The sequence below is a fragment of the Periophthalmus magnuspinnatus genome, chromosome 17 (genome assembly GCF_009829125.3).
Source record: "Periophthalmus magnuspinnatus isolate fPerMag1 chromosome 17, fPerMag1.2.pri, whole genome shotgun sequence".
NCBI classification, from domain to species: Eukaryota; Metazoa; Chordata; class Actinopteri; order Gobiiformes; family Gobiidae; genus Periophthalmus; species Periophthalmus magnuspinnatus.
In genome coordinates, this window is record NC_047142.1 from 6,570,059 (window position 1) to 6,710,616 (window position 140,558).

The following is a 140,558-nucleotide window of genomic DNA, read 5'->3' on the forward strand; positions in this document are numbered from 1 at the left end:
AGGTTACTTTGTGAGCTGATGTTTTATGTATGTCGTTGGCACGGCTCGTAAATACAGACCAATATTAAAAGCTTCGACCTGTAAATAATTCACGCAAACCCTGAACGAGTGCGATTTGTGTGCGTCTCAACTGCTTGGCTTTTATGGCTGTACTGTATCTGATTGAGAACTGATCAGTGAACAGTTTAAAAAAAAAGGATTTACCATGAAATAATTTATTCCATGCATGGTCATTCTCAGGAAAAAATAAATAAATCCAGAACGGTTTACCTTATGTTTATTTTAACCTTTGCATACCTTTTTGATGACACGAGGTGCAGCCTGTGCAACGATCCTGTCCTTAGGAATGTGAAAGAGCCAAATAGTCGGTAAGAAGGTGCAGGGACGCAGAGGAGAGGGGCGCCAGATCCACAAACGCAACAGAAAAACCACTTTGAGGGAAGACACGAGGCGAGTGACCGGGTTTGAGCGCACTTTACGCTGCTTCCTCGCTTCTTCTTCTTCTCCTCCTCTCTCCTCCTCACGCAGCAGCGGCGTTCATCCTCCGATACAGTTTATGTGGCGAATCGGAAGAGACGCACGGAGACGCAGGGCGCAAGGTGCTCGACTCGCCCCCTTTTTCCTCCCCTGCGCTTGGAGAGATGAGAGGCACAGCGAACAAAGAGGCAGGCGATGACAGACAGACGGTTCCAGCTCCCCCGTTTACAATAGAGGGGGACGAGGGCCAGGGATGTGAGGTGGGGGTGCAGCAGAGAGGGGTGTCTCCATAATCCGATTCGTCTATAAACCTACATTGTTGATCCAGTGTGAATTAGGTTTAATGACAGCCTGAGGCCACCCCCCACAGCACTAGAGGCACGTAGTCATAACACCAAAAACACACAACTCACTGAGACTGGACCAAAAGTATCTGTTCAAGTTCAAGATAATTAAGAAGATCAGTTCTGTGTAGTGACAAAATGCGATAATAATAATAATAATAATAATTTTTAAAAAGCAACATGAAGCCTGCACACCTCTACCAAGGCACTACAGTATTATCACATGGAGTGTACTCATTTAGAACCTACAACTTTATTCTCAAACTGTACAATTTCGAACACAGTTATCTCAAAAATATATATCTTATTGCTGTGACCTAATAAATCCATAAATTGGAGTGAAGGACCTGCACCATACGGTTCAGCTGGGTCTACAGACTCAAAAGGAGCTCTTTACCACAGCAAGACAGAGTTCACAAGTCTTTACATAGGTCCCTCGTGTCAAAATATGTGCGTGCAACAACCAAAATGACAGTGTATAATGTCGTAAGCTCTAATCTAGATACAACTTGATCAAAAATGACGCTGAATCTATGTTATCACGTTGTTTCCTCATCACAAACAGACCTGGAGTTGTGTTTTTTTTCATTCACACATGTTTAAGCACACAAACCACTGAGTTCTTCTCTCAAACTGAAAACACTCTGTTCCACCTTGTGATGTCATCATGTGGCGATACAAGAAGCGCTGCACTGTGTTTTTAAACTCCATACACTTTCACTACAAACATTAAGATGATTTCAGCCCTTGAATTGCCAATCTCAACTGCACAAAAGATAAAAGGTAGTTGCTATTGTGAAAACTACCACTTCATGACATCACAAGGTGGAACACAGGCTTTTGCTCTTGGGAGATGTAGACAGACTAATAACCTAGGATTACTATGAAATATGTGTGAGTAAAACAAAACACAGCTCCAGGTGTGTTTTTGAGGAGGTAACAGCATTATAACATGACTTAAAACTTACAAGAGTCAGTTTTGCGTAATATTGGACCTTTGAATGACTCACATTGGACATTATTCATTCACATTAACACACATTTGACTTCTCGTTCACATTCACAGTGTTTGGGAAAAGTTGTTGTTTGTGACTTCACCAGGCCAAGTTACAGGTCAGCTCTGTGGAGTGGTGAGAATACATGTTTTTCAAGGTATTTGTGAGCAATGACACTGTCTGTGGCATATTTGAGTAAATGGAAAGCAGAAGTTTAATACGATACTGTGGAATATTCAAAGCAAAGCAATGCAATGTCATTTGTCTTCAAGCTGGTAGCAGATCTCTCACCAGAAAAGTTATGCAGTGTGGCTTTAAATAGACAGTTTTGTATACATACACAATCGAATCTGCCTTTTTGCCATCTAATCCCATTGTGAGTCGCTTTTCTTGACTGCACACATTTGGAATGCTAAGACATGGGAAGAAAATATATGCAAATTGCTGCGTAGTGGTGTTGCACAAAAGGAAAGAGACTTAAGATCAGAAATACAGTGGTAATGCTGTTTATTCAGACGGCATGCTTACTTTACTCCCAGATGCAGTGCGGGGATGGGGCCCTCGGAGTGATGAGAGAAACAGAGTGGTGGGGGATTGGACTCATTTCGACAGCATCTGTGATTCCTTCAGAACTGAACTCAATGAGGAGTAAAGAGATGTTTTACCGTACAGCTAAAGAACCATAGGGAGTCGTGTTATGGCTCTAATATTGACAGAAAATAGACACCAGGAGATCCCACGCACCATGAAATAAATATGAGATGGTTTTGAGCAGGCAGTATGTTAGGCAGTAAATGACTTAAGCAGTTCCATTATTTGTTTTATCCATATCTCTGTATTACAATTGACTGCCATTGTTTGGTTCTTCACCGTGAGCAAAAAAAATTAAGTGTAAATTCCTCCAAAAAGCCCATACTCCTGCCGATGCTTCCTGCTAGAGTTGGCGAATCTCAGCCTAGTTACTTTGCCCACCATTTTTGTCTTTTTTTCCATTTGAATGCACTCTTTGTCCCTTTCTTAATCCTTCCATTACACTTACATGAGGCAATTCTCGTGTGGTCAATCTCTATCACAGCAACAAAACTGCAAAACCTCCTCAAATTCCCCATCTTCTCTTCACCATCATTAATTTACAGCGTCTAAATTCAGAAAAATCTATACCTCACAGCAGATGAGTTGATTTGAGTTTTCGTGTCAGTGTTAGTATCTGTTGTAGCAGAAAAAATATGCATACATTTTTTGACATATTGCGGAATAAGAGCTGCAAACCAAAGTGGAACTCATGTGGCATATGGGAAAATAGCATAAGTATAAAGTTAAACACATCTGCATTGAGAGAAAGGGGGTTATATGACACACATACAAAGACATAAACATTTGCGAAGCCCGAGCTAATGTGAGCTGTGACTTTTTCCAAATGTCAGACGCCTCACCAAACGCACAAACACTGTCAATCACTCTGCAACCAGGACACAGCTACTTACACACAATGGAGAACGCAAACTACACAGGGGAGTGGGATCAGCATCATGGCAGAAAAATGACTCCCACAAAGCCATTAGGACATCCAAAAGGAGACAAATGAGCCAGGGCTGTGGTCGCTCTGCAGTTCTGCCATGCTGCTAGTGATGGGACTTTCTGCTCCTTTGTGGGATCCAAATCTTTTAGATCTGTTCATGTCAAAAAGCCGTTCAAAAGACTGGCTCTTTTACTATTTATTTATATGATAGAAGCCATGTTAGAACTCATTTTATCTACAAACTATTCACAGAGAAAAACAACCAAGGCTCAGATGCATTTAAAATAGTTCAAACTGAGAGTGGAAGTGTTTTTACCGTTTGGAATGATGAAATTCTAAATAAAATGTTGTTATGTTAATTGACTAACCATTATTATGTGATCAAATATAGTTTTTGTGCACAAATCTCTCACTTGTGTCGCCTGCACTGCTTCTGTGCTGATTCTTGTGTCAGTTCAGTGTTACAAATTGGAAAGAAAAAGATGTGGTTCTTTTGAAAACTCACATTAAGAATGATGCATGCTTTTCAAGTTTTTTTGTTTTGGTTTTTTTTTTACATTAAACAATGGCGTGATTTAGACAAGCAGGTGGCGGACCCTCGCTCAAAAAGTTACATAGTGCATGTTGTAGGCAATGATGAAGAGTTTATTTCTTGCAATAAACAGGCCCAACAGAACAACCAACAGCATTTCCCCCAAAGTCAGACCCCAAATGATACAAATCACCAAGTTTATATAGTCTGAGACCCAGCTGTTTGGTCTGATTGCGTCTATATTCAAATACATTACCACGATAAAGTGATTTCTAAAAGGTAAAATAATCACACGATGTTTAAATTTCCTTTACAGTGCATCTTTAAAGGTCCTATATTACAGAAATCTGACTCTTGTTACATCATCGAAGCTCAAAATGCTCTGTTCCACCTTGTGATGTCATATAGTGCCAGTTTTTAAGTTAACTTTTACCTCTTGTTTAGTAGTGATTGGAAATTCCAGGGCTGAAATTATCCAAATTATTCTAGTGAAGGTGTAAGGAGTTTAAAACCACAGTGGAGCACTTCCTGTATTACCACATGACGACATCACAAGGTGGAACAGAGTGCTTTCTGTTTGAGAGAAGAACTGAGCCTAAATATGCAGGGTTTGTGTGTTGAACATGTGTGAATGAAACAAAACACAACTCCAGGTCTGTTTTTGATGAGGAAACATTATAACATAGATTAGAAAATAGCGTAATATGGGCATCACATTGTAAAAACCATCATAAAGCAACCAGTTTGTATTTCAAATCTGCATAAAGCTCTGTATAATCTAGATTTGCTTCCATGTTTACTTAAGTTAAGTTTACAGCTGTAATTTATTGGTGTTGCTTTCATAGATCAAACAGGTTTTTACCATCACCACACGAGAAGAGAGGAAACATGATATTTCCCTGTAGACAGTGTAGCCTGAACTAAACTTCACAAAGTCTACTGTGCGTGCTGATGAGCCAGTTATTGAGTTGCCATGCTGTGTCTGACTTCTTCCCAGCCAGAGGGGCCCATCTGGGCTGCAGCAGGGCAGTGATGGAGGAGGAAGTGCTGGAGACGCAGTGGGCACCAGGGCGAAACCGCACAGACCAGGATACCTCTCCACGTCTAACCACAGGCCTACTCATTTATGTATGCTTTGGCCTCCTTTTTTCCATTTAGGGTGTCTGAAATTCATGGGGTCTTTTCACAGGAGTCTCCACTTACTGTAGATCGTCATTAAAGGCACAGTGTGTTCAGTGTCTTTTAGTTTGAGGCTAAATGGGGCTGCATGGAAACGCTGACTTTTATTCCATGGAGAAGGAAAAATGCTGATTAAGTGCTATGTTTTGGGAGAAAAAGGCTGATCAGATGTCACACAAATGTACATAAACAGTATGTACTGATGGATTATTCTTTTCCTCCTGAAACCACCTGTACATGTACACTCCAAACCAGTCAAAGGTTTGGACACACTTTTTCATATAATGTGTTTTTTCTCTATTTTCATGATTATTTTCATTGTATATTGTCACTCAAGGTATCAAACTTATGCTTTACACTCTTGGCATTCCACTAATGACCCCTGACGAGACACACCTGTGAAGTGAAAACCATTTCAGGAGAGTTAATCATGAATCTCATGGGTTTGCAGCATTGTCAACACAGCAAAGGGTGGCTACTTTGAGGAATCTAAAATACAAAGCATATTTGTTATATAAATGAACTGTATGTAGGCTGCACTCTTACAGTTTTTAAAAATGTATTATGATCACCGCTGTACATGGGTTGCCCATGCCTAAACCAGCATACAGAGGACACATACATGTTTTCCTCAGTATGCGGAAAGGCCATGTCTCCTGTGAAAGCTTACAACCTCCAGAATTCACCCACTGAGCTGCAGAGGCTGCACTAGCACTGATTAATGATTGGCTGCAGGTGCTGGGGTTTAGTTATTGACGATTCTTGACGGTCCTCTTAGGTTTAAACCAATTTCAGCATTGAAACTGGCAAATCAAATGAGAGCTTTATGCAAGTCTCATTCTGCTTTTTGATTAGATTAGATTAGATTAATCATCTTGAGAAATAAAACACCAGTTCATAAATAAATGGGACATCATGTCCAATGTTTTGGTAATTAAGAATACATCAGTATTATAGTTGTTATTAGTAAAAGTTATATTTGACTTGAACATGTTTATCTTGTATCTGGGGACACAGATGGATCAAGTTTAAGGAATTCAATATATATATATATATATATATATATATATATATATATATATATATATATATATATATATATATATTCTACATAATTCCATTCATCGTGCTCCATATAGTTATAGATAGTACTTCAGTGTGTATTGACAATGTAGAAAGTAGCAAACATTAAAAAACGCTTTGTCTAAACTTTTGACTGGTAGCGTATGACAGTGTCCTTTACATGCTCATTTAACCTGGTATTTCAAATTCAGGTCATGTGTGAAGGAGCAGCTGTGTGTCTGCTGTAGTGGATAATTGTGAACCATCTAAGTCTCGTCAATAGGTTGATTTCTGATATATTTTCAGAGGCAAGAGTCATCTGGCTGTGTGGGGCATCAAAGTGAAAAGCAGTTTTCTAAATGCATTCAAAGGAGACACAAGAAGAGAGAGCCATTAATGAGCTCTCTGTGTCACAGTCTCCAGTCCTTCTGCTTTTATGTAGCGTGGGTGGCACAGAAAACCACATTGTTTTAACTACATGGAGATTTTAAAGAAAACATTTACATATCTGCTGACACACAAAGAAACACAGCAATGGAGGAGCCAGCTAATCAATGTTAATCCACAGTCTGAAATGATAATACTGTAATAAAATGGAGTACATGGTGTGTTTCTTCAGTGCTGTAGCTAAGGCATGCCCCAGATACTTATGCTAGTAGTCTTTGTTTGCCTCATATTCTAAATAATGTAAATTATTGTTTCACAGCTGTAGGTTGAGATTGTCAGCATTAATGCTGTTTTCATGTCATGAAATTTGGTCTCAAAGTATAACATTTCTTTACAGGTTACTGCACATAATCATGAAATTGGGTCCCATAATGCCAACACTTAAGTAGTGAGAAAGTTTTATTGGAGCTGGTTTAGTTCATTGCAGTTTTGTGTGAGCTATAAGACTCATACTATATACTGCTGTCTTTGATGAAGTTATCAAAGAAGTGGCATGGTGATGGTTTTTTTTTTTTTTTTTTTTACTGTAGTATCTCTTGTATTTCGTTCTTAACTTCTTTGTCAAAGCCTGATCTCATCAGATCTCAGAAGCTAAACAGAGCTGAGCCTGGTTAGTTCTAGGATGGGAGACTCTGGATTTCCAGGCATCACAGTGGGATGCCATGGCATGTCCTTCACACTATGGTGTGAAGAGCCTCGCTTCTGTCTGTCCCAGGCCCCCCGGTTACAATTGTGCCACAAAGCATAAAGTGAATAAATAATGTACAAAATTATAAAGCAACTTGTAAAGCATCTGGAAAAGAGCAATATATGACAAATGCATTATTAGTATTTACCATTGAACTGTCTTGTTCTCTATACACTTCTGGGGCTCAACCAGTCAGCCCAAAATAGCTCTGTGTAAGTCATTGTTTCTGGCAGCTCCATTACCATTAACTTTTGTTAATGTTAAAAATATTACTGATTAATGATTTTTTTTTTAAATTAAACTTTAAAACCCTCATTTGCTAAATGTTTTGCCCAGGGGAGGACTAAGGGGGTATTTTAGGGTCTTGTTTTCTGTCTTGTTGAGTTCTTGACCTGGTGCTGGGTACTGGCTGTTTGTGTAAATCAGTTGCTGTAAATCCTTTTTCCCTTCTCTTTTCCTGCACTGTAAATACTTTGCACCTTTTTGGCACTGTTCTAAAAAGTACAAATCACCAGTCTGACTTTGTGACTGAGACATCTTTTTTCCCCTCCATTTTAAATCAAACCTGTGACACTGCACATGACCAGAGCAAACTGCAGCTGTCTTCTGTGTTCACTCTCACTTCACCTGATAAGTCAATGTCACTGAACTCCACCGGAAGATGCCCTGAGGAAGAGTTTGATGTACTTTGGATTGTTTTACAGCCACCACCAGTTACACAAAGTTGGAGGAACATGAAACGGAGGCATTTTTGTGTAGGCCTACTAGATCAAGACTATTGAAGGTCAACTATGTTTCTTTTCCATTTCCTGCTTGTCTCTGTGGGTATATGTTTGCTTTGCATTATATGATCTGCTCTACATTTGTTTATTATACAGGTGTTCTATCGCTCAAAATACATCGAAAAACATGCATTCTTACTGTGACATGGGCTCGCCTCTCAGCTAATAGAGACTCAGACTGGGTGAGGCAAAGCAAGAATCTTAACAGTAAAGGGCACGGACCTGCAATAGATTCTACTTAGAAACAAAATATTAACTTTAACAAAATATTACCTTGGGCCAAGTTCAACCTGACCCATAAACCATTTAAAATACAATTGAATTCAATGTCTACATTCTTTACCTACTCCAGTTTATTGTCCAAGTACACCCACATGTAAGCCTACTCCACCCCCACCTCCACCGACTGACCCCTGGATGGAGGTGGGGGTCACAGAAGCTTTGGTCCTCCTCTGGTCTGGTCTGGTCACTAGTATGGTCTAAGTTTTGTTAAGCTGATGGTTCCTCTCATCATCTCATGTGACACTACTATCATATACTCCTTTTCATCAATGGGTCAGTGACAGGTCAGTGAATTTATCTCGATACTTCAGGCTTATATCTTCCGGATAAGGATTGTGTTGTGACCATATTTTTTTCCAGAACACAGTGGGATGTACACTGTCCTTGACATGTTGGAGACAAAGACAAAGCATGTGTTGTTTTCTGTTTGCTTGACCTCCACATGCGGGCACTGGTATGAGCCCCTACTTTCCAAACTGGATAAAGGTCTCGGTCTAATTGAAACCCGGACAGCCCTGAGACTGTGCTGAACTGTCACTTTTACATCAGGGCGCGCCACTCTGCCCTCAGCATCCTCCCACTGCAGAGCTCTGGAGTTTTTTTTTTTATGATTTCACACCAAGTAAACTTCATCACTGCTTTATTTGGGACATAAATAAAAATTAACTACAATGCATTTGAGTAGATACCGTCCGGACATTAGAGATAGGCCAATTTTTGGAGGAAATTATGGAACATTAACACACTACAGTGATGCTATAGACAGTTATTACAGCATTCTTGTATCGCCATCTAGCGGTGAAGCGCAGTGTCACATAAAACTGCCAGATGCAAAGCCCATATATGTGATCTTTTCTTATTCCAGCCTGTTTCCAGAGGTGCTGCAGCCATCACATTTAAGCCTGTGTTGTCTTAGAATATGTGGCATTCTGCTTCCGCCCACTGCGCCAACTCTTCAGCTGTTTGGAGACATTTTTGTTTTTCTGCTATATTTTAATTGTGCTGGTAGTGAGAGCACGTTTCCCTTTCTTGATTCTACAGCTAAACATTACATTAATGACTGATCAGTTTTCTTTAGTCTCTCTCTAGCGTCAAGATCAAGAATCTAAAGGTGAAATCTTTTTTTTTTAAGTAAATAAGAAAGAAGACCTTGCGTTGGTTTCTGGTGCCTAATTAATGTTGAACTATTCCTGTCTAATTTTCAAGGCAATTAAGATGTTGTCCAGAAGGTGTCGCCTATGCACACAGTGAGTTTCCTTCAAAAGGAGCAGCAGCAGCAGCAGTCTCCCTCTCATTCATCAATCTCCCATTATTCCACTGACAAAAAAGACATCAAATCGGCGGTGTGGGAAAACACTACAATGCATTTGTGAAGACACTCACTAGATAATATATGCAGAAGTCAAATAAAGCTCAGTGTGCACAGAGAAAGCTGTGGATGTCCATCAGCACAAATTATGAATCTTTGAGCGTTAAAAAGACAGTGGTCCAAAAAAGGATTTCATGTTCTGCCGCGTTCTACTCTAAGCGTCTGCATCTACAGTCATCTGAAATGCTGTGTCCCTACGGCTGTCTGCTCCATGTTTCCCACCCAAATCAAAAAGGCCTACTTGTGGGGGGTCATGTCTGGTCACCTCTCCTGAGAATAAGGGGGTCTGTGTCTGCCCCTAACCCAACGGTCCTCCTCTGTCCCTATGGCAACAGTAGAAGAGGCTGTGGGCCTAGACTGGGGCGTCCGAGCAGATGCCCATAATTAACATGGCTGTACGGAGGAGTCAGCCCTGCCAGTCTGGCCTCTCTAGCCCTGTCTGTGGCCCATAAGAGGCTGAAAAATGATGGCCCTGCGGTGGTCCCGTGTTCCTGTGGTGGTGATGGTGGTGAAGGGGGGGTGGGTTGTCTACTGCTCATGTTCGCCCACTGTTGTCTGTGAAAATATTCATATGACTGGTGTAAAAATATGGAGGTAATGACAAGTTGTAACCAGGGTTGAGGTTACAATTAAACAATTCAATTTGGGGAGAAATCATACAGCAACTCCTCTTTTATCAATCACATGGACGATATAGGTAAGCTTGTCAGTGTAATAAATAAAAAGTGTAAAATATTAAGTAATGAGGATCAGTATAAGAAAGTTTCTCACTGAAGATAAGTAATGCCTTTTAAAATTTTGATCTTTAGTTTAAAATCTTAAAACCTGCCACATATTCTGATTCTTCTGTTTATTCTTCTGTTCATCTATGTCATTCTAATATTCACACAACTCACCAAACAGTATCTCAGTTATAATGTTCTGTACGGGGGCTTTACAATGACCTGATGGTTTAATTTAACCCACTGCATATGCATTATTTTCTGCGTTTCCATGGGGGTGACTGAGTGTAGGACCAGCTCAGACAGACTGGGACACTGAGTATGTGTCTGGCTTACACGGCTGACTGAGGCCAAGATCACACCTCATCATCACATACATTCCCCCTTCACATAAGTAGCGTTGTCAAATATTCAGTCTAGACGGGGTCTGTGGTACCCTAGAGGACTTATAAGTGCAGATTTAGCATAATGATGTACAGTGGTGGAAGAAGTACATTTTTGTTAAGTAAAAGCACAGATACAGGGTGGCAAAAAGAAACTCACGTGAAAGTAAAAGTATTTTGTAGTGATTTTGAGGAATTGTGCTGATTTGAATTGATTTCTTAGTTTGTATAGCTGTTTTTATTTATTTATGTTCGTTCATATCATAAAAAAAACTTGATAAATCCCTTTGCCATTTCAGGAGGTCTCAAACTTAAAATACTTTTCAGTCCAATTAAAAAATGAAGTGAAGTAGAGAGTACTGTTCTGTAGTAGTTAAGTAGAAGTAAAATGTAGCTGCTGTTAAATCTACTTTGCATGACAGATACTTAAACATTTTACTGTAGGTAGAGTACTTTTACTTTTGCCCATAGTTCCTTTCCACCTGTGATTAACTTGAGCTGTTCGTGTATGTGCATGTGTGGCCTTTTATCTGTCCATTTTGTCTCCTCAGGTCAAGTGATCAATACAGAGGAAACTATAGAAATGTGTGGGACGTCCGGCCTGTGGCTCCAGAGGTCATCTGATGCACTGGCCGCGACTCCATGAATTTGTCAGCAGCAGCCTGTGGTCACTGGCACGCTCCATGACCGTCTCACCTCTGACCTTTGACCTGGCCGGCCCGCTAAGTGGTCAGGACATTTCCTCTGTGTTGATCTATTAGCTTTGCACTTTAGAGAGTGGGGCTTTTATTGGCTCGTTCAGCCTCCCAAACCACAATGGGGTAAAAAGGCCCGTCCTCTTGTAAAACACTGAGCCGGTTAAACATTGACTGATACCTAAATAGGTTTTTTTTTCCAAATGTCTGCAAATGTTTGACTCTTGATTTTTTTTCATTATTATTATTATTAGTTCTGAAATGTGGTTTGAAGAAACAATGTTATGAACTGTTTGTTTATTTGAAAATATCTAATACAGCTGAAAATTGCCTGTTTTCTTTTCAATCATCACATAAATCTAAATCCATTCAAATTTTGAGCGAGGGTCTGATTCCCACAGGGGTCATGGGATCATGGAACCGGCCAGTGTTTTATGGGATCTGAAACTCAGGAACATGGGGAGGTGGGACTTTTGGGAGGGGGGTGTCTGAGTCTGAGGCGGCCAATTATACTTTGGCTAGACACATGGCACAAGCACACAGCACATACATGTGGGAATCCTCTGAGCTGAGCATATGCACAGGCAGTAGGTCCTGCAGAGACAGACACAAAGCACTCTCATCTGTGTAAAAGAAGCACGCAGCTTATGTGTGAAGCACAAATTCACTTTATTTAAACAATATTTTATTCTCAAGGTTCAAAAGACTCAACATTTGACTGTTTTCTTACATGGTGCATGAATATATTATATATTATATATTACATATTATATGAACATAGTAAAAGAAAAATCTGTCAGATTTGAATTTTTCTTTTACCATGGATAATACCTGGATTACACAGACATCATATACATATATATTACAATATGACATATGACATAAACCTTTATTGCTGTTTTAGTGTTACACAAGATGTGCTATCATTTCTTAAACATGTAAATAAAGAAAATGTTTCTGTTCATGACCATAACATTTTCATTTCTTTTGTTTAACTCAGTTTCAAGCAGAGCTAAAAGTCATACTCAGATAAGAGTACCATTAAGAGTACTACTCAAGTAGAAGTAACAAGTATAGTGGAACAAGAAATGACTCAAGAGTAAAAAGTATTGTAAATCAACCAACTTTCTGGAGTAACATCTGATTTGCAACTTTAAACTCTGTATGTGACAGTGTCAAAGGACAGACCACAAACATGAAAAAAATATATAATCATATCTGAGCGGTGCAGGAAACTTTTTTTTTTTTTTCCAAATAATGTAATATTGTCAACATAGAGTCACTTGTAGACCAAGGGAAACCTTTACTGAAGTATTAGTTTTACATTGTAATATATAGTCCTTCTCTAGAAGGTCTAAGAGGCCGGTATCTGAAAACTAACTTCAGTCTAACTGCATTGGTAAAGTCAAATGAAATGGAAAAAAGTGTTCCTGGTTACACTGGGACTGCTAACGGCTCCAACAGCCTGGCATTGTTGGTTCCTAATGCCCTGCAGCATTAGGCCCTTTTCTCAGAAAATCTATGTATTTCCATGTAATTCTGAGCTGCTCTGTTAGGACACAGAATAGCCTCTCCCATGGTGCGCAGCACTTGCCTTTTTGGGATTAGCCACGCGGCACGCCTTGCATATTAATGCTGGAGGCTTTGAGCTTGAACTTGACCGGAGGAATGCGGCTCGTGGGAACGCAGGCTGTGTCTGTCCAGACCCATTCATGGCGCACAGGTCGGTGGTCGGTGTCAGCGCTCATTTGCATAATGCCCACCCGCCTCAAATGAAGGCACGAGGAGCAGCATCGTTCACTCATTCACTCGTTCACTTTGTGATCAGCAGAGGACACGTCCGCGCAGCTGCTGCTGGTAAGGAGGACTTGCTTCATTTTGCTTTTACACTTACAAACTTTGGATAAAATAACTCCTGACGAAGACAAAGACACAGGCCTCACATCTAACACGTGCTGAAGGATGAACAGCGCAGTAAGTTCCCAAAAAGTGAACTCACCTAAATCTCTGTCAAACTATTGAATCAAGCAGCTTGAACGTGATTTTATCATCGGTCTGATTTTCAAATGTCTTTAGATAAAGGACAGACTATGTATTTACTCCAAATATAAACATTTTCAAGAGCAACTTTAGGTCTGTGCTATCAACTTATGCACCACTTTGTATAAAATAAATAACAGCCCAAAGGTTTCATTGAAAATCATTTGATCGCAGTGTAAATCATTGTAAGCTTGGTACTTTTGGTTAAATTTCTGTTGATCCGCGTTTATCGGCCCTGTGCAGCTGCAGATATGTCATAAAACTTTGATCATTCTTGGTATGCCTACTGCACAACAAAACCGATTTGACATGCTCATTTTTAGGGAGAAACGTCGAAATAATATTGCTGTTTTTGATTTACAATATACGTTGTATTGAAATGTAACTAATCATAAAGTAAATGAATAATCAAATGAACTTGATGTGCAGTTTCAAACAAAGTGATTTTTCTACACTTGTACTTTTTATTATGCATATGAAGTAAATTCTCTTTTTGTGCAATAGATGTAGAGTATTAAGTTTACAGGCAGGTTTCAGAACATTTCTGATGTATTGGAAAATCATCATCTGTGACTGCGATGATCTTTAAAGTGGATCTATAACATGACCCGCCCCATAGGCCACTGAAGGGACTGGACCCTGGTTCTGCTCATACACATGTTTTGCCATGATTCATCCAGGAGCTGAGGTGTCACAGGCTGCACTTTAGGCCTATTTAAAGTCTTCTGGGGGTTATAATTAGATTCTATGATAGTTTTTAGAATAGTTAAAGGCAAAACATTTTTAAAGAAGATAATCACTGAATGAGGAATAAGGCTGGTGATAATATTTAAACTCTAACAATAAGTTAAGTTTGAACAATTTATTTTTAAGAATTATATTTTTTCCATCAGTTATGATACTTTTGACTATTAGTTACAAACTTCCACCTGGAGGAAAAACCCTTTATGCTCAACAGTTATTTAGCAAAAGAATAAGCAAATTAGACAATTCAATTAGGCTCTACTCTATGAAATTAATTGGTTAAAAAAAAAAAAAAAAACAACTGAAAGAACTAATAATAATAATAATAATAATAATAATAATAATAATAATAATAATAATAATAATAATAATAATAATAATAATAATAACAATAATAATAATGATAATAATAATAATAATAATAATAATAATAATAATAATAATAATAATAATAATAATAATAAGCCACATACAGTCAGTATAAGTTATAACAGATCTTTTTCTCTTATAGACATTGGGCCTGGTCAGTTAGTGAAGCCCAAACACATGTGAGTCCAGGAGTGTGTCAGCAGCTCTGTACCAATAGACTAAGCTACGTGTTTATTTTTCTCAGAGCTGATATAGCTTTTTAAATTAGGCCTAAATGGAAATGAATGCATAGGCCAACGTAGTTAGCATCGCGTTATGTCCTCAGCAGAACAGTGTGCCTCAGTCTCACCATAGAGTGTCGCTGTTTATCCTGTGAATGGTCCCATCTCTCAAACACACTGTATTTTAGAAGGAGACGAGCTGTAGTATATCGTTAAAATGTAGATTATGTCCACGTGGTTTAAATGTGTTCCTCTGCTGCTGTGTGTGCATGAGTCCTCAGTAAATGGTTACAGTAAAGTCCAGTGCCAATCAACACTTGTACCAGCACCAAACTACTAACACACACTGTAAGGAGACAGATTTTATTATTGTATTTTTTGTTTGTTTTTTTGTTTATTATTATTATTATTATTATTATTATTATTATTATTATTATTATTATTATTATTATTATTATTATTATTTTATTATTATTTTGTTATTATTTTATTATTATTATTTATTTATTTATTTATTTTTATTTTTTTTATAAAGGTAGACTGCTTGGTATTTTTTCCTCTTTTTTGTCTTTGAAGAAATTGATTATTTCTTCCCTCTCCAAATGTATCTATCAGAATAGGCCACACACACATATATTTTGGGTAGGCCTATGTGTGATTTACCCTCATCCATTCAGAAAACGTGCTTTTTTTTATATTAAATTCACCAGGAGTCAGAGATGGCTCTATTTTTTCTGTCGTTAAATGTATGCCTATTATTCATTTTACACTGGCTCAGTTTTACGCACTTACGTTTTTTATCTATTTAGGTCCATTTCAAAATATGTTTCCCTTTGGTTTCATTAAAGCTATTGGCTATTTCAGCGCCCAAATATTACCAAGTTTATCTGACATGTGATAGGCCTTTCGCGCACTGCCCCTCCTCCTCTCAGGCTCTCCTCTGCGCACTGTAGTTTCGGCTTCATCTGGCATCACACAAACATCCACACTGTGCCAATTCTCTGCACATCACGTGATCACTAACTCTGATGCTGAAATATACAAGCAGCAACATCTATACTATCTATACTATATTTATTAAATTTAAGAGCTCATCTGGATTAAATCTTGGTTTTAAACAGTGCGTAATTTCCAGAGTTCTGTAATATTTCCCAAACCTGTCCACTCCTTGATGTCCAATAATGGCAAAGAGTTAAAAAGAAAAAAACTTACTTGATGTTGACTGCGCTATCTGTAGAGTTACATCATGTGTGTGTCTCGACTGTGACTGGGCCATGGTGGTGCACTGACCACGTGTGACATGTCCTAATAAGGGAAATTTGGTCATCGGTGAATTAATGCAGCTCGAGGAATATTTAATGAGTGTTGTGCTCATCGAAGAAGTATTCATTTAGCGGCGCAGTGGTGGTAGGAGGAGGCGGAGGACAGAGGCCCCAGGCAGCGCTGCAGTGCAGAGTTCAGCAGGAGATATTGTTGTGAGCCTGGGAAAGTGAAGCGGGGATGACGCCAGACTCCGTTGAGCGGGCTTGGGGGGACGTGGAGGATCCCAGACCCGATTGTCATGTAAATCTCACTCTGGCACGTTGTTGAACTTGATGTTGACTTCTTTTTTCCCTTTCTTTTATTTTCAGGGGTGGGGGTGGCTGCGAGGGGGTTAGATTTTTCTGTCACTTGTTTGTGGGAAAATTCAAGTGAACACACAGCACCATGGGCACTGGCTGAAAAGTGTTTAGCTTTATTTCCATTTACTTATCCATGGGCTCACAGTTCTTGGGAGGTATCAGATTTAGTTTAAGATGAGCATAGGCTTCATTTTTTTAGCATATATGATTAGTAGTGCCCCTTGGGTTTAATTGGGACAATTGAATAAATCAACATTAATAACAGGGAAACGTCACTTGATCACTAAAAACTTTATTTGCATGTTACAATGGAGCCAGACGAGTCATTATATTTTTGGACTTTTTTCCACTCGTTTTAGATGTTATACAATGGCACTGAGCAGTTTGGTTTGAGTTCAATTACAGGCAGATAGCAGCAGAGGCCAGCGCAGATTACATCTGTTTATAAATGATGCTGAGAAGAATAGGAATCCTACCTAGAGTCAGACCTGTGTTGCAGCTTGACAGGGAGCCTGCACCTCCTTGATACTAACAGATTGCCCACGCGCAATAATCAGATATGTAACGCCTATCTGATGCAAGCTTCGTTTGAAAATCCACATCAGGTCCCCTTCTCTTTTATTGGTTTACCTGCACGCGCTCAGATACACCAGGCTTTTAAATATCCTTTCAAACTTTCAGAGATATTACAAGTTTCTATTGGTTGCTTGTCTCTGCAACTGGCTTTTTTATCTGTAGTTATCACACTCAGTATCTCATCGTGTGGACCCAGATACCACTCATATCACAGCATCACTTCGGATAAAGCAACATATTGGGGGAATTGGAAGTATTAGGATATGGTGGTGCGGCCTGTTCTGCACCCTGCACACCGGCTTGGATCTCCTCCTATAAACCTCGCTTTAAGCAGGTTTAATTGTTCTCTAAGGTTCACGGATATATGAAAAATAAACTAGATTACATAGATCTGAGGAAAATACAGACGCGTGTATAACACATGTATTGTAACTCTGCCACATGACTCCCGCTTCGTCTGTTTTAAATTGTTTTGGCGCTAATGTCTGTTCTTCTGTCGTGGAACTTTTACGCACAATTTACGCACAACAAGACAAACGATTGGCATACTTCCAACAGAAAGTAGGCTATCAATGAACTTTCTATATGACTCCAGATTCCCGCTTCTTACTCTCTTTCTCCTTTTAAGGCGGAGTTATTCCCCCCACCCCTCCCCTCTCTCTCCCCATCCGTCGGTTCAGCGCGTGGACGCACTGCACTTGTCAGTCGCAGTTCGCGTGTGTGAGGGAAAGGACTGTGTAATTTTTAATATAGACCTACTTTTTGTGGCTTTTGTGGCTTATTATATAAATTTGCTAAGTACTCATAAAAGACAAAGCTCGTACAAACTGAGACTGTGGACTTGAAGGATTCTGGTGGACTTTGTTTCAGTGAAGTGGAGTTGACCCTGGTGTGCAAGTAAGTGAGACGTTGGCCTTTTGTAAATGAACAGTCTAAATTGCGGTTGGACTGCCCCCTGTGCAGCATTCTGTGGTTTTTGGTTTCTGTTTTAGGCTCATATAGTGGTCCTATGAAGGCCACCCTGATGACTTAAAATCAGTCTGGCAATTTGGCCTTTCTTCAACCTTACTATTTTAGATCATTACCTTATACTTGTGTCTGTGTGTGGATAAACTTTTGTGCTAGTTTAACACTATACCCTGTGGTTAAACAAAAAGAAGGAATTGTGGCCGAACCCTCCTGAGGACAACGTTATAATGAAAATAGGTCAGTTGACTGCACTGAAAACATTTAAGTGCTTTGCTTATACGCGACAATCCCAGTTATTCTCTCTAAACAGCAGGTGTAAAATAGAATTCTGATCTTGTGTATGTAAATGTGCATCATCTGATGTGATGCTGGATGAATGGAGGATAAACTATGATAAAAGGTGTGGTATTGCCATTACATCTAAATTTCATTTTAAAGCAGCGTGGTTGTTGCCTCTTTCGCTCCCCATCTCTCCATCTGTATGCGTATGTGCGTGTGCGTAAGGAGCTCGAAGCGCAATGTGACCAGGCAGCAGGCGCTCTCTCCCTCGCTGCTTCTCTGTCTTCAACCTCTCGAGTAAGCGCGAACCGAGAGGCGGCCCCTTTAAGAGACCATGGCTTAGTTTGTGTCTTTGGTTATCTAGCTGTATGAGTTTTAATTTCATAAAGCTAGAGAACCGAAAGTACGAACTGTAGCCGAGCACTTCGGGAGCAGGGGTCTTTTCGGCGCGGCGGAGGAGGACTATGCCGGGATTGTGCGGAGCAGAAAGGCTGGATGCTGAGAGATGCCACCTCAGAAGAGATGCCGAGCAGGAGCACAGAGCATTCCGGTTTAGCTCTGAACAACAGCGTTGTGAACGTAGTTCTCCAACATCTTTCATCTGTCCCGGGTTTGCGTGGACTGTGGACGGGTCCAGATCAGCCCTGCGTGGCCGTGAGGGCGTGAATGTTGATGCGTTTGGGATTTATGATTTTGGCATCATGGTGATCCTGGGGCCTGTGAAGGACCAGTAAATGTTCAGTCCGCACAACTTTAAGAAATACAAGAGCTAATATAGAAAGTGATTTGACTGTAGGCTACTTGCCACAACTGTGTGGGTGTTTGACTGTCATATCTGGAGGGTGGACCAGAAATAGTTAAAGCGCTTCTCTGATTGGCCGATTGAAGGCTCACGTGATGGCGTTGGCATCAACATAGGCAGTTGCTTTCTGTGGAGTATATTTTTCACTACTAGCGTGCTTTTTATTTGCACAGATGGTATCAATACACAATAATCTAAAACAGTCTATATTATTTTAGCAGCCTATTATTATTATTATTATTATTGTTGTTAGATTCTATGTTTGTTTAAACCTTAACGTGGCCCCAAACTCCTGATTGTATTGCCTTAAGCTTTGGGCCACTTATTTTTACCAGTGGTAATTATCCTGACATTGAGAGAGTGATGTATTGAGTAAAAGGGCAAGATTGCACCTAAACACGAGTCTCACAGCGTAATAGTCAGAAAATTATTAAATTGACTAAACTGATCAATGTAAAACCTATTCACCTAAATGTTTATGTAGCACACAGGCTGTTCCCATAGTTCCACTGTGTATCTTGATGCATTTTGGCCTGTTACTGTGAGAATAGGCTGCTGTATTTTACATAATAAAAATAAGACTTTTCCTCGTTTGAATTATGAAGCGTACAAGCCAAATATTTGTAAGAACGGCTGTAGCTTCTGTACTATAGTGAACATTTGTCAGAGCTGCCAGATGTGAATTGGATATGGAAGATGTGCTCACATTTGTGTGTTATTTTCAGATAGGAACTATAGATAAAACTAAAATAGGACACCAGCTCTGACTTTGATCTATTCCAGGAGCCAAATCAGCAAGCCTTAGATATGATTGAACATCCCTGAAGTCCCATGCTGTATTTAGACCATGACTGACAATATTTGATGTGAACCGTTAAAAATCATCTTGAACAGTGTGTGACTGTGTGAAGCGCTCACTACCTCAGAGTATCACAGAGCTGACCTGCCTGTCCTCCATCTTGAATTTATGTCCTGTTTGTCCCCTAAAAACTTAACAATCATGTTTATGCTAAGTGTTTCTGCATTATTGTTTGCTAGTCTTTTGCGCCTCTTTGTGCTTTAAAATACTCCGTGCATTTGTTTTGCATTTGTATTTAAGAGTTACAGTACACAAATATGTTAAGCCTTGAATTGAAGAACAAAAATAATGAGGAGTGCCTAAAAAGAATAACTTAAATCAGTTTTATCACATAACTGTAGCTACAAGGTCAGCTTGATGCACTTTCCGTTCTGTTTTTAGTTGACTATCTTTTGGTGTTTTATTCAAATATATGCTTTTTTTTTTTTTTTTGCATTAATGTATTTGTCCTTTTTTTAAGGATCATGTGGACTTCACCAGTGCTGAAACATAGGAGAGACAAACCTTCTCCAAACAAGAGCCCACCCACAGGTATTAAAACATTGCTTTGTACACTATAAACATTATAGTCCATCTACCAGAATGTGTAGTCATGCATAGCTATGGGCATGAAGAGTTTATGTAAAATCTTCAAGAAAAGGTTTAAAGAGAAGCAGTTTAATTTCTTATTCACATATTGTTGCTTTCAAAGGGCATTTATAGACATTTTATTTGCGCACGCTGTATAGTAAATGCCAGTATGTTTTATATCACGCTGGATATGTACATACAATACTAGACTAGCCCACAGCAACACATTCAGGAGCAAAGTGGGACCTCCATGTTCAGTTCCATCATTTCCCCTTTGAAGTATTAATCTGTTTTACATAGTAGCCCCCCCAAACCAATCCCCTCCTCTTCACACAGACCTCTCTCTTTCATTCTCATACATTGAGCGTTTTATCCCTTTAAACACTATGATCCTATTTGTCAGGTAGAACGTGTGCTAGGTGCAGGGGAGGTAGCCATGTAATCTTGGGCGCGCTTGCTTTATCCCGTTAGCACTGCGCAGGCACCCAGGGCTCACCCAAGGCTGGGACCTGCCCATGTGGAAAGAGCGTTTGGGTGGCTCTGTCCTTTTGGCCCCTAATACCTTCACCAACAGTCATGCGGTGTCTCTAAATGTTGGAGAGCATTGAGTTCATTTGCATAGAACATATATATCTGACATATTTGGGAAATGTGAAATAGGTCGCTTAAATAATGGAAAGTATAAAAATCTAGTGCTGTTTTATTCAGTCATAGTAAACATTGTACAGAGCATCAGGTTAATTTAACTAAAAAAATGATTTATGTTATGTTTTGCAGCTTTTAACATACCTTTAATATATTCATGACTTATCACTTTAGAAAGACTATAGACATTTTTTCTTATCTTTATTTCTTGGTCCTAATTAGGCCAGTTCATGCAAATCAGATTTCTATTAGTGCACTAGTGGTAGTTCAGTTTAAACTGACGTTCAATATTTATTCATGTTTAATTATCACTTGAAAGAATGAACTATTATTAAATGTTCCTAAATTTAAATCCAAATCAAAGTAAAAATGTTTTCATCTGACTCCAAAAGAGTGCCTTAATTACACATTGTCATTGTAAGTACACAGTGTTAGCAAGGTCACATCCTCAAGGTTCCACAACCTTGGAGCTCAGTTATTCAAATTCACCATGGACTTATTTGAATCATCCAGATTTTCCCAAGCTTTATATTAGCATATGCAAGGATCTGCCTGTGCTGCTGTTTTCTAAAGTGGATGTAAATTATAACCTCGTGTATTATATGGAGTGATGGGAGATAAATCTGGGCAGTAATGTATTGTGGTGAATGGGCTTGGGTGTTGGGGTTTTGAGGGGGGTCTTTTTGAGGCGTTGAAGAGAGTATGTGTGTGTACACTGTACTATAGGTGGTAGCAGATGGAGGGCAGACTTAGTATAGCTTACTCATCAAAAAATTCCATCAACACAAGTTTGTATTTCACAGAAAATTGGAGTTAAAAACTTGGTTAAATATTTGAAACCATCTATGTTAAATAAGCGTGCGCACATCTTTTTAAAACAAATATTAACATAGGGAGATTACGGAGTCGAATTTGCTCTTGTGCGTTCCAAAAAGGGCTGAGGGGCATCAAGCTTCAGGAGCCGAGTGGAGATCTCTTTGGAATCCCAATGCAAACTAGGGCTTGAATAATGAGATGTATTTATGAAGGACTGGGAAGGGGGTCCCGCTATTGAAAGCCAGTAGTTTTGAGTCTGAATGGGAAAGAATAAGGAGGGAGGGGGGTGCGCGGGACAAGGGGGGTGAGACGGGTGTGTGCTCAGGGGGCCCCCAGCAGACCAGGCCTCAGCCAAGGCATCTGTGAAAAGGGCTCCCATCTTTTTCCCACGCCCAGCAAGACGCGAAACACTGCTGCAGCCCGCGAGGGTCAAGTCCTTTCGCTAATATACACACACACATATATACACGCATGCATGCACGCACACATTACGTGCGTGTAAGAAAGTGCAAATTAACAAGCTGTCTGGGAAGCTCTGTGACACGGGGGGACACCTGCTACTCCCCCAGAATGAATCACTCATCAAGGACCAGTGAGTTTGATGAGACAACAATTAGGTCATAACTTCAACTTGAACTTAACATTTATTATGTGGAGAAAAGATAGAGGTTTTTAAATAAGTTAATATTTTTTAAACTATGGTAAGAATAGAGCAGCATATAACAGCATAATCTTGTGTTTATTGAAAAAAACTATTGACAGACTTGGCCTTGAGCTTGAACCAAGACCCTAGTTTTCCCATTTAGCCGTTTCCTGTTTCCGGTCAGCTTCGTCAAACAGTTTAAATAACATAAAAATTTAAGCTGAATGATTTGAACATGGAACTGTTTTTTTTCTACCAAATACAACAATTAGATTTGCAATTTATGTTTTGGCAATAGGATTCTGTTCAAAGTTCACAGTCAACGCCTCCAGAAGAACTGACAAAAAAGACTGAAATATGAGCTGACAAATTAAGAAAGAATTAAATTTCAGAGCATGTTTGTACAAATTTAAACTACAGGGTTAGCTGTTTTTATGCAGAATAACTCAGGATATTTTGTTGTTGTTTTGTTGTGGAGGAAATTATAGTGCTTAAAAAATTACAACCTTTGCGATTTGCTACTTGGTTCCAGTCACATTTAGATTTCGAATATGATTAATCTTGCAGGCCTAATACAAAGTCAGACAAATATAGTAAATTGAATGTGTTGCTGAGCAGTTTGTTTAGAAAATTTTACATTTAATTCTGAAACCCACAATCAGGTGCATCATTAAGCCCACTGTCATGCTGCTACTTCAACATAATATTAATAGAGCTTTGTTATTTCAGTGTTGATTTTTGCTCTACTTGCACATTGTTGTTGCCCGATCTTACCACTACACCAATCACATCGATGCAGCTCCTGCCTCATGTGAGCCACAGAGCGGTGTCACACTTATTCAGGTCCCCCTTCCTGTGCAGCCGTCTCTCTCTAATTCCACCCTGAAAGACTGCGCTGCTGTCTCTCTTTAAGTTTATTAGCAGCATCCTTTCTTCTCTTTTTCCTGAGCTGACTCCATTGCTGTTCCTCTTCTACTGCTAATTCTCTTGCTTCATGTGGCTGTCCCGTCTCAGTCTCACTCCCTCTTCATTATTGGCGCCTTCCTATTCAAATGAGTTTTAAATAGAGAGGGGACCCTTCTAATTAGTTCTGTAAAGATGCTTTGTTGTGGTCAGTGCGGCCACCAGTGTGTGCATTGAGAGGGGATGTGTGACAACTAGTGTAAGCATTGAGAAGATGTCTATTGGCCGGTAATGAGGTTTGTTAGCCGAGTGTGTGTCCTGCTGTTTGAATGCGGCCTCGGCCTCCTTTGAAGGAACAGAGATGAAGAGAGCCATGGCAGGTTACAGAATGCAGATGATGTATTGTGTTCATTGTGGTTGGATTTCACCGGCAGCAAACGAGACAAGAGGGAAGGTTTAGTCGCTTGTTGTTCATAAAGAAGAATAAAAATGTCATAGCGTTTGTGATCACAGATCAAGAAAATGTAACGAGGCCAAATTCTATAAAACAAAAGAGTTAGTAGTTTGATTAATAGCGCCAAAGAAAATACAATTATTGGGTTGCATTTTTCTTTATTCAAAATGTGCTTGCTAGGTTTATGGTTGTATATATTTTATTAGCTAGTAAAAGAATAAAAAGAATGAACATTGAGAAAAGAGGAGATTAGAAATAGCTGGAGCCAGATGAGAGACGGAAATGCTGGCTGAAAGACTAAAATAGGTTAGGAAATTGTGAAAGGTAAAGCCAAAATGGCATCCTGCCGGGTCTACCTGCTGCCTTTGCAATTGTAAACTGTCACTCAGGATGCAGACAGACAGGCAAGACAGGCATCATTTGTCCGTATTATGCTCAGGTATTGAGCGTAAGCCTTGTGCCCCCACCTCCTCCCTAGTTTCCATCTTTTACACAGGTCTAGCACATTTATGGCCGTGCACTTGCATGTATGAACTCTTTTTCCATATTTGCTATACTTCTCTTCTCCTTCTACCGCCTCCATGTTTATCACTGATGAAATGGGGCAGCTAGAAGACTCTGGATGCACATTGTAAGATGTGTGGTTGGCTCTCCATGGGAGGCGCTAGTGTTTGGGCTCATTCCCCATTTTACCAGTTTACCAGTGTAATCCTTTACACTGGCACAATGAGCCCTCAGTCCAACCACAGGATTCTATTAGGCTCCCAGAGAGACACTGGATCTCCATAAACACTTCCCTCCTCCATGTTCCCTCGCCTCCATACTGCTGTGCTGCCTCATCTCCACACGCTCAACGATACTGCCCTTATACATTTCAAATCACTATCCACATTTTGCCTGGAAAGAAAGTATTTGTTTCACAAAGTGAAGAGTTTTTCTCATGTATTACTATTAACACTGGCTCACTGCAATTATTTAAGTTAGTTTTAAATAATAAATTGAAAGCAACAAATAAATGCTAGCATATGAAAAAGAAAAACAAAACATGTAGCACTCTGCTCCATTTGACAGCTCCTGCATAGCACTGTAGAAATGTCTGGATCTACATCAGAACTATTATAACACCAAATATACCTTTATTTTAAAATTACATTCTATTTGAAATCATTTTCACTGATGGTCTTGAAATTGTCATTGAGCCTTTTCTTTAAATTTGAAATGTTGTGACAATCGTATAAGGGGCAACTAGGCAGTATGTGGATTGTGTTTTTTAATCATGTGGCAATGCAAAACTAATATTAATGTCCTCTAAAAATGAATACATCCAAAGATATTAGAACAGGCCAAACTTTGTTAAACTTGGAAAGTGAGACGAGGGAGAAAACACATTTACCTCACATTGACGGCTTTTAAAAACTCGCAGTTACTGATGTGTTTCTTGTGATTTGAATAATAATAAATGAGTGAGGTGGGCATTCCTCAGCACTGAGCTCATAGTTTAGGCCTATTGGCTGTCTGCTCCTGTGTGTGCTGTGTTTGTGTCTGTTTTGTTCCTCAAGTCCAAAGCCATGGGTCACAGCCCCCCCTCGCCTGCTCTGTCCTTATAACATATTTCTTTATCTCCTATTCGTCTCCCCATGTGCACCCCCAGCCATGCCTCTCCACCCATCTTGATAATGCAGCTCTATTCTCTTGCTGGACGGAGGGCTGCCCTGAACTAACATTGTCCCCCGCACTGGCTCTAGTGGGGGGCCCCATTGTGTGTGGAGGAATGGGGAGTTAACACCCATGTCTGAACCCTCTCAAAGGGGCATTGTGTGAGAATCTTCCTCCAGCTCGCCCACTCACCCAGCGCCGGCTTTGGCACAGGCCACGCCATGGGCTCCTCGAGGTGCTCCCATTATCAGTGCAGAACATGCACATAACAGCGAATACACTCACAAACAAGCTCTGCTCCAACTGACCCGGCACTTTCTGACTCCTTACTCTGATTTATTCATTTTTCACAACAGCACACTCAAGTGAATGCAGAATCTTAGAGGATTTGCACTAGTGGGTTTAAAGGTGCTCAAAGACACCCCCCTAAGTTGTTTTTGCAATTGGAATAGCTGGGCAACCACACAATACTGCAAAAATTACTGTTGTTTTAAAAGGTTTCTAATTCTTTTAATAGTATATGATCACAATTCAATACGGGGTTTGTGCTACTGTTTGACAAAATGTTAATGTACGCCTCTGATAAATATGTTTATGCTCCCAACCATAGGCTGAGCATTTTCATTTGTTTTTGTATAGCCGTGAGCGCCTTGGGGCAGGTTGCAAAAGAGCAAGTTGGTGTTTTCTTCCCACATATTTTTAATCAAAGTGTTAGTGTTTACATTTGCATTTGCATGGAGCAGAGGGAGGCTGAATGCCAAAGGTGAGATTTTGAAAAACATTGTTTTCTTTTTTTTTTTTTCAGATGGAAACGAGGGTGGGTGGTTGGAATGGCGGATAAAGGCTGGTGGATGACTGAACTCGGAGACCTGGTGCGGCTCATCATCATCATCGCCATGGGCTCTCATGCTCTGCCTCTCCTCCGTGGCCCATACCTCCATCCAAGGGTCTACTAGAGCCAGTGAAGCCCGAGCAGGCAGCTAGTGAGTGGGCTGGGAAGCACGAAGAAGGTCCCTGAAGGCATGAGATACCTCTAGAGCTACCAGCTTTCAGGAGAAATCAATACGAGCAGGAGCAGGCATGGCTCTGGCTGGAGTCTCGAGTGTTTGTCTGTGGCCTCTGGGCCTGGACCTCCGAAAGACTGGCTCCGTTTGCCCCTCTGAGCTGCTGCCCCAACGTGCTCTGGACCTCGCAGACCCGAACAGCTGTGTGTGGTTTTCTCCCTAAATAATCCTCGAATACTGAGACTGCCATGAGGGAAACTGCTCTCTTCTGTTGATTTTTTTCTTCATAAGATTGACATACCCCCCACCTTCTGCCTCTGGCTGTTTAAGCACTGCACTGGAAGTTTGGCTTTAGACTCCCACTTCATACAAAGCTCAACCATTGTTTATTCCCAATTCAGTTTTAACATTTGACAAAGAGACATCACTATCTTTATTTTCTTCTCTGCTGTCTTGCTGTGGTGGCTGTATCTATCTGTGTAAGCAGAAATCATTGTTCATTTGATGACTCTTAAAGTGTCAGTAGTGAACCAGCAGATGTGGACACACAATCATCAGTGCAACTCAAGAGATGGTTTAATGGCAAGTATCTTTTCTGAGCTTTAGCACACTTAAGCATTGCACTCATGCATTCAAAACAACTTCTATTTAAATTCTGCACGATTTAGAGGAGAGAGCATTGGCAGAGATACTATTATTGAAACGAGGGTTTGTGTGAATTTGAGTAGGTTGTGGACATGCTTGGCCTTGAATGCTGTTTTCCATTGAGTTACATGAGAATGCACTAGAGCCCCACTCTGGAACTGCTGCTGTCGTCAAGGGAATGCAGTGTCTTTTTCCAGATGGGCACCGGCTTATACAAAATGGCCGCCAGTCTCCCTTTGTGCCAAACATGTCGGGTGTCTTACTGTCGTTGCCATGTGCATGTCCGTTAGCTGTCGTATGCAATTTGATACTAATTACATTAGCATAACCTCGAACCAAGTGTCATAGGTTTCTGATGATGATTACATCTCTGAAGGCGACGCTGTTACATGGTGAAACTGTGATCGAAAGTGAGCAGATTTCTGTTAATATGTGCCATTTGATATCAGATGCATGTAAACGGGCTTGATTGGTGTTTAGGGGAGCCATATTGTGGTTGTCCTATACTGTGCCATATGGTCCAGTAGTTTGCATGTGTCCGTACATGCAAATGCAGCACTGTACAAAAGAGTATGCCGTGACACCTCTAAATCAGATAGTACTTTGTCACACATGCACGGTTTCAGCGACATACATGATGCGCAGATGAGGCCTTAAGCAAACAAAAGCAGTGACTTGCTTAATTAAAAAGGGATACAAAGGCCCCACTAAGTCCAGACAGATCTACTCTAATAGTCTCATTTTTATGCACAACGGTGTTTGTGGACGAGTCATTGACCATGCAATTCAAACTGTCAAGTGGCATATGTTGTTTCAAATCCCCAGTACAATTCTTTGTAAATATTTATTAAACGACTAAAGCTGAGAATGAGGAAAATATTTGTAGATAAATGAGTTATTGTTTTTTGCATTCCAGCATTATATATTAACTGTATAATAAATAAATGTAAATGTATTAGAGTCATTAAGTCATGACTGCCAAACTGCCAAATGCATTCACTTTCCAATAAGGCTGCTGTGACATACAGTGGGCAGCAAAATGGCGGTCACGCAAATCATAGGTCTGACTACTGGTCGTGGGAGCTGGGGTGAAGAGGGTGGATAGATAGAAAGAATGGGGGGGGGGGTGTTGAGTGGGTTGTAGGGTCTAGACTGTGGGGTTGTTTTTTGGAGGAACGGGGGGTGGAGAGGTTATTATTTGAGGAGGGGGAGTGTGTCTGGTTTAGAAGGAACCATTAATGAGGGACCTGAAAGGGGGGTAGTTTGTCTGCATTTGTGAACATGTGTCTGTGCGTCGGGCCATTTGCATAGAGCGATTAGGGTGTCCATATGCTGTGTGACAGACAAGTGTGGCTCCGTAGACCAGGCCCGCTGCTCTGGTACCGTCTAGCACGGCCCACGTAATCTGCCGCGCACCAGGAACAGGCTCTGGCTCATTTCTCACAATAACATTACACTCAAACTACACTCAAGCCATGTTTTACATCACTGTTTCTCCACATTAGATCAACCAATGAGAAGGAGAATATGCAGCTGAGCCAATGGCAATAGGTCCAAGAATCAGGAAGAGGAAAGAGGTGACGATTGCAAGTTTACCCTTGATGTGCCGGCTAGAAACCTTTGCATGGGGATAAATTATAATGGAATAGCAGGCTAGCAGGCAGATGAATATTTTAAAAAGTTAAATACTGGGGATAGAATTAACAAATTATAGCTTTTTCAATAGCTGGTCTTGAATTGTTCATGTATGCAGTCATTTTCAGTCTAATTTGAGTTATAGGTTTTACATTGCCCTTGCATCCTTTTATGTATCATCTATAGACTTGATTTTTTTGTATATCGCCACTAGTGATAAGTGACGTAGAAGTTTAAGTGATAAGAAATGAGGTTTCCAATATGAGGATTACAACTCCCCGCTGCTTCTGATAAAGTTATGAAAACAAAGTGCTCTGAATAGTCAGACATGCAGACAGAGTCACAATGCACTTATGCATAATGTCCCTCATGAATAGTGTGGTGTTTATAGAGTCATCATTTCCCAGTCTGGAGGTCTGAGTCTGGAGTGTGGGAATGTATGGAGAACATATGTAGAACAGTGGGCTGCTGGTGAGACGGCGCTGTTAGCATGAATGCAGTTGTAGCAGGTGAAAGAGGAACCTAGAGTTCATGGGTCAAGGCCAGTGGAGGGGCTGTCTGGCACATGCGTGTGGGTGACTGAGCAGTCTCTTGGTTGTCTGGGACTAGCGGGATGCTAATGAAGTTTAGGCTGTTTGAGGAGCACTGCTGCCTTTTGTTGGCTCAGTCTGGGATGCTCAAAAAGGGACTAGTCTGTAGGCTGGTGACTTGGACAAGAGAGAGCTCCTCCATCATGTGCAGTGGGCTCATGGTAGCAGACAGACAGCCTAAAGTCAGACCCCCCTGCTGAAAGTGTGATTGTGTTGTCAGGAGCCTTTCCTCTTCAACTCTGCTTTCTGTGACATTTCTCCTCTGACTGACATGTTGGGCTCAGACTCTAGCTGTCTTTGTTTCACTTCAAAACTGATGTACCACATTTCACTGACAGGCAATGACAGTATAACGCTTATTTTGGATAACTACCTATCTTCTGTAATTCTTGTGTATGTTTTTTGTTCATTTTTAATTCATTTGTTAAATTTGTGAGGAAACTTAAAACACTGCACACAAACATCTACAGAGTTGTGTAGTCATGCCGCTTTCAATTTCAACAAAACTGATGTGCAAGTCATTGACTGCATCGTGCACACATTTGGAACCAAACGCATTTGTAAATATAGTTATTTTCAGGGTTATTCTGTGGAGGCTACATAATCCAAGTTTGATTCAAAGAGGAAATAGCCATGACCTAAATCAAATAATGACAGTAATCACATGGGGAAGTATTAAACATAGATGTCGATAGGCCTGAAAGTATGAGGTAGTTTTGCTGCTCCTTTAAGGGATTTACCTCATCATGAGAGAGGCGGATGTGTGTGAATGGGTGACAGTGCAGGGCTAGCTCCCAGCATGCCTTTCTGCATGTGGATGCAGGCTTCATTAGCCCTACAGAAAGGAACCGCTTCTCCCAGTACCTCGATTGTCCCAAAACCGGTCCCACTGGTCCAGTGTAGAATTTAGAATTTTGTTTTATGTTCATATGTTAAGCTTCCATTAAGACGACTATGTTTTGTCCAAAAGAAGGGTGTTTATTTTTTGCACAGAAATTAGATTTTTTTGTGAAATTGCGAAAGCAGAAATATTATATGTGTACTTTTAGAGAACATATGTGTTCACTCAGACAGACCCTATTCCCCATTTTTGTTTGATTAGGCAGTTTCCTAAACTCCACATTCGTTTTTAAAGCAGCTTCATATCAGTGCGTATAAGAACAATAGGGAGGCATGGCTACTACAGTAAGAAAATAGTAGTGATATCACAATGGTCATATAGAGATATTACTGCCAGAAGAACAGGTGAATGGGAAAATTCTGTTGTACCAGGTACAAACACCAGCTTCGACTCAGAAATAGAAAGAAGAGATGAATGTACAATACTGTGCCCTGGTTTGAGGTTCCAGAGGGACAAAGACACTTTTCAATTTTGTCAACAAAATGAGAGCTAAAAACACACATGCACACACACATACACACACAGACACACACACAGTATCTATCCTGTAGCAGCCTGAAACATTTTATATATAATTTTGTTGTTGAGACAGCAGGAAAAAGTATTGGCCCAGATTTGTTGCAAACCTTGTTCACAAACAGTTAACTCTTTTGAACGGAATTGCCTTAAAATAAAATAAAAGAAAGATCCTCCCTTTCATTAGTTCACCACTGTACAGCATACAGAAAATATCCACATTGTGCAAAAGCGTACACATGTAAGAGACAGTGCGCCGCCGCCCTGTGACCCCATCCCACTGCAAGGTTTTCATTCCCAGAAGCCCGAAGCTCAGGTCTTTGGTGTCTATTGGTGTAAGTTGTCGCCCGGCCACCCATTCAGGGCTCAGTCACGGCCACTTAGAGCGCAGCAGACTCAGGGATTCAGAGGAGCTGTGATCCAATGACATGTATTTATAATGAGGGGGCTGTGGGGACGTCTTTGTTGGATGGACACAATGTCGGCAGAGTACGAGAGTGTGAGAATCGAAAGAGGGGGAGAGGTACAGAAAAAGCAGCCTTCTTCACACCACTCAACACTTCAGATTCTTCAAGTTTCTATTAAAATGTCTAAGGCCTGACTTTGAGAGAGCGTTTATATAGTGTATTGTCTCAAGAAAAAAAAAATTAAAAACTATATAGCGTTTGCCGTTTTTTTGGTTTTGGTCTTTCAAAGTTGAGTTGAGGCTTAGGTTGAGGATGCTTACTCACAATATATACATATATTTATTTGCATATTTTTTCATATCTAGTTTTATTTTTGTCACTCAAGGATATAGTGTGAAACATGATATTTCCTTATATTATTATCTGTATAATAAAAATCTGTGGTCAAAAACTATTTTAAATACAACACAACCATTTCTTTAATTTCACCAATGATCTAGAAATTTTCAGTATTGATGTGGACTTCTCTGTCTCACACATATTACATGGGGCAGTGTGGACAGAGGGAGAGTCCAGGAGAGTAATGCAGGGGCCTCTTATGGGCCTTTATATTATCCCAATGTCTGAAACAGAACAACTGTCCTGGGAGACTGTGGTCTAGTCCCCCACACCCCAACTAAGGGTGCATTCACACTTGTCCTGGTTTGGTTCTGGTTTCAGCCCATTATTGCTGATGTTGGTTTGGTTCTTCTCTAGTCTTGATTTAATCCTGGTCTTCTAAAGGTTTAGCTCTGAGTTAAGTCCTAATTTTGATGTGGTGATTGCGCAAGTGTGAAGCATCCTAATGTGCAGAGAACTTTTTTTATTTCAATGCATTGGTTAAAGATCTGTGCAGCTGTGACATTGCAAAGTAGTATTTTTGCAGCAGGATAGTGGGGTTTGCACAGGTAGAGGAAAGATTAGTATGGACAGGGACAGCCTCCTACACTCTAGTCTTGTTTTAATACTAAATTGCTGTGTCAGATACTGGTCAAACAATTAAAACATATGAATTTATTATTTTTCCAGATGAAGAACTGGGCGGTCAAAAGATGGACGATTTTATTTGCACATTGCTGTTCATGGTTTCATCTCTCTCTCTCTCTCTCTCTCTCTCTCTCTCTCTCTCTCTCTCTCTCTCTCTCTCTCTCTCTCTCTCTCTATCCATCTATCTGTCTATCTGTCTGTCTAAATATCTATAACAAATATTATTGTGAAGAAAAATGTCAGTACTATGTGTCATAAAAGTATGGCTCTGGTATATGGATTATTAATAAAAGAAAATGAAGTAATGGATTTGCATCTTCTTTCTGTAACTGTTGCTGTTTTAAAAATGTTTTAAGTGCATTAGTTTAAATTCAGACATGAGTATTTTTAGTTTGCTGAAGGGCAAAAGTCAGATTTATTCTATTTAGTCTATTCATTGTGTGGTATTCTTATCAGAAATATCTAACAGTAAATTACTGGAAATTTAACATGATCATTTCCTTTAGTCTCCAGACCCTAGGTCTCACTGTATTAAGACAAATATCGAAATAATATTTATTTTTGCTGCCTCCATAAATATTACTGGGCAGCAGAATGTTGTGATGTCATCTAAAACCAAGTAATAATGTTTTATGTGATTCATGAGAAAAATAATGTAATTAATAATTGCACTTTCAAAATTAATCAGGACAGTATGAGTAAACTGTATTACAAACTGTATTCATTAATTGATGTGTGACTGTTTAACAGAATAAAGTTAGATTTGAATTATTATATTACACTGAAGTACTTTAGCACGTAGGCTGGAGTAAATAGGCTATGACAGTTATAGAAGTGCATTAAAGAGCTCTGCAGCATCCACAATTAAGAGGCCTATTTTACTTTATTTTCTATTTTTGAATAATATTAGAAATAATACATAAAAACGAATAAAAATGGTTATTAAGATGATTTTTATTTTTATTTTTTAAACTTGTACAGAGAACACAATTCTTGTCAAATCCTTTTGCTACAGACACAGGCCTGTAGAACTCTGTTTAACTCTGGGAAATATCATGGCTTTAAATTGAATCAAATCGATTTTATAAACATTTAAAAATATATTTAAAGCGTCAGTCATATAGCCTATTGTTTTGTAATGAAAAAGAGCGGGAGAGAGGAGCCTCCATCTGAATAAATGTAAATTGGCTGTGCCTCCACCTGGCATCGTGCCAAGTATCTATAGCAACCACATCTTCTAACAGCCTCCTCCCTCCCTCCTTCACACTCTAATTAGACCTCTATCTTCCCTATAGCTCCTTTCTTTCCTGCTCTTTTCTCTCCTCTTTTTGCCACGTTCCCAGAATTCATCACACAAAGAAGCTAGACCATGTTTTATTTTCAGTGTAATCATAAAATAAAACAATGTAGTCGGTGAAATTTTAAAATAAAAACGACGGCCTTAGTGTCAGATATAATAATAATAAGCTACTCAAGACATACAAGCCTAGAATAATTCATCATTTTAAATCTAAATGTAATTTTACTCAGGCTGTAGGCACAGCATATTACGCTCATTAATAATTATTTCTATTATAATTGAATAAAACGTTATTTTCTTGAATGCCGTAGCGGTCACGGTCAAGTTCAATGCGCTGTGGTCGTGTTTTGTGGACCCTCTTTGCCCCATCTGGCCCTCACAGTATTCAATACTGTCCTATAGCGCCCTCTACTGTCAACAGAGAAATTAACCATTTGGGTCCATTTATTTGACCATGGCGCCCTCGTGTGGTTGTGTCTTTTCTTTATCTTCCATGTGGCGCCTGCAGATGAGCAGAACAAACCATCAGGCTCCTCATGGACGTTATATATTTAGATTTAGGTCTTTTTTTTAAGCTACGTTTATTCTCCTGCTGTTCTTGTACAGAGTAAAAAGTCTTGATAATATACAACGTTGGGTTATATAAACTCTACATTTATTCAGTAAACCCGCTCATAGATGAGGTTTAGTACATTCACTTGGCGCAAATGCTTCACTAAAACAAAACACAATTCACTGAACATGCAAACAGTCAAGGAGACGATAGACAGCCCCCACACTACAACACTTGCATCTGTCATGTGCAAATCATTTCATTAAATTATGCTTTCATGTAGATTTAGGGAGTCATTTGGAGCAAGTTTAGATTCGACATAGGTTTTGGCATTACTTGCATGATTGTTTTTCACACTTTAGAAGAAAAAACAAACAAAAAAACAATAGTTTCTTAAGGCCTTAGAGGCCACTTGATAATCTTTTTTTAAAATGCAGCAATACATTGAAAGGCAGTTGTTGTGCATTTAAATTCACCTGATTTCAGACATTCGGTCAATAATCTAAGATTAAAAACTACATTAACCTGTAGCCTAAATGTAAAAAAGGAAACACTTTTGTGAGTAGCTCAGTCACAGTAAAACATTTTAGTTTTTCTCATTAGGCACTTAAGAGTAAAAGTTAATTCAGCACATAACTTTACAGCAGCACATCTCTGGGCTCCTATTGGAACAATGTCGATTGTTACTCCATTTCCTCTTGTTTAAATTGAAGTTTTTAAAACAATATAAACTCAGGCTAATCCATCTGTTGAAACAGTACAGTCAGCTATACAGGGCTAATAACAATGAGTCCAGGACAAATGTGAGAAATAAGATGGTACTTGACAGCTCTGTGTGTCCACATTCTACCAATAACATGCTGTGCTGGTGGTTTGTGCCAGTGTATAACATCAATCCAAACATACAGTTATAAAACAGAAAACAAACGTTTTGGACACCAATGAAGCAAATTAAAAATAATAGATTTCAGGATCTGCGTTTGTCGACAGCACTAAAATGTCAACATGCCCTTGGATTTTTCAGCTGCTGGGCCGGAGATGTGCTTTTATTGTCATACATTCTTCAGTGGCTTCTGCTCCACTCAACTATGCTCCCAGCTGCTCATTCAGCTCAGCCTCCAATCTGTTCTACCTAATTATAGAGACTATTGACACTTCACTGGCTCCAAAGTCCATCAACAAAGTTTTGCTTTACAAAATGCATTTCCTTGTGAGAAACAGATACATGTCTGTCCAGATACAGACAGTGAGGTAAAATGCTACACAGTGATTCCACTGTCTCTGTACTGTCAGTCAGACTAGTCCATGTGAGAGTCTATTCTCAAAACTACCATGTTAAAAGAAGCAGCTCGGATAATGGAAGAACTTTAGTGTAACTGTATCACCTTTAAATTAAGAATACCACAGATTAATTCATGAATTTACACAGTAACCCCTGATACCTCAACTAAGCTGTTGCTGAATATACTTAATCTATGGTAAAAATTTCACACTTTGCAAAAAATGGCACATAAAATACAATACAACTCTTGTATTCTGCGGCATTATCACAACAATACAATAGCAATGTTGTTACCAGTGTGCATGGTTAAGCATTTTATCACTCATAAATAACGTTAATACTCATGTAGTATTGTTCTGTACAAGGCAGCGGACATTAAAATCTCTGATGACCAAAGGTGTGCAGTAGACTCCCAGACATGTGTGTGTAATTTTTACTTTGGCATATTGCACTTGCGTACAGATATTCTGTACCATGTCCAGTTCTCACATTTATAGGGAACAATCCCTTTGTACTCAATGAGAAAGTGAGTGAGAGAATAGACTAAAAGTATCCACTCCTCCTGAGCCAATATGTGCTTTGTATCGGTTCAAAGTTCCCAGTCAAAAGAAACTCAGTGTGAATCGACTCCCTTCACCTTGTTTCCCTTTACTCATTATTATCGACTTGTGTAACCCATTTGATGGAGCTTTCTCAAAAGAATCTGGGTTAAATCAAAAGTAGTGAAGCTTATCCCTACTGCTATGGGACCCTTGACCCAGTTCATACTGAGACCTTTGTAGAGTCCTCGGACGACACCCTCCTCAGCCACTATCTCCCTCATTGTGCTCAGGATGGTGCCGTAGGTGTGCCCAGTGACTCCTGCTGTCTGCATGCGCCTTCGGACCACATCCAGAGGGTAAGAGGCAGACTGTCCGATCAAACCCGCACATGCCCCAAAGGCCAGGCGCTCATAAGAGTAAGGCTGAGCCCGCCCGCTGCGCTCTGTAAGGTATATTATGTTTAGTGTCTAAACATAGGGGGGTTATAGCAGAATCAGGGCAGTACCTGCATGTAACTTTTTTAGTGTTTCATAGGTGAAGAAACTCAGGCCAGCGTATGGCACAACTCCCAGCAACGTGGGGGTAAAGCCTCGATACAATGTTTTCAAGCCCTCTTCTCGGGATATACGTACAAACACATGTAAGATGTTACTGTACCTGGAAGTACAACATATATAGATTGTTTGGTACGAGATGACTACAATGGTCTATAAATATATCGATATAATGGTCTATAAACATGAATAACTTCAAAGGCCCTTACATCTCTTTTGGTGTTACTGCCATTCTGGCACGCACCATGTCCAGGGGATATGTTAGCATAGCAGCAGTCGTCCCAGCCAGTGACCCAGCAAAGAACCTTTGAATTGGAGGTAGAACTCTGAAAAAAAGGAATAAAAAAAATAAAAAAAAAGTTGTATTTTATTTTTTGTTATTATGCAAAACTCACGTGTTAAAAATGTTTAATCATTGAACGTGTTAAGCACTTACTTGCCCTGAAAACCATAATATCCTCCCAGCAGTATCTTGTACTGCTCATGTGCACAGAACTGAATGGCAGCATATGGGATGACTCGTACCATAGTGGCAGAGTTTCCTCTCCACAAACTGAAGAAGCCATCCTTACGGTAAGTGCGGTAAATCAACCTATAGGCCTCCTGACAAGTTGACAACAAAATTGAAGAATAGTTTTGGGTGAATTTAAAAATAATACAGGTATTTTTATATAAGAATAGTGGTATAATGGTATAATACATTCCCACGAATCACAACAAAACATATTTTACCTTGGCAGAAAATCTTGCTGAAGACACTAAAAAACAAACCATGTGCAGTATAAATAAACTGTAATCAGAGATGGTGAGTGCATTTTAACCTTAAAACCTTTTTGTTAGATCCCTAATCCTTAATCATCCCAGAGCAACCCAGATTTGGAGCAGATGTGAACACTACTTGCCTTGGAAGATGATTTTTGTTCTGTCCAAGGGGGCCACTGCAGTTTTGGCCACTGCCCCAGCCAAGGCCCCAGAGAAGAGAGAATTGAGCACAGAGCGGGTCTGCTTCAAGCTCTAAAATGTCATAACACAGTTAGTAAAAGCTAATGTGTAACTAGAGTACTAAAGTACTTATTAGCAATCCACAACTATCCAACCACAAGTGTCATCATTTTACTAGGTCAAAGGTCATAAGGGCATAGACAAACCATTATAATATATAACTGTTATATAATTCTAAACTGTACATGGACATCGATGTTGATTGTTTAAATTAAGAAAAACATGCCTCAGAGGTGGAAGAGGATGCACGTGGCAGCACCTCTCCTTGAGTAAGCGGTGCTCGTTGTTCCTGAATTCCGCTCCCCATCTTTAGAAACTATTCACAGAGCACTCTACATCAGTTCACCAGTAGGGTCCCACATGCAGGAACTGTATCTGTACAAAGCAAAAGTCCATAGAATTCACTTCAGTTAGCAGCAGCAATAAAATGTCATTAAGAACACGGCACAATTACATTAACTTTGTTTTTTTTAATGAATCTTAGCTGTGGTAGAGATATTTGGAATGCTATGAGGTTGTACAATGCACAGCTCTGTAGCATCTGTACAATAATACTGTATTATAATGTCACCAGGCCAATACACCGTAGACACGTTAGTTTATTGTTATCCATATATGGCATACACTCACTGGACATAATAGTTTTTGTAGGGTTACTCTGTTAAACAGGAAAATGAGCACTTGAGTAGGAAGTATGGAACAACAAAGGATAACAAGGAGTTACATTCTCAAGAACAAGTTATAACAGAAAGCTTTTATGGGTTTTATTACAAAGCACAGGGTAGACTGGGGCTAAGTTGAGGACTTGCAGGTGAAAGGTCTTTGCCTCAGCAAAGCTTAAAATACAGATACAAGCAGCAGTCCCCACACAACCACCTCTGTTCGTGTATTTATATCTAGTTCTTTCTGTGCGTTATGGCCTGCACCAAGGACAATCAATGAACTACCAACCCTTTATTCAAGCACTGCTAAAAACAACACATGAAAGGAAAATTATCTGAAAAAGAATACAAGTAAATTGTTCTGTAAGGCTAAAAAACTGACCAAATAATGACCATCTACCAGAAGTGACAAAAATAAAGTGCGGGGACCAGTCTAAATAGTAAAGACACTCAGCAGGTTTTTGGACTGGGTGAACTGGGTGAACCTCACTGGAATAATACGAACAATCTGCGAGTGGAATTTCATTTCAATATCTGAGTTTCTTACCTTCTAAGTTTCGTCGTAAACATCGAGATTATGGGCGTGTTTACATCTTTCTGATCTGTGTTATATTTTGTGACAAAAACGTTATTAGTTGCGTGATGGCAAGTTCAGATAATGTCTGCTAACGGCTAGCCACCATTAGGTTACAAACATGCAGAAAAACTCTACTACTACTACTTTTTTTCTGTTTCAAACTAGTGATCCTACAAAGACCTTATTCTGAAGGCTCCGTTTTCCAATGTTCTTCATGTTGACGATGCCCAATTTGTTTTAATCAACATGTTTGTGTCGATCCCTGCTGTCAGTATGCAGCCTGCGTGTGCCCAGTACACTCTGGTTTGTTTGGCAAGGACGAGCGCAAGGAATCATGGGTAATGTAGTCCAGAGGAATCGAGACGCTTTGATAGGTTCAATGAGAGGCGTAGACATCGACAGGGTGGGTCCGAACAGTTCAACAAAACAGAAACTAAAGAAAACGATTCTTTGTGCAGCGGTGCGACATTGAGCTGTACATATGCTGCATTAAACAACCACTGTAGTTTGGTTGTTTTTTTTAAAACCCAGCATCATTTGTGCTGATCTACTCTATTCATCCTCTCCCATTCATATATAACCACAATATCCAAAATATTTAATTATTTCCTATTACAAAAAAAAACAAAAAACGTACAACCCAACATGTTTCGGACCCACTTTAATTACAGGTTCCTATATTCACAATAAGTCACCCATTTCATCACTGCTGCACAAAAACAAAGAAATGAACCTGCTTTTATTTTATTCTCAGTTAGTAATGCCACCATGTTTGCCAGTCCACAGCTCCCGTAGTTCCACTTGGCAGCCCAAATCTCGGAGCGCTGCTTTACCAACATCATTACAGTCCTTGTGGCTATGAAGGGCTTGAGCAATGAGGGGTTCTGCTCCCATCTCCAGGATTGCTTGACTGTAGTTTTGCATCCGTGAAACAACATTTCTCAGCACCATGCATGCTTGTTTCTGTAATACCAAATAGAAGGAAAAAAATACAAAAACAGAACAGGGATGGGCATACTCTCATGCTTTTTGAAACAGACATTACCTGGACATTGACTGCATCAGGGTGTGTCTTCATAGCTTGCACAGCAGCCATAGTCCCACCATCTTCCATGATAACTTTACAGTTGTTAGGTTTACGCAGAGCAAGCACAGAGAGACACGCACACCCTTGCTCACATACCTGAAATGAATCGTTTAAATGTAATCAAATTTTAAAGACATGTGTTAACCATTGTGATGCGGTTTTACTCACAGAAGCATTGCCCATGTGTCTATCCATAGCAATGACAATAAGCTGTACTCCACCGGCATTTACGACTGCATCTTTCACATCATCATTTCCTGCAATTGCACGTATGGCACTTAAGACCTGCCGGACCAATTCCTAACACAGTGTGTAGTTGAACAAACATAAAAGATATGTTAGAAAACTACATTAGGCTATATTGATTATTATTGAAAGCAGGTTCTTGATGATACCTGTGATTCATAATTGTCTGCAAGCAATGTCATGATAAGTTTCAACCCTCCCAGGTCACAGATATCTTGACAAAACTCATTTCTAACAGCCAGGTGAGACAAAGTTGCACAAAGTTCACTCAGTACAGAGGTATTATTAAAGTGCGCTGAAAAAGACAAAATAAACAAATGTACTTGAACAGCAAGAAGCAAAAAAACTATACCATTTTAAGGACTCTCTGGCTTTACCTTTGGCAGCATCTGTCAGCACCTTAAGGCCATTATGCTCCAGGACAATCATCTTGGCATGTTCATGAGCATGTCCAAAGGTAACTCTGACATCATCATCAAAAGTCATGACCCTTAGAGCTGCAGATGCCCCTTTAACCAGTTCAGCACATTCACTGTGTTGTGTTATTGCTCCGGTGAGTAAAGCCAGAACACCCCCTTTGATCAGATCCTGTCTGTTCTGCTCATGTTTCAAACAGCAATGTCGCACTGCACAAATAGCTGCACATAGAACAGTTGAACTGTCCTGGTATTTTTTGAGGATGTCCAAGAGAAACTGTTGTCCGTCTGCATCCAGTAAGTCTGGTTGTCCATCACTTAGAGCAGCTAGTGCTAACAGGCCAGCCAATACTGCATCGTGTGCCTCGACACTATTTTTACAAAATGAAAAAATTATAGCATATGCTCCTTTTTGAGCAGCCAGATATCTCTGAGCAAACCCAAATGAACACTGCTCAGTGAACTGCTTGATGTCTGATAATGTTTCCAAGTTTTTTCCAATACGGATGGACTCTAGTGCCTGTGGATAAGAGAGAATACAGAAGTTGAGTGTGCACTTTATAATCTTAGATCCCAAAACATGTAAACATCACTGACCTGCAACACCAGATGGTTTTCTTGTTTGTCACCGCATGAACCTGCTGGAACAGCCTTAACTATATAGCTAAGATCCACACCTGCAAAAAAGCGTGTGTATGACCATATGAACAATAACCCAACAAGACTAAATTTAAAAAAACATAATGAATTTTCTTTATCTTACACATTTGTCTTATACTAAGGCTATAACAGTATTATAACACTATGGTATGTTTTACTTGTGCATAAAATAAAGTGTGATAGATTACCTTGAGATTCAAACTGTTCCACCGCTTCACTGAGAGCCTCAGCAGGACCCATCTCAAACTCGTCCATATTCTCCCTCACAGCAGCATCAAAGGTTTCTTGTGTGATTCTTCTCCGCGACATGTTTACACCTTACAATGACACAGGGCGACACACACAACATTCACCTTTTCATAGTAATATTAGCTCGACTCTGAGCAACCCATAGTAATGACAGAATTAAGACTGAAATAACAAAAAAGGAGAAAGATTCTTAACTGTAGCCACCGCCCCGTGTTTGCTTCACTGTATTGCAATGGCCGCCTCTATACGCAAACTACGCAGCACAAGTATCAACGACGCGGTGACGGGAAATTAACAGCGTAAAACAATTGTGAATAGCAGGTTACGCATACTGGTTCTACATAAAAAAACGCCCGACCAGAAACAAACACCAAAGCCCCCAAATTGAAGCAGAAATTATTATTATTATTATTATTATTATTATTATTATTATTATTATTATTATTATTATTATTATTATTATTATTATTATTATTATTATTATTATTATTATTATTATTATTATTATTATTATTATTATTATTATTATTATTGTTATTATTATTGTTATTATTATTATTATTATTATTATTATTATTATTATTATTATTATTATTATTATTATTTTATTATTTTATTTTTTTTTAATTTTTTAATTTTATTTATTTTTTTTATTATTCGTAGTAGTGGTATTACATAGATATTATAAATTGCCCAATTAAAAAAGTCAGTAAACTGTACTAATAACTGCTACTCTTAAACTGCTCATGTCATGCCAGCTGTCTTCAGATTCACATCCGCCACTGTTGAGCCATTCCCATACGTTTTTAATCTGTCTGTCAGGGCCTTAATGATATCGCATAGATATATTTTTCCATTGTTCCACAGTTCCATTGACAATTTGGCAAAAGTGTTTGTTTAAAGTTATTATTTAATTCTTATGGGAAACACAAGTGTTTGATTGTTTATTTTACTTTATTATAGTAGATCAATGATCACTTTATCAACATTTTCAAAAATGCTGCAACAAATTTCTTGCTTGTTTGAAGTGACACCACAACACCATATACAGGCCTGTACTCTTTACTTCAGGGGACAGTCGTCTTGTATAATGTTGATGATGAGAAATTCATATGTTCCGCACAACCACACAGACGTCAATGATTTGGCACTAAGTCTCCCTTGAAGTAGAAACTTTGATTCTTAATGACTTCCAATAAAGGAAATACACAAATGAATTAACTGACTTGACAAATTTAGCAGTGCAATATGAATTTTCCAAAGGGGGGCTCGCCATCTGCTTGCCTCAGTGGAAATGCTTTGCTTGTTTCGTAGTATGGCTTTAAATTTATACACTTGAGTTAAGTATTTTAATTGCTCATAAAGACTCTGAAAAACATTCTTTTATTTGAGTGGGGTCACCTCTCCACATATCTTTGACTTGTCTTAGTGGCACCACTTACTCAGACAGAGATAAATTTAATCCCATACTGCTAAACCTCCTTGTCAAAGCCTGTTCTCGTCATATCTCAGAAGCACTTGGATGGGACACCCCAGGGAATACCAGGTGACACAGTGTCCTTAGGCAACACACTTCACCCATGATGCCTAGTATGAAAGTGGTGTGTGCGTGTGTGTGACTGTTGATGGTGGTTGGAGGGGCTGGTGGCACAGATTTGCAGTTTCGTTTGCATCAGTCTACCTCAGGGTAGCTGTGGCTACAGTAGTAACTTGCTCACAGAGTGAGGAATGAATGAAAAAAATGCAATGTAAAGAACTTTGGATTATTGAAAGGTGCTATATAAATCCAAAGCATTCATATCTGTGGTTATAAATAGGCCATAACATTTTCACAAGCAAATGGGAAGAGCGTCCACCAGAAAAAGCTACAATCTAGTACACCTAGCTTATACAGGAAATTATTTTTAACACCAGAAAGTATACAGTCAATGAAACAAAGCATGAGTTAACAACTGATTGCTTCTACTACAGGATAATACGGCTTTCCTCTGCTTTGATACCTTGACCCTTTAATGGCTTACCTTCTGCCATAGAGTCAGTGATCCCAACTGAAATATATTAAGGATTACATAACAAGACTGAACGTTAAATATTTTACAATACTTTATTTATTGAGAATATTGAATGCAGATGGCAAAATGTTGTCATTTTGGTTCTGATGCTGTTTACAGGTGCATGTTTACTTATGGCACACGGTGAGGGCTTGTGTTTTTATTTATATTACTTTGAATACCTTATGTATTATAAGTTTGTTTGATAGGTTTTGGCTTATTCAATTTACTGAACTTGCTGTGGTCCTTTATTCTACGGAGTTTAGTCTTAGACCTTTTAGACCTGGTCTTTGTGGTAGCCTACTTGGAAAGCCAAATAATTTATAAAGCTATGTTTTAAAGATTTTAAAACCATTTATTTAGGGTGTGTTCATGCCTAATTTGTTGCTGGTCAGTTTAGTGCTTACTTGGTTTTGTCCTCTAATTAAGATTTGGATCTCTTTAGTCACAGTTTAGTGCACAGGCACCTTTAGAACACAGAATGATGCCATGTCAACACATTTACACCCCTGACCCAGATGTTAAGCACCACCTGTCAGAGAACTGAAACTCTATGGGACAAACACATGGTGTGGTAGTGTGGACCAAGTGTTTCATTCTGTTTGTGGATAAGAAAGGATTAGGTGCTTTGAGGGGATGTGATGCTTGTCATTAAAGAGACAGCTGGAGATGTAGTTGAGCCGATTCTGAAACTTCTTACATAGTAACCCAACCTGCAGCGAGAGCATATATGAGCTTATGTGACTGGAACTGTACATCTCACACTTTATTCATATTAATCCCACTCATGAGAAATAGCCCAGGCCTATCTGTTTTTGGCTGCATCCATAACTATGCCATCATGAAGACAAACGTTTGACAGCTTTTATTGTCTTGTCCAGACTTTTCTATCATAAGCTGCACATTTTGGACTATAAACCCAAAGCTCATCCAGACCAGTGATTTAATGTGTCTAACTTGGCACAAGTGATGCTCAGCTGAATTGGTGATGCTGTCTGTGGTCCTCATGACCAAAGTGTTGTGCCTCCCATATAAAAGCAGTGACCGAACAGCCACAAGAGTCTCTCCTGGCCCCTGGCGTGGTCCCCCAGTCTTGGCCCTTGTAGTCAGTGGGCTTCATAATGTGATCCGGTCGCCCTGGTATGCCGAGGTGCGCATGCCCACTAAGAGGACGCAGCGGCTCCATGTGTGTTGAGGCGCATTATTTGGCAACAGACGCGGCAGTGGGGAGGGCCGAAAAAAAGAGGATATCCCCTGGATTTCAAAAAACACCGATTTATCGAGGTTAACTGCAGATTACACATTCCTTGGTCTGCCATCGGTAAAGAAGAGGTGACACAGCGACCAAGTAAGTTGACTGAAAGGAACCTGAAGTTTTTAGTGAGTGGATCGAGGGTAGCCTTTTATTCGGACGCGTCGAGAGGAGCCAGGTCTTCCTCCACCTATCTGTGACGATAAAGAAGCTGATGGGCTGTTGAAAAGTAACACTACTCCGCAGAGCCAAAGGTTGAGCTCTGGGAAGGGGAGGGGGGCTTGTTCTACCAAAATCTAATGTTTTTTGTACGTCCAGTGCCACCTCGTTACTTTGATGTCTGGACTAGTGGAGCAGTCGTTAAAAGGTAAGGATTAGGACGTGCCATCGCCAGCGGCTCCGCGGCGGCGAGCTCAGTCCGTGGCCCGAAATTAATGAGTTCCGAAGCAAAGGTTTTAACTCTGGAGGGAACAAGCAGGTAAACAGTTCACTGCATTTCTCTCTGTGGCACTTTTATGGCTGTATGGTGAAAGTTTGTAGCCGATAGCCTGTCCTTTTCGAGACGGAAGCCGTCCCGCATCGCGGGGCAGCCAGGTCACGGATTCGGGCTCGGTTCTTGTCGTGTGGGTCATCCCGTGACAACAGTTTTGGGCCACTTTTGATATAGAGTCGGAGTCTTAATAGAGCCTTTATTAGTGAGATGTATCGAGGGCATGCTCAAGCTAGATTGGTATTTTTGTTTTTACGATACTGCTAATGTTAGCTCGCTAACTAATGACCTGCTGAGCCGTTTAGAGTTTGGTCAGTGATAAAACGCCGGCTGCACATGTGTCAAGTGTCTGTGTAAAGGCTGGAGTTTGGATGGTCAATGGGTAGTGTCGGTAATGGTGGACGCCGTTGTCCGCCTCAAGCCCCGTGGCACCAGTGTTGGTGCTATCTGGGAGCTAATCTTCCTACTTCGCTCTGTGACAACCGTAGTCTTCCTCCTCTTAAAGCTGAACACGCGCACGGCGCACACTCCTCTGGCCCAGACAGGCACCACATACACACTCAGACATGCGCCCGGCCCGCTCTGCTCCTCTTTACAAAGCGCATTCAAACCAAAATTATATCTTGAATGAAAGTTTCAATGATCTTTAATAGGTTGCGTTCATAGTTTAACAGTGAGCTGCAGGACAGGTCAGAATTCTTTGGTTGAATTTGCTTTTTTCACTGTTCTATTGCAGATAGTATTTCTGTGATTTCTGGGCCTATGCACATGAAACAAAACTGGCGCACAGTGTGGTGTCTTTTTTGACAGCAGACTTGTCAGTTGAAAGAACTTTAAGCCATAAGATTTAAGTTTTGTGGTGGCAATCCCCAACAAAAATAAGGTTCAACTTTTGTGGATCATAAGTTTGCATATTTCTTCCATACAAATAATGACTTTATGAAATTATGAATTCTAAAATGTAAACACATTCAAAATATTTCAAGGTGAAGCATCCTAAAATAAAGGTCTTAAAATAATTCATGAACACATCGAATACCATTTAATTGTTAATTGATAAATGAAACTAAATAAGGGTCTAATTGACCTACAGTTAAGCATTTTACAGCACCATGTCATTAAGGCTATGTTATGAGGGCTATGTTATTAGACCTATATTATGAGGGCTATGTTATTAGGCCTATTTTATGAAGTCTATGTTATTAGGCCTATGTTATGAAGTGTATGTTATTAGGCCTATGTTATGAAATCTATGTTATGAGGGCTGGGTTATTAGGCCTATGTTATGAGGGCTATGTTATTAGGCCTATGTTATGAGGGCTATGTTATTAGGCCTATGTTATGACGTCTATGTTATTAGGCCTATGTTATGAAGTGTATGTTATTAGGCCTATGTTATGAAGTCTATGTTATGAGGGCTGGGTTATTAGACCTATGTTATGAGGGCTATGTTATTAGACCTATGTTATGAGGACTATGTTATTAGGCCTATGTTATGAGGGCTATGTTATTAGGCCTATGTTATGACGTCTATGTTATTAGGTCTATGTTATGAGGGCTATGTTATTATGTCTATGTTATGAGGGCTATATTATTAGGCCTATGTTATTAAGGCTATGTTATAATATTAGGCACAACTGACATGTTCGGACACATTTTTATGCATTTATATTGTGAGGGCAATGCTGTCAAACATAGTTAGTAAACGAAGGTCATATATTGTTATTTTCCTCTAGATTTTCTTCTATTGTGATCATTTATGAATCTGGAGTGGTTACATAAACATTCACTGTTCTGTAAAGGGTCATTTACCCTTTAAGCTGCTGCACATGACTTGGAGGTCATAAATCAAGTTGTTACTCTGGTACTGTACATGAGATTGTGATGATTATGTATTGATGATATGGCTAATATTATCATTGATTTGAAATAGTTATTGATTAATTGCTAGCTAAACTTAGATTTGTGTGCACACTTTTAATTCATTGACTGAAATCCATGGTCCTGTGTCCATACTTAATGGCGAGCTATGGAATAATCCTTGAGCTTTAATCTGGAGACTTCTCTCTACAACTCTAAGAACTGCACTTGCTCTGGTTTGGCTAACCTCTTTTGCATCGCACCTAAGCCTGTCACAATAACAAATGTTGAAGTAAGAAGTGAGAAGATGATAAACAGTGATATTGAAACAAATTTATGCTACTAAGACAATAACCCAATAATAATAAGTAGAATTGTCCCCAAAAAGCTATTCTAAATGTATAATATTTAAAAAAAAATCATGAGCTGCAATAAATAAGTAGCAGAATGAAACACTTTAATAGTTAGTTTGTATCTATAATGAGTCATAGAAGTGATTTATTCAACATTTTACTGCTTAAATTTTATCATATTTCCAAAAAAATCCAAACATTTCCAAGTAGTGCAAAAAAATACACACACACAATAAATACTGACCCCCAAAAAATATTGTTCTTTCATATATTGAATAATAAGTCGATGCAGTAATTATCATGACAGGCCTGCTCGCTTCTCACTTTTTGGTTTGTTTTTTGATACAGTCTAGCTTGATGTCTGAGGTGAACTATTTGTGTATTTAGACTCTATTAAGCAGATTGCAGCCACATGAACTGAACTGTGGGGAGTTGTGAGTTATATGAATTGAACTAGCGGGATTGTGCAATATCATTGTGAACCACTTGAACTTTTTTGTGCTTTATTGTACTTTTTTTTTTTTAAACTTTATTTTATGAATGACCATTCACTAGTGTTTGGATAAAGGTTAGTTACATGAGGGGCATCCTGGTAGAGCCTGTGGGGTGTAGGGACCTCTGAGTACAGGTTTGCAGCCAGATCCCACTCTCATCATTAGTTTACTTAAAGTTGTATTTTGATTGAGTCACGCATGTTTGAGTTACCTTGCAATGTCCTATTTCAGGCATGAGTGATGTTTTCACCTACCCCCGCCCACATCCCTGTAATTACACATGTGACAATCCGTTGCTTGGTACTATAGAACTTTACTATGAATGGGTGGGGCTTATCATTTGTGCAGTGTTGAACAGGAAGTCAATGGACCTTTTATTATTTAGAAAACAATATTGCAGTTCAGAACAAAGTAAATGTAAAATGACACGTTATAATTAAATACTTAGTACATGAAAAAAACACTACATGTCTTCTTTAATAATATTCATTAAGTTCATGCACCCAAAGTAATTTGCTGTACAGTACAGAGTGGTGTCAAAGTATACCGTGTACAAATGTTTTCTGAAAGTATAAAGGTCTGTGACTGTCAGTGGGTAAATATGGTGCTGAGCACATATTATACATGACTAGAGCATTTAAGCTTGACTCGAGAGGACTGAATGAGTTGGGGAAGGACAATATATCGGTTGCTATATTGGTGATATTGGAGGCTTCTTTCAGGTATCAGTCTGACTTTTAAATTCCATCCCAGGGTTCGACAACCTTTTTAGAGCTATTAGCTATTTGAAGAACACAGACTTGGTTGAAGGCTATACCAGTTGTAATTGTAGGCTTTGTAGGTTAACTTTTTTTTTTTCCACAAAACTATACAAGATATGAAATTGTGAGTTACTAGCTATTTGATATATGTGTTTGCGTTTACTTGTGAAGGCACATGTAATTTTGGTATTTTAACAAGTGAATCAGGACATAAAAAAAATCATAATTTTTAAAACAGTGAATAATAGAATTGATATTTAAAATTATATCAAGATACTAATAACTTTCATCTTGCAGTAAATCTGAATAAACTAATGTAATCCAGTCATGATTTAATATAAGATGCAAATGATTACTTTTCATGTGGCTCTGCCTGTTCAGAGTAGGCTATGGATTCTAAAACCCTCAATGAACACCAGTTTTGACAGGGTTTATAGAACTGGTTTAAAACTGGTTTAGTCCTGATTTAGACCTGGTTTAGTTCTGGCCTGACTGGCTTCGTGCCTGTCCTGTGCTGGCAGCTTCTCTCTGTAATAGCCTATTCATGACGATCACAAAGTTTAAGAGTTGCCTTTTTGTTTGTTTTTAAACTAAAACATTGCTGACACAATCTAAGCGCCGCTTTCTATTGTTCACACCTCCAGGATACCATGCTTTTGGTGTGGCGACTTCAGCACCTTGTAACTTTGTGATTCCTCTGTCTGTTTTGACAAAATAAAAAATGATTTTCACACCATGTCCATCCCTCAAATACCTTGGTTTTTTATAAAGCATGAACCTTTGAGTAAGCTTTGCGTAAGCTTTCAAGTAAGAGCGGGTACTATATTGGCAACTTCTGATTTAGCCAAGTTGACCAAGTCTGTGTGCCCATGTGTCATTCTCAGTTTGTCCCCAGTGCATCAGAAGCCTTTTTGAACAAACTAATGACTTACACTAGAAACAGAAGAGCACTTATAGGCTGAAAATATGACTGCATGTTTACACAGTCACGCAACAAATAATTTTATGTCCCAGATTAACTTTACTATAACTTAATATCAGTTTATGGACATTATTTACTTGACGAGCCAGTCCCTTCTGCGTTCTGGTCAAATTCAGAAGAATCGGACCATAACCTCCTAAGACCCGAGCTCTTGCATGACATGTTTTATTAATTTCTCTTTGTTATTTGGGCTGACTGGGACCTGATGACTGTAAATACAAAGAATTATCTTTTTACATTATGTGGTTTCTGAGAAAAGTGATGTAAAATGAATGTCCTCATATGTGGATATGAATATATCATCATTTTGATAAAACATTTGAGTAATGATTTGTAAAAACTATTTATTCAGACCCTGAACACAGCAACATATGTCCTGAATGTAAAAACAAAATCAGAAACAACGATTGTGCCTCTTGGAACAATGTGTCTCATGTGAAGAGCTGCTGACAGGAGCAGGAAAACATGTGCCTTTACAAAAAAACATTTTTTTAAAAATATTCTAAACATTCTAAACTCTCTGAATATATTTACATTGTTGCTGTTCTTGTATGCTGTTATTCTTCTTCTAAAAATTTGCATTGTGGCCTAGACAACCCAAAATGTGTTGTCCACATATGTGGACGCCAGGTCCTAGGAGGATAGAGTATGAATAACCTAATTTGACAATCCAACCACAGTCGCAAATTTGTAGCATGTCTCTCAAATGTGGAAGCCTCTCAAGTTCTCGTATCATTCAGAACAAAAAATAGAACTTATTTTAACTGAGATAAATACTTTTTTTTTTTATTTGTCAGGTACCATGTACAAATTCATTATTCTTACAAAAAAAAAAGATGATTTGTACCAGATTTAGCTACTGCTACTTTCCATCTGCAGTCCCTGGGCAGGTGAACACACATTAGAAATACACATTTCATTACAATTATATTATGAGACTTTCATTTCATCATTAACATGAGCAGTTAAATACAATAAAATGTCCCCATGTCCAATAAATGCAGTTTCCTACAGTCCATACCAATATAAAAAATAATTATGTGCAGGTTTTTACAGTGAATTCAGAACAGTACAAATTAACTAGACTGATGTGGACACATTTTATCATCTAAAATGTAAAAGCCAAAGTTCAATCTGTCAACTGGACAAAACAGACTGAACAAAACTGGATTCCTACAACATTTTGTCCAGTTGACAGATTTAACTTTGGCTTTTCCTATGGATCAGACCTGGATGGCTGAGGGATTACACAGCTCTCTCAAATGTACCTTTTCAAATTTCTAATGATGATAATGGTTTAATGCTTTGATTGTTTATTCTGCAGAAATCCGCTGTTTCTCATTCCTCGTATGGTGCCATGTTTGTTTTTTTACCTGAATGGATCATGTATCTCTCTGATTGGTTAATCCGCCTGTCAATCACGCTCTCTGGAATAGGGGAGACCGGATACTGTTCTAGACCCACTTGTCTTTGTAAAGTTTTGCCAAAGCGTGTGGTTCTGGCTGGCCAGGTAAGGGCCTTATAGATATGAAAATGTAAATATAGGTAAATATTGATCAACCACAGCAGTGAGATAAATATTGTTATTTTTATCAAGATGGAAAGGTTGGAAAGTTTATTTAAAATATTTGACCAAATATATTTAAAGGAACAATATGTAGTCTGTGCCCTTACTGTTTAAAAAAAAAAAGAAACTACAATCACAGCTGAACCTGAGTTGCCAGTGTATTAACATGTATATAGAGGACAGTCTGGATAGGCATGGTTTTTTCTCATTCTCAGTGTACAGACAGTGTATACTGCAGCAGCAGAGGCACTGATTAATGATTGGCTGCAGGTGCTGGGGTTTAGGTAGCGAGGATTCAGATCAGAGAGACTTCTCTTAGGTTTAAAACTACTGGATTTGAGCATTGAAACTGGCAACCAAAATTGACTGACTCATGTGAGGCTTGTTCTGCTTTCTGATTGGATAATCATGTTGAGAACGAAAACACCATATTCTAACATAAACAACTTGGCCATCGTGTCCAAGCAATGACCAAAGCCTAAGCTCATAAGATCTCAGACGCTAAGGAGGGATGGGTCTGGTTAGTACTTGTCACAGATTGGCAGCCTAGGTTCCGTGTGTCTACCCCAGGGCAGCTGTGGCTACAATAGTAGCTTACCATCACCGATTATGGAGTGAATAAATAATGCACAATATTGTAAAGCAGCCTTGAGAGACTGGAAAAGTGCTGTATAAGACTGAATGTAATGTATTATTATTATTATTATTATTATTATTATGATTATTATTATTATTATTATTACGTTGTATGAATAAAGAATAAATCAGTATTACAATTGTTTTGTAAATGCTATATTTGATTTGAACATGTTTACCTAGTATCTGGGGACACAGGTCATGCTTATGGAATTTAAAATCAAAATATGTGTTATGTTGCTTTTTAAAGATGTTGTATATTTTACATTCATGATAAAAATATTGGTCAACCTCTGTGTGTGTGACCTCCAAGTGATTTAATATTTATGATAAATACAGACCTTCTAACAAATTAGACATGACTCAAGTTTGAGTTCATGTGTGAGGTAATGCACTTTTGCTGTGATGTTTTGAACATGTTGTAGTGGTAAGTTTTCTGTCCCAACTGTGAACAGGAACTTGTTGGAATATAGCACGTGTGTCCCACAGTTTAATCAGTGTGATACCATGCAAATTCAGATGACTTGTACGGGGAATATATTAACTTTCTTTTTAAAGCTACCATCCGTAATTGGATTGGCCGACCCTGTTGTATTCTCATGTATCACCACTAGATGCTATCTATGTTAATTCTGTCTGTGTCCCAGCTTTGGCCTGACAGAAGACGAGCTGAGAGCACAGGTGAGCCTGAACAAAGGCTAGGTGAGAGGAGGTGGAACAGGTTTCACATTTGCCCTCCAAAAATCAAATAAACTTATAGATAGTAGCTTTAAGAGAAAGTAAGCATGGCACACAGTAACTGTATAAGATTTAAGGAATAGTGATTTTGATGCACTAGGTGGTCAAATTCAACACAGAGTAATTGTACTATTTATGCTACCACATGGTTTTAGTTCTGATAAAGCTCATTCTAAAACTGTTCAGGAAAGTCCAACTTTTTCTTGTTAATATAATTTTTATATATTTTTTTTCTATCAATACTTGCTCAAATATTTATTTTCCATACTAGTATCTGATTTTAATATTTTTGACATCCCTAATAGCAATATTCTTATTTACATTCACGGTTTCATTCATGGTTCAAACCTAAGAAAGTTCTCCTTAATTCAAACAATGAACCACGTGGCTGTGTGTGTTTATTTGACATCTTATTTTGTGCAAGACTTTGGCTTTGTTTGTATTATTGTCCTGTGAAGTCTGTGTGATGTCACGGCCCTGAGGTGATGGTGTGCTTTCATGTGTGGGCACAAAGGTGTGTGTAAAGTGCCATAAAGATGAAATGTGAACCCCGTCTTCCATTCACATTCCCGTTACAAAGATAGGGTCAGTGTCCGTGTAAGGTTCAGGAGGTTTGGGGTCCATTTCTGTGTCAAGCTTACTACCCTCTATAGCTATGAGCTGTCATTTAACAAACTTATTGTAGCGCACATATGCTCCTAATTTAGTTTCGCATTCTGTGACGTGCAATCAAATTGTCTTAAAATAGTACTAGCATCCTGAAATGCATGTTTACCATCTCTGGTATGATGCACTTATACAAGAAGAGTGCACTGCAATGGCCGTCCTTATGTAGTCCAGTGTCTCCTTCAGCACCTGAAGGGTTAAAACTCGCTGCAGCTACGCTCTCAGTCATACTCACACACTCAAACACACACACATACACACACACACACACACACACGAGCTAACCGGTTTGAACCAGTTTTCAAGCATAGTACTTTGTGTGTCCCACTGAATCCTGGGAAGGGTCATGTCATGTGTTTTGTTGATGTCAACAAATTTGAAACTTAAAAAGTGAGCTTGTCATTATAAAATGATTGGCATCATCAGGAGTCATATTCGATGGGTACCTTTGTGCTTTATGTCAAAGAACAGGAAGGACAAATGTGTCAGAGACAAGTAGTCACGATTTAGCAGCTTAATAGTTGGGCTTTTTTTTTATAGCAAACTTAAGTTTTCTATAGAACCCCACAAACCACAATGTAATTTCGGTAGGAGTCCAGTATAAGTGCTCTGCATTCATTGGGTTGCTTAACTTCAAACAAAAAATTTTGTCGATATTTCTTTAGTCTGCATGTTCTGTGTTATTTTGTATTTAATGTTTTCTTGTTCACTTGTCTTCTGTTGGAGCCTGACCAATGGCCAGCCCATACAGGACAATAGTGTATATAGTAGATATTTTAAATTATTTGTTCAAAACATGTCACACATGGATGTGTATTGTTATTATCATTAATTCATGAAAAGCAGGCATTATGGGTTATCTATACTGCTGATAAGCTACAACTACTGTGGGATAGACTGACGGAAGCAAAGCTGCCAACATGCCTCATCAGCCCTTCTGTCCACCACCAGTCACTCTCTCACTCAGTACATTCATACTAAGTAAGGTGGGTGAAGTGTCTTGACTAGTGGTCTAATCACGCCTTTGTAAACCCCATAAGAGAGTTTTTCTTTACTTTTTTCTTTTTGTCCTCTATCTGATAAAAGGGAACTGTGAACCTCTTGGGCATGAATGGAACCCACTTATTTTCACATCTGGACCAGGTTGTAGTCCAAAAAAAACCCAAACAAACCTAAAATTTACAAAAAATGTATAGGAATTCCTCTTGGAGTTTTAAAAATCCTAATTACAAGCCCTTAAACCTATTTTTTTGTGAGATATGCTTCAAGTTTGACATAGGAATTGTCAGGACCCAACAGATGTACAATCTAGTCTCTATCGGACGATTCCCCAGGACACCAGCTATACCTACTTTTATATTTTGCAAAAAATCCAGGTGGGATATGACATCTGAGTTTCATCTGTCAAAAACTTGTTTACACTTATTAGAGAAGATCAGACAGCAGAACCCAAAACTACAGAGCCTCAGATCCATATCGAGTCCAGCCATTTGTCTGCGTCTGTCCAAAGGTTTCAGTAACAGGTTTAGTTTTAATTGGGCCTTTATTTTAGTCAGGAGTTTTAGGGGGGAAATACCAGATTTCTAAGGGGTTAAGTTATTAATATCCAATTATTGTGCTTTTGTCAGATCATCTTCTGCTTTTCTGTACAGGGGATGTCTGAGGAGGCTGTCCGCCAAACTCGAAGCCAGAAGAGGGCGCTTGAGAGAGAAGTCACCTCTACGGAGACCTCAAACGCTGACAATGAACAGAAAAAGCCTAAACTGGACTTATTGGAGCCCACATCACAGATGCAAACAAAACCTAACAAGTCTGAATCCCAGAACAGTATTTCTGAGCAGGACAATAAGCACAAGGAAGAGCAGCATGACGACATCATTGCAGAGACATCATTGTCTTTAGTTTTACCTTTAGATGGTCAACCAGTAAAGAATGAGCAACCACATCTGTCACCGAGACCAAAAGAGGAGGCCAGCTTGGACAATCGAACTGAATGCATGGACAGCCCAAGTAAGGGGAGGAGAGAAAGCACCACAGACACAAGGACTCGAGTGCGACAAAAAGAACCAAAGATGACTGGTGGGGTGTTTGCTGCAGGCGAGGTGGAGGCCACCATAAAAGTAGAAGTTCAGGCTGCTGACCAGCCTGTGGATATGACCACATGTAAAAGGTAAGAAACAGGTGCTTGCTTTGACTACTTAACTTGAGAGTAAGTTCAGGGCATTAACTAATTATTATATGACTAAGAACAAAAGAACGTGTTTGCTTTTCTAAGCCTTAAGTGAAATCCAATATGTAGCTTTTAAGGACTCTAAAGTGTAAAAGGCACAGTACACACAGAATAATCAGTTATGACCTGCCTTCTAGGTTTGCTCACACAGCTGGCTTTATGTAAGTAATGTAAGTAATATTGTTGAGCGCCACCAGAACCCCCAAAACACTGCATGTTCCAAACCAGTTTTAGCTGGCTGTTGCTATGGTTCCTACATTTGAGGGAACAAAAAGAGAAAAAGTTTGTAATCACATGATGATGACTTTGAGGTTAAGTGACTTCTCTGTAAGAGTAGTGATTAATCCATGTGAAATGGCTCAAGAAGAGACACTCAGAGACTTGCACCCAGAAACTGCACACTCAAGATTCCCCTAAATTACATAGACTACGCTTTTAAAGAATGGTTTTCATTAAGCCCATTTCATTAACATAAAGAAAACAGACTTTTAATCAGTGACATTTGCACAACAAATAGTCAAATTTATTTCTCCCAAGTCAAAACTCTGCTTCAAGCCACATGTTTTAGTAACAGAGGATTGGCTGTTGACCTCTCAGTTAAAAAGCCGCAAACTGATAATTGATGATTTGATTGGATTTCAATTCGATCAGTGTGGCAGAGCTATAGCTACACTGCAGATCTCCATGTTTAATTTTTTACTTACTCTTGCTTAAACAATGTAAATTTATTCATATAAATTCAGATATGGTTGAAATGGATTTAGTTGATTTCAATCACTGGCATTCACGGGTTCCAAGCTATGACAACGGCCCCAGTGCAATTGAGAAATCCTATTCAAAGTATTATCTTTTTGAATGGGGAAAAGTCCTCACAATCCGGTTTCAGGCAAATGATTCCTTCCTATGAATATACAGTTAATTGTATTTACAAGCATTATTCCTGAAACGGACCAAAAGACCAAAAAAGTGAAAGCTGAAGCGTGCGGGTATTGCCTCTCCCCTTTATTCCTTGTTGTCATTCTATTGGTAAACCGTTCATGATGCATAAAAAAGGAAAAGGCAAAAAGAAACTCTACAATAACAAATGCAAAAAAACACAAACTGACACAGAATTCAAGTATCTGTAGAGGATTATGCATTTAAACATCTTTCTTAAGTGGAAGAGGGATACATAGTCAATCTGTACAACTGTTCACAGACCTACTTACATGCACAAAATGTCATGAAATTTCTCAATTGGCTATCTCTAAGTTTGGCAAACGCGACAGAGATCCTAAATGAAGGTCTTAGGTCATTTTCACACGTCAGTGGCTCTGTGGAGCGACCCCAGTGCACAATAGATTTAGTTCTGTTATTTTTGGATCGGTCTTGTACACATACACCACGCATCATTCACCCCAAACACCGCACCATGAGCCTCGTGAGAGACCATCAGCTGATCGCCAAACTTACTTCTATGACAAGGCACTTCAAGCAGACAGAGCCCGAGAATATGTGAGCACACGCTCGCTTCCCCTATACGCTGTGGTCTTTTCTTTCACTTGTGGCTAAAAACAATACGCTGACTGTACGCGCTGGTGGTGGAGGAGAAAAAGCTTTCGGAACAACAGAGACAGCTCCTCCAGACTCACCTGTTCAGACGAACCCATGCTCACCTTCGCAGACAGAGTCCGTAGGACTGTCGCTGATATTAAGTTGATCCAATTTGTCTCATCAGAGGAACGTGTCAAACGGCAGCTCTGCAATGCCCAGTCATACAAATATACATGATCCAAGTGCTTTTTATTACATACGCTACACCGTTTACTGTAGTCCAGAATGTAACTGTCCGGTTCACACTGGAGCATGCACACCCCTCTTGGAGCAAATGCTCTTTTGCATTTTTAGGGAAGGCAAACTGGTTTTATAATAATTTACCATCTCTAATTATGTTGTCCTGTGTATAGTATCAAAAGAGAGAAACGGCCTCCATCTCCCGAAGATGATGATGTCATAATTCTGTCAGATAATGACTCGCCGAGCCCACCAATGAACGGCCTGAGTCACTTTAACAAGCTTGATACAGAGCTACTAATGGTATGTAGTTTTCAATCATTTGTGTGTTTAGTCTGCTCATCCTGACGTTCTGGTCTTTTTGAGTATAGAAGAGCAGTGCGGAAGAAAGGGGGCGGATCATTAAGCAGCTAAAGGAGGAGCTGAGGCTGGAAGAGGCCAAACTGGTCCTTCTAAAGAAACTTCGACAGAGCCAAATACAGAGGGATACTATTCACAAGGCAAATTTCCACATTAATTGCATTCATAATTATCACATGGTTAATTTATTGTAATTTTACTTAAATGCTTTAGGCCTCAGGTTTGACTGGATCCTCAGCTCCTCCTCCTCTTATCCGAGGAACTACAGTAAGCACCAAAGGGTCACAGCAAGTAAGTGTGGAACATCCTGTTACTTGGTACTATTGTATATCCTTAACCTGTCTCATATCCTTTGCAGATTTTGACAGTTCGTAACCCAGGCACAGTTATTCCACCGCCACTAGTGCGAGGTGGGCAGCATATATCCAAACACAGCTCCCAGGGTACCATGCCACCTCTTGTCAGAGGAGCACAGGTGAATTGAGCACCCTTTATTCAGTCAGTAATGTCAGGATAACATTTGGAATATATAGGCCATTTCAAGGAGCAGGTCAGATGCAACTCAGGCTTTGTTAAAAAACATAATAAAAATTGTATATTGCATTATTTGTTTTTAGTTAATGTTAATGCAAATACATGATATAGTAAATTCTTCAAACACACCAAATTGTAGCCATGAGCCAATCTGTTGGCCTACATTCACTCTCACAAACACACTCATTCATACACCAGTGTACATGGGACACTGAAGACAAAGTGGGTGAAATGTCTTGCTCAAGGACACAACAACAGAAGGCACTAGTCTGAGCAAGACATGGCTGCCCACAATGAGCAACTGCTGCCATATTATACCATTTGGTGTTTCCAGCAATTTCCCATACAACTACTAACCAGACCCAACCCTACTTAGCTTCCAGGGTTACTTTTATTCTTGTCCTACCAACTACCAAGGATGAACTCTTGCCATGGTGAATCCTTTTTCATGGCTCCATTGATAATGACTTCTGCCTCTTTGAAATTGTGGGTTCTACCTGCTTTGTGAAATGGGGCTAATGTCACAATATAGTATTTTATTATGTAAACCACTAAACACTACAGCATAACTAGCCTAGGACTGATTTGTGTCTGTTCTCTGTCCTGTTCTGTGCTTTCTGTTGTGTGTGTCCTCCACTTTGTCTATAATGTCTCTATGTGATGTCCCTGTCGCTAGCCCATTTCTGTGTCTTCACAGCAGATTCAGGCTCTCCGGCAGCAACAACAGCAGCAGATGGCAGTTGGAAATTCAGGCTCAGGACCCCCTCCTCTGCTCCTCGGACCCAGGACCTCAGCACCGGCCTCCCAGGGTCAGAGAGGTTTGGTCCAATCAGGCCTCATCAGAGTGGGCAATAATGCCAGTGCATTGGTAAGTTGTTTTTCTTTTCTTGTTAAAAAGTATTTAACTGGTTGCTCTAGGCAAAATGAGCTAGACTAGGGGTGTCAAACACATTTTCACCAAGGGCCACATCAGCAAAATGGCTGCCCTCAAAGGGCCAGGTGTAAAATAAATCTAGCTACTTTTTTAACTTGTTAATTTACTGTTTCTGTATTTATTACTTATTCAAGTTACAAATATTGCATATGCATTTGCGTAGCTGTAAAAATATGACTGTGTAACTGTGTATCTCCTGATAAAATTACATTTTAAGACCATCATACCTTTTTAATTTACCCTGTCGAGGGCCACATAAAATGATTTGGAGGGCCACATTTGGTCCGCAAGCCTTGAGTTTAACACATGTGAGCTAGACCAACATGATCCTTGGTGTAACTTGTGCTCAAATACAATTGCACAATACTATTGCATTATCTAGTAACTGCCTGGCCAAAAAAAGTTGCCACCTGGACTTAACTAAGCAAATAAGTCCTCTCCTCCTGCAGTTGGTCAGGTCGAGGTTCAGCAACAGTCTGTGCTCAAAGAATGAGTTCTGCTAACACCTGAATATACTGAATGACCAGGTTATTCCATCAGTGGATTTTTTCTTCCCTGATGGCACGGGCATATTCCAAGATGACAATGCCAGGATTCATCGGGCTCAATTTGTGAAAGCGTGGTTCAGGAGCATGAGACATCATTTTCACACATGGATTGTCCACCACAGAGTCCAGACCTTAACCCCATTGAGAATCTTTGGGATGTGCTGGAAAAGGCTTTGTGCAGCGGTCCGACTCTACCATCATCAATCAATCAATCTTGGTGAAAAATGAATGCAACATGGAATGGAAATAAATCTTGTGACATTACAGAATCGAAACAATGCCACAGCAAATGTGTGCCATAATCAAAGCTAAAGGACGTCCGAAATATTAGAGTGTATGACCTTTTTTTGGTGCCGACTTTTTTTTTGGCCAGGCAGTGTATGTTCCACAACAGGGCATTAAACTTTCTGTCTTCATGAAGACAAGTAAGTGACACCATAGGATGACCTTATAAGTCAGATCTGTGGAGAGGTGACCCCACTTGCTTAGCGCCTTACTGTGGAACATTTCAGGCAAAACAATAACATTACCATGGAAACAAGCTCATGTTTCCAGTCAGTTACACACAGTTTAATTTTACGCATCATTATTGTATGTATTTCAAAGGGTTCATCAGCTATGAAAGGTTCCACTTCAGGAAGCGGATTGTCAGTGATCAGTGTAAATGACTCTCCTGCCAGTCGCCAAGCGGCAGCAAAACTTGCCCTGAGGAAGCAACTAGAGAAGACACTCTTGGAGATTCCCCCTCCAAAGCCTCCTGCCCCAGAGTTTAACTTTTTGCCTTCAGCGGCCAATAATGAATTTATCTATCTAGTTGGACTTGAAGAAGTAGTGCAAAATCTACTTGATACTTTCCACAGAGGTAAGTCATTGTTCAGTTCATGTCCATGTAAACATTAATTTATTTTATTTGGTTTACTCAATTTAAAGTAAAGAAAAGCCATGGATGCATATTTAGTTGCATCCTCAGAAAGTTGTTTATTCACAACCCATCTGTCTTTACAAACAGGAAAAACGGGCTTTACGTCAGCCAGGCCAATTGTTCGAGACCCCTTCATTTGCACCCAGTGCAAGACTGACTTCACCTGCCGTTGGAGGCAAGACAAAGCCAAAGGTGGAGTGGTCTTCTGTGAAGACTGTATGTCATCCAATCAGAAAAAAGCTTTAAAAGCAGAGCATACTAATAGGCTGAAAGCAGCTTTTGTCAAAGCACTGCAGCAGGAGCAGGAAATAGACCAGTGTATTATTCAGGCCTCGTCAACAGTATCCCACAGTAGTTCATCAGCGTCACTGAAGGCAGAGCACCTGGTGTCTCAGCAGTTAAAACAAGCTCAGGCCAGAGTGTCATCTTTACAGCATCATCAGTCAAGTCGAGGAGTCAACCTGGTTCATCATCACTCCATCAAGCAGGTGAAGACATTTTAAAAAATAACATCTTAAATTTGTGCAAATTTTACATTATTGAGCACGTTCCCACCTTTCCACAGAGCTCACATGGGCAGCTGTCCCATGGCAGTGTGTCATCAGTCAGTGTTCGAGGTGTTCCCCACTCTTTCTCATCCTCCTCTCAGCTCCAGAGTGCAGTCGCGGCCGCAGCTTTGGTCAGCCGGCCAGGTAAGCAGTCCCAGATTTCTCGACAGTCTGTCCAGAGTACAAAGGTGAACAGCAGTGGAATCAGCGGCGACAAGAATTTCAGCGGTTGTAGTGCATCATCCACTGCATGGAAGAAGCAAAGCAACAGCCAAAGAGGTAGACTTTACCAATGCTGTACTTAGCAATATCTAGTCCAAAACCAGTCCTTATTAATCAAGTGGTACTCCATAACACAATATTAGGACATTTCTAGCTTTAAAGGTGACATATTTTTGAGCAATTATCCATGTTATAACACTGTACCCTTTTTGAAAATATTCTTGGAGTTATACTTAATTCGTGCTTCTTTCTGCAATCTTGGGCACTCAGATAATTAATTGGGGGAAAATTGAAAGTAGTGATTTCTAACAGAAATTAAACTAGTCCCCTGCACAGCTTTACGTCCATCAAATTTCACTGGACTTGCTTTGAGTGGTGTCACTGTACATATTAAGAATTAAGCATGAACTAAAGCTGAAAGACGCAATGGGGCAATGAATTGGTGCAACTGCCTGATGGGTGATATTGTTGTGTTTATTGTGGTGAGTGTCCTTGGATCCACTGATTATCCTTTTGCGTTTATCTTGTAAATTTTCTGATAACATACAATCTGTGTGGAATGTATTATGTGTAAATGCACTTCTAAGAATAATTGTAACACAGCTCTTGCATGTCCACAGGGGTAACAATGGCCTACGTAAATCCAAGCTTGACAGGCCATAAGACTTCAGCATCTGTGGATGCTCGTCAGAGGGAGTACCTGCTGGACATGATCCCCTCTCGATCATCCATCTCCCAAACAGCCAATACGTGGAAATAATAGAAATGGCACTGTACTGTCAATTAGGGATTTTTTTTTTATCCTTAAGTCCTGGGCAGACTAATACAAAAACACAATGTTTAAAATGAAGTGTTCTTTTAATGTGTTACATTGTTATAAGTTATATTATGTTAGCTTCACTTCTTTGGGATACTGCACAGAAACCACTTTTTTCGACAGTGGCACAAATACTTGAAGGGCTTCCCTGGAGAACCTCCAGATTGGGTCTTTAAGTGACCATATTAAAATCTGTGTGTACGTACTCTTTTGAGAAAAAAGTACTAATTGTGAATACACTTTTTCTACCCTGTGATCAAAAATGTATCAAGGATTTTGATGCTTGAACTGTTAACAAGCTAGATGTTTAATCCAATATGTTTAATAACCAAGTAAACTGAGTTGTAAAATGTTCAGCAACACATCCCTGTAGTTCAAGGTTTGAATTCAATTTGTCAGTTATACACTCAGTAAGTTATTTTGTTTTTCTAGAGGTTGAAAGAATTTTGGGATTTGTGACTTCCAGAAATTAAAAAAATATATTGTTTTTTGAACTTTGTTAACAGCATGCATAACCTTACCCTTTTCTTAATTTTGCACCTTTGCTGATAACGCATGGTGTTGTTTGTAATTGCTCTCAATGTTGACATTGTAACATTATTTTGAGTGTTGTTATTATACTGATAATTGATGTAACTCAGAGCATATGCATAAGCAGCCCCCCAGTGCACAAATGAAAGTACATTTCTAGCTATGAGGATACTGGAAACCATGTGACAATAACATTTTTTTGTGCCCTTAATCTCACTGCAGTTAACTGCTTTTCAATCATAGTTGCATTATTCTGTCTTATGTTACACTTTATTTGGTTTACTTGTTTTCCTAGCTCCTCAATAAATAACAGAATAATATAAACTTGAAATGCGTTTTTTTGTGTGTTTTTGTTTTAACCTCACAGTGACGTGTGTATATGTGTACTCTCTCTCTCTCTCTCTCTCTCTCTCTCTCTCTCTCAAGTCATCAGTTACAAACATTTTTTAAAGATGTGCATTGCACTAGATGTGACAACCTTTGGATGCCACAATATAAACATTAATGTCAAAACACATTTCCAAAATGTCATTTTCTTTAACCATTAATAACATTACATTGTACTTTGCCATAGAATAGATTTAGTCTAGAATGTTATTTTAATAGATCCATGGTCTAGATGCAGTGTCTTTGGGTGGGTGGCAGAGGGTATGGCGCAAGGGGCAGGAATAGCCCATTTGGAATTAAGTCCTACAGTCCCGATTGCCGGGGTGCCTCGGTGGTTGCTGAAGGAACCTGTAGTAGATTTAGATGAGTATATCTGTGAAAAGTACTCTGAACATTTAATAATGTATACTGATGCTTCAAGGCTTGCGAATGGGAAGGTGGGTATATCATATGTTATTCCAGATATAGGTGTTGCAGTTAAAAAGAGGACAAGTGACAATGTGGCTGTTTATACAGGAGAGTTGCTGGCAATACTCTTGGCATTGATTTGGGTGGAGGAGAATGGGCCAAAGCAGAATGTGATCGCTTCAGACTCAAGCAGTGCAGTGACAAGTGTTAAAACATTCAAGTCAGAGACGAGGCAAGACATAATTTGGGAAGTAGGGTAAATACTGGAAAGAATAATCAGAAAAAAGAAATATGTAATTTTCATGTGGGTTCCAGCACATATAGGGGTGGAAGGGAATGAGCTGGCAGATAAGTGGGCAAAAGGAGGAGCTGTAAAGGAGGAGGTAGATTTCCCAGTAAAATATAGTAAATCAGAAATTAAGACAATTATTAAAGATAGGGTAAGAAAACAATGGCAGAGTAAATGGGATTCATGCCCTAAGGGCCGGTTTTATTACAATCTGCAGGGAAGAGTCGAGGATAAAACAGCGGGATGGGGTTGGAAGAAGGAGGAGGATGTGTTGGCAAGACTGAGGCTGGGTCACACAAGACTAAATAGTACACTTAAAATTATAGGAAAGCATGAAACGGGGGAGTGTGATTATTGTAGCTGTCAGGAGACTGTTGAATCATGTAATCATATATTGTCCAAAGTATCAGTTGCAACGTAGAATTTAAAAGATAGACTTCATCAGAATAGTATTCGTTGCGAATTAAAATACATTTTGCAAGGATTTAAACAAGACTGTGTACTCAAAGCAGTAACAAAGTATCTTATCTCCACCAAACTGATAAAGAGGGTATAGAAAGACTATTGGGGTCGTCCCGGCCCACACTCCATACCGGGTGGCGGGAATGCACCATTTTCAGTTGCGTGCCAACCGCCATAAAACACTAAAAGAAGAAGAAGAAGATGCAGTGTCGAGGCGCAGGCGCTAGGGGCGCTAGTAGGTTTTTCTTTGTGCACGAGGAAGACGGTCTGTTTGGTGCAGCAGACCGGACCAGAGGATGATGGCGGGGTCCAAGGTGAAGCAGGACATGCCTCCACCGGGAGGATATGCTCCCTTTGACTACAAGAGAAATTTACCCAAACGTGGACTTTCAGGTACATACCCTACAAATTCATGACATTGCAAGTATGGACCAAAACCCACGTTAAACTTGCTAACTCCACGGCAATTGGTACATAACAAGCTAAACAGCAATGCTAATATTAGCATAGCATTATTTATATAGATTCCTATTTATCAGTATTTTCTCCACTAGTCCTACTTTTGCTTGTTTTTAAGGTGCAGTCGTCATCCAAACTCCATACAATCACTGAGAAATAATCGTTTGTTTTTGTTGTCTGTCAGATCAGGTGCCCTTTAGCTGAAGGAGCATTCATTTTGTAATTGGGCTTATACATACATATAATTTTTTTTTTTTTTTTTTTTTTACAGGATATAGCATGTTTGGTATTGGGATTGGCATTATGATATTTGGCTACTGGAGGCTTTTTAAGTGGAACAGGGAAAGAAGGTATGTAGTTTATCACCCCAGTTAAAGTTACATGAAACGCGTTAATAAAGGTAATGAGTGGTTGTTTTTGCAGACGTTTGCAGATAGAGGAATTGGAAGCACGAATTGCTTTAATGCCTCTTCTACAAGCGGAACATGACCGCAGGTAAAATACCATGCAATATGTGCTAATCTTTAATGTACTCCCAATACAAGGCTATTAATTACTGTTTTGTTTTTACTAGGACTTTACAGAAGCTACGGGAGAACCTTGAGGAAGAAGCTATTCTCATGAAGGATGTTCCAGGTTGGAAGGTATTGCAAAATTATCTTAATGTCATTTTGCTAACTGTGCAAATACATATATTTAACAAGAACATTGTCTTAGGTTGGCGAAAGTGTGTTCCACACAGACCGCTGGGTCACCCCTCTGCCAGATGAATTGTTCAACCTGCGACCTAGAGAAGAGCTTTTGCACAACCGTTTTGGCTTCTCGTGGTATGTGTAGTACCTCAAGGACTCCTCACAGACCCAGTGCAACTTTCCTGTTCATGTTGTAAATGTCAAATATTAAAGTATACATTTTCTGTACCTAAATCTTGACATTGTTTTATTAACTGTTAACTTGTATTTGTAGTTTTATAGACACTCTGGACTTTGAGTTAATGCACAATTGGGACTAGTAAACAGTTTTCTTGGAGATATCACATAGCGTCTTCAATGGTTAATGATTCAGTTGCACTGCCCCAATCCTCCATTTGAGAAATGGGAATAAGCAGCCGTTTGTTTAGAGAATTACAATCCTAATAACACTGCAGTGTTTAAACTTTGTAAACTGGCTTTTCAGTGCATTTTCTAAACTCTGGTGTAGCCTTGAACTGCAAAACCACAAGCTACACATTGAATGCCCTCTGCATCCTGTGAACATAGGCCTTTTAGCTGAATGTAACCTGTTGAAGCGCCTCGATTCAGTGTCATGACTCCTCCAAATTTGCTCAAAGTACTGTCATCTACTGTGCAGCATTAAATAAAAAACTTTGTAACAAAGACTGCCTGAGAAGGGTATACTAAGTCTAGTCCCATGTACATAAGCCTACAGCAGACTTGCTCAGGAAATCAGGCGTTTTACCCCATTCATGCTTTATCTTTTATGTACCCTAGAGGAGATGGCCCAGACTAGTTGCCTCTTCCAAAGATGGGATCAAAAGCATAAGTACAGATTTAATAAAAGTAGATTTCAGTTTGACATTTAAAAAAATACAAACTTAAAACTGCACAATCACGCCATTCTGTGCTTCCTGGATGTAGTTTGTGTACTGAACCACCATCAGATCATTGTCAGGCTGTTGTACAGAACCCTGGGAAAGAAAAATGTTTTAAAATGCCACACTAATTGCAAGTAAATTTGACATTTTAAAGAGGAAGTCAATTACCTGCTACCAAACCTTGCTGATTCCACTGAATGGGCTCACAGGCCAAGTTGGGAAATCCAATAAAGCAGCAGTTCAACAGCTCACCCTTGAAGGGAGAAACAGCTTTGTGATTACATATTTCACAAAATGCATGCAGTCTTTACCCTTATAGGACAAATTGTAAATAAACTAGGCATTTCTTCAGGGCCCAAGGAAACTAAACACTAATGCAGTGAACAGTGACTATCCATGACAGAAGGCAATGTTTTTGGTGATTTTTAGTTGGTGAAACAGCCCAGAACGCTCCTTAAGGACAGATCTTTGAGGCCATGGCATGGTTTCAGTAACCCTAACTGAGGGCTAAAAAGCAAATTACTTCATGGGAAAAAAAATGGGAACTTTGAAGGATGTGAGCAAAGCAAAAGTAGAATTACCTCACGAGCATTGGCCTACTATCCACTTTTGATATAGGCAAGAGCAGCTTTCATCTCTGAGCAGCACAAGTTGGTAGGCGCAACAGTTCACTCCAAGGACTTGTGGGATTTTGACGTAGAATTCTTGGATGTAATGAAGCATTAACATGACCATACAATCGCATTTCCAGTATAGCAATGGTCAAAGTAATCTAGAGCAACTGTACAATTTACTTTGAGAATCACTTAATTGGATATATAAAATTGACCTTAACATAAGTTAACATTTCAAGAAGGACAGAGCAAAGTAAAGCCCAGGGTAGTAGCATCGAAAGCCAGAGAATGGGTAATTTTCCACAGTCTGTTTAATAGGCTCCATGAAGCCAAACTGACAAAATAGATAATACAAAGAACATAAAGTACAAAACTGTTCCCGATTGAGACTACTTTGAGGAAACGAAGTTACATTTTTTTTTTCGATCACTTTAAACAAGATTCATCCATTGACAGCACATTTAAAAATTCAAACGTTGAGCAGAGCACAGGAGATACCTTGGGCAAACTGTGGCATGGTGCAATTTGCAACTTCATGACAGCCGGCCACTTCGGATGAGTAGTTCACCAGTCTGAAAGGAATTCACTTTTTTGGGAAAATTGAACATATGGGAGTCTCAACTGCCTAGGTTCTCAGAAAAAAAAAAAAAATCTGGCATAAAAACCCTAAAGTCCATTTTAGGTGTTAATGCTTTCTCGAATGGTTTAAAAACAGGACGGACGTTAGATTCCCCCCAAAAAATAAGACTCATGCTTAACCTGCTGAAATAGTCAACAGCAACAAAAGTGGGCATTAAATAGGTGGAGTCCAAGGAACCTCATAACTGATAGTTGTCAGATTTAGCCATATTATGATAAGTGGTGCTTTAGGAGGAATGGTGCCTAATCAAAAACACTGGACAAATGGCCATGTAGGTCATTAACATGGTTCATTTGGCCACGCAAGTCATTAAAACATGGTTTGTTCTGGAATGACCAGTATATGGCTTCAGTGTTAAGATGCTTTAACAATAACAGAACTACAAACTAAGGTCAGCAATAACATGTAGACATTTTTTTCTTGAGGAGCGTATCTTTGCAATACAGCCAGCCAAGTGATGATCTTGAATCAGGGAGATGTTTAGTCGTTTGCAGCTGAGGATAAGAAGTGGGCACAAGTAAAGACACTGAATATCCATACTAGTTTACAACAATCCACTGTACCCATAGTCAAAAACCCTCCCTCACTTTGTAGTGAGCAATATCAAGGCAACATAAAACTGCTTCCAGGAGTTTTCCAGCTTTATCCATCAGGGAGCAATTGGACAACATTTTGACCACATTTAAAAGGCCCTATGAATTTCTACTCCAGTTGAGGCGGTCAAGTTTCTGGGCAACTAACAATCCTACTGCAGGCTAAAAATGACCACCACTCATAGTGGGTAAAAGCAGGGACGTTTTGTTATCTAGTTAAGATTTACAGCCTCAACACAAGAGCACTTTGCTAGTTTGTTTATAATACTTACTATAGCTGTCATATCCATCCCGGTATGATCCAGAGCGCTCTCCATAACCTCCCTGCCCCCTAACCATTGGGTAAAAGGAGAAAAAAAAGGGATAAGTATTCCAGTGGATAAGATGCAAATGATGATAAAAACATTCATACCTATTGTCCCTGTAGCTGCCTCCAGAGGAGTAGCCACCGCCTCCACCGCTCCTGTATCCACTGCCAAAGCTCCTTTCACCACCACCACCACCGAAGCCCCTGTCTCCATAGCTTCTGTCGCTATAGCTTCTGTCACCATATCCACCACCTGGAAAGGATCATACATGAGCCAAGGGAATTTAACAACACGTTACATGCAGTTCAACTGCTACCTCTCGAGAAACCACGACCTCTTCCACGTGAGCCACTGTTGTAGCGTCCTCCACCACGGGGTCCAGAGTTGTAGGAACTTCCACCCCTGGATCTGCTGCCCTTTCCAGCTTCATCTACACGGATAGCTCGGCCATCAAGGGTCTACGCAAGGCAGAAATGTACAGTATTAAACATGGCAACATAAACGTTAGTGGCAACGAACATTGTCAAATATAGATCGTCTTGCATTTACCTTTCCATTCATAGCGTCCAGCGCATCTTTTGCATCTTCAGCATTGTCGTATTTTACAAAGCCGAAACCACGGGACCGTCCAGTTTCTCTGTCTCTGATAACGTCGACTTTAAAAGAAAAATCATGTCAATACTATGCCAGTTCAACAATCCAACGCCCACGCAGACGCAACCCAAAATGGAGGCCGTACCTTTCTCGATGGTTCCGTATTTCCCGAAGGCCGCAGCCAGAGTGTCCTCGTTTGTGTCGAAACTCAGGCCTCCGATGAAAAGTTTTCCTTCGTCAGACATCTTGAACTAAAAAAATATATAAATTTATACATTTCAAACAAGCCAATTAATAGAGTGCGCTACCCCACTAGACGTTACTGGATTCAACATGGCCAGACCAAGAAGGTGCGCCACAAAAAGTAGGTCAGTAGGTCTACAGCCCGTAACGACCGAAATTGTGTAACGGGGTAAATGACATGCATCACACATCTACATATAGTTTTGTATTGTGTGTGTAAAAACAACTGAACTGGAGAATTTTAAGGGTCTCATCGAGTCGAGGCCTCGACCCTCCACGCGTTGTAGCATGTGGCTAACTTGTTAGCTTTTTATCTCAGCGCCATTTTACTTCGAGCATCCCTTTCTTAGTCGGGAACGCCGGTCAACTCGGTCAAAGACACAAACGGGGGACAAACGTTTAGAACACAATTATTCTGCAGAATCACCTAACCCAAATCATTAACGTGTGCAATGTTAGTGCTAAAAGTGTTTTTTTTTTTTTTTTTTATACCTAATAAACATTTCTACAAAATAACAATCCTCAACGGAATTTTAAAAAAAGAACTGTTGTATAAACTAATACGTTAAAGCGATATCGATAAAATGCAAAACACGTAAAGAAAAGCTGTGTACCTTTGCTGTGGCTGAACTGAGCCGCGCACGAAAGAGGCAGAGCGGAACTGGGCCGAGCGCACGAGTCGCTGCAGCTTTTAAACCCGCGCTCTTCTTTGTGTCTTCCGGCAATGAGCCCACAGCGCCACCCACTGATTAGGAAGAACTGCAATACAATACGTGCACCATTGCAGCATATAGTCTGCTGTTACTTGATACTGGACCTACATTTTTATCCTTACTCCATAAATAAGGTTGTTGTCGAGCTGATTCACTATCTTTCTGATACGATAAATAAGCGGGCAGCAGATGTACCAAATGCTTTACGCCTTTCTAATTTAGCTCGTCCTAAAATTGACATTTTACACAGATTGCGTTTACAAACATCTGAAAACGCGACGACTATCGACAAAGCAAAATGACAATGTTTTATTCTATGACAAGGTGGACTGTGAGTAAAAGTAAAAAAGTAAAAGAATCTCATCTTCGTCTTAACTCGGGTTACAGGAGAACAATGGTCCCCTGTGGGGGAGGGTTAGAGTCCATCTGTTCTGTTTGGAGCAATCTACTGGTGTAAGAAAGGATTTTTTTTTCTTACACCGATCAAACCCATGAGCAAAAATAAAAAGTCGTCAAAAATCCATATTGCAAGTCAAATAATTTAATAAAAACTTGGCTAAATAGTTCTTTCTGTTTGTTGCATTGCTACTTAAGCTAGTCTGAACTGCTCGGCGCGTTTTTTTCTTGTTCTTTTTTTTTTTTTTTTTGCAGGCTGCATCTTCCTGAGGCTGAGGCGGTTGGTTCAGTTCTCCAAGAGGAAAGGTTGGTTGGAGCCCCCTTGTGGACGCGGGATCACTCCTGCTGTGTGGAGATGATGGGGGTTTGCACCGAGGTGACCAGACGAGGACGATTGTTTTTTCTTCTTAACTTATTGTCAGCGGTTGATGCAAAGTTAATTATATTGTTAGCACACATCAGTAAGTATGAAATGTATTTCTGGCCCTAGCCCTAACTGTGTGTCTGTGTTAAACTGCTCAGAGGACCTATATGTTTCAATCACATCCGCGGAATAAACTGTGTTAGAACTAACTTTAAGCATCCAGATTAAACAGTTTGCATTTCTATTTTGAAGGAATCCCTTTGCCTGCAGTGGGAGCTTGCTTATCTTTATATACATTCTCTCCACAGTTAATACTCACAAGATGCCTATTTGGCAAATTATAACAAAACTGCAACGATCTATTGGACATTTCGTTCTAGTTTTGGTATAGCTAAATGCACAAATAGGCTATTCCCATTAGTTTATTAGTTTGTACAGTCTGTGCTCTGTACCAGCCACAGCAATGGCTTGGAGGACATAGAAATGCTGCTAATATGTGTCTACTCACTCCAACTAAAAATAGAAACACCCACCACAGCTTTGCTTCAGAGATTGCGTCACTCCTCTATTCTCTCCCTTTTTTCTTCAGCCTCACTCCCTCATGCATAGGCCTGCTCATCCCGCATGTTGTGTCTGCCATTTCGACCATTCACCCGCTAGTAAATAATTTTCTTCTGTACAACGACATTCCTCCGTTTCCATTTTCATCCACCTTTTGGATAGCCATTATGCATAACTTCTACACCCACTCTTGACAATTGCCTGGCCATTCAGCACTGATATAAAGAGGGATGCCGTTTTACATTCTGTACAGGTTGCTGTCGACCACACGTCCAGAGGATGTCCTTCTACTCTCCAGTGCGTTCACAGACGCACTTGTGACGTCAGCCATAGCGCCCCTCCGGTACTGTACTCTGTGCCCTGGATACACCTCACTCTCTGGAATGTTACATATCCAAATTCCTCACATAAATTTGTAAATCATGAAATCAAAAAGGTTTACAAAATAAAATACTGAAAGTGAATGCATGCAATCTTATATCTGCACACAGATAGGCGGCACAGGATCGAGTTTTTCTTGAACACCCATAAAGTTACATTTCCACATGCTATATCCTAAGGTATTCCCTACGTTATATGTTTCAATCAACATGTAGGCCTACATTTAGCTTAGGTCGTCATGACACTGCACCTAAATAGTTTAGGTCTATTTGATATTTGATAGAATAGTTTGATATTCACTCCATGTGCATGGTGAAAAATTATTTTAGGAATGAATAATCTTTCACGTATCAGCATAGAACGACAAAATATTCAGATTATTTCAGTGCAACACTGACACCCTTTGGTGATATCAAGCATTGCACAGATGTTTCAGCGCTTTTTAGAGACCCGCAGCAGCTTCCATGGTAACACAGATGAAGATCCCTATACAAACGCGACCACTGCTGCCTCTGTAACATGTTCCAATCAACCAATCAGATTACAGAAAGTCCCATTCATGAAGATGTGAATGAAAAAGGGCTGTCCCCCACACATCATCATCACCGCCATCATATTCACACAGTGCGTGCGATGCGGGTCACGTGACGCGGCGGGAACAAGGCGATGGGATGTGGGAGTGTCTAACGCGTGTGGGTTCATTCATAACTCGAGTCTTTATTTGGAGCACAAATTAAAGTATGCAGGGTATCTATGTGCCGCGTGAAATGGAGTCTATCACAGGACAATAACCCTGATTTTTCCATCAGTTGTTTCACACAAAGCCTATCCAGGTAGGTCCTTCTGCCTTTATTCAAAGTGATACTATTTTATTATGTAAGATGTGAGAAAGCTGACACAGCTGACACAGCTGACTATGCATTAACGTCTGCGAAATGGCGCGTACGGAGCGGGGGAAAAAAACGGCGCGAGACGCAGGACTGACTCTGATTTATAGCCCCGCAGGTTCAGAACATCAAGCGATGCAGGACAGCCTTGCGTTATCTGTGACTTTCTGGAGGAGAGGGAAGATGCTTCTGCCGCGAAGCGCCGCCAGCTGCCGCGCGTCGGTGCTCTGAGCTGTGCGCACAGCAAAGAGGAGAAGCAGCCTCTACATCGCGCTACACAGACCGTAAGACACGCGCATCTGGACCAGCAACATCCAGTCACACGCTTAGGAAGCAGTATCTCTTCATGTCCTTGTGTAGGCATTATGCCAACACCGCGTTACGCATTAGGATTACATAGAAATAACCAATGGTCAAACCACGCACACTCACTCACGGGATTAATTCCTTAAGACAAAGGGTCAGTGTTATCTCTGTTACTCTATGTGTTCTGTATTTAAAACATAACCAAAATAATCTCTCTCTCAATAGGACATTGGCTAATTAGGCCTATAGTTTACTGTTGTCTTCTGTCACAAACCTAAGACTCATTCATCATATTTCTCAAACAATAAGCAAAAAGAAAGACATGAAGTGCTCTCACATGTGGGAGCTAGTGCATCAATTCTCATGATGGCCCATGCACACTGCAGGATATCTCTCAAAATCCTAAGACTAAAATACTATAGGGTTTGTTCCAAAATCAAATAAAAGTTATCCTATTGTAATCCAATTGAATTTTTTGACTAGGGTGACAGAAAAAAACAGCAGACGTAGGCCTGATTCCTTTTTCAATATAGGCTTTGTAGTGCCATGTAGCCTAAAGGTTAATTACCAACTAACCTTATAATACTATTGGATGGAGTTTGTGTGTTCATGTTATGAGGAAGAAAAAAGTGCTGTCTGCTCTCATCTAATGTATTTTTTTCTGCTTTTAAATGGTCAGATATAATTCTGCTTTTTGCCCCTCAAAAGGGCTGTATTTAAATGTGTTGTCCAATGTTCTCTTCTGATGCAGGGTTTCCTCACATTGACGTGGACCATGAGCAATGATTCACCTGCTCTGACAAGTCTGAGTGAGAACTCCACTGTGAGCACAACACGCCCACACATAAAGTGTAAACATATTGCTACAGAAAACATCACAGTAAACTACTTACCACTGCCACGTTATACTTATACCCTAACCTTACTGAATGAATCAAAGCTGTATAAAAGTATCACAGTAATTCACCCAGGTGCATGTTGTAGTAAGATTTTTCATGCGTCACAAGAGGATTTTAAAAGAGCCGGACGTGGGAGCAAATGGCCAAACTAGAGCCCATAGCCATCCATAGTTTTTGCAACATGGTGTTGTTGTTCATGTTATTCAGCTGAACTTCTATCATTATCAGATTTGTTGTAGTCTCTGTCAAACTACATGTGCATGTCATTGTGTGTGTATCTCTGTTATACTGAGGGCTCTCCTTTTATTTGAGAAATATAACTATATATAAATATAACTGCCCCGTTTCAAGCCAAATGTCAAGAATGTACCGCACTCATACCTGAGGGGAGCATAAATTGGACTAGAAAATGGATCATATATATTTTTATTTACTCTGGCATAAATAACAACACATGCTTTAATCAAAACATTTCAGTCACAATAAATACCAAGCGCTGTCTAGACATTTTTCTAGAATAAATCAATTGACATAAATGGACATATTTTACGTTTTTACTTTTACAGGTTTCGTCCACATTCACAGATATCTAATCACTCTATCAAATTACTTTAAAAAGTGTGATTTTTTTCATGAGAACACATTGTGTCACCTGTTCCCCATCATCTTAATCACATAATCCATTCACTAATATTTAAATCTGTGACCTTGCTCCTCTTGTCCCCAAAAGGTTGCAGAACTCCTTATTGAATTACTCTGGTTTCACTTAATGCTCTTCACAAGCTTCCACATAATCATTCATTATACAACACTAAATGATACATATTCTACCAGCAGGAGTAGCTTCTTCCAATTATTTCCACTCTCCAGTGAAGAGTGGTGATTGGAAAAGAGCTGGGAAAGTCTGGTGAGGATTGCTCATGTGCATCTGCATCCTCCTCCCTATTCCTAAGTCTTTTTTTTATCTTGAAGAGGCACATTTCCCTTTCAATCAAGAGAGTTGGGAAATCGAATTAAAGGTCTTTCTGACATTTCGAGCATTCCCTCTCAGTTAGCTATTAGCATTAATCAAACTGAACATCTTGGAAAGCTGCGACATGCAAAGTGATGTACAAAAGCACTATATAAAGTTGTATATTAGGCCTCTTTGATCATTGTTGAGTTTTGTGCTCTTCAGTGTAGCTCTAACTGTCTTTTGCTGTTGCCAGGATGTGCCAGTGTCAGTGGGCCAGGTGGACAGCTATGTGCTGCTGCTAGTTGTGCTGAGTGTGTTTGCGGGAGGAACCCTGGTGCTGCTGTCGCTGCTGCTGCTCTTCTGTCACCGCTGCTGCCTGGGAGGGCGCCGCTACTCCCGGTGGGTGCACCCTGATCTCTGTATATCTGAAAATCTTGAGTCATACATATGAATGTTGTGTGATGTGGCAGTGCATTTTTTATGTGTATTGTGTGATGTGACAATGCATTTCCAGAGAACATAAACAAATGTAACTCATATCTATTTAACAGAGCGAGTGATGACCCTGAAAAGACAAATACCACTTATGCAGAAGATTCTCAGCCCACCCAAGGTGAAAAATGTGCACTTTTATGTCCATCTAATGCACTCTGCTGTGGACACTAATTCTTTAGGACTATGTCTTCACTTGTCCTTGTCTCTTGTGCAAAAAGAAATCACTATTCGTTTGGATGAATCAGATGCTCTTTCATCTTCAAGCTGTCACGATGGGGACTCTGAGCGATTTGTCTCCACAGGCATCATTGGCCGTAGAGTCTCCTTTAATGAATCTGCACTTTATGAACAGGAAAAGACAGCTCAGGACAAAGGACGAAGGTGAGATTACAACAAAAATAGTGTAATTATTTTATCATTAGTTGAAGCTGCTCATGAGTTATGTTGTTCTACAGATATACGCTCACAGAAGGAGACTTCCATCACTTGAAAAAAGCCCGTCTAACTCATCTGCACTTGCCTCCCGCCCCGTGTGATCTGAAGATACTGACCATTATGGAGTGTGACTCAACTGAAAGCAGCACTGTGAACATTAATGAGACCGCGGCATCCAAAGTGCCCCTCAGCATCTATCAGGTCCACACTTATCTGAGAAATGAATCTCCATTCACTTAAAACAGATCTCTCATGTTCTTGATTTGACTCTTTAGTTAAGTGAGAGAAGAGTCCTTGGGGATCCTCTGGACTGGGTTGGAGGCCTGCCGGGGGACCCTCATCACTCTGTCATAATGGACCAGAGCAAACAGTCTTCCTTAGTTAGAAGACCACCCCACACACGCTCACAAACAGTAAGTAAAAATCAGTTGCACAACCTCAGTCTCCAGATTGCATTGACTTGACACTATCAGCCATTGGCTATAAATAGACTAACGCAATCATTCCAATATGTAGATGTGGCTTTTTCTTAGCTCTAAGAAAAAGCCAGATCTGCATATTACTGTATATTGGGACACTGGTACACTGCACATATGTTTTTGAATAACAAATAGCAAGGTGCCTAGACATTCACACTCCTTTGTTTTCATTCTCATAGATGGACACATTTGGAAACAGGGCTGAGGCAAAATGTAAAATGGGCTTGGACTGTGACTCAAATCAAGTCTTAGGGCAGACGTCAGTTCTGAGGTTTTTCTCCAAACTGCGACGTCATGCCAGTTTGGAAGGTGTGGGGCCATATTTTAGAAGGTGGAAGTTTGACTCAAGCCATCGGGCAGCAAGCCTGGATGATAAAGGTCTGCCACACTGTTTTATATAAAAGCTAATTTAATTATTGTCACTAGTTATTCATGTTTGTTTTTAAATTAGGATCTCCCAAAAGACGACCCTTTCAGCGACAAAGAGCTGCAAGTGAAACAACAGATCACACTGAGGAGGATTCTTCTCTCAGAGACAACACAATTGAATCTATTCCACAGTCTCCCATTGACAGCAGTGGACTCCAGTCTTTGTCTGCAGAGTGTCTGTCCCATCCAACCACAGCACCTGCTCCGCCTGTCTTCTTCAGGTATGTCGCCTTTAACCAACTTTCATAATCTATAAGGTATGATAAACACACTGATATGTCCCTACCTGTTCAGGCTAAAGTTGGAGGCCATGATGGAGGTTGAAAACAACAATAGCAGAGAAAGACCTCTCCATGATTCTCTGGCAAAAGAAGAAACCAAATTACAGAAAGTGATCAGCATTAACCCTGCTGGTGCCAGGCATGGCTCTATTGAGGATGATGACTTGTTTGTTCAAGAAAGTCTACCAAAAGAGACAAACCAACAAGAAAAGCAAAACCATGTTGAGACCGAGATGGTGGATGGTGACGACGTGGTGTTGGGAGCCATAGCAAGACAACGGACAAACTCTGGTTCATCTCTATCCTTCACCCGTCAGGAGAGCACTGAGGCTCACCCTTCCCTTTACAGAGATATATGGAGCTTACGGGCCTCTTTGGAGCAATACGCCTCTTCAGACCAGAGCAGCACAGATCGAGAGTCCATCCGCAGTGATGCGGACAGTGTCTCATCTTACGGAGGGGCTGGAGCTCGCTCTGGTCTGAACACTTGCCTGTCCCAGGACTTGGATGATGAACCTGAGGGCGAAAGTGAGGGGGAAGTGGGGGATCGAGGTCTCAGAGGTGCTAGTGGAAATGATGATACAGGCAATGGTGCTGTGGGAGAGGGTGAGTCAGGAAACAGGAAGCTGTTACAGATGGACAGTGGCTATGCCTCCATTGAAGCGCCCTCAAGGGCCCCTGAGGACATGCGTCTGTTTGGGACATCTGGCGCATCCCGAGGGAAGACAGCATCAGAAAGGAGATTGTTCTTCACTAACTCTGGACGGAAGGGTTCAGTGTGTGAGAGCCTGGAGACCAGGCTGCTTCAGGAAGAGCTAGAAGATGATCTCATAGACAGCAATGACAAGCTTCATAACAGCACCAGTCAGCTGATCACTTTACAACAGCCATGTATAAAACAAACTCCTCCCCAGCTTCACGATCCTACATCCCATCTCATGCCTAGTGTGACGAAACCACAGCCTCCAAGTCCCCATAAACCTCGCCTTCGTCGCCGTGACTACAGCATTGACGAGAAGACAGATGCTCTTTTCACTGAGTTCCTTCGCCATGATCCCCGATTTGACCAGCCAGACTCTCCACTGCGCACGAGGCGGCGCTCACGAGTTCACCTGAGGAAACAGTGGCAGAGACACAAGCAATACAGCGATCCAGGTTCAAGTGCTGGGGGAAGGTACTCTCCATCTTTGGAAAGGCAGAGATTCACTCCACTCAGGCGAGGCGACAGTGCAGGGTATCTGCTTGACACGAGGTATCACAGTACACTTTCTCGAATAGCAAGTGCTGCAGATGAAGAAGCCAGTGAGGTTGCAGCCAGTGAGGAGGAAGCAAAACAAGGCAATGAGGAAAAAGGGCCAGTTGTAGCTGAAGATGCAAAAGAAGTAGAGACATCTGTGGAAGATGAGATGAGGTGTGAGGGGGATGCCGACTGCATTTCTAAAAGCACTGGAAGCACAACCAACACAAATATGGCCACTGAACAAACAAGTCACATCAATCCAAGAGTTGACAACAAAAACAACAATAGCAGTCAAATTATTCTATCAGAGAGCAACCTGGCAGACAAACTGGTGAAGTCGGTGGAGGAGAGACTCTATGGAGGTTTGAGAAGCGGAGACAAAGAGAACCAGGGGGAAACCAAGGGTATGGTAACAACATCTCAAAGGGCCTCCCCAGACTTTAAACCCAAGTGATACATCATAATTCAACATATTATAACCAGACGATCATAGAAATGTGTGTGGTTATGTTTACAGAATACCAAAACAACGTGCTTATCATACAATATCCCTTATGTTGCAAACCTTGTGATGTGACAGGTAAAGGCCTTTAATGTGGCTTTCTTCATCATTCATTAATACTGTAATTGAATACATACTTATTTTGAGTGAAAGCATTTTAACTTAATTTTTCTGTGATTTTTCAGCATGCTACTACTGTATGTATGCCACTGTGTAGGACTATGTAAATAATGTTCTGTAACTTTAAAAAAGGCACTTTGAGGGGAAGAAACAAAAGTAGTGAGGTAGTGTTTCAAACACCCATTGAACCCATGAAACCATTATAAGTGTCCTTTTTATGACCATCAGGGTAAGAGTATGTGTCTGGTCAGGGAGCAAGATAATTTAAATTAAATGTGCGGAGATACATGATTTGACAGCTGCAGTTTCATGCTCAATATCAGATTAATATCAGATTTTTGGAGTGAGACTATTATAATGTAAACAGTAAAATCATCTGATTTCTTTCTGATCACAGTCCCTCTGAATACTCATATCATATGTATGTAATCTCAAAGGCTCAGAAATCAGATTATAATCAGATTTTGGTGTGTATGCAAACAAGGCCAGTGAGCGGAAAAGTTACATTAATATTTTTATACTCATATTTGGTCTATTTTCATAATTTTCATTACTTGCTAGCCATCTGTCCCTGCATAATTTAAGAGTTATTATCCAGGAGCATTCATGTTCATGTCAATTTATTATTTATTAGGGAGGGGGAATGAAACTGGAACCAAAATCCTGTGTTGACAAGTAGAGTGTGAAGCAAAACAATGTGACTCTGAAAAAGGTTATAAACACACTGTGGCAACTTATTTAAAAATAAACGTTCCAAATAGTTCATGTCCAGTCAAAAACAAATTGCTTAAAATAGATAAAAAATCATTAGTTTTTTTATATGACTGTTGCAAAATCACATCACTTATTGGGTCAGTTTGTTCCAGTTATTTTCATTAAGAACTTGGCTGTATGTTAAAATAGGAGAGTAAGGTTTGGGAAATGAATAGGGATAAGAATTGCTGTGTGTGATATGATCTTTCATTAGCAAATATCAACATCCATCTACTAACAAAAGCTACATTAACAAGATTAGCTGTTTAACTCAAATTGCAGATTTATTAATCTGGTTTACGGTTAATATCTCTGTAAATACTGTGCCCATCCACATGAAACAAAAAACTGATGCAAAGTTTAACATCTTTTCTGTCAGCACAAATAAACAAACGTGAAATTCTATTTGTACAATGGCTTCAGAGTGGTGCCATTATTCAACCCAAAATATGTAACTGTTTTCAATTGAAATGACTTTAAAATATAGTTTGTGGAGCCAATCCCAAATAATAAGCACAACATCTGTGGCTCATAAGACTGGATATTTCTTTCAATTTCCCATAGTCCTCCATCTGAAATTATGAAACAATGAAATTCTAGAACGAGAACACAAAAACCTATAATAAATTACATTATTTTTAGTTGTCATATCTGAAGAAGTTGTTTCAAACAACACATTTATTTCCATAGTAATGGATCAATTGTGTGCGAGATCTCACATAGCTGTGATGCAGAAATATGTCATTCTTTTCAAGTGGAGAATCTCACACTGGTCCTTGCTGACGTAGGAGGCGCTGCTCCCTCCTCCCTCAGAGCGGTGACTCACCTGCTCACTGATCTATTACCAGCCAAGACTGATGATGGACCAGGCTGCATAAGAGGAGAGTGCTTTAGATGTGATCGGCACAACAAAGAGCCTTCCGTGGAAAACTGGCAACTGTGACTGGGATGCCACTCCACAGTGCCTGCAGTCGAGCTACTTGAGCTCTATTTATTCCCTAAGCTGACAACAAAACTGCTGTTATAAAACCCTCTTAAGAAGAGCAGTACTAAAATGTTGAACACCAAGAATGACCAAACAGCAGTACATAAACAACTGAATTGTATTGCATAACAAAAATAGACTCAACTTAAATGAATAGGATCATTCAACAAGACCTGTTCAGGACATTCATATAAATAATAATTAAAAAATATTTTTGAAAAAGAAAATACCCAACTGGAAATTAAAAATCTAACAGGCCAGCAGTGGATTTCAAAGCTTCAGTCTTTCAGTCTGCTTCCTTGTTTCTCAGTACAGCATGCAGGTTTGTGTTGGTGGGAGTTAAAAGGACCATTATAAATGTTTTCAAAGATTTAAATACAGAATATGATACGATTTTTCTTTAATTGTTATAACATCACAATGCGTTTTAAAACTGTCATTAGGGTTCTGTGAAAACAAATGTAGTAAAATAAAACACTAGTGGGCCAAAGTGAACAGAGATGAACCTTTTGAGTCCAGTACAACACTTTGAAGAGGATGAAGATGGGAAGAGGCTGAGGAGATGAGTATTTCTGGAGCTGAAGGAGAAAAGGAGCACCATCTTGACAGCCAGGGAATCTTGGATGAATTTAATTTGGCGTTCCTTCATTACTCAAATGCCAAACTCTGCACACTAGTAGTCCAGTTTCTAAAAGGCCACCAGTCTCAGCAGATTCATCTCCAAACTTGGACCAGTCAACGACAAACAAGACCTGTGGGAAAAGCTAATTTTAATATAAATTTCATAATGAGTTTACACAGGAAAATGTAAAACAATTATGTTCTAACCAAGGGAGAACTATGTCATTCTCACTTTGTGTAATATTTGGAAATATTTAAAAGATGAACGGAGAATAGATCAGGTCCTTTTTTGAATAGATACATATGATGATCAGAAAAGAAGGTTTGAGTGGTTTTGAGTCATCGCCACGAAATGAATATCAACAACAACCCTTTTCTCTGACAGTCTTTGCATTTCCAGGTTTTAATCCGGCTACTATTCTTTTTCAAAAATAATCAAGAAAGGTGGAATCTACATAATAAATGGTGCTTGTGAGAAATGGTATAGTTCATTTAAAGAAAGAAAAATATTAAAGCACTCACTTGGTTAGAAAAATATGTAAAAGCCTTTATTTCATGAGGGCAAGACATATTGAAAAGACACCGACAGGTGTTGCCTTCTTCAGGCTGTGGTGTGTTCTTGGGTGAGTGTCTGATACTATGGTAAATAGTAATAGTATGGAAAAAATCAAGATATTTTAAGTTTTTAGTAATAGTTCATCAATAGACAGCTTTGTATACACTGAAATGCTATCCCAAAGCAAATAGTGTTTTTTAAACACTCACACTGCAAGCGGACAAAATTTGACCCAACTTGAGCTGACCAAAAATGCCTCAAATTCAGCCTGAATATCACACAGTGTAAGCCCAGCTTAAAACACACACCAAAGGAGGGGGGGTCACTGTTGTTTGCAGGTGGAGAGCTTGCGAATCTTGCTGGCTGTGGAAACTCCTTTTCGTGAAGGGTTTGATGAGGACGATGATCGCCGTTCAGCTTTGGCTTTGTTGTTGAGAGACACCCCCTCTGTTCCATTTGCACAAACTGGCTTAGCCATAGCAGGACTGTTGTCTGCAGTTGCTAGATCTTCATCAGACACTTGTCCTAAAAACAATAGACATAACAGTGTTTGAGTTTGTAACATCTGCCATAGTATAAAACGTACCAACATACAGGCAATTAAAAAGATGCTAGCTACAAACTGTAGCAAAAAGACTTGGTTAAATGTCTTGAAATAAGATTTGCAGAATGGAATAACCATTCACACTCAAATACTTTAGAAAGGCCCAAATTGTACAATGAACACTGCTGGTTCTGTACATCCATTATATCCAACTGCAGTAATCTTATTCAATACTGTATTTCAAAGTAACTAATGCAACTAATGCACCACACTGTACACACTTTACTGTTGCCAAAATATTGTTCAATACATAACCACTGTCTTAGTAACCTATATTTTAGATTTTGCTTATTCTTTTATTATACTGTTCCAAACATGGGTCAAATAAAGGTTTCCGTATTTTAAATCTTCTAGTGTACTCTTGCTGACTACTATTTCTTGCCAATAGCATAATTCACCTGGCACTGTGAAGTCCTGAGTGTATATGATCTCATCCTCTCCATCGTAGAGTTCGTCATCCTCTTCCTCCGTGTAGCCATGCAGATCCTCCAGATAGGGCACCACGGTCATACTGCGCCAAGGGTCTCTGCTCTCAGCATTGGCCGGGATTGGCACCGGGCGCTCTGACGGAGGGTGTTTCTTACGCACCCAGCTAAATCACATTTAAAAGGTAAAGTGTATCCAGGTAATAAAAGAAAAATACATTACATAATGGCAAATTTTTTTTAAAAGAACTTTGATTTAATATATTAAGATATAATCACTCACTTGTGTTGTCTTATGTTCTGTATAGAAAACCTCTTGGCAGGATCATACTCCAGCATTCCTGATAAACCAGTTAGAAACCCAAAAATTATGTCATTTATTCGCTAATGCTTTAATAAAATACATGTTTTTGTGCAACTGTAAATCACTGCTAGAACAGTTACATATGTTACATTATTTTTATAATCTTTAAAATGGGTTTGAATAAGTTTAATTTGTTGAGACAAGAATAAAATGAAATGCTTCACACTGACAGCATGGTTGGTGTCTATTCTTTTGCTGCTGGAAACCAAACTGGCACTACAGTTAGTAAACTCCTACTCTATTATGCCACCTACTGGATGCTACAAAGTAAAATTATTAAATTTTTCAGTTGTGGAATACAAACCTTGCAGCAGGTCTGACAGCAGAGGTCCACACTCCTCAGGAATAGAGTAATCTCCCTTTCCGATGTTTTCAAATAGCTTATAGATATTGTCCCCCTCAAATGGATAAAGACTTGTTGTAATGTTGTATCTGCATGAAACACAGAAGCATTTGTAACAATCATTCACTTCTCTCTTTTCTTTTTATTTGATTTATTTCTTTAATAAAACAATAAAAATACTAACAGTGTTACTCCTGCAGACCAAATGTCCACTTTAAAGCCTGAAAAGGTATCCAGCCCGTTTGCAATTTCTGGAGGTTGGAAAGCCGGAGAGCCCTGGCTGGTACGACATGTGTCATCATCAGCGAATGGATGAAGAGCCTACATAAAATGTATAAGAAATCCAACTGTTGTCATCAATAAAACACTTTATAATTTTAAATAGTGAACAATTACCTCTGCTACACCAAGGTCAGAGATCTTTAATGTTCCATCAGTGGTCAGCAGCAGATTCCCCGGTTTAATGTCTTTGTGGACTATTCCCTGGCTGTGCAAATACTCAAGGCCATCTATGAGTTGGCAGAAGTACCTGCAAGGTGTAAAGGTTGTTAAATAATATGAATGGGTTGTAACTATGCAATCCACAAGTTTTCACACATGCTGCTAACAGTAAAGGCCATGGTGTCTTGAACCTAAATTTGGGTCTGAGGTTGAGGCTGCAGAGTGTGTTGGACTAAATATAGCCAAAGGACTGAGAGAAGAGTGGGGTGAGGGAGAACGAGAAGACACTCACCCGTGAGCTTGAAATACTGGAAACCTTTTCTCTGGGACACTGTCCAGCATTTCCTGCATCCCACAAACGCAGTACTCCATCACCATATACGTACGCCAAGTTAAGGGAAGTGAGCAGTCAATCAATATATGTACATATATAACAAACTAAACAACCAATGATGTAAACTAACAACAAACTTGACAAGGATATATTTTTTGCTTCTCTTCATTGTAAAGAACATCTACTAACTGAATCACATTCTTGTGTTGTAGTCTTCTTAGCAGTTGAATTTCCCTGCAAATTCAGAAAGGCTTTTGATATTGATGAATAGTTGAAAATGGAAAAGTAAAAAAAGAGAAATGGCTGTGCACACAAGAACAATATCATTATGGTACTAGTTATGGATAGTGTTTACAATGTAACTCTCTTATATCTATACATTTGGCAAGTGACTTGAATTGTGACTGAATTTAGATCTGATTATGAAGCCTGCTTAATAATAATAATTGTGAAGTGTTTGTGCTTTTCCAGACGATCAGTCACTTTAGCTTCTTGCATTATTCAGTCACTCCACACTGTGGTGGTGTGGCTGCCAATCCGCGCCAATAGCTACCCTGACCACCAGCTATCACTCAATCATACGTCACATTCATACATGGACAAGTATTGAGACTAGGGCTGTGCAATTAACCAAATTTTAATGCAATTCATTAATTTCTAATTGTCAGTGATCAACTCTTTTTTTTTAAATCAAAAGGTTCACAGCTAGTCCTATGTCAGCAAAAGCAAGTGGTCTGGAGCAGAGTTCAGACTTTGAATACATTTTTTGTAGTGTTAAATGTATTGATTAAAAAAGCCTGAAGATTACGTTCAGGAATTTAATAATGAAGTTATTAGTTTTATTAGAACAGAAAAAAATATTGAAATTTGTGATTGATAAATATGAGAAAAAATATAAATCATATAATAATATTATGTAATATATAAAAAATATATGATTTTTCTGGTGAGGTCGGCGAGCCCAGACTGACCGGTATTGCTTAAGAACATAACACTATGGGAGTAGGAATTTGCATTTAGCGACTGGAAAACATTGTACTGCTGAAGAGATTTTCTTTTGTTTCTTTTTTTATTCTAGTTAACAAAAGCATACTTGGCTTTCAGCAGCTAGACACAAAACTGTTTTATAAGTGTTACTGGTAATTAGACATAACTGCAACAACATAACTGCAAAGATATATTAATCTCAGGGAAATAAACAGCAAATTGTACAAATGAAATATTCTGTACTCACTTTTTGACATTGGCTTCTCCATTAGGGATTCTCCTCAGCTTCTTCTTCTTCAGTATCTTAACAGCTCTACGACAGAGTGTCTCTGAGTCCAACATCTCTTTGACTTTACCATATGATCCTTCACCCAGTAGATCCCCCATAAGGTACTTTCCTATTAGCTTAGCTCTCTTCCGGCGTGGCTGGTAGATCACCTCAGTTGAGTCAATACGGTGAATAAAAGTATCCATCAGCTCATTTTCATTGAGATAGTCAAGGTGATGAAGCTCACCAGTGCTCATGGTGAATTATCCTTGATTCAGTTTCTGTGTAAAAAAATACCCAGTACACTTTCAGCTTTATGGAGCGTTTAACCAAAATATGGCTTGCAAAAGCAAAATCTTTGAAACTGAAGCAAATGTGGGCATGAAGTTTTAAGCTTGAGAAGAATCCTTGTATTGGATGGGATCAGATAAATTTAGCCTGTATATAATGTAATTCCAATTGTAGTTAACTAATACTGGTCAGATGTTGATAAAAACAAAAAGCATTGCTTTAATCGCATGCAGCATTCTTTGGAGAGCTTATGCTCCATCATAAACCTTTCTTTAGGATTCATCAGTGTGTTGTATTATCCTGGATCCAAACAAAAATACAGGGATCTGGTCAGCTCCTATGGGTCACTGACCACCTGGGCCATAATGCTTCATTCTTGGCGTGTACCTGACAACATAAAAATCAATTCAAGATTTCATCATTATGCAAGTTTTTGTTGACAAAACAGTCCATTAATGCAGTAGGTTACTGTGTACAGTTTAAATAAGGATTTATTATCGTGAAGCCTTTGGTAACATAAACTAACCCAGTGCTGTGTCAGCATGATTGTTCTCTTCATAGTTGTATCACAAATCAAAACGTAAACACGGTGCTTTACCAAAGCTAACCAATGCTTGTTCTGTTAAAGTGACCAGATTTAGAACTATAAAGTTTTGCTGTCGCATTTGTGGCGTTAGCCTTGGTGATAAGCAGAAGCTAATTAACTTTGGGTTTGACGTTATACCTTTGCCTTTAGCCTTAGCAGCCCATTTCACCGGCTGAAGCGCTACATAAAGGTCAAGTGTTTTGCAGGTAAAGATGATTTCCCCAGAATTATAATAACACGAAACATCTGAGAATGCACACATATAACTAGAAGACACCGTCCAATTGTACCAAGCTAGGATATGCTAACCGGGCTGTGCATGGCTAGCAGTTAAGTCCCACGAATAATCGGAAGCTAAAGCTAACTTAAGTCCAGTGATATATATGTATACCTTTTGATGGTTTTCGCTTTGATGTCAGTCACCATGAAAGATGTTTTGATGATGCTGAGAATGCTAACTAATGTTGAATCTTCGCTTTGCTCTGCTACTCAGGTTGTCGCCATCTTGTTTACCTCCCCTTCAACTCACTGACAGCCTCTACGTTACTGCGTCAAACCAAACTTTTTAGGATGGGAAGGACGAAAAGATGTGGAAGAGCCATGTGCGGCTTGTCAAATGTATGGGGACAGCGAATAAGCCCAACCCATCACGTTACATTATCCTAAAACCAAGTTAACTGCAGCGTGGCAATCAGTTGTAATGTAAATGTATAATTTATATATCATTATTCACAACTGTGACGAGACTGTGACAATTCCTTAACATTTGTATGGTGTTTGTCGACTCAAAACGTCCTTAGGAACTAAGAGTTCGTCCAATTACGCTGCTGGAGCATGATCCTTGCCCGGACAGGCACGAATACACACCTCTATCATCTTCCTGAAGTATTGGTCTTATACTGACACATTATATTCTGTACTACAGAATATGCAGAAAACCCCACCCCCTTAAATAAAATATTGTCTTATTATCACTGGACATAGGCACACAATCAATTACATTTAATAGTGGAGTAAATCATGCGATGGTGAATTAGCACAAACAATAGTGACCTTTTTTGCATGAACAGATGGATAAAAACATAACATACATCAACAACTAAACTTGTAAAGTAACTTTATAGTGAGGAAATGTAATACTTAATACATAATATTGCACAAGGCATTAACTGAAATGCAAGTAGTATTAAATTATAATGTAAAAGTTATCTTTACATTGTTCTCCTTTTAACATAACATTTTTTCATTGTTTAACTGTCTTGAACATTAGATGTGATTCCTAAAATTCAGTAATATGGTCTTCGAGGGTTGTTCTGCAAAAAAACAGGATTACATTAAAATATGACAATCTGTATTTAATTAATAAACAACTTCAAATTGTGTAATAAATTTGTGTGTTACCAGTGGATTAGGCCTGAATCGATAGGCAAGCATCATTCGCTTTCTAAAAGCATCATATTCATCATCACTCTTTGTGAGCTCTGCTGGACGGTCAATGCCTAAACCTGCTCCATCTACAGCTACTGTTCCCCTAAAGTGAAACACAAACACAAAGTTAAACCAAATTGTCTTATAACTTTAATTTATAATGAACTACTTCTATAAATATGTGATTACTTGTTCACTGGTGCTTTGATTCCTTGACCCTCACTTCCAAGACCTTCTCCTTCTTTCCAGCCCATCTTCATTAGCATTCGAAAACCTAGATTTTCCACTGTCAACTTAAACTCTTTGTATTCTGAGTAATCAGGGTCTCGACCCTCCTGTGGGTACAAATACAAAGTTTAGGCCACATGCTAATAACAATTGAAAAACCTCCTTATTTATTTAAAACCTTCAGTGCTTTGAATGTCTCCATAAATTTTTCTAGCTCTTCTGGAGGCAGGAAGTCACCAATGAAGTGTTTTCCTTTGCCCATTTCAGTAAGAGACTCGGCCCACTCTGAGAAGCACAGAAAAATAAAAAAAAATTTAAAGTTTAGTTGTGGCTCCACAAAACAAAAAGCATGCCATTAGTCTCACCGCGTGTTTTCTCCATTTCCATTTTCCTGAGACGATGCTCCCAGGTCCCATCACTTTGGTCTACCTCTTCATCACTATCATATTCATGCTGATGCTCTCTCATAGCTTTTTCCCACATCACCTGCATGTCTGCCATTGCACGCTTGTGTTTCATAATCATATCGAACATTTCTTGCATCTATTAAAAAAGTATGTCTTATGTAACTCTTATGTTTAAGGTTTTTTATCTTGGAGGATGTGTTTGAGCATTGTTCATGTACCTCTTGCTGTTCTTTTAACTGTCTCTTCTGATCTTCTGATAATTCAGTGACTCCAACCAGGCCAAGAGGCTTTCCCTTGTTGTAACCGAGACCCTTCAACTCTTGGGCTGAAATTGTAGAATAGTTAGTAAATATACCGATGATTCAATTACATGGCAAGTATGTAGTGTTGCCAGCAGAGGTCACATATTATACTGAAGCAATTCATTCAAGTAATTAATTTTCAGTTTATATTGTCCTTGTGTTATATTTACTTATAATATATATTGTAGAGATTTAATACCAGAGAGTGAGGGTATGTTGGGTTGAGGAAATCCTACATCCTCTGGAATAACAATAGATGGAATAGGCAGCTGGACCTTATCGTCTTCAGACCCCCATCGACTCTTTCTCTTCCGCTTTACAGGTGGGGTTTCTGTGCTGGGAGATGGGGAGTTCAAGGCCAATGGAGGAGTTGGAGGTTGAAGCTCTGTTGTTGCTGGTGAGGGTGTATAGGAGGCAGCTCCCCTGTACTCCTTTACTTTCTCCTTGTAAAAGTGATAGGCTGAACTTTGATGATCATACAAAAAACTACAGAAAACCAGAATTAATTACAGCAAACTGTGCAAATGCCATTTGATTGTAATATTTTTGTTTAGTACCAACCGACCTGAAGGCAGGGTTGTTTTTGTTGCGTTCCACAGCGATCGCTTCTACCTCCACTCCACCCTCTGCCACAAATCTAGCCAGCTTCTCGGCGACTTGTTGGGTTTCAGGGTCCACTGGGGGGGAGACTTTAAGCATCCTATCAGTACTTGGACTCAATTCACACTCAAATACTGCATCGTATTGAACGTGCTCTCACACACCCTCTAGAGCCAATAGAGTATAAAACAAGGAAGGAGGAGACATGATGGGCAAATGTTCTAAAAATGTTTTTAACCAACGTAAATAGTGGGGATGCACAACTAAAACAAAAAACTTTTTTTTTCTTTTTTTACGAAACAATGCATTTGGGATTAAAATTATGTTTTCAAGCTAAGTGATATAGTGGTTTGAAAATATAACAATTTATGCACAACATTTATGCACAAACAATAATGACAATATGATAAAAAAGAGAATTACAAATTTGCACTTACCACAATCAGAAACAGTGTTAGATTTTTGAAGGCCCCTTTGTAGTTCTGCAATTTTTCTTTTAAAGTACAGATAATCACTGCTGCCCTTATCATATAAAAATCTTTAGAAGCAAAAACAACCATGATTGTTATTAAATATGAATAATCTTTGCTGTTAAAATTGTGAAATGTTGATAGATTTACTTACGAGAAAACTGGATCATCTTTGTAGTCTTCTCTAGCTTTTCTTTCAAGCTCAGGTCCCCCTTCAGCCACAAAAGAGGCCATCTTGTCGATAATGAGTCGGGTATCAGAATCCTCTGGGGGAGAAACTTTAAGCAGGCTATCAGAACATTGTTTTAAGGTTACCAATACACTGCCAGGTACAAGCCAGCTGTGCCACAGCAGTATTGAGAAGATCTAATGTAATATCCATGCCATGGAGGGTCCCAAAGTACTGTAAATAGCACAGGTCCTGAATTACCTTTAATCTCTAAAAATCTGGAGTAATCAGCTTCCTCGTCTTCATCTTCACCCTCTGATGAACAAAAGGCACTTGGTCTTTGGCTCAAAATAGGGGTTTTCTTGGACTGAGAGAAGCTCTTGAATTGGCTAATCATGCTACTGACACCAAGTCCTGGTCGCTTGCCAAAAAGAATACTCTTTTTTTGCTGTAGATTTCCTGATGATGAAGAGGTGCTTGAATTGTTCATGTCATTTGAAGTACCTAAAAATACATCAATAATTAGATGCCTCATTTCATTGATTTGTACAATGTTGAAGATCTAGTAATAATAATTGAATTGAGTAAATAAACAAACATGAAAGAGGCGAAGACTTCTCCTTCTGCATCTTCATAAACTGTTGCAAAAAGCTTCCATCGTTTGCAAATTTGTTTGATAATGCAAGATCAGGGGAAGTAGAACAACTAACAAACAAAAAAGACAACAAAGACAATCCTTTAAAAATGTGTAAACAAATACATTCTAAATTCTGAAATGGAGGCAACTGGATGCAAAAATGAAGAGGAAAATAATGCTGTTTCAATGGTGGAACGTCCAATGGAGGATTAACATAGATTATTATACTGTTTAACATGATTTGTTACCTTAATATGAGATTATAATAGACACTAAGCATTTTGATTATGGCAAACTGAGTTTTAGGTTTGACTAAACAAATACTTGAAAAATGTTAACCCTACATTACAAACCACAAATTATATATTTTTTTGTGAAAGTCAAATACAAGTTTGTGGCTACAGAATAGTATTTCTTCTCCAGTCTTTGAAGTAGAAAAGCAAACTGACTGGGATTTCTACCCTAATAATGTATAACTGTTGCTTCTTTGTTTGTTAAAGATACTTACTACTTACAAGCATTCAGATCTGATGTCAGTTCATCATTGTAAATTGTTGTGCTCCACTTCGTTTTGCCTCCAATTTCCATTCCGGAATTTTGAACATTGTGATGACAGCAATTTCAAGGGTCTATACCGTAACAACTGAAGTGTAGTAACGCGTTTACATAATACTTACGCTGACTGCAGAGACTTATTATTCACGTTTGTTGTCTTTGCGTTCATCTGTGCCTGTCGTGCCAATTTTTCCTCAATTTCCCGTTTTTTCTGCGCTATAAGCTTTTCTTGGCGCAGGATATTCATGTTTTGTTTATGTTTCTGTGTCTGAGGAGACTTCGACTTCCAACCTCCATGTCCTAAAAGACAGACATCCATCATAACAGCTTAATTTGTGTAGTAAAGTGAGATCTTACATTATTTGAACTCAAATGATTTGAAAACACAATAAAGTTAAGATAACTATTAATTTAGATTTTTCAATTTAAAATTAGTAAAACTTTAACATATGAATGGCTAAGCTAATATGTTAGCTAACATCGCGTTAGACCAATAGACTTGGACTTTCATTTCATGTGTGGTTAAGATTAGTTGAACTGATCATTTGAAACGTATTCTCAGGTTTAATAACTCTTAATTGTTGAATGCGATGTACCTGTATCGTTCGAGTCCATGCCTTTGATCGGCTTAAGAAAAACAGTTAACAAAACCCGGATGCTTCAAGGCCTTTCACAACACAACCTCAACTTCCGGTTACAAATCGTGCAAAAATAAAAGTATATTTTTAACAGGCTGAGAAAACCATTTAATTCATTGTAAATTCTTGTCACAGTACATTTTAAGGTTATGCAAAATGCAGAATAATGTAACAAATTTGATTTATATCATGTTAAAGAGCATGTAATCTATTCTGTTGTTATTTCTATAGTTTCCGTTTTTTCCTCTGCGCTTCTTTTCACTGCTGGGTTAAGGTTTGTTGATCCTTGTTGCTATCCGTCCATAACGTACGAAAGGACTCCCTGCTAAAAATGGCAGAAGCTCCCCCACGACCCAGCCGGTTCTTCTGTCACCGCTGTTCAGCAGAGATTAGTCCGCATCTGCCGGTGAGGATCATATCTATTGTTCAGCCATGCGCGGCTTTGCTCACATATGTTTTTTCACTAGATACTTGAGTCCGTAGTGATTTGTTAGTCACGTCAGTAACATTGCTGTGCAGGGGCTATGCTAATTAGCCAGGTCTATACACCGTGATAGAGGGACAGTAGTAATAGTATGGTTATAGACTATAATGTTTATAGTTGTAGACTGCTATCTTAATTGCAGTCTACAACTACACAGTTTGTGAGTCTAAAGTGTAATGCATTTCAACATATTAAAAAAAATGTAGGTAAATGTAGGTTAACGGCAAGGGTGCATGCTGTGGTAATGATTTATTCCCATATTGTTATAACAGTCTGTCTGTCACAGTAGTACAAGATGAGAGAACCAAAATTTATCTCACAGTGCAAAATTACAGTTTAGTAACAGAAAAGCACAAGAATGAATAAGCAGAGCAGCAAATGTAACAGAATAACAAAAAGCATGAAAGATACGTCAAGATATTCTTAATTACATTGTACACAAATAAGAGTAGGGGGGTGAGACTCATGGTCCAGCAAAGATGTGAGTTTAGCTAAGACCCTTCTGAGTCTAAAGGGCAGGGGGTCGAGCTGGATTTCTTGATTACCTCTTTCAGCTTTTTTACTTGATGTTGATAGTGGCTTCTTAAGTGATTTTGTAGCTTTTTACTTCATAAACATTTGCTCCCATGTGTAGGCATTTTTATAGTAAATATGATGATTGAAGCTGTGAGTGCTGTCAATGTCAATGATCAGCACTACTAAATATTGCCTAAAATACATTGCGTTGCTTTTTCTAGATTCCCATGCTGGTTTTGCTTGGGTTGGCAAGATGCTACTAGCAAATTGAACTAATCAATTAAGCTGTGAATCGTAATATTTATAGATATGATGCATTTCAATGACACAATTGTTAAATGAACTTGTCTCATAGGATTACACCTGTCCACTTTGTGAGTCCGGGTTCATCGAGGAGTTACCTGAAGAAAGGAGGTTAGTGTTGAGTTCATTAGGATGTTCATATTATTCCTTAAACTAAAAATTTTAATATTGTTGATCAGTACTGAAAATGGGTCAACATCTTCATCCTCTTCCTCCTCCAGTGACCAAAACCGACCGGTTTTTGAGGTTAGCACTAGCTTTATATCTCTTTAAAGTAATCAGATTATATAATGTGAGCATTCATGTTTCTCTTTTACAATAGCATATGGATCAGCAACACCTTTTCACATTTCCCTCTGGTTATGGTCCATTTGCCCTTGGAATTTTTGATGAAAACTTTGATCTGCGAACACGACTTCCACCAGAGGACAATAGAGAAAGTGAAAACAGAAGAGAACGAGAAATGGCATCACGGCAACGATACGGTGCCAGGCAACCACGAGGGCGGCATGGGACTCGCCGTCAGGGTATGCGTCATGAAGGAGTGCCTACATTAGAGGGGTGAGACTTTTAATATTTGTATAATTAAAATAATTTGTAAAATCTTATAGTATATTTTGCCTTCTCCAGGAGAAGTGTGGGCAAAAATAACTTTATTTTGGTTTGGATTGTAGAATTATTCAGCAGTTAGTAAATGGAATTATCGCACCTACAGCAATGCCAAATATCGGAATGGGACCATGGTGAGTGCTTATGAAAATTGTCTGGCACTGATTTACACTTGCTAGTATTTTACTGGTGTGTGGATTGTATTTAGGGGTATGCTACATTCAAACCCAATGGACTACGCTTGGGGTGCCAATGGACTTGATGCCATTATTACTCAGGTAGCTTTTGTTCTGTATTTTGAGTAGTTGATTTGAGATGCAGGAAATAAAAGAATAATGTTAGTGATGATTTTACACACCCCTATTCTTCTTGTAGTTATTGAACCAGTTTGAAAACACAGGTCCTCCACCTGCTGACAGGGAAAGAATAAAAAGTTTACCCACGATTGCCATAACAGAAGACCATGTTGGTAAATACATTTTACCCACATCTTTTCCTATAGTACACAATGGAGAGTTATCACCATAATTTATGCCTCTCTAATCTGTCTTTTTTCAGGGGCAGGTTTAGAGTGTCCTGTTTGTAAAGAAGACTACAGTGTTTCAGAGAGTGTCAGACAACTACCATGCAATCATTTATTTCATAATGACTGTATAGTACCATGGCTGGAACAGGTATGGATTTGCCACCACATATGCCTTCATTCTTTGTAATGTATAAATCATAGTTAATTATTTCAAAGACTGTTAATTGGAACTGTTCAGAAATATATTTTTAATTGTATATTTGATGTTTTCTTCTTACAGCATGATACATGCCCTGTGTGCAGGAAAAGTCTCAGTGGACAGAATACAGCCACTGATCCACCAGGATTATCAGGAATAAACTTCTCCCCCTCATCATCATCATCATCCTCCCCCAGTTCACCAAGCAATGAAAATGCTGCAAATTCTTAGTTTTTCATGACTGCCTCATAAAAACAGACTGAAACTGCAGCTTAAACCAAGATTGCTGTCTTGTCATAAGGGAATAACTTGAGTCAAGATGGACATGTTACATTCCTTGTGCTGAACTTGTACCAGAGTTCTGTTGCTGCTTCATTTAAGTGTTTGAGTAGGTGTTGCTGACAGCCTACAGAAGGCCCAGAGAGCCTGTGAATTGAAACTATAGACTGACATGGGGTACTCAGACATTTTTATGTCGGAGACAACATGCTTTTAAAACATTGCCTGTGTTGATGCAAACCTTGAGAAATGCCCATTGTTGTGTAGATACATTTTATACTGTGAAGTGATGGTGACAGTTATACAGAGTTTGAAAGGAGGAGAGTGTATGAATCTTTGCATCGTATTTATTTGCACATTTGTTTTTGTTTTTGTTTTTTGTTTTTTTGTTTTTTTTTACTTTGCACAAAATATTGTTTTAGTATGCAAGTTTGAAGAAGAAATACGTTTCTGTACACAAATATTTTAAAGAAAGCCAACTAGGAATTAGAAATGTTTTTTCTAGATATGATTCCATTATAGTTTACGCAATGTTTACTGAATCATGAAATATATACAACAATAACAAAGCCATGTTTATTCATACCATAGGCAAATTTTGGTTTAGTATATTTTCCTGGCTGGTGTGACCCAAAAGTTACTAAAGGCTGCAACACACTGATGAATCAGAGAATGAGAAATGCAAAAGAAAGTAATCATTTTTAATTTCAATGAATCATTTGTCATTTTCAATGAAAGTTATTTTCCTGTCATAGACAGGAAAAATAAATTTGATTAAAGATTTGGAAAGTTTGAATAATTTAGATTTTTTTGCTTGCATCTTACACAGTTTTCACGTTAGTTCTTGTGAATGCAAAAATGTTTTACAGACATACAAGCAGTGATTTCCTTTCCAGTAAAATGTACAGCTGTACAGAAAAAATACATATTGCAGCTGTAGAAATGGAACTGATTGTTGTCACATAATGTTTTCTAGTTGCTAATACAAAGGTGCTGGTGCTGTTTGATTAAAAACGATAACATGGCCTATAATGATTATTTTATTCCCTTGATTTATTGCCATGTATTTCAAATCTTTCATTTCATGTGATAAAATGCTATGGTCATTTATCAACTAGGTCTCAAAATAAAAATAAACAAATATTTGGTGAAGTGTGTTTTTGTTTTTTGTTTTGTTTTTTGTGTTTTTTGTTTTGTTTGTAAGAACATTCGACCTTTTGTATAGATTTTTGTTTTTAGTTACCACTGAGCGTCGCCAAAGATTAACCAGAGCGAATCGGAATAGACGAAGGTTGTCATTGAAAACACCTTCTGAAACATGACATCATGTGAGCCTATTAACACGTGGAGGTTAAACTTGCTTTACACAATTTAGTCCCATCATGAAGACCAAAGTGCGGCCCTAATGCAATAAGCGACCCTTTTCTTTGGCCTCTCAAGTCAACAAATCTGATTCGTTTAACTGTATTTGACGCAGAACAATTTCACCAGTGTGGTGTTCGCTTCAGGCTTGGGCATCTATGACACAGGAGTCCTAATATGCCCATACACCGAAGTGTGAAAGTATAAAGCATAGTTTACAAAGAAGTCACGTCCACCCCTCCCTCTCTCCAATTCTTTCCGATCCCATATTTTCTTCCCGTCTATTGTCCGTCTCTGATTGGTCTTCCCCAAAGATAATTGGAGGCAATTTTGTTGTGCTCAATGTCATGGAAAAGAATGAGGCTTCGTCGGTATCTGCTTTTACTGCTGCTGCTATGAAAAAGAAAACGGTGGGCGGCCACATCAGCACGTCCAAATGCACAAGAAGCAACAGCAGTCAGAACTGTGTGGACGCGGCGTCTGCGGGGGCAGCGAGCCCTAAGCAGCCCGGTGTGACCAGCAACGTGATGGACGAGGCAGACGACGGAGACGAGGAGTCTAAGTTTAACCATCCTCGGTCACGCCGAGCAGCGGCCAGTGGCGGCATCAGAATGAAGAACTTTACGCCTGGACCAGGAGGGGGAGCCGCGTCCTCTGCTTCCAGGAGAAACTCCAACAAGGAGCCCAGCCTTACGCACGCAGAGAACGCCACCGCCGCCCCACGGCCCATTGCTTTCTCCAGAGCTAAGGAGAGCCACACACCCTGTCCGGGCGATGTTGCCGAGCGTGCATTCAGCGCCAGAGCTGGACAGCAGGCCTCGCAGTCCGCAACAGCGGCCGAGCCTATGAGCGCAACACCAGGGGATGGTCTGGCTCCCATTTCCAACATGAAATGCACCAAAAACGGAGAATGCAGGAGGGACTCTGGCACTGGCAGCCTGCGCTCAATCATCTCCAAACAGGAGAGGTCGAGGGCCGAGGACGCCGGTGGTGCTGCGCGCGGTGCCTGTAACTCCACCACTGCGAGCATGGACGGCTCCATCACGCCAGGCGGTTCTTTGACCGGGGGCCACGGAGCAGACGGAGGTGTCCCCGAGAAGAAGGACTCCAAGGTGTCCTTTTCTAACGCGCCGAGCAGGAAAGCCTCGTGCCCCCAGACGCAGCAGCACAGGACCTCTGTTACTTTCCAGAAAACAGAAGATGGCCCTCAAATTGTGCCTGCAGAAGATGCCGAACCCAGGGGTAGTCAAGCCAGTTTCATGCAGCGACAATTCAGCAGCATGTTACAGCCCGGAGTCAATAAATTCTCCCTGCGCATGTATGGGAGTCAAAAAGCGGTAGAGAGAGAGCAAGAGAGGGTCAAATCGGCGGGGAACTGGATTATCCACCCATATAGTGACTTCAGGTAAGAGCTTGGCTGTAAAAAGACCGAGGTTTACTGTCAACTACCATTTACTATAGGTGTTTGGTCACTTAAAGCTTCATGTCAACATAGTATCTCCACAATTTCAATAAATATGGAACATCTTTATTCTTTAACAACCTGTTGTCTATTGGACTTTGGAAAAGGCGTCCTTTCAAGGTGGTCAACAAATGCTGCTTCAGTACCCTACAGCAACATATGTGTGATGCTCACCAAGTCTGGCCTGCTACCGTTACATCTGAGCATAGTCTTTAACAGACGCAGCGTTCATAACACCAGTCCTTACGTTTTCTCCCAAACCCACGCTTCAACCAATAGCATGTCTCTTTGCCAACACGGCCGCGGCAGGATGTAGGCTAAACGTGTGCGCGGCCGTAATGGAATGTCACCTTGAGCCAAGTGTACGAAAACCTCAAGCATGCTCACTGGAGACATCTTCGCCCGCAGACGGCTCTCCGCACCCTACACTGTCAGTGACGGATGAGCTGTGTTCTGTGAGGCCCAAACGTTGTTACACCTGCTTGAAGTCGGCCAATCTAACGTTTGTCACGTGAAGAAATTATTTACTAAGGCTTGTACATTAAAATGTAACATTTTATTGAGATTGCGCGGACCAGACAAGTCTAAATCAGTGGCTGCCTTGGTTGCGTGGTTTCAGCACCACGGACAGCTCCAGTCTCATTCACACGAGAGGGCTCGCGTTTGGCCCACATAGATCAGATAAAGCAGACTCAGAAACCACAAGGGTTAAACTCGAGATTGTGATTTAACAACCTGGATGTAATCTGATCACTTTTGAAACCTTGTTTCATTACATCTCACTCAATGAAGACCCTTATAGTCTAGTCCTGCTACAGGTCCCATGTTTCACAATGGCTACATCAGGTTAAATTAACATGCCCAAAGTATTAAGTATTAAGGGCTTATGAAAATGGTCTCAATCCCTTAGACAGGTGCTTAGCATTAGAGTTAAAAGCTAGCTCGAAACATCATCAACTCATCTTTTTATTTGTGGCATTGCTTCATTTTGATAAGAGTGTTCGCCTGCTTATTTAAATAGATCTACTCCCTGTGACAGTGAAAGGATGAATGTATGAATGCAGCACTAAGTGATTAAGTACACCTCTGACAGATGTTTAAGAAACTTGTCTCTGACACCTTACCGGCATGAAGTCAGAGAGCATGTTGCATAAGTCACAGGAGCGGTAGTGACTCAGCGCTGCACCTGTCCTGCAGAGATTCATGGGTTCAAACAGTATTACTTTACAACTATCTGCTCTCCATCCCTAAAAAAGACTGTGTCATCACAAGTTACAAATACAAGCCCCAAGCCACTTGTAGGGAGTGTTGCGGCAACATGGAGACCATGCACTGGTCTTAGCAATGTGAATTTATTAAAACTGAACATACTCTAACCTTTGTTTTTCATAGATCAATTGACTGTGTTTGATATAATCGAGCATAAACCTTTAGATCATCCTTTTGTTGGCTTTTTTCTATGACTTAAATATCTATAAGTCAAGTCTGATTTTAGGTATTGTTGGCCAATGTCATAACACATTCCATAAAGATATATGTTTGGTTGCTTCTAGTACTCAAATGTCAATACTTGGGATGTTTGATGAAATAGGACTACAGATTTGAATCCTAAATTTACACCATAGACCTTTGTAACCATGAAGACAGTTGCTTCTTTGTCCGTTTTCTATCTAATTGCAGTTAAACTGTTAAACCTAGTTTGAAAAACCTTATGGTCTCATCTGACTCCATTTTTGTCTTTCTCCTCACCCCTTTGGTTTTTGTATTGTTTTCTGACAGGTTCTACTGGGATTTCACAATGCTGCTGTTTATGGTGGGCAACCTGATCGTCATCCCTGTGGGCATCACCTTCTTCAAGGACGAGACCACCACACCCTGGATCATCTTCAATGTGGTGTCAGACACTTTCTTTCTCATGGACCTGGTCCTCAACTTTCGCACAGGGATCATCATAGAGGACAACTCGGACATTATTTTGGACCCTGAAACTATAAAAAAGAAATATTTAAAAACTTGGTTCATTGTTGACTTTATCTCTTCTATCCCAGTGGATTACATTTTCCTCATTGTAGAGAAAGGAATTGACTCAGAGGTGTACAAGACTGCTCGAGCCTTGAGGATTGTCCGATTTACTAAGATCCTAAGTCTTCTGAGGCTGCTGCGACTATCCAGATTAATACGCTACATACACCAATGGGAAGAGGTAAGTGTAAATTGAGACAGGCCACATTCAGTGGGTTATTGGAACACATACCAGAGTCTGAATGTATTTCAACTAAGCCAGTCTTTTGTTTGATTATTATATTGGTCACATTAAAGATCATTATTGAGCTCAACCAACTAAGGTACTGCAACATCATAGTAATTTTTGTTCTTTCAGCAATTATTATCTCCAGAGTGTATGCTCAGTACTTCATTTAGTAGCCAATACATGTATAGGACATAATAGTCCTTACATTATGTGACTAATATCAGGTGATATTATATTAAAAATGGTGATTTGGTTATCTTTTGAAAAAAGGTACCCAATTTTATTTCAGCTACAAAAGAAGATGGCATGTTTAATCCTTAGTTCTTTATCTTTATAGTTTGTGAGAAACCTGCAACTTGTTTGTATAGCTATATTTACCTAAACATGCAGGTTAAAAGTTTGGTCATGGCAGCATGATCTTTTTCTGGTCCTCACCACAGACAAAGTAACAGCCAGTCTGGAGTCAAGACGGAGACAAATGCTCACTATTGTGTACAATCTGCTGGCGCTGGCTCCAGACCAACCCGAAGCCACGCAGTAGCGTCTCCTCCAGCTGCCTGCACAGTATTTAAGTCCTCACTTACTGTTTCCTGTTGAGATCCGTATAAAAACAGCAGGCCACAAACCTCTAAAAACTTTGTATTTAATTGCTCAGTTTTCTGCTCAAGTTTCTTCACCAGGGCCCCCCCTCGCGTCCTCCTGTCTGACCCAGCAGTCCAACAGGCAGTGTCCAGAGGTCTAATAAGCAACCTATTACCAGGATAAATGTGTTTTAACAATTAAGACATTAGAAGGAGAGCAGGAGGGGTAGCACAGAAGGGGATATTCAATGTGATTATGTTTAGGCAGTATGACTCTTGCAGGTGAAGGCCCAAATCATCTCCTCATAAATTATGGCATCTGTTTGTGACTGAAATCAATTACACACACAGTATTGTCATTTTGAAGTTGATAATTAGAAGAAAAAGGTATAAATGATACATTTGGCCGACTTAAATGGTTCACAAACCTTTCAAATCAGGATCCAAAAAGTAACATGGTAAGGAACCCTGCACCCACCCATGTAAAATGGAGTTGATAACTGTAATACATAATTCAGGCCTGATTAATACCCTTTTGTTATTTTACTGACTATTCATTGAAGGATGACATTCAATATGTATTCACTTAATACTTTATACTATGCAATACTGGCTCTGCCTCTTACATCCATGGTATATAAAGTAAATTGCAGAAGACAGTCTGTTTGACTATGTTCCCAGCAGGGACATAAAAGGAGTAGTCTGTGTGATGAGAGTTCCAGTGAGGTGCTGAGATGACTCCCTGCTTATGTCCATGTATCGGCAGCCTGGTGCATTTTGCAGTGATGTGTGGTGCAAAGGGGGCTCCATTGCTCACTTGACCTTTGGATAATTGGATTTCTGAAGATATGATGTGATACACACACATACAGACTCGGTGTGGTGCCTGATGGGAAGTGATACTTGGCATACACAGAGACTGAGAGCTAAGAGACAAATACAACAGTGATTCAGTGCTTTTCTGCTGGTAATAACCTCAGTATGACCCCGGTCCAGTTAGAGTAAGGAGCGTGGTTAGCAGAAATGCAGGAGGATTTGCCCTTTCCAGCTGAAGTGGAGGAAACATTACTTGGACTAACAACATTAACATTATATCTTTAATCTTGTTTTCATAGCACCTACTATTCCATTGTTTTAGATTGTCCTTATTCTTGTAAAAAGTACGTTCACAGTTATAATTCTTTAGATTTTAATATATGATCACTTTTGATCACTTTTGGTTGGTTATAGCCTTTAGAGTTGTATATACTCCACTTTTAGCAGTTAAGACTTGATGTCCACTGGCCTGCGTGCTTAATCAGACATCCCATGGTGTAAGAGCAGCATGAGGCCAGCGGGGTGATTGGTGCTTGACCACTGTCCCATATCTCAGGGTGATTGATGGCTAAGGGGACACAGACTACCAGTTGTTAAGCATTATGACAATGGCCGTCTATCACTGCCTGTGTGCCTCCTTCTGAGGTTGTGACTGTATTGTGGAGTTGGCCCGGGGCTTGCGTGAGTGACTACCTCTTCATGACTGGGCCAAACTGTGATTGATGCCATGAATCTTGATCGAACAAATGTTTTACCCTGCTCCTGTAGAGTTTGACGAGGGGATGATGGCAATCTGTCCCTCTAACTCATTAATCACATAACCCAGAGCACTGTGCCTCTGAATGTATCAAAGATTATCACATAAAATTAAAATTCAATATTCATTCACCTGTTTCAACCACCTTTTGTGTCTGACAGATCTTCCACATGACCTATGACCTGGCCAGTGCAGTGATGCGGATTTGTAACCTCATTGCTATGATGCTGCTGTTGTGTCACTGGGATGGCTGCCTACAGTTCCTGGTCCCCATGCTTCAGGACTTTCCCTCAGACTGCTGGGTGTCCCTGAACAAGATGGAGGTAATGTACACATTTTGTTTCTCATTGATTGGAGAGGGGATTACCGTGGTCATACATCACTGATTAACGTGGTGTGAAAGCATAAATCAATAGCTCGAGGACATAACAACTATTTTTTGTTAACACAAAGGTCTCGAAACGGATGCATTATTTAACTCAGGGAATGCTTTGATAAAAAACTAAAATCTTTATTCCCTTCAAAACACAGCTCCTCTGGGTTAATACCAAATTATCTTTGACTTTAAAAGAGATGCTTGTACAAACGTTTGCAAGCTATCAAAAGTTACAACTTGTGCCAATTAAGCTCTAGGACAACATTTGTGAAAACAATCACTCGCATCAATTGTGTGGCACTAAACCAGGGAACAGTTTTAGGAGAGGCACTGGACATGAGATTGGAGCACACTTCTGGATCCTCGTGCTTGGTGGGGTGATGACAGAAAAGATAAAAGGGGGTGAAACAGAGGGATGGGAGGGGGACTGTGGCATGGCAGCTGGGCTCTTTGTTGCCATGTCTTTCTCACAGAGATAAAAGCTGCTTGTTTATGGGCCTGTCTGTCAGTGTAGCCTTTTACACAGTGTGAGGAGAGCTCACTCACCCAAGTGGGAGGCACAGGTCCAAACAGGGTTTTTAACAGATTGCACTGGGCTGAGATCAGTCAAGATGACACCCATTTTACTTACATTAGAGAACATTTTTAATGTAAAAGGTAATTACTGTTAAATAAACATAAATTGTGAACAACGCCAAAGGCTTTACATTACAATATCACTTGTAATTATTCAATAAAATGTCAGCGGTTAGCACTCCAGGTGGCAGACCTTCGAAACATCCCCTGTCATTTTATAACTCCTGGTATTTACTGCTGCAAAATCATTTTTTTGTTAGACCAATAAGTGCATCTATATTTAAGCTAGAGAAAAGGTGAGAATGGTGATAGTTAGAGTATGAATTGTCAAGAGTAGGCACTAAACAGACATTATCCAGATTGTATGCAGGAAGCCCATCTGGTTAGGACAAGGTCTCTCTGTACAGTTGTATAGTGGCATAGTATATACAGATCAGATATTTTCATAAACTTTAATTTCCATCCAAACACTAGTTATCTCAACCTTTACACTCAATGACTGAACAGTCTATAGATGGGTTACATTTTGATCTTGAATTAAAAGTGCATGCTGTAGTTGGAGTTTGAATGACAAAGTTTGGATCTGTCATTGCCCTGCATAATCAAAGACAGCGACTCCCCGGAGAGCTGTCATTCTCCCACTGTAAGGCTGTCCAAACTCTGCACAGGCCCAAGGCACCTGAGACCTATTGAGTTGTCCACAACTTAACAGTAGCAATTGTGCAGCAACCTGGCCATCCATCACACCTCGCACCCTGATACAGCAGAGCCTACAGGCAGAAGCAGTGGAGGGCGTCCCAAGTACTCCCAATGACATCCACTAAAACAGTAATTGGACTCTGAAATACCTCAGTAAAGACAGGTTGTTTTTACACCACGTTACTTTATAGCATTAACTTCCACAGTCATTTTGGAGACGAGTGACATAACCTTTTTGAATCACATAGATAATAGCAGTGACAGAAGGCCTAACTGACAGACAATATATAGTTTCCTCTGTGTAATTACTATTGCGTGCGTTCCCACTGTACACACAGCATCACCTCCCTATTATCCTGCTGTGACAACCACAACCCCAATGCTGTGGGAAAAGATAAGACTGTAATCACTATATACAATGTTACATTTCTTTATTTACCCAATGCTCCTCATCTAAACAAACAGCGTCATAGGCCTTTTGACAAACATGATCAGTTTGATTTGAAGACGTGCAGCAAGTAATTCTGTAATAAACCAGAAAAGTGAATGCTACTGTCCCAGCTGTATGATGGACTAGTATTCGGTGGTGTTTGTTTCTAAGTCAAAGAGCGCGATGGTGCGGATGTGATTACACCCGTCCCAAAGGAACCCAGGTGTTTTTTTAGACCGAGTTAAAAGCACTGCAATAACATCCTCTTACAAGCACACTCAGGCTCTATGTGCTGAAGAGTTTTCAGTCACAGAGGGTCGGGTGTATCATTTGGAAACAACAGAGACTCATTTGAGCTCCTTTTCTCCAGCTATTGTTCATTTTTGTTACAATATATGGTATAGAATGTTTGTTATTTACACATTATTCTGTGTATTCAGCAGGCACAGTATCACAGCAGCAAAGACATATGAAGTGTGACACTCTAAACACCAAATGGACTATGCCCAGCTAATGAAGGCTGTGATTAGTCACAAACAGTGGATGGTTCCCAAACTAAAGTCTCCTGGGGGAGCTGTTGAGATGTATATGGATTCCTGAACTATTTCAGAATCAAAGTGCTCATCACTTGAGTGCTCATCATTCATCTATTATTCAGCCTGTTTCACTCTACTGTTTCTCTTTCTGTTTTCATGTTTGGCCTTAGCCCACTTGGTGGACACTTTAAAATATATTTATGTTGCCAACATGTGGAACATTTCTAGATAAAGTCTTTAAATTGTTTTTAGATAACATTCACTCTGTACGGGAGACATCATTTTACATTCCCAATTTGGAACATATTGGCAAATATACAAAGGCAAAGTAATGGAAGTAAATTCACACTGCACTGAAAGGGCATACTTAATGACCTCTCATTATAATTTTTCTCTGAGGAAATAATTTTAAAACCACTTCTGCTTTTCCTGATTAGGCCTCAAAGGACTCCCCTGGTTCCTTTTCCTCCTCTTATTTAGTAAAGTAGTCCTGTCTCCGGAGTTCTCATTTGTATAAGTGCTATTCATGACCCTGTTGTTTCCGCAGCCTGTGTGCCCCATCTCTCTCTCCTCTGCCCTTCAGCATGTCTTTAATTCTTTATGTCTCTTTACGTCTTTCCTGCAGAACGATACCTGGTCAGAGCTCTACTCCTTCGCTCTGTTTAAGGCCATGAGTCACATGCTGTGCATTGGTTATGGTCGGCAGGCCCCCGAGAGTCTCACCGACATTTGGCTCACAATGCTCAGTATGATCGTTGGAGCCACGTGCTACGCTGTTTTCATTGGGCACGCGACAGCCCTCATCCAGTCCTTGGACTCCTCCAGACGACAGTATCAGGAAAAGGTAAGCTAGATGATAAATCATTATTATAACTGAACACATGTCTGTCTAATCAGACTAGACCCACTGATGGGAAGTAACAGTTTGGACACAAGTCTTTCTTGTATCAGAAATGCCAATCTGTTGCTAAAAAAGTGACATGAGTGAAACTGCCAGAACCTGGTTTAAAAAGGTGAGGGGAGTCCACAGGAGGGACAAAGGCGTCTGTTGTCCCAGGCCCCAGGGTCGATGAGCCTGTCTGGAGTGGTGTGGAGGGAGAGGTCAATTTAACCCTGGAGAATGCAGGGCTGGAGCTTAAGTTTAAACTATTTCCTGATACCCTTCTTTTGTTTTTATAGTAATAATAGTTGTATGCTGACGCATTATTTGGATTTTGCAGGTTGTTTTTGATACAATATCTATCTGTTCTATTTTTTTTGTCCTGTTCATGTGCAATGACACTGAGCACTTTAGGTTGAGTTCTTGAGTCGGATTTAAAGGATTTTGTTTCTGCAAATGTCAGTCTAGTCCTGAGATGAAAATGTGATGGAAACAGAGAAGTGATGAGGAGCAGCACCAGTGGTCTGTAGTGTGGAGTGTAGCCACTCTGTATCCAAGCAGAGTCTCAGTGGCTGGAGAGTGTGGAGAGCTGCTAGCTCTCATTGGCCAATCAGAGAGCACTTTTGTGTTGGGCCAGGTACAGCCACGTTACCAGGGCGTATGAGGAGGGGTGGATGTGGGAAACAGAGAATGAGACACACTATGTGCCGTGATGTCCCCTTGGGCAGCAGCAGAATTGATGAGGCAGCAGACCTGTGTGTCCTGCCAATGTCATCCTGAAGGTGACGTAAGCACCAATGGCTGCCTCCGCTGCTCTCAGATTCAGGAGCAGCATCTTCTCAATGCTTTTTACCCATCTCCTCTACTTCCTGACCAATCCACTGTCATCACATATCAAAGCCTTTTACCACGTCATATGTGACTTTATTTCCGATCTCTCCTTTGTTCTCTGTCTGTGTCGGTACTTGTGATGTCCTTGAGAGGAGCATGGTTTACTGCTAAGCTAACTGGCTACTATATCTTTGTAAAGGAATACAAGAAGGAGGAGGGGTAACCTGTGGGACTTTTTTGCATTTCACTTGTTCTCTTTGGGTCAGAGGTGCTGCAGAATACAACCTAAAATAATACAAAACATATGCAGAGAAAGACACTTGCTTATGCTGATGACTGTAATGCAGATACTGACTACTATTTCAAATTTATGTAACCTTTCTAGTGCAAAACCTTGTGCCAATGCTGTTAGCAGGATCTGTCATTACATCTGGGTTAGTCTGTGGCTAATAATGTTTATAGTGTAATTTATAGTATAGTACTGTCCATGTTATTTTAAAAAGGGTTGCTGATCAAAACGGATTACTAAATTTAGATGTTATTCAAGAATCATCCATGGTGACAGTTAACAGATTAACTGATTTGAGACTGAGGAAAGATATTTATTTCTTATAAATGAGTTTGTCGATATTAGTACAGCTAAATGTGCAACATATTGTGCAACCAGAGCAGCAAATTTAATATTTTTGTGAGTATCCAGATGTTGTACTGCCCTGGTGATGTGTGCTCAGACACTACAGGTAAAGGCTTGTGACACAGGGTCACTCCTGGAGGCCAACCTCCATCTGTATGTGTCAGGAGCAGAGGTGCAGGTGAGACGCTCACTGTGCGTTGCATAAGTCCATCAGAGTCAGGTGCACTCATCCCTGGAGACGTCCTTATATGTACAAGGAGCTCAATAATTCAAATGATGCTTGTTTTGCTTATGCTATGTGGTTTGGGAAACAGTACAGACAGTAGTCACCCTTGGCTCTGCGGCAATAGTTGTTGCTAACAGTGCAAGTATATTTCTACTCAGCACATATACTGTGGGTGATCAAAATACATTTGTAGATGGTCAAAGCTTTTCCAAATAAATGTACACTAGTAAGGTTTTCAACAATATGTGTTGAAACATTTTAAATCCAATAGAAATGTTTGGTGTAGACAGAATACAGTAATGTCTATACTTCTGACTGCTCTTTGGAGCTATGGCAAAACATGTGAATTATATCTAGAAACCCCTGTTTTGTTTAAAGCAAAAGAAGAAGCCATCTTCCCTTTTAAGTCTCTGATCCACTATTAAGTTGATCATAAAGGATGAGGCCTTTGTGCCAGCTGCATTTTCTGTGTCTAAATTTGTGATTAGAATAGCCTTTGTAGTCTTCTTATGGAGAAATCCATGTTCGATAAGCTAAGACACAAATACACACAACACAAATGAAAGATTGGCAGTTTCCATATGGTCCTAATTTCTGACACAATCCGATGCAGTGCAAGTTTCATATACAAATTTGCCACTATTTTTCAGTCCAAGCCACGTACAAATTGCAAGCATGTCTAAAAACATATTGTACACCAATAAATGCTCTTGAACAAAAGTTCAACACAGTGTCCTACAGTTTAGTAGGGAGAGTAGAACTGTATTGTTTAAAACTCACTGCTTTTACTTCATCAAGACTGGCGGTAAAGAGCAGGATTTTGTCTTCTCAACTGCTTCCTGTCAGCTTTGTTGACTAACACATTTATCACTCTGTCTGTAGCACTTTCCTGTAGCTGAGTTTCTCTGTGGTCGCTTTGATTGACTTTCTATTCATACAACTCAATAGGAAGTTAATAGTATGTTGTTGTTGTGTCACATTGAACTATGTCCTTCTTATTATCAATTGAATACTCTGGTCAAACCGTGTTCATTTTGAGAGGGAATTTAATCAGCGTTAAAGCAGTGTTCAATTGTTCTCAAGTAAAAATAAACACAACATGTTTCATTAGTCTTTGTCTCATACTGCTTCCAAATCCTACTGTATGTAATGTTTTTTGTCTCCAAAAAGTATAATACTACAGTGTTATCTCTGTTGTTTTGTAGTACAAACAAGTGGAGCAATACATGTCCTTTCACAAGCTACCAGCCGACTTCCGACAGAAGATCCATGACTATTATGAACACAGATACCAGGGAAAGATGTTTGATGAGGAGAGCATCCTGGGTGAACTCAGCGAGCCACTCAGAGAGGTAAAACACAATACATAACTAATTTATTCGAAATTATTTCAATAATGATTGTTTGGCTTATTTCAGGAAATTGTCAACTTCAATTGTCGCAAATTAGTGGCATCCATGCCACTGTTTGCAAATGCAGAGCCAAACTTTGTGACAGCCATGTTGACCAAGTTGCGATTTGAGGTGTTCCAACCACAGGACTACATCATTAGGGAGGGCACAATTGGGAAGAAAATGTACTTCATCCAACATGGAGTCTGCAATGTCATTACCAAAGGAACTCTGGCAATGAAACTCTCAGATGGCTCTTATTTTGGAGGTGCAAAGTTTTCTTTGGGTATGCCTTATAATTTAGTAACAAAATTGCTTTAAAGTTTTGTCTTGTTTTGTAGAGATTTGTTTATTAACCCGGGGAAGGCGAACTGCAAGCGTCCGAGCAGAGACCTACTGCCGCCTTTATTCACTGTCTGTGGATCACTTCAATGAGGTGCTAGAAGAATATCCCATGATGAGGCGAGCCTTTGAGACCGTTGCCATAGACCGATTGGACCGTATAGGTGGGCAAAAATGCATGAAATGTTGCACAGTAGATTCTAAAGGAAATGTGATCTTTCAAACAGGACATTGAAATGGTAACTTGAAGTACAGAGAACTGAATATTTTAGATTGAGATCATCAGTAAAATGAGCTACTTTGATCCTCATGCCAACATAGTTCATTGTAACACTAGATGGGAGCAAAGGGTGACACATCCTGATAGCTCGAGGCTTGTTCTGTTCAACATTGCACGTTGAATGTAACTCTTCTCCATTCAATTCTTCTGTTCTGATTAAGACTGTACTTTTATGATTGTATGTTTTGTTTCTTTTACAGGAAAAAAGAACTCCATTCTGATGCACAAGGTTCAACATGATCTCAATTCTGGAGTCTTCAATAACCAGGAGAATGAAATGATCCAGGAGATTGTGAAATATGACCGGGAGATGGTGAAACTGGTGGATTTACAGCGGCCAAGGGCCATGTCTATGACTCCGTCTATTGGTGGGATGTTTGCTCCTCCAGGTCAGCAACAGGGTGCATCTGCTATTGCCACATTACAGCAGGCTGTGGCCATGAGCTTCTGCCCCCAGATGGCAAATCCTCTGGTGGGCCTTGGGAACCTGCAGTCCCCTCGCATGGTGCGGCGCTTCCAAGTGATGCAGAACCTGGCCAGCCCAGTGTCCATGTCCCCTCTGCAGGCTCAGCCCCCTCAGACTTTTGGCGGGGCATTTGGCTCTGCCATCTCCAGCCCCCCTGTACAGAGCCCTCTTGCAGCCACCAGTCGGACTTTCCCTTATTTGGCCAGTGCAGGACCCTCTGGCTCACAGTTGTCCTTAGTACAGCACCATGTCCCCAGCCCCACACAGACACAGCAGCGGCAAGCCTCTCACAAAAGCACCCACTCCCTCCACACAGGCAGTCTGAGCCAGGACAGTAGAGCTCTGTCTGCCTCTCAGCCTTCACTTCCCCAGGAAGGAACTCCGCAGGCTGCCTCTGCAGTGCCCAGCCCACCTCCCTCCACACGCACCTCCAACACCTCCATTGGCCCCCCACAACCTCCTCACCCTAGTGTACCTGGGCCTTCAGGTGTGCCTGGGCCATCAGGTGTGGGGCGATCAGGGGGCCCCCAGCAAAGGGTGGCCTTTGCCTCTACGCCTCCCCCTGGTGGACCTGCTGTGACGGGGGCAGTAGCACCTCCAGACTCTGGAGTCCCCAAAAAAGATTCAGTTGTCAGCCTTCCAGAGCTAGACTCTGCTAGATCTCGGCTGTCTTCCAATTTGTGACCCTGGTGAAGTTCAGGAAAGAGGCCTTTTTTGTGAAAATCCTTGTTAGTTCTTGGTCAGTCCAGCTGCTCTGTCAGTAAGCGACCAAAGAAACCTTGGTCATGCGACACTAAGAGGATTCTCTGTGTTGGTGCCCTTACAAGCAAAATGAAAGTCTGACATTTTTGCTATAGAAGGAATCTATACAACTGAACTTGTAAGGTTGATCTGGTTCAGTCAGCTGGGCCAGCACCCTTAGTATCACTCTTACACTGCTTCCAAACACCTACTGTATATTGCTGTCTTGTAAAGAAGAAACATACTGTGTAGAATCCATGCAATGCAATCTAGCAGGAGCTGGACTTTTTTGAAAATCAGGGACGTGAGGTCAAATGACAATGAATTTCAAGTGTTTTTAGTGTTTGTTTGTTTTTTCTTTTTTCGTACAAAAGCTATCATAGCAAAAGAACCATTGCTTTTCATATTGTTTCAAAGGGTGAGCGTAGTGTTGTAGACCGCTGGTCGATCTTACATTGAAGTGTACATAATTGCTGAGGAGAGAATGAATGATATTATATTCATTGTATCTATCCAAACCAAAGGTGAGCTTGAACACAAAGTCTGGTTGTGTCTGTATCAACTGAAAAGAAACCTAGAAGAAAATGCCATTTATTTAACTGCCTTTATTCAAAGTTAGAAGCCATATATTTGGTTTGTGTGTATGTGTACATGTGGATGTGTGTCTGTGTGGGAGTTTCTCTTATAATTTTCAGAGAATGGACGCTCTACATGGCTTTGTTGACTTGTCTGGCACAGTGACCATGAACCATCAAGCGAACACTCCTCTGTTTGCTCAGCGCACTGATTGTAATCCCTGGAGATGAGGGTGAACAAAAAGTAATCAGAGCTTTATTGAAGGGATACATTTACAACCCATACTGTAAACTTGCTTGTTTTGTCTAGGTTTATTGATTAACACATGCAATATAAGTCTGCAATACTCTACCCTGCCTATATATATAAATATATATATGATATAAATATCTATACATATGCTGTACAGGAAAGATCACTTTTACATTTACTTTTTATCATAAAACCTTCAAGAATCCAGCAGCTATGCCTCAGCTGAGGTTTAACTATCCAGTGACCATGTTGCTAACCAAAACATTTTAGGATATGTACAATGTCCAAAGCAATTTATAGTCCTTAAAATGTTGGTGTAATTTTACAAATATTGTGACATTTGGAATGGGAGGAAATTGGGCAACATGGCACATGAAAGGCTGACAAGTACATTTACTTGAATAAGTACAAATGAATCTCTAACTTCCTAGTAACTGCATCTGCATCTACTCCTATGAATGTGTCAACAAAAAGAACCATACTATATTTGGGGGTTGTGTTGAAAATGGGGTTAAAGCTTCATATCTTCTCTTGTTGAATGTATGCCATAAGAGAAGCTGGAAAGCCAATCAGAACTAAACTGCCATGTACATAAAGAGATTTCAATGTCTTTTTCGATGCAAACAGTTGTGTGTGTCAAAATACTTGGCTGGGCATCAGATTTTTTTCTGGCTTTCAGGCACAAACACCTGCCCTATGGGGATACATGATTTAGTGTTTTGTAAAGATAAAAGTGAACATGAGTGAGTTGTATATAAACGCCGAAGTCCTCAGACCAAAACGAGCGCTGAGGACATTAAGCACTTTGTGTTGCACTGCAGCTTTCAAAATGAAAATCAATGTGCAGTTTTCCTAAAAAGTTAGCAGTACGTCTTATCTACACATGATCTGGCTAAACCAAAAGGATACACATTACAATTGGGACCGAGAATAGGCAGCTCATTCATATGTGCAACAAAGACTACATCCAACTTTTGGGTTTGGTCCATAGCTAAACTGTAAAATCAATGCGATGGACATTTCACTCAGGTTTGCTACCTTTTCAGAGAGTTTTATTGATTGCTGCAGCATAGTGTTATATTATATTAAGTGAAGCTGTCTATCCTTTTATAATCAACTTATAAAACATGCTGCAAAATTCTCCTTGAATTTGATTGGCCTCACAAAGCAAGTTGGATCCACAATGGTGGTATAGAGGTTAATAATGACTTTTGAGTTGTCACTTTTCCTGAGAGCTGTTTAACTCCTCAACATAGTGAAGGTGATTGTTTTATCTAAGGGCTTAAGTGTATGGCTTGTTAACCCCAGCTCCTGAACCATAATCATTTACATAGATGACATGCACTAAACTTGTTCTTTGTCTTATGTGGGTCGCAGTGCTGTGACCTGAGTCATCAGCAACACAAGAACTCTATATTGCTTTTTTCCTATGGGAAAGGTACATGCCAAATGCCAATATGATTGTGAATGACCCGAGTATATGAATCAATAGCTGTTGTATGTTTGGAAACAGTTTCAGTGCAATCAGTTAGTCCCTGTTCCTTTGTCTTAAAACCAGAGTTTGCCCTATTAAGCTGCTATCAGGACTGTGCTGATATGATTTTAATGTGTCGACAGTCATTGAAAGCAAGATGGAGAGAGTTTAAGAGCTAATGTTTCAGGCAATATCAGGCACATCTCTGTTCACTGTATTTAATACTTTATTGTGTGAGTCACGCCCACTCAAATGATTTTAAATGTCTTGTGGGCACTCTGCCATAGGCCGATACAGGCAGGCCAAGCCCTCAGCCTCTGTCTGTTTTGTGTCCATGTCACAGTTTAGTGGTTCGCTGCCATTGTTTGCATGATACAAGGCTGCCTCTGCCTGATGGCTGAGCTTTAAGTGTGATTGTTTAAACAGATCTTTTCTGGACCTTGTTCTCAAGTGGGTATGAAATCATGGGTGCATGTTTGCCACTGACTGACATGATGAGTATGTATGTTTCAAACCTCTCATCTTCACAGTACCAGATATAAAGGTACAGATTGCCTTGGTGTGATATGTTAGCAAATCAGGGTATATTTCTGTGTTTATGTGTCTTTGCTTTAACCTTCTGTTTTTTGTTTATACAATGTGCCCATAGCACATAGACTGTATATACCTTGTGCCTAGTATATAGTTTCCACATAGTCTATTTTTGTGGTATGTATGTGCCTGTAAAATTGCAGATAGGTGTTTTTATTTATTAACTTGCAATATATATGTAATAACATTAGATATTGACTAGTGAATTAAATTGACAATGTCAGTAAATATATTTTTCCCTGCTTTGGGAAACACAAAATTGCACATTTTTGTTGGTTTGAGCCTTCCAACACCATTTGCGCTGTACTCTGTAAGTCCATGTCCTGTACATATGGTATACACAGACATGTGGGGCACATTGTTGTGTTTTTACCACAAACTGCTGTATAGAAACATTTTCTACCAGGAGGTGAGCTCTGAAGGCTTCTGGTGGTTTCAGCAGTTTAGACTTTGCTTATACTATTAACCTGCTTACTGCAACAAGCCAAACATCAAAATAATAGTGATAACGTGAGTGATGCACATAGACGCAGCATTATGGTGTGAACATGACAGAGATTCTTTATGATGCCAAATGTTGCACACATCTTTAGTTCTGATGCTGGTTGCACACTGTCCTGGTGTTTGCCATCAAGAAAATTTTTGGGGCGAACTTTGCCTCACTGGAGCCTGACTCCTGGTCGTGTTACCCTGACAACTAACAGCAGAGTGCATGCTTGTATTTTCTTATTTAAGCAGAGTTCTATGTACATTTCTTAGTGGGACCTTCAAATCTAGACATTGTTGTGTACAATAATTTTATTTTGTCAATTATATCTTTGTGTCGTAGCTACTGTAGCCTGCTTAGCTTACCTAAGCCTTCTCTGCTTCAGGACTCTGTCTCTCGTGTGCTTGAGTTTGTGTGTGTGTGTGTGTTCCTGTGCCTTTCCTTCTATAACATTGGTCCCACTGGAGAATATAATGCCATTAGGGGTTCGAATCCCACATGAAGCCGAGAGACATTGGCACAAACTGCAAAATGTTACTCACTCACCAGTCCATCACGTCTAAATAAAACTCTGAAACGCTCCAATAAAAGACTAGCACATGTCCATACTTAGTAGCATTCCGCAGCCTGCACCAGCAGCGTCTGGTGTGGGCCAGACAATACCAGCACCATGTGGACTACAGCACAGAAATAAGACACGTGTACTAAAGTCTGCCACCATCTCAGGCTTGACTTCCGCTTTTAAAGTCTTTCCGACCTCTGCCTAGGCTAAGTTGATGTCTATCATTTAGGCCCAAATCAGCTCTCAACCTGAGCACCGCACTTCCAATCAGATTTGAAATCTTCAAGGGACCAGATGGGTATTGATAACAGGAGATTAAGTTGATAATTTAGATATTTGGCCCATTCTGAGCGAAGTGTTGGCTGTGAGGGCACAGAGCTGATTTGAACCTCTTCCAAAAGGCTGTCCACCCCTCTGCTAGCTGAGAACATGGAGCCACACCCTGGTCTCTCTCAATAAGCTGGTCTGTCAGTCAATGGCAGTGTTGTTTAAGCGTCAAAAGATGATACATTGTTGTGCAATAAAAAGATGAGCGCATTGGCATACTAATTCTGTGTTGACTTGATTTTATTGGGCTCAGAGCTACAAAACACACAACATATGGTACAAAAGTAAACTGACACGATATATTGCACTGGTGTGTATTCATGAATCTTGTTTAATCTTAAATCTAATATTATACATTTCATAGCCAATGGCAGGAGAAAATACAGGTTATCTTTTGTACAGCTTTAGATAATTCACACATGCAATCTTACATATAAATATGAATTAATTTCATGCCATCACCTCCTATACTGCCAGCACACACCAAGGGTATAAACAGAGTCTAAAGAAACATAATGTGTCCAGTCTAAAGTTGTGCCTCTGCCAGTCTCATTCTGTAGATGAGATCACGTTTTGCAGACATAGGCTGATGCATTTCTTACGACATGTCTGAGAGCTCTGATTGAGATAGACCCATATAGTAGGTATACTGGTATATTCCTATAATAAGAAATACAAGGAGTACTCCAGCAGCTATTATGTGAAACTAAATGCAGGGTGCTTGGGTGTGTTTGTGCATGAACGGCTGGGTGGGTGCGTGCGTCACAGCAGAGGGCAGCCCAAGGACACTCCTCTGTCCTCTCTGTCTGTTTCCTTCACACTCGTTCACTCTATTTCATTAGTACAGCAGACACTGTATTGACTTCGATTCATTTTCTACAAACTGACCCCAGCCTTTAATCAAATACAATGTTATTTTTAAATATTGGCTCAAATGTCTTTTACATATATTTTACTCATAGCATTAATATTTTATGTTTTGTCAAAAAGTGAACATTACTTTCCTTGAGTAGTGTTTTAGAATACAGTCACTTTAGGACCATTCAAAACACTGTTCACTCTAACAATGAGAATGATCTTATAAAGAACTGTGAAGTTTAAGATCACACCGTTGCTAAAACAATGGAATTGGTGATTACGCACAGTGCAGCTGAGATGTGAGGTGAATGCCACAGCGCTGCCGTAGCCTCCCTATTTCTGGCACAAATGTGGGTGAGGCCATCCGCAGTGCGTTGCGACTTACCTTGATGTGACATAATGTCCTCTCTCCCTCAGTCACTTGCACACAGTTTCTTTCTGTCTACTGGTAACGTGCCCATGACTATGTTAACTCTCCCACAAGTATGTTTAACTTAATCTTGTATAGCATGGGTTGTCCTCCACATGCTTCCACTGCAGTGCTGGTCCTCTTCTATGTCCCTGGCTGTCCTACTTCAATTAATCATATCGCCTGCATCACCCCCCACTATGTTTACCTCCAGAGGGCAATTTGCTTATTTAGCCACTTACTGGTGTCCCTCATCTATCTCTATCCAGTTTTCCTACAACAGCTCTGGGCAACCCTAACATTTGTGTCCCCCGGGTGTTTTACAGTAGGTCAAAATGCGTTTTCAGCTTTCACAATTCATGCAGGTGCACTTTGTTCTTGTTATGCGTACCTGCACTAAAGCAAAAAACACGAATACAAATGCCAGTTAGCATTTGGTTTATATGAATGAATCAGAAAAACAAGCAAAATATATAGTAAATTGTCCTCAAATCCTCAGAATCCACAGGACACAGAGAAGATAGGGAAGTCAATTCATTTTGAGCATTTTACCATTTTATCCTTGAAGGAGTTTTGTTTTTCTCATTAGGTCCAAAACAGTTATCAGTCTGTGCCAGATCAATGCAGTCTTTACCCAAGGACGCTCAGCGGTTACAAACCATGTGACCCTGACCAAAGTGTAATTCAATCTGCTGTTAAATGACACACAGCACACAAGCAAGAACCAACATGCTTCAACCATAACCATTAATATTATCATTAGTGTATGCAGCCTCATCAACTATTAGATTTTAACACTTATTAATCCAATCAAGTATAGTATGCAAAATAAAACAATTACCGTATAGCTATAGTCTTGGTATCAAATGTATGTGTAAGTCCTTTTTATTTAAGTAATTTTGAAGAAAGCCAACAGATCTGTTTCCAGAACATAACCATAGCCATTTATCTGCTTATAAAAACAAATTATGTAATGGACAGCATCCTCTTGAGGAAGAGGAGGAGGAAGAGCGAGAAAAGGATGAGTGAAAGGGCAGAGCCTGCAGCAACATGGGATCTTTATGTAAATCAAATGTTGCTGCTAGAAATGCATATGAGAGAGAATTTGGATAGCAGAATTCACTGTGGTAAACATAAACTAAACAATAACTTAGCACGTGTATGAAACTAAATACACTTCTAGGTAGAGCTGCGTACCAGATTACAATCAAATTGAAATTGCAATTATCAAATTGCAAAGACTTCAATTATTTAGGTAACAGAATGTCCACTGTAAACAAAAAAATGTTACTGAAAAAAGGATTTTCTGAAGTACATGAGATTTTTTGATTAACATTGCGCTTCACATTTCATGATCTCTTAAATGTTACCGCTCCATGACAGGGTTGAAAAGAGCACTAACAGAATCCTACTTTTTAAAGATAAATCGCAACTGCAATAACTGTAAGAAAAATCAGCATTATATTTGATTCTTAAATTATGCAGCAATAGTTCTAGAATTGTTGATTTGTTGGATGACTAAATTAATTTGATAGAGGTTTAAAAAACAAAAAAATAGGACAGTAATGTGATAAAAAAAGATGCTATGACCTGCATACCATAAACCATAAAGATTAAAAACTGAAACTGAACATGTAATAGTTTAGGTATTTATGTAGCTGCACTTCCTTTATCAACTCTTGCCCATCCTGTCTCTCCCATGTGCATTTCCACTGGGTTATATTTGCACTAGACTGCCGCAGAAGTAAAGAGAGATAGGACAATGCTGTGGCTTCTGAATCATCTCATCTGTTCTGCTCCATCAAGGTCTGCATTCACTGACATTGTTATTCATCAGAGACACGTGTCCACAGAGAGGGACAGAAATATTCTCGGTCTGAACATGGCTTATTGTAAAGTTTTCATCAGAGAACACAGTATGTAGGTAAAACATTATCTTGTTATATGAAACAGCATTTGGTCAGTGAGTTTAGAAGACAGAAACGTTGAAATGACAAATCAGTCTCCACTGTAGCTACACTTTAAACAATGGGATGCTTCTAGGGTGATAATCGACTTAAGAAATTCTTGGTTGACTAAAGAAATACTCTGTGCTTCAATTAGTCGAATAAATTGGGTTTGGAATAGGCAAAAGCTCTCAAAACTCTCTCACTATGCATTATCCAACCATAAAGTGCATGGACAAGACAAGGAATGTACTCATAAATTGCATATTTGTATGCAAAAAAACCATAATAAAATCTCCAAATTTCCAGCTAACTCACCCCCTTCCCTGTTCTATTTTCATCCATAGAAATCCTTTAAAATTCCAATCAACTATGGTATTTACTGATTAAGTGAGTAAACATGTCAAAAGGAGGTTATTAAAATAAGACCCAAAAGGCAAAACTGCTAAATAACAATATTTTAATGAACAAAATGGCACCATTCCAAAATAGTCCAAGGAATCACAAAAAATGAACACAAAGAAGGACAGGACAATGACACCAACAAAGGACAGAGGGAAATGTGAGGCTAAAATACACCAGGAAACATGGAACAGGTGAAACACATGAGGGTAGGGCCAACAATCAACAGACAGGAAGTAAAGCTCACACAAGCACACGCGACACATGTCAAATTAACACATATGGACATGAACTATAGAAATATGGCAAACTAAAATGCAGAGCTCTGTGGTACAGCTGAGGCTACCACAACTGATAAGGACCCCTATAAGTCATAACTGCAGGAAGTCCGGATGCGATGTGATACACAGTAATGAGATTATTGGACTAATTATATACTACAAATGCACTTACTCTGTGACTATGAAATACAATAGAGAAAAGTCTGTAGAAAGAGGTGATTTTAAAACAGAACAATAACAAAGGTCATCATTTTGTCAAGCATTATTACCCAGTGAAAACCAAATGCTGATCCTATGAACGCAGGTGAACAGGTGATATGCTTGGGTGTGCATTGTAGTGGGACATAGCACTGTGTGAGGGATCATAATTTCCCATTGGTGATTTTATATGGCTTTAGAAAAGATGGATGAGCCTGTGGAGAAGGTCTTTGTTTCAGAGAGTGGAGGGGAAACGCTCTGACAGTCTAATTGTCAGGGGAACTGGGAAACCCCCACAGCATCCATCACCTTCATACAAGCCTGCAGCGCCCAGCTCCACATGCACATGCAGACTCCAAGGGGCTTTTTATCACAACTGGACCTTGGCTCTGATGTGTCCTCTTTATTCAAGAATTAAAAAGGGAGAATTTGTTACAGGAGAAGTTTACACAAGCAAAACAAAGGAAAACGTCAGAGGTCTAGATGGAAAAGAATGCGTAATAATTGAAATAGCTGCAATAGAGATTTTCAGCCACTTCTTCAGTGTTGTAATTTGTATGTCTGAAACATTCTACCAAACGTATTAAATCCAAAGTTTTGGGGTTATATTTTTTATTTTGGATCAATTAAGTGAACTTAGTGATCAACACTCTATAGAGTGACAGCTATAACTTAAAAATATTATGAGATATGACCATCTAAGACCATGGTTTTGTTTTCCTCAAGTTAAAATGATTCTGGTTTGTGTGCACAGTTTATAAGCTACACAATTAACATTTAACTAATAGTACACCTCACTTTTAACATATTCTTGATTCTAGCTTATGTCATGAACAGGTAAATGCTCATGCCTCTCTCCTCTTCTCTCCTCTTTTCCTTCAACCTCCTCCTCCTCCTCTCTCCATTGTCTTCAGCATTAATTCCCAGTACACACATCTGGATGGTGTGTGTTATCTAGGATGTCAGAATACACAGGCCATCTCCTCTTCCTGGTCTATTTCTATCCTCTGTCTTTCTGTGGTTTCAGCAAAGTGGCTGTGACGTCTTCAGGCTCTAAACCCCGTGAATGCTGTCAGTGATGACTTCGCAATATATACGTCAATACAAAACGTCTCTATAGATTATTATCATAAGAAGATAAGCTATGATTTCCTCACATTTCTTTCTAAATTGAAACCCATTAAACAATGAGATGCCATTTTTAAAAGCAATTAACTAATGAGACATGACTGATTATGTAGCTTCTGCAAAAAGGGCCAGGAAGGGATAAGAAGTAAAGAGGGGATTATTTACAAAATTCATTGGTGAAATTGCTGAGTCACTGGATGAGCTACCGACACGGCGCACCACCACTTTTCAGCTCCTTCTGTCTCCTTCAACAAACACAAGCCACCCCCCATGCTGAGACACACAGCTTGTCTGATGCCGTCATCACCACACACGCACATAAACGCACACACGCACACACGCACACATACGCGCACACACAGAAGGAAGAAGTCTGTTACTCCTTGTGACCCTGTGGAATCGAAGCAGTGCTTTCGTCATAAGCTCCGAGAAGACAGGAAAGAAACAGGCACTTATTTACAACTACAGTCACAGTTTTATACCAGTGACGTCAGTGCGTGTGTTTCTGCCTAGACACAGTTACATTATGCAGATATATAAGATGGAATACAAACTAGGATACAGATACTGCCTGTCTTTTGTTCTATTTTGTTTCCACACAACTCACAATATTGTATCAAATGAGTGTTTGAAAAAGTAGTGAACGAAGAACTACATTAATATGCACAACCACATTTGGAAAAAAGTATTATTAGTTTAGCAGATGATAGTGTATAGAATCAACACTGACACATGCTCTTGTATGAGACTCTGTTGCCCTTTGGTGCTGGCAATAGCGTAAACAAATTGATAATTGGCAGAGCTTGATAATCTCATATATTACACTGTTCAGTGAGCAGAAAACATTCACAATAAATTATATTTATAGAGCACCTTGCCAACAGTATACAGTGACTAATGTTAAGAGGTTGCCAGTAAAGCTAAACGATGTTACAAGCCATTTTATGAGACAGATTTATTGTGTTAATTGTATTCAATAACACAACACTGTAGCTTACCATTTCCACACTACATAATTCTACATGTTTTTGCTAAGGGCATATTTTACAACATGTGTTTCAAGAGCTATTGGCTTTGAGGGTTTAGACCATAATTATTTACATATTTGTGCAAAAATAGCTCCCGTTCCTAAAGAAAGGACATCAGATGTACTTCTATGTAAATGAGCAGCGATTTTGAGGAGTGTAGTACCTCCCGCTGTCTGTGCTCTGCGACGGGAAGAGAGCACAGGGGAGAAATACAGGCAGAAGAGCAGTCTGATACAGTATGACTCAGGGCGATGAAGTCACAGTGGGTTTATGCGCAGATTAAAGGATTGAGGAACAAGGCGAGAGAGCGTGGGCACACAACCACAGTCTACTTAGGCTGTATTCACATAGGACTCAGAAGTCGCCCTTGAACTAACTTGAAGAGGTGTGGACAGGTCAACCAAACACATCCATTTTACCTGGATGAACAAATTTTCTACACACAAAAAGTACTTATTTGGAGTCTATAAAGTGGAGGCCATCTATATATTAAGGACAATACTAAACTACTTTGAGTTGTGCTTTTTGTCCCCCTGGTTACAGTCCCTTACACCAAGAACTCCTAATTTCAGTGGTGGTCAAAGGTGATCAATTTTACCTCTTGTTTAACTGCTTAATCCAAGCCCAGTCTGTTCTCCAGTTTCTATATCTCAACTTTTTCCTCACTAATATAATTGATGCCAAATATATACCACCCAGCCATTAGTTAACAAGATGTTTCTTCATTTTACAATAATGTTTTAATAACTATACTTTTCATAACCTTAATAAACCATAACTAAAAAGTAAAAGCCAAATTTAAATCTGTCAACTGGACAAAAAGTTGCAGGAGTGAAGACATTTTGCTGCTCATCCAAGACGCTTCTTCAGTTCTGGTCAGATTGCTGCAAGACACTGCCTTATATTTATCTGAAGGGAGGAGCTAACCACACTGAAACTGGAAACAGCTGTTTGTCCAGTTGACAGATTTAACTTTGGCTTTTACTCTGGATCAGACCTGGACGACTGAGGGATTACATAGACATAACTAAAAAGATTTTCATGATGAACAAATAGTTTACTAAACCTAACCCTAACCCCTTAATTAAGTAGTTACTAAGCCTGAATCATTCTTAATGTACTATTAGTTTATTATGAAGTCTTTGTTCATTCATTTCATACACACACATTATTTTGTACTATTTTACTGTCCTCCAGTGTGAATTAATACTAAAAGAGAATGATTTCTACAACAGCCAGTTGTAATCACTGTTAGAAATCAGATTTGAGGGTTGCTGAGATCAATATATTTTCCAGCGTATTATCTCAGTGGGGAAACAAAGTGCATAGTGCTCGTCTGTGGCTTCATGTGGAGGCAGCCATTGTGAATGAGCCAATCCAGTAACTAGACAGAGTCAGATTGCATCTTTAACACTCTGTCCATCAATAACAGGGAGCAGAGTGTCCTTGACAGGGCGTGTTAAGAGCCAAAACAGACCATTACATCCAAAATGATGTCCATTTTTATTGCTATTATTAGATACACATAAAGTAGCATAACTGCAGCTGTCTCTTTGACTAATATGTATGCTGGTGACCTTATACTGTAGTTGCATAGCCCTGAATAACCTAAGATAGAAATGCCTCTGGCTAATGTATTGCAAAGACCTGAACCAGTGGCATGATATATAGACAATGGTGTGTCTTTATTTTCTCGATCTTCTGTGCTTTCGTAAGGGTTTCTGGATTCCGCTCACCATCCAAGACATATTAAAAGATTGGATTTTGCCAATAGTGAGTGACTGTGAAAGTGAATATGTGTTCTGTGACTAACTAGCCACTGTCCCGAGTCTATGGCTCAGAGTTGCAGTCTAAATACACAAGAAGAAGGTAGAATACATTTAGCAATAATATATGAAGCAAATAAACAACTGCCATATAATACAAAGAGATGTAGCATAAAGACAGTGTACTGGAGATAGACTTGTATGTTTTAAACTATACACTGAACAGTAAAGATTTCCTCCATATGGTCACACTTGGTTAATTGGGGTGAAAAGAGCATGAGCCATAGGGCGACGAGAGAGAGACTAGAAGCTTTTTGAGATTCTATGCTACAGTAATTATAGTTAAGTATAAATTATCCTCAACTCCATTCTTCGGGTCAATTAACTGTGACTGTAACAGCTCCACGTTCCTAAAACCCAATTAATAAAGGGATTTACTTATTACCACACTGAATGAATACTTCACAATGCCCAAACCACTTGAGCATGACAATAACATTAAAATATAATTGTAAGTGCATATTCCACTATATTCGTCTCTATTTTCTAATGAGAGAAAACAAGAATGATGTTGGCTAGGGATTTCTCTGATCCATTAAAGACATATCTGACCCCTCTCTCTCTCTCTCTCTCTCTCTCTCTCTCTTCTCACTTCAAAGCTTTATTCACTTCCTGCAGGATACAAGATTCGCTGACAAAGGTAATACTTAGGGTCAATCAAAATATTAAGAGCCTGTAACCGGAAAAAAACTCAACTGCATTATTAGGCAATTCATGAACTGTAATCCTAGGGATGCCAACTTTCATCTTAACATTTTATTTTTTAGTTAAGTTAATTTGTCCTGATAAACTGAAGCAACATGAAACATTTTGTGCATATAGTGTTCCACATGTTTGAGGTCCTTCTGCTAATTTTAGTTATAACTCAGGTGCCACATAGAAAACATTAAAACAGGTATGCCTTTTAGCAATAGCAGCTCTACTCATTTCAGTAGTACAACATCTATGCTATGATGCAGCATCCCTTCCGACCTGCTATATAGTTCAGGTTGCATAGGGGAGTAGCTAATAATAGAGATATCTAATCAATGGACCTCACACACTAACCTTGGCTTGACTTTGATCATCAGTCTCCTCTGTGGTCTCCCTTAAATACTTCACAAAAACAGATTTTTTTAGCTCAGTGCTTTTCCTTGTGAGTGTAATTAATGCACGGATTCTTGTCCCGTAATGCAGGATAGATACCTGGCAGGGTATGGAAGAAGATCTCTATTTTTGGAGGCAGTATTTCTCATGACATCCCTGGAGACTGGGCCACAGTGGGTTCACCTTCTCAGATGATAGAGTAAAAGAAACCTGCACAAATACAGAGACATAGATCACACTCATATAGAAGAAAAGATTCTGATTAATTCAAGTTAGAGCAAAGCAAACCGGCATGTAAATGCGACAAATTTGCACTGATTAACTGCACAGCAGCATTTTGAGCCCAACCATTCTTTTAATACTCTTCAACATGCAGGTTTCTGTTGCTGTGACAACATGGACAAGAGGAGGAAACCTTGGATGCTGGGCTTTTCAACCAGTGCATCACTTTTTATTGAAGCGATCTGTAGTCTAAGTGTTTAAATTCCATAAAAAGCAACACTTTCCTTCTCTCCAATCAAACAATTAAATTAAGTGATTACGTTATATCATAAGCATAGTTGAGGTTTGTCTGGCTGATCTGGTCTCCCCAAACCTAAAGTTAAACTGGCAAAATTAAACAAATCAAAAGGACAAACTTGTTGGAAACAAAGCTTTTAATCCTACAATAGGAAACAAACAGTAGTGAAAAACATCATACATCTTAGGGGATCAACCATTATGTTGTTAAGCAGCCTGTTTTAGTCAATAACAAATCAAAGAGTAGGCTATTTGCTATAAATAGCCTAAATTGAAACCTGAATATTGGAGAGACACAGTACACACCACACTAGCTTCATCCCATCGCAGGTGAATCATTCATGCAGCAGGTGATCTGGCACAAGATAAAACCAAAGCTTTCACCCTGACAGACAGGCACCCAAAGGTACTGCATCACTCTCCTCACACAGTCCGGTCCATCATCAGAAAACTGACTGGAGACCGACAGAGTAGATCTGGCTTTAGTGTGACATCTTGTGGTTGAAACTGGCACACGAGAAAGGACCATGCACATAGTTAATTATTTTGAATACCCTATTTTGATCACAATTTAATATGTATCTTATCAATCACACAAAACAAGTTATAAAGTAAATATAATTAATACAGGCCTAGTCTTTTGTTGTATCCCAATTTATTGTAGCTCCCGAAACAACAAAAATGTCGCCGTCTATCCCATCAAATCATCTGCTCTTTTGATCATGGAAGCTGAAATGCGTATTGAAAGATGTATTAAGAGAAAAATTAGAAAATGAAAGGGGGAAAAAAAATCTACCTTTATATCCCATCATGCTTTGTGACTTAAGGGTGCTGTTGGGAGTTGTAGTCCAAGGCTCTTCATTTCCGTGTCCACAGCCTTCTGGTAATGGAATCTGCTCTGCAAAGACAAACACATGTGAAATAATTGATCAGGTAGGATAACCAGCTGATTCCGGTGGTCTCGGATCCTTATATATGTGAAAAGGCATTTATTATTTTTGTCAGTCTAATATTCTCCCGTGAACGTAAAATGTACCCTGCTACAAAATAAGCGTCTACATGGCGATGCGTTTTCTTTTGTTCGGCTAGCTAATGTCTTCAAATGCAGCACCCACATTCTTTGGGTTTTTTTTCTGTCAAAACGGACCCTGACCAAAAGCCCGTGACCATTTTTATATTTGTGCATATCTGGTAAGGTTTGTGTTGTGAAATATGTGTTTTATACATTGCTTGTCGAACTTAAGTTAACAGTCTTAAATTAGCTTGTCTCCCTGTCTGGAGTTACACACTTATTGGCCGCATAGTTATTTGTAGCTATAAATGTGTAACCTGGAGTAGGCTATGTTAGCCAGTAGCCTTTAGCATTAGCATGTAAGTTAGCTCGCGTCGATTTGTTTACATCCGGTTACAGGAACATTTTGCTATTTCCACTGCTTTCTAAGACAGGATTTGTAAACTCCATATTGGTTATGGTATTTTTTTATGATTATTAAACACGCATTACTCTTCTCACGGTTTGACTTTATGTATTATAAACACTTGTTTGCATGTTTTGTTTTTTTTTCCAGCGCTGTGAATTTATGGGAATATGTCGAAAAAACGGGCCAGGTAAGTTCCTACCCAGTTCTTAGTCAGAAGTACAACGTCAAAGTCATAATTATCCAAATAGTAAAAGCATTAGTCAGTGTAGTACTCCAATTACAGTAATCATTTGCTTTGACAGCTGTGTATAAGTATTACCTTGGCAACTGCCAGATAAATAAAGAATATGTAACCAAATTTGACTGTTTCTGGGCATTATTGAATACTATCTATGTCTATGTATGATATCACAAGTTTGTTACTTGAATACAGATATTTTTTGCAACTTTTTGTCATTTTATTTTCTACTGTTTTAGAAAGCGTAGCAGTGGCGAGCTGAGTGAGAGCTCAGCTTCGACTCTGAGCCCAGACCCGGACAACCTCCTGGGTCGCAGAATCCAACACACCTGGAGAGAAAAGGGCAACGTGACCAAGTGGAAGGGCACTGTGCTTGAGCGGCTTACAGTCAACAGTTCTCTCTACATGGTGAAATACGATGGCTTTGACTGTGTCTATGGCATCGAGTTGTTTAAAGATGGACGTGTATCAAACCTGCAGGTGCTTACAGAAAAAGTTGGTGAGTCAAATTTTATAATATTTCCAGAGGTATTTTCATTTAGATTTGTGTGCCATCTGTTCTGATGTTACTATGGATTTATCTAAATCTGTGGCATCATTCCCATAGTGAACAATAAAATCAAGGTACCACCTGGGGCAGAGGAGCTGGTGGGTCGCGCTGTAGAGCATCTGTTTGAGAAGGAGGATGGTGAAAAGAACGAATGGAGAGGAATGGTTCTGTCCAGAGCACCTATCATGACTCACTGGTATTACATCACCTATGAGAAGGACCCAGTGCTGTACATGTACCAACTCTGGGACGATTACAAGGATGGAGATCTGCGTGTGCTACCAGAATCCGGTATGTCAAATTTTACCTTGACAGCAATTGCATATTCATATTTTTGCAACTTACATCATCGGTGTATTCTGTGTGAGGAGCTGTTTTGAACATTGTCCATCTTAACTTTGAATTTGGTTTTACATTTCTCTATTCTACAAAGCTGGAACAGTATCTCAAATGTAATTGATATTGTCAGCTTTGGGGCACGGTTAACTTTTTTTTTTTTTTTTTTTTAACAGAAAATAAGCATTTGCTTCCAGCAGACAGGAAACCTGGGGAGGAGCCAGAGAGCCTTGTGGGTAAACAGGTGGAGTATGTCACAGATAACGGTCTGAAGAGGACCGGTTTGGTGATCTACCAAGTTCCTGCCAAACCTACAGTGTACTACATCAAATATGATGATGACGTACATATCCACGTCTACGACCTGGTGAAGACCACCTAAAACTGAACAATATTGGTCCTAACCAGTCGTTACCTATCTTAGTGTTAATACATTTCATGAGGAGCCACCTGTATGGATTAAAAGCCCTTTCTTTTTTATAATCGTGACAAGAAGAAAGACCATTTATTTTGAGTTGTCAAATCAACCCAGCTTAAGCTCTTAATGTATGTAAATCAGGTCTGACACCAGCTGTGTATAGCAAGTGAATGGGGCCAGACATTTATTTTGATTCAACGTCATCTGTCAAATCTCAAACTTAAAGGTGTGTAAGACTGTCAAACAAATGTTAATTTTATATATCTGTTATATTTATTTTAGCCAAAAATATGTGTGTGCTGTAGGATAAACTATGGCTTTCTGTGAGTCATTTATTAGTCCTTTAATTGGTTATATAAAAGTCATGTATGCAATGAAGTTAAATATAATATTATTTAAATTGTGTAAGCATAAACAAAACAGTCCCATCTTACCAATGTAGCACCTACTTGCATTTCTTAATTTTATGTAAAGGGCAACTTCTTAAATTGCTTTAATATTTTCAATGTGTACTAAGGTTACTTTGCTGGTGTTTGTCCTTCTTGCTAATGCTATTTTATGAGGTTTTAATTGGCTTCCAACTTTTTGAATTGAATTTGTTGCCAAAATTTATAAATGTAATATAATGACATATAGAGGCCTCAATATTTGTGACTCATGTTTCATTTTGTAAATATAATCCCAAACATTTTTATGTCTGTAAAAAGAGATGTTTAAAATGTGTGTTTCTGAGTTATTGTCAAGTGATTTGTCTCATGTTAGCTTTGTGTGTATTCTTCTGGTGATCAGCTTTAAACTAACAGTACGCACACAATTATACACTTTTCTCACTTAAAGCTGGTGAATCCAAACAATTCTGTCTAGAAGTCTTAAAGGCTAGTGTTTCTTCACACAAGTTAGTTAAATTGGATCTGAGCCACTTGAATGCCCCGGTCAGTGACAAAAATATGAAACATGGATGGTTTTTGTAAAAATGCACTGTTAAAGTGGGTATAATTCAACACTGAGAATCTTGATAACTAAATTTCAACTTCAACTTCTGGTACTTTATTCACATGAGCAAACTATCAAAATTGAATTGATAAATACCTTGCATGCAGTTTTCAAATTTGTTAAAGTGTGTTTGGTCTGGCTTTCCCAGTAATGCTTAGAAAAGCTTATACACATGCTTAATTGAGGAACTACTAAATGTGTGGGTCATATTGTAATCTCAGTGGGGAAGGAGATGGTGACACCTACTGGCACAGTATAGAAACTGAATGGGTCTGGGTCACAGAAAGTTAAGTGCTTGCTGAATGAGAAATAACTAGATCTATGGTCAATATAATTGCAAAAACACATTGGCTTCAGTCAAAGCATCAGCCTGATTTTATTTTAATGATCATGCTGGTTATCCTTGTATGAGACAGACATGTTCGCTCACCATCTTTGCCCTTTGTGACAACACTTGCAGTCACACTGAGGGGCCGGGTGCTGGTAACGGCTGCCAACTCAGACATGGGAGAACAGTTGGCATACCATAACACTAGGCCTGATGCCCAGTCAGTGACAACAACGAGGGAATACGTCCATTATATTAGGCCTGCACTGTCTGGTGCAATTTGTCACCTGTTGTGTACTTCTTCCTTTACACATGCATCTGTATCTTCAGCCTTTAAAACCATCTGCTTCTTGGCAAGGCTTATATTGTCCCAACATTAGAAAAGGCTCGACTAGCCTATGTGAGACTGTGTATTGAGCTCTGCTTACAAGGTCATCACATAGCTCTGATGCAGTGAGCCGAAGCACAGATGAGAAGAGCATGTGCCTGCTACTTGTTACTGTGATCCATCGTGATACAAAATAGTATTTTATAATGCCTTTTCTGGTGAGTCTGCCTAATTAGTATATTTCTCTATGTGATATTACTGATGATCAATGTATAGGCTTATCCTCACACATTAAACAATGCAGCCAGTGAAATCAATGTAAATATACCATATGAATAAACTAATAAAATTACAATACAAGGACCTTCAGCTGAAGTTTGAAACTCTATCTTGAGTCTTGGTGGCCAATAAACAAATGCACTTGACTCTTTTGTGTTGCTTAGCAACACATACCAGCCCGTGGTCTTATATGAAAAAGCTGCAGGCTGCCAATCTTAGACTTACAGGGAGCAGAGAATGAGAGCAGTCATCAGGCATGTCTAATTAAGAATCACAGCATTTATCAAAATCCCAATGATTGAATTCAAATCTGTCATTTTATTTTTCTATAGCTGAGTTACATTTGCCATGTATGCGTATGTATATTACTATATATCATATCAACTCTTAAGCACAAAGTGTTATTAAAAGCTGACTTTTTATTTGACTTATCTTTATGACTTCTATTTCTCAGATTTTTATGTCCCTGACAGGAGTGTCTAGAGCGCGTATACCCCGCTCTCAGACTTTTCACTGACAGTAGCCTTCTTATTTATTTGTCCAAGTCTATTTGCAAAGAAATAAATTCAATATTAGAAAAGGGTAGCTGTGCTCATAGTCACTGCAAACTAAATTGGCGCAGAAACTACACTGGAAGATGGTTAGCATTTGTATGATTCCTAATTATTTATCTTCCCGCTGGGGCCCTTACACCACCACTACATTCAGAGTGATTCACTGCATCTCTGCTTTTGTATAGAAACCTTATTAACCCTACTATATTTGGATATTAAATAATTGTCATGTACTACCATTCATAAGCTTCTGTGCACAACAAGTTTATCCTGCCTTTCACAAAGAGACCTTCAGCCTCTTCAACACCCACATTAGGGGAAAGAATATCTCTTTGAACAACATTGGTCTTTCAAAGCTGAACCAAGTATTAGAAGAAAATTACTATTGCACGCTCAGACATTAAACCTGGACAGTCTCCCTATGAAGGGCATCTCATCTGTGAGTCCATTTCTTCTTTATGATTTTCTCCTTTTGACTTGACAAATCATATTTTTGACCTTGTATCATTGTATGTTTCAGACATTTGTTAAAATTTGGGACTGGAAATAGGCTGTTTTTAAGTGTGACTTTGCCCACTATATAATTTAGTGTCAATCAATCTGAAAGGTATTGACACATTTGATGTGCAGAAAAATGAACCAAATCAGAATAATTTACGTTTTTGGAATGTATTTATTTTTGTTTATTTGTCTCAGTAAAGAGTAAATATACACAGAGGTACAGTAGACATTGACATCATATTTGTAATGAATATTATTGATCCTGATGTACATAAAGGATAACAGCTTGTGAGACCCTCCAGTCCAAAGTTCACTGAGTGCATCTTTAAGCATAGTTGAAGAGCCACACAACATTGAAGGACGTGATGTGAACACACGTAGACTGATGAAAACTGTTTGTGCTCAGAGGCAGACTGGGATTTGTTGTTATTTGATCAGCATCACAACAAAATCACTAGTCTTCCACTCAGCCCTACCAACATATCTCCTCTTGGGCCACGAGTGCATCCAGTCTGTAAGTGAAGCAGAAAACATCGTCCTTGCGTTATTATTTAGGTTCACCATCCTGCACCGTTATGTGAGTGTGGAGTTTCTGAGGGTCTCCAGATGTGATACAGGTGTTTGACTAAGGCATCCCAGGTGGGGTATAGCTGAACTGAAATTTTCCCGCAGTTCTCATCTCTGTGTTTTTTTTTCTGTGAAGCATGTTGACATTCCATCCTTCCTTTGTTGTTGTAATGCCAACCTTTCAAATGCTCTCAAAAGCTGGAGATGGCAGGAGGAGGGGAGTGAGAGAGCGCGGATCACAGCCACAGCACTTAGAATAAACCATATGCAATGAACAAAAAGCTGTCACAATAAGCTGTGCACAATTTGTAATTATGCTCAATTTGACTGCGAAAAAACACACAATTTAAACGTATAACCGTCATCTGGGTAATTTGTGTTATCTTTCCAATAAGTCACATTTGGACTGGAGAGAGATGGCTGTCCTGCGTCTCCAGTATGAGCTGGTAGCTATGCAACAAGACTGGAGTCAGTGGAAAGAGGGGGGATGGGATAGGAATAAGGGGACAGTTTAGAGAGAGGAAGAGAGGAAGCGAGGGAGCAAGGAGGGAAGGGTCTTCAACAGGAGACAAGTGGAAAGATGATTATAGGGGGTACGTTTTGACCAAGAAGTGACCCCACAACCCCAGAAGAGTAGACGCCACAAACATACACTTGTCCATGTACATCTTTACATTCGAGTTAGTACAATGGTGTATAAAGCTTCCTACATGCACAATATCATACTAAATGCATAAGTGTACATTTTATGCAATTGCTATTTTTTTCCCTTTTATTCTATTAGTACAATTGGAGCCAATAGAGGGAAAAACTGGCCGTGGGAGCTGTCCAGCGTCCCTCGGTGCTGAATGACGCCCTACTTTTCGCCACGTCTCACTGAATCTCGCCTCGATTCCGGCCTGGGAGGAAAAAACATGCCACCTGTTGCTACACTGAAGTTTGGTCTCACAAGGTTAGAAATGACGAGAATTGGAATATACTGCGCACACAATGCAATTTAACACAAATGAAGACTAGAGAGATACTGTTTTCTCATTTTTTTGGTCGTAATCAGAGCAACGTGACGACATGATAAACATTTAGCTCGGGCGAGGCAGGAAGCGGAGCGCGACAATCATTTATTTTCTATCAAATGTCAGAAGCATCATTTCGTTTCGATATTTGGGTTTATTGTGAATGCTTGTCATAGGCCTATTTCTTTGATAGTTCTTCAGAAGTGGAGAAAAAGATAAGGCAGGTAAAGAATTGCATATTGCACTCTATTGCTATGCAGGCTACCACTAAAATGCAGCGTGCAGCATCTCAGTGATAGACTCACCGTGAAAGGACGAACAACAGGTGAATCCGGGCTAATGCTGCTGGAGGAGAAGTCGAAGCTCTGCCGCTGTCACTGCTTTTTTTCTTCTTCAGAAATCAGCCACAATCTGCTCCCGAGAGCCCGCCCCATCCCTCTTTCACGTAACACTGGCGGTGATGTTACTGGGTAGATGGGTCACTGTGTTTATATACGTCTGCTGGCCGGAGGAGACGAGCGGGGGAGGGGCCACTGCGGGTGACGACACGCGCGGGAGCCCACTTCACTTGACGTGATTTTTTTTTTTTTTTGCCTAGAATTGTTCTGGGTGCGGCCAAGGTTTATCAAGGTTTTTGGTTTGCGTTTGGTAATAGGCCAAAATAAGAGCTGAGAGATGTGACCGAGGGGCAATGGAGCAACAACACCACAGTGTGTGTGTGTGTGTGTGTGTGTGTGGGGGGGGGGGGGGGGGGGGGGGGGTGCGTGTGTGTGTATATGTGTATGTGGAGGTGTGTCTGTGTATATATGTGTATGTGGGTGTGTGTGGGTGTGTGTGTGTGGGGGTGTGTGTGTCTGTGTCTGTGTGAATAGGGGTGTGTGTGTGTGTGGGGGGGGGGGGGGGGTGCGTGTGTGTATACATGTGTGTATACATGTGTGTATACATGTGTGTGTATGTGTGGCCATATGTCTGTCTATGACCTGTTGCACAGAAGAAAACAAAAGTCCCGCATGGCCTCTCCTGTCAGTGGATGATCACACATTTGGATGGATTTCATGCAGCCTCAGTGATTCTGGCCAATTTTAGGTGAACTGAAAGATCTTGAGACACATGTCAATGCTATAATTTATTTTGTGTGGGGACATCAAACTAAACAACAAAAAGGAAACAGCTAAATAGTGTGCACTTCCGAATACACAAACTTTTTCGTTTTTTTAGTTTATAGACCTATATTTTTACCACAACATATTATATTACTATATTGTTATAGTGAGAATCTATTACATTTGTAAATATTTTATTTATCTTAAACACATTTACACCTTGGCCTCTTTAAGCTCAAGAGAACAAATAATGCTGAGGTTTTACACATTTTCAGAAAAAAAATTTAATTCTACCATAAAAATATACATATTTTGACTTATAATATATATCATGTGATCTTTTGTGAATTGTGAAAAGCTAATTCACAAAACTGATGCAAATCTTCTAACAGAAGTCTCCATATATATACCTACATATGCCATTGAAATCAGCTCCCGGTGACATGGCCCTCGTTACACTGTACATTCTGTGGAAGAAACACTCCCATTCCCCATATATGTGAGCCCCTGTTTGGATGAGTGTCTTTTTGTAAATAACTTACACAATACATGACCCTCTTTGTGCTGAGGTCCTTGTGACTTAATAACCAAAAAGAGCCTGGGTGGGCCGACTTATTATGTGCTCTTTCATATTCCCTACAAATACAACTCAAGAACTGAGCTTAGGGAGGAACCTGGGGGAAGATCCTGCTCACTGCCTTGTAAACCTTTCATTGTATAATGAACATCACATTCTGTGCCTCTTGATAGAAACATCAGGAGGTAGGATTATGCATATTAGCCGTCCGTCTCTACTCTCCCCTCTGCTTGCAGGGCTTAATGTTAACATCTGCCCACCAAGATGAGCTACAACACTATTTCAATGCTCCTATTCATGACATTTATCTTATTACTAACATAGGCCATGCTTGTTATTTATATTACATTATAATGGAGTCTGAGCTTGAGGGATTTCTTGTGCACTTAAAAGCTCTGCAGCCACCTTTATGCTCACTGATTGAAGTCTTCACATCTTTAGCTTGAGCCTGAAATCCAATAAGTACCTTTGCCAATTAACGCAAATAGGCCTAAAGTACAGTGGGCTAAAACAACATTTAACTTAAAGTTTTTGTTGTTTTTTTTTTTAAGTTTTTGGCCTTGGGCAAGGCGGTTGTTTAACTGCTGATATTTACTGATCAAACATCTGAGATTGGAGCCTACAAGCCTCATTATTTTCCTTGATTTTAGTCAGTGCTAAACTAGTTTGGGCTTTTCAAAAATATTCCTTTGCATTATCTTGTCAGAAGTATTTATTTATATATAAAATACTTATCTTGTAGTATTGGAGCATTGATATAACGTGCAGATAAAAAAAACAACATGGGGAGGAAATGTCTGTAATCCTTTATGCCTGCCTTTAAATGAGAGAGCTGGTTGGGTTTGGTTTGATCTATAACATAACGAATAACTAATTTGAACTACATTTGTATAACTGCTCCCTCTTGTGTCCACTAAAGGAAGCAAAGTACAATCAGGTCCACTACAAAACAGCAAAAAAGATATGAACACACTGATTACCTTAAATCACTGCCCATTTTACTTCACCATCATAATAAATTCCATTTGTATAAGTCTTGTCTGCTTTAATACTTTATCAAGAAAGGAATACGTACTTAGTTTGGACTGGGACCTAGTACATACAGAAAAGAAATACATCAGATAAGAGAATTTTAAAATGTTTTTATGGATTTTTCATGTGTACATCAGTTAATACTTGCATAAAATAAATGTTCCATAGTTCAGGTTTTTTTGCTTCAAGTCTTCTCTACATATTGGCAGTTTTCTTGTACACATTTGTTTCAGCCGTTTGCAGCAAACGGTAATACAAGACACATATTCTTTTGCATTCTCTGATCTCTTTGAAAACCAAACATACTCCACAGATCAAACCAAAAACTCCACATTCAAAAGGTAAATTCTAACAAACGTAAATGTGCTAGATTATGTTAAAATAATAAAAAAGTAAAAATAAATAGACAATCAAATGACAAACGTGATATTTGGCAGATATGCACAATGTCAGTCTGTAAACATAACATTATGGTGCCTCTTTTCATCAAGGCTACTGTGAACAGTGGCTCAATCTCTGATGTGGAACACTGTTTGCTCAACAACTTGGCTTATCACCCTTGGTCCCCTGACAAACTGCAGGTAAATACTCAAAGAAGGGCCCATCATTATGCTTTAAGAGTTCAAAGTGAGTGTCCCCTAGTAGCCCAGAGTTTGCTCACTACCGAATCCTAGTGAAGAGGTTCAGCACAGACACAGACTCCTGCAAGAGAAAAAGAAAGATTAGCATCTACAATGATAAAGACATAATACAACTTACAAAGAGGCAGAAAATACCTTTGTTGATCTCATTTTACTAAAAACATTCCAAAATCGAAGTGTTTCATCCCCTGCTCCGGTCACTATTGCCTCACCATCAGGGGACATAGCCTGTACGCATATTATTATTTTTTATTAACTATATACAATGCAACATTATTGCAGCTACAAAATAAAGATACTGACCAGATAGAGTACCCTGTATGAATGCCCTGTTAGTTTGGCCACTTGTGTAAGAGAAGGATATTTCCACACCAAAATCTGGTTTTGTGAATATCCATGAGTGCTAACCTGTAGGTGGCAATGAAAATATTTCACAACTAAAATCAAACTTTAAATGAACACAGTGACTATATAAACAAGTACTTCCCCCCTAAAAATGGCATTTGACTCACCAGTTCATTAGTATGCTTGGACCAGGCCAGATTGCAGACCTGAGAGCCAGTGTCGGTACACTGAAGCGGCTGCCCAGTCAGCGTGTTCCAGAAGCGGATGCAGCGGTCTGCAGTGCCACCTCCAGAGGCTAGCAGCCCATGTTGGTGTGGAGACCATGCAATAGCTTTAACTGCAGCCAGGTGCTCAGTGTACTGCTGGACTGGGAGGACACTTGAGTGATTCCACACCAGCAGCTACAAGTAAAAAGAAAATCATTTGTAGTAGCTGCTAATATAGATTTAAAAAAATTTCCATATGCAAACATTTTATGCGATAAGCTTAAGCACCTTGTTATCATTTCCACCGGAGGCGAGGAGCTGATGGTCAGTACTCCACTTGAGCCCACACACTTCCTGCCGATGTCCTTGGAGGCGTCGCTCTGATTGAAGAGGTGGAGCTCGGATGTCTCGCTGTAAAATCACTCGATCACGACTTCCAGATGACAGCTGGTCTGCATTCCATGCCAGTGCACCTAGAAGCAAAAAAAGTTCACTGTTTACAGTGTACTAATATTAATGGACACCATCTCCAGCCTTACTCACCCACTCTTGCAGTGTGTCCTTCTAGTACAGACAATTTTTTTCCAGCTGCAGCATCCCAGATTTGCACATAACCTTTATGTGTACCCACTGCCACCAGATTACCCTTGAATTAGAAAAAAATGAAAATATTATGCCATGAGTTATATTGCTTAATCTTCAAAGTTTCAAATTACACTAAATTATACACATTGAAGTATGATTGTAAAAACAAAAAGCAAATGTACCCTTTCAGACCAGCCGACCGATGTTACTGAATCTCCTTCCACAGAAAGATCACATAGACGTGTCACCTAAGAATAATTCAATAAAAACAACAACTGAATAAGCAGACACACAGTGATTATGTGTCACAATGAATAAAAAAAAAAAGAAAAAAAGTAACAAACCTGGCTGGTGCACGCACTCCACAAATAAACACAGGTACCTAGACCAACACTCAGCACATTTAGAGAAGACCAGTCTACTAGATTGAGGTAGAAATCATCTTGAAGTTCAGGAGCATCCAGAACTTTGAACGGAATTTTAGAGATTTTGCGCGTAGGTTTTCTTGGTGAGCGCAACAGTTTCTGACTACAAGACCAAATAAGCTCAGGTTAGTGCTATTGGGTTCAATATTTAAAAAATAAAAATAATAATAATAAAAACAAGCAATACCTGTTGCTACTGACTGGAGAGAGAGAATATGGAGACACAGTATTTCCATCTTCTTCAGACAAAGCCCTTTTTGTACTTACAGAATACTAAAGAGAAGATTTAACAGGCCATGTTAAATATTAGAGGAATATACACAATTGAAATCTGACATCCATTGATTAAATTATTTTATTACTTACGCTAAAAAGGCTTCTTTTGGCGGGACTAGATGGCAATAAACGGCGATCTTCTGACTGAGGGTCCTGAACCTTTTCTATACCAGCCCCAAGCAGCTCATTTTTAAGAAGAGCGGAGTAAGCCAGGCCATCTGCTGAAATCCAAACGTCAAGTAATATATAAAAATTGTACAGCAATTCAGTGGACAAATATGTAATGTTACTGTAAAGTCACTTCTTATCAGAAATTGAGATAAGCTCTTAAAATATAAAAAGCATATCTCCAAAAATAATACACTGTACTACCAATACCTTTGCTGCTGTCTGTTGTGCCATCTTTGGTTTTTCTGTTTTGATTGTGTGACTTTTCAATTTCCTGTGGAGAATGTAGTGTACTGTTGAATAATGTCAAAACTGAACAAAATTTTAATACAAAAAATAGAGAGTTAAAAGCATAGAATCTGTTTTCACCTTAAGCGTTACACTCCACAATTCAATAACAATGTTCTTTTTGTTAGGAGAGCAGTCATTTCCTTAGAGTGTTACTGCATACTTACATTGATGCGGTGAAAGTTGACACTCCAGTTGGCTCCTGCCCGGGAGGGAATGAACCGATCACCATGCTTGCTCGGAGAGGACAGGGGGGAGCTGGTGGGTGTCAAAGCTCGCACAACTTTCTACACATAACATTAAAAAAAGACTTCTTAGCAAAAGAAAAAAAAAAGAGGGGTCCATTTGTTTGAAGTGTAAACTACAAGCGCCAAAATTCTGTTACTTGGCTTGCAAGGTTAAATTTTGGCTCAACACTATGTGACAGTGTCAAATGAATGACTGGAGTTTGCTTGGGTTTATTTTTTCATTGGGAGTATTGAAAAGACAAATAATTAAAATAAAACATGTAATTGAACTTAAATGCCAAGCGATTAAAAGGTTGGTCTTGTGATATTTTACTTACAACAGGGCTGGCATTCTCATTTTGGATGTTGATCTGCCTAAGCAGTCTGCTCTCATAGTCTTGATCCATGACACCTACAACATAGACAATTGTAATAACTGTAGCTGGTGGAAAAAAGCAAACACAATTTCAATACAATGGTTATATTTCAATCTGACAATTAATGTAAAGAGACACATGATTAACATATTAACAAGACACAATGCTGAGTAGTGGTGAATCTACAAGCATTGCTGGAAGAATTAAACTTCTTTTATAATTTTTTAGTTTTTATCATTTTTAACTGTTACTCTTCATTTTTATGTTGCACCACATCGCCAAAGCACATTCCCAATTTTTTACATTTTGTTCACCGACAACAGCAATAAAACTTTTCTGACTCAGTTCAGATTGTTGCATTTGCTTAATTGTTGTGAGGTTTAATTATCTGCAAGAGGAAGACGCTGTGTCCCCAACAAAGCAATCCAATTGTGTTTAATCTTTAAAACACAAATATCAAGGCAGTATAACGAGGATGAACAAAGGAATGAGAGCCCCGTTGGAAAGTTGAGATTTAAGTGTTGTCAGGACACACAATAACACAATAAGCCAATAATAATATAGACAGGCAAAAACAAAGCTAGCGGCTGCTAACACTGGTATTTACATGCATAACCCATAGCCGCCCAGCTAAAGCTTTAGCAACATTGTTTGTTCAAATGCGACGGCCATGTTTCAACGTACCGTGCCCGCGATACACGCTCTCTGTTATGTGGTGTCAAATATTCTCGGCGATGATGTTCCTCTTAGTAACACCAAATTGAGCCGTGTTATTATCGACAAAACAATATACAGTTTACGATCTTCTACTTCTGGGCTTCTGCGTCCGCAAAGCACCACGGGAAGAGTGTGACGTCACAGGTTTTGAATCACAATTGTTGTTGCCAAGGAAACGTATCTCAATGATCTGGGCCGTTGACAAAAAAAATGTGATATGTGTGTTCATTCCTGACCAAAATCAACAGACATATGAACAGAGAATTTCCACATTTTAACCTTGTTCCAAAAGTGAAATGTAATTTATAGGCCACAAGTTTTGTCCAGGGCCGTCTTAATGCAAGGGTTTATCTGGGCTGCAACCCAGGGGCCTACAGAAATAGAGAGCCTATCCCGAAACAGTGACTTTTCATAGCACTTTCCCATAGCTATGTACAAAGGCTGGTTAATAGTTCAGCGTCAAGCTCTGTGCAGCTGAGTGCTGGCACCCTGGTGCAGACCTGAAACATACAAGCTTCCGAGGACCTACCCATATGTCATCTGCTGCCCAGGTCCAACCACTAAGTCAAATTACACACTTCACCTTCACAAGACATTAGTGAAATTAGTGGTCTAAATCAGTGGTCCCCAACCACCGGGCCGTGACGCATTTGCTACCGGGCCAAAAACAGTAAATAGTTTATCAGCGACCGCATCTTCTCCGACTCTAACTTTCGGCCGTCCCTCATGACGCGTTAATAAGCTCGTCCGTAGTGTTGTGAGATGTGTGTCCGATGTGCTTTAGTTCAGTGTGGTGTGTGAGCGAGAGGTGCGTGTGCGTGCATGTGGCGCATAGTGTGGTTCAACCCGCAGAGAAGCGGCGAGTGTGAGAGTCTACAGATGCACTTGGAAAAAGACAGTGTGTGAGTTAGAGCAGAAGTGATGCGTTATTACAGTGCAGTACAGATAATAAAGCCACCAACTCTTGAGCAACAGACTGGGGTGGTCTTTGAGCTCGCACCACACTCCAAACAACTTTGAGGTTAAGAACAGGGAGTTAAACCCCGGAGGAAGAGTGACCCTTCGGCCCTGGAGAAGACGGATCTCCCCTGTGCCTCCCGACCACGGTCAAGGGACCGAAGCAGGAAAGGTTTAACAGTAGATATATAATGAAAATCCCGATAAGAAATCGCCACCGACATCTATTTGATGTAGTGGCAAGTTTATTATATCTCTGCTAGATCTGCTCTTGTCTCCGTGATGACGTATCACGTATAACACGTCAGACACGACGCACAAAAGTAGAGCCACAAGAGAGTGAAAATGAGCCAAAACAAAAGTCTTTGGAGAGCTTTTTAACAAAGGGGGAAAGGACAACTGAGGAGCCAGAAGAGGAGCCTACAACCTCCAAGAAAAATAAAGATAAATTTAACAGACACCAGGAGTCCTACTTAAAATGTGGGTTTGTCGCTACAGGTGACTCACGTGCAGAGTCCGCTCTGCATAATATGCGGAGGAAAAGCGAATCAGGCAATGAAACCTTCAAAACTGCTTTGGCACATGGAGACAAAGCACCTGGGATTAAAAGATAAGATTTAGAGTTTTTTGAAAGAAACAAACGTGAGCAAGAAGGAAAGAAGAAACAAGTGCAGGGCTCCCATTGATGCAGCGGTATACTGTGGTGAGTTGTATTTTTTATGCACTTAACTTATTTTTGCCATATTTATCTGCCACGTATGGAAGCCCGTTTCCGCCATGAAAAAAAAAATAAAAGCCCCACAGAAAGTCGA

General features: G+C 39.6%; 13 protein-coding genes across 22 annotated transcripts in view; 6 read left to right on the plus strand and 7 right to left on the minus strand.

Annotated features, from left to right (window-relative positions):
* Positions 1-632, minus strand: part of LOC117385175 (aggrecan core protein-like) — a 29,686-nt gene extending 29,054 nt beyond the window's left edge. Inside the window, exon 1 of the mRNA XM_055228392.1 lies at positions 298-632. The gene's annotated coding sequence lies outside the window, so the exon portion shown is untranslated. The remainder of the gene's footprint in view (positions 1-297) is intronic.
* A 32,705-nt stretch (positions 633-33,337) lies between these two features.
* On the minus strand, positions 33,338-39,157 carry LOC117385621 (mitochondrial coenzyme A transporter SLC25A42). The gene is made up of 9 exons (XM_055228556.1): positions 39,021-39,157; positions 38,811-38,865; positions 37,828-37,976; positions 37,502-37,613; positions 37,332-37,357; positions 37,036-37,202; positions 36,809-36,925; positions 36,551-36,702; positions 33,338-36,487 (listed from the first exon to the last, which is right to left on the minus strand). The coding sequence occupies exons 3-9, from the start codon at positions 37,906-37,908 to the stop codon at positions 36,162-36,164; spliced, it is 981 nt and encodes a 326-aa protein (XP_055084531.1). The 5' UTR covers positions 37,909-37,976; positions 38,811-38,865; positions 39,021-39,157; the 3' UTR covers positions 33,338-36,161.
* Positions 39,158-39,484: 327 nt separating this feature from the next.
* armc6 (armadillo repeat containing 6) lies at positions 39,485-41,742 on the minus strand. Of its 2 annotated transcripts, XM_055228325.1 has the most exons (8): positions 41,694-41,736; positions 41,438-41,566; positions 41,187-41,266; positions 40,551-41,109; positions 40,323-40,468; positions 40,096-40,227; positions 39,886-40,023; positions 39,485-39,803 (listed from the first exon to the last, which is right to left on the minus strand). In XM_055228325.1, exons 2-8 carry the CDS (start codon positions 41,556-41,558, stop codon positions 39,591-39,593), a joined length of 1,389 nt encoding a protein of 462 aa, XP_055084300.1. In that variant the 5' UTR covers positions 41,559-41,566; positions 41,694-41,736; the 3' UTR covers positions 39,485-39,590. The 2 variants fall into 2 exon arrangements, with proteins under 2 accessions (XP_055084300.1, XP_033838879.1); XM_033982988.2 differs by having other exon boundaries at positions 41,438-41,742.
* A 2,995-nt stretch (positions 41,743-44,737) lies between these two features.
* LOC117384920 (transcriptional repressor p66 alpha-like) lies at positions 44,738-63,091 on the plus strand. Of its 7 annotated transcripts, none has more exons than XM_033982093.2 (11): positions 44,738-44,897; positions 55,001-55,518; positions 57,525-57,654; positions 57,723-57,851; positions 57,925-58,002; positions 58,070-58,186; positions 58,922-59,113; positions 60,334-60,589; positions 60,737-61,137; positions 61,215-61,476; positions 62,040-63,091. In XM_033982093.2, the coding sequence occupies exons 2-11, from the start codon at positions 55,004-55,006 to the stop codon at positions 62,177-62,179; spliced, it is 2,220 nt and encodes a 739-aa protein (XP_033837984.1). In that variant the 5' UTR covers positions 44,738-44,897; positions 55,001-55,003; the 3' UTR covers positions 62,180-63,091. The 7 variants fall into 7 exon arrangements, with proteins under 7 accessions (XP_033837984.1, XP_033837989.1, XP_033837987.1 ...); XM_033982098.2 differs by having other exon boundaries at positions 61,215-61,341; XM_033982096.2 differs by having other exon boundaries at positions 58,943-59,113.
* Positions 63,092-64,552: 1,461 nt separating this feature from the next.
* On the plus strand, positions 64,553-66,143 carry ndufa13 (NADH:ubiquinone oxidoreductase subunit A13). Its single transcript, XM_033982131.2, has 5 exons — positions 64,553-64,706; positions 65,044-65,122; positions 65,196-65,267; positions 65,347-65,416; positions 65,490-66,143. Exons 1-5 carry the CDS (start codon positions 64,610-64,612, stop codon positions 65,607-65,609), a joined length of 438 nt encoding a protein of 145 aa, XP_033838022.1. The 5' UTR covers positions 64,553-64,609; the 3' UTR covers positions 65,610-66,143.
* Positions 66,144-67,273: 1,130 nt separating this feature from the next.
* On the minus strand, positions 67,274-70,075 carry cirbpa (cold inducible RNA binding protein a). 2 transcript variants are annotated; one of them, XM_033982127.2, is made up of 7 exons: positions 69,973-70,075; positions 69,261-69,366; positions 69,071-69,177; positions 68,838-68,979; positions 68,626-68,773; positions 68,486-68,544; positions 67,274-68,114 (listed from the first exon to the last, which is right to left on the minus strand). In XM_033982127.2, exons 2-7 carry the CDS (start codon positions 69,358-69,360, stop codon positions 68,101-68,103), a joined length of 570 nt encoding a protein of 189 aa, XP_033838018.1. In that variant the 5' UTR covers positions 69,361-69,366; positions 69,973-70,075; the 3' UTR covers positions 67,274-68,100. The 2 variants fall into 2 exon arrangements, with proteins under 2 accessions (XP_033838018.1, XP_033838020.1); XM_033982129.2 differs by having other exon boundaries at positions 68,856-68,979; positions 69,973-70,020.
* Positions 70,076-72,781: 2,706 nt separating this feature from the next.
* On the plus strand, positions 72,782-78,810 carry LOC117385531 (voltage-dependent calcium channel beta subunit-associated regulatory protein). The gene is made up of 10 exons (XM_033982820.2): positions 72,782-72,944; positions 73,718-73,789; positions 75,074-75,219; positions 75,372-75,433; positions 75,534-75,696; positions 75,771-75,951; positions 76,026-76,163; positions 76,409-76,607; positions 76,681-76,879; positions 76,953-78,810. The coding sequence occupies exons 2-10, from the start codon at positions 73,742-73,744 to the stop codon at positions 78,631-78,633; spliced, it is 2,817 nt and encodes a 938-aa protein (XP_033838711.1). The 5' UTR covers positions 72,782-72,944; positions 73,718-73,741; the 3' UTR covers positions 78,634-78,810.
* A 601-nt stretch (positions 78,811-79,411) lies between these two features.
* On the minus strand, positions 79,412-86,979 carry stk11 (serine/threonine kinase 11). Its single transcript, XM_033982111.2, has 11 exons — positions 86,751-86,979; positions 85,462-86,160; positions 84,378-84,461; positions 84,186-84,275; positions 83,849-83,981; positions 83,637-83,773; positions 83,414-83,541; positions 83,029-83,086; positions 82,719-82,912; positions 82,025-82,241; positions 79,412-81,291 (listed from the first exon to the last, which is right to left on the minus strand). Exons 2-10 carry the CDS (start codon positions 85,737-85,739, stop codon positions 82,039-82,041), a joined length of 1,305 nt encoding a protein of 434 aa, XP_033838002.1. The 5' UTR covers positions 85,740-86,160; positions 86,751-86,979; the 3' UTR covers positions 79,412-81,291; positions 82,025-82,038.
* Positions 86,980-87,338: 359 nt separating this feature from the next.
* Positions 87,339-91,851, minus strand: sugp1 (SURP and G patch domain containing 1). The gene is made up of 14 exons (XM_033982104.2): positions 91,752-91,851; positions 91,278-91,455; positions 90,562-90,668; positions 90,225-90,467; positions 89,949-90,072; positions 89,762-89,862; positions 89,290-89,413; positions 88,924-89,210; positions 88,641-88,747; positions 88,381-88,558; positions 88,194-88,300; positions 87,977-88,122; positions 87,761-87,890; positions 87,339-87,672 (listed from the first exon to the last, which is right to left on the minus strand). Exons 1-14 carry the CDS (start codon positions 91,768-91,770, stop codon positions 87,646-87,648), a joined length of 1,878 nt encoding a protein of 625 aa, XP_033837995.1. The 5' UTR covers positions 91,771-91,851; the 3' UTR covers positions 87,339-87,645.
* A 200-nt stretch (positions 91,852-92,051) lies between these two features.
* Positions 92,052-95,183, plus strand: rnf126 (ring finger protein 126). The gene is made up of 9 exons (XM_033982120.2): positions 92,052-92,199; positions 93,149-93,207; positions 93,276-93,342; positions 93,419-93,657; positions 93,771-93,839; positions 93,914-93,983; positions 94,081-94,174; positions 94,264-94,379; positions 94,512-95,183. The coding sequence occupies exons 1-9, from the start codon at positions 92,125-92,127 to the stop codon at positions 94,659-94,661; spliced, it is 939 nt and encodes a 312-aa protein (XP_033838011.1). The 5' UTR covers positions 92,052-92,124; the 3' UTR covers positions 94,662-95,183.
* Positions 95,184-96,412: 1,229 nt separating this feature from the next.
* Positions 96,413-110,608, plus strand: LOC117384915 (potassium/sodium hyperpolarization-activated cyclic nucleotide-gated channel 2-like). The gene is made up of 8 exons (XM_033982087.2): positions 96,413-97,476; positions 99,313-99,736; positions 102,100-102,261; positions 105,181-105,399; positions 108,332-108,478; positions 108,545-108,785; positions 108,859-109,023; positions 109,340-110,608. Exons 1-8 carry the CDS (start codon positions 96,419-96,421, stop codon positions 110,287-110,289), a joined length of 3,366 nt encoding a protein of 1,121 aa, XP_033837978.1. The 5' UTR covers positions 96,413-96,418; the 3' UTR covers positions 110,290-110,608.
* Positions 110,609-125,131: 14,523 nt separating this feature from the next.
* On the plus strand, positions 125,132-128,006 carry LOC117384940 (spindlin-Z-like). Of its 2 annotated transcripts, none has more exons than XM_033982125.2 (5): positions 125,132-125,229; positions 125,865-125,904; positions 126,195-126,454; positions 126,563-126,796; positions 127,018-128,006. In XM_033982125.2, exons 2-5 carry the CDS (start codon positions 125,885-125,887, stop codon positions 127,221-127,223), a joined length of 720 nt encoding a protein of 239 aa, XP_033838016.1. In that variant the 5' UTR covers positions 125,132-125,229; positions 125,865-125,884; the 3' UTR covers positions 127,224-128,006. The 2 variants fall into 2 exon arrangements, with proteins under 2 accessions (XP_033838016.1, XP_055084507.1); XM_055228532.1 differs by having other exon boundaries at positions 125,187-125,487.
* Positions 128,007-134,631: 6,625 nt separating this feature from the next.
* LOC117384927 (fizzy-related protein homolog) lies at positions 134,632-138,920 on the minus strand. Its single transcript, XM_033982107.2, has 14 exons — positions 138,757-138,920; positions 138,034-138,107; positions 137,636-137,755; positions 137,391-137,454; positions 137,103-137,233; positions 136,924-137,009; positions 136,656-136,839; positions 136,494-136,559; positions 136,270-136,372; positions 136,015-136,199; positions 135,688-135,921; positions 135,479-135,583; positions 135,311-135,403; positions 134,632-135,236 (listed from the first exon to the last, which is right to left on the minus strand). Exons 2-14 carry the CDS (start codon positions 138,100-138,102, stop codon positions 135,195-135,197), a joined length of 1,482 nt encoding a protein of 493 aa, XP_033837998.1. The 5' UTR covers positions 138,103-138,107; positions 138,757-138,920; the 3' UTR covers positions 134,632-135,194.
* Between the last annotated feature and the right edge of the window lie 1,638 nt (positions 138,921-140,558).

Coding starts and splice junctions, on each gene's coding strand:
- LOC117385621 (XM_055228556.1), bottom strand. CDS start 37,908: ATGGGGAGCGGAATTCAGGAACAACGAGCACCGCTTACTCAAGGAGAG. Junction 37,358..37,501: donor AACAAAAATCATCTTCCAAG/GCAAGTAGTGTT, acceptor TTTGTTTTTTAG/TGTCTTCAGCAAGATTTTCT. Junction 36,703..36,808: donor GCAGTAACACCAAAAGAGAT/GTAAGGGCCTTT, acceptor TTGTACTTCCAG/GTACAGTAACATCTTACATG.
- armc6 (XM_033982988.2), bottom strand. CDS start 41,558: ATGTCGCGGAGAAGAATCACACAAGAAACCTTTGATGCTGCTGTGAGG. Junction 41,110..41,186: donor AAAACCATCTGGTGTTGCAG/GTCAGTGATGTT, acceptor TCTTATCCACAG/GCACTAGAGTCCATCCGTAT. Junction 40,469..40,550: donor GCTGACAGATGCTGCCAAAG/GTAAAGCCAGAG, acceptor TGTCTTTTTCAG/CGCACTTTAATAATACCTCT.
- LOC117384920 (XM_033982093.2), top strand. CDS start 55,004: ATGTCTGAGGAGGCTGTCCGCCAAACTCGAAGCCAGAAGAGGGCGCTT. Junction 57,655..57,722: donor TTGATACAGAGCTACTAATG/GTATGTAGTTTT, acceptor TTTTGAGTATAG/AAGAGCAGTGCGGAAGAAAG. Junction 58,187..58,921: donor CTCTTGTCAGAGGAGCACAG/GTGAATTGAGCA, acceptor CCCTGTCGCTAG/CCCATTTCTGTGTCTTCACA.
- ndufa13 (XM_033982131.2), top strand. CDS start 64,610: ATGATGGCGGGGTCCAAGGTGAAGCAGGACATGCCTCCACCGGGAGGA. Junction 64,707..65,043: donor ACCCAAACGTGGACTTTCAG/GTACATACCCTA, acceptor TTTTTTTTACAG/GATATAGCATGTTTGGTATT. Junction 65,268..65,346: donor CAAGCGGAACATGACCGCAG/GTAAAATACCAT, acceptor TGTTTTTACTAG/GACTTTACAGAAGCTACGGG.
- cirbpa (XM_033982127.2), bottom strand. CDS start 69,360: ATGTCTGACGAAGGAAAACTTTTCATCGGAGGCCTGAGTTTCGACACA. Junction 69,178..69,260: donor ATACGGAACCATCGAGAAAG/GTACGGCCTCCA, acceptor TTTCTTTTAAAG/TCGACGTTATCAGAGACAGA. Junction 68,545..68,625: donor GGCAGCTACAGGGACAATAG/GTATGAATGTTT, acceptor CCCAATGGTTAG/GGGGCAGGGAGGTTATGGAG.
- LOC117385531 (XM_033982820.2), top strand. CDS start 73,742: ATGAGCAATGATTCACCTGCTCTGACAAGTCTGAGTGAGAACTCCACT. Junction 75,697..75,770: donor GCTCAGGACAAAGGACGAAG/GTGAGATTACAA, acceptor GTTGTTCTACAG/ATATACGCTCACAGAAGGAG. Junction 76,880..76,952: donor GCTCCGCCTGTCTTCTTCAG/GTATGTCGCCTT, acceptor CTACCTGTTCAG/GCTAAAGTTGGAGGCCATGA.
- stk11 (XM_033982111.2), bottom strand. CDS start 85,739: ATGAGCACTGGTGAGCTTCATCACCTTGACTATCTCAATGAAAATGAG. Junction 84,276..84,377: donor AATGAAGAGAAGCAAAAAAT/ATATCCTTGTCA, acceptor AACTTGGCGTAC/GTATATGGTGATGGAGTACT. Junction 83,542..83,636: donor TGGTCTGCAGGAGTAACACT/GTTAGTATTTTT, acceptor TGTTTCATGCAG/ATACAACATTACAACAAGTC.
- sugp1 (XM_033982104.2), bottom strand. Junction 90,468..90,561: donor GAAGTCTTCGCCTCTTTCAT/GTTTGTTTATTT, acceptor ATGTATTTTTAG/GTACTTCAAATGACATGAAC. Junction 87,891..87,976: donor ATCAAAGCACCAGTGAACAA/GTAATCACATAT, acceptor GTTTCACTTTAG/GGGAACAGTAGCTGTAGATG.
- rnf126 (XM_033982120.2), top strand. CDS start 92,125: ATGGCAGAAGCTCCCCCACGACCCAGCCGGTTCTTCTGTCACCGCTGT. Junction 94,175..94,263: donor CATAACAGAAGACCATGTTG/GTAAATACATTT, acceptor GTCTTTTTTCAG/GGGCAGGTTTAGAGTGTCCT. Junction 94,380..94,511: donor TAGTACCATGGCTGGAACAG/GTATGGATTTGC, acceptor TTCTTCTTACAG/CATGATACATGCCCTGTGTG.
- LOC117384915 (XM_033982087.2), top strand. CDS start 96,419: ATGGAAAAGAATGAGGCTTCGTCGGTATCTGCTTTTACTGCTGCTGCT. Junction 97,477..99,312: donor CACCCATATAGTGACTTCAG/GTAAGAGCTTGG, acceptor GTTTTCTGACAG/GTTCTACTGGGATTTCACAA. Junction 102,262..105,180: donor TGTCCCTGAACAAGATGGAG/GTAATGTACACA, acceptor TCTTTCCTGCAG/AACGATACCTGGTCAGAGCT.
- LOC117384940 (XM_033982125.2), top strand. CDS start 125,885: ATGTCGAAAAAACGGGCCAG. Junction 126,455..126,562: donor GGTGCTTACAGAAAAAGTTG/GTGAGTCAAATT, acceptor TCATTCCCATAG/TGAACAATAAAATCAAGGTA. Junction 126,797..127,017: donor GCGTGTGCTACCAGAATCCG/GTATGTCAAATT, acceptor TTTTTTTAACAG/AAAATAAGCATTTGCTTCCA.
- LOC117384927 (XM_033982107.2), bottom strand. CDS start 138,102: ATGGATCAAGACTATGAGAGCAGACTGCTTAGGCAGATCAACATCCAA. Junction 136,200..136,269: donor AGGACACACTGCAAGAGTGG/GTGAGTAAGGCT, acceptor TTTTGCTTCTAG/GTGCACTGGCATGGAATGCA. Junction 135,584..135,687: donor CCAAGCATACTAATGAACTG/GTGAGTCAAATG, acceptor TGCCACCTACAG/GTTAGCACTCATGGATATTC.